Raw genomic sequence first — 101,293 nt, 5'->3', positions numbered from 1 at the left:
TCCACTGCAGGACGAAGACCTCTCCCAGCGATTTCCGTTGATCCTCACTCGTAAGCCTTCCCAGTTGAATACTTGAATACTTCTAAGCATGCAGTGGAGAGATTGTGTCTCTGCCTGACCGTCTTCTTGATAGGCAATTTTCTGCTTTTCTTGTGGAGAACCAAGGTGGCTCTGGATTCTTTGTAGATATTTCCCAAGATATTCACGCATGCCTCTTGTACTCCTCGATTACGCAATGCCCCCACGAATGCTGGTATCTCTACTGAATCAAATGCCTTTTCATAACCTATGAAAGCCATATAGAGCGGTTGATCGTACTCTGTAGATTTATCATATTAGGTCCATAATACCCGTGTCCTAATTGTTTAGTTTATAATATACAATAGCACTGTGTTAAAGAAAGTCACAAATTGCGGAACATATCTCTTAGCTTGATTAAGTCGGTCCCTGGAAATCTAACAAGAATTGAACACACTGCTTCCTATGACTCAACCGCTGTAACTTCTGAAATAAACGCCGAGTGTACACAGGAACTCTTTTAAGACGCGTTGAGTGGATTGTAGAGGCACTTGGTCTTGAAGTTGTTTTACTGAATGAATAAAGTACTGATTGAAGGCATTAGTCAGTATATGCCAGTGAGGTTAGGGAATATTGACATGAGTGATTAATTTATGTCCTTTTTGGATGGCTTTCTTGTATAAGAATCAACTAATTGCCATTTTTCATAACATTATTGCTAAAAAAGGTAAACTGATTTAATTGGTAATGCTTTGCCAATCCTACTTTAGCTGGAAATTTGTTTCATACTTGCATATTTTCCTACCTTAAAATAACATCATTAGGATAATCTCGACACCTCTTTAAGAACTTATTCTTTATGTAATTAAATTTCATTATCTCCTCCTCTATCCAGGGACTCTCCAGGCTCTTACGTTTTAGCTTTGCGTTCTTTTTTGCTTAATTATACATATATTTGCATTTTTAAATGGAAGGTTCATAGGTTCGAATGTGATTGAGTCTTATTAGAAAGCTACAATTGGAATTCTTGATGTGTTTAGCTACCTCTCTGAAATTTATTGTGAACCGCTGTTCTACTGACGCATGCAAATTAATGATCGATTTCGCTATTGCTGTCAATGCAATAAAATTGTGGTCCACGAGTTTCCTTTTAATAATGCATCCAAGCATATATTTTTCTGACATTGTTGTACTAATATGGTGTATTGATGATTGGGTTAATTTGATGCCAAGAAATTCTTTCCTGGTCACACCTTGTGTATGGATATGGAAGCCATGACTTTCTTCCAGGGTTAAATAGTCTGTCGTTACTGATATGCGTTTGCCAGCAATGTCGACATTAATATCCCAGGCTAAAATGGTTTACTTACGAGTACCATCTCTTTTTAGGAAGCTGGACAGATCATCAAGAAAAATATGAGCATTTTTACTTCTAGTTCTGTAAATTGCACAGAATAACTACACTTCATCAGTCTTATCAAGGGATAGGGTAGTACTTCCGCTTTAATAAATGAAACTTGTGCGCGGTCACATAACCAGCCATCTTTGGAGCGCAACTCTTAGGCACCCGTTCCTGCGGCGAGCGTCGGTGTCGGCGTAACCGAGTGAACGACCACAGAGAAAGATGAAAGCGAACGCGCAGGGCAGCGGAGATGAAAGACGCGAGCAGGAAAGCGGAGGAGGAGGGTATGGCGAAAGGGCAAGAAGAAAAGCGTAGTGCGGCGACGATGGCTACGAGATGGCGCCAGAGTAGCGCGCGTCGTCTGGGAAGTCTGTCGGCGTCTGCTGCGGTGAATCGGGCCCACGAATCGTGGGGCGATTCGAGTGCACTGGCCCTCGCAATCCCCAGATTAGCGAGGCAGCTTCGCCACACTTCGCTCCGTTTGCAACGCGCCGCAAGAGACAGGCTGTTCACACCAGCCAGTATATCGAAATGAAAACACGTATACAGCTGCGCCCAATTTTCGCGTTAGAGAGTATCGTAATCGTCAGTCAATTTTTCTCACAAATGCGACAGTACCACCACTTTTCTTAACTGTCGTTCGATGCGAAAACACATTAAACACGACAATTTGAAATTGAAAATATTCGCACCTATTTACGTTGATCTCTGTTAATACACGAACATCCAAGTGCAATAACACCGAGTGAAGGCACATCTGTAATCTATCCTAATTTCTTTTCACAGTGTAGCAGTTGACATGTAGCAGTTCAAATAAAACATAACCCAAGTTATCAAATGACCACACTTGCTTTCTTTCGGTAGAATCCGCAAAAGTAACAAAGTTTTCAGACATGGCCAGGAAGTTTACATAAGGCTTCTTCGCTGATGTTTGCGAATTAAAGGGACACCTTCCAACATTCTTACTCTACATTCAGCATCCATACGAATAGATAGTGCGTGTCTCTAGGTTGATTTTTTGTCAACCAAGGCAGTCTCTTCATATTTATTGACAAATTCTCATTATTGTATACCTTCCAGTTCCTAAGTGCTTCCCTTTTTCTAACCGCTTGTCTTGAAAAATCCTGCTACTAAGACGCTTAGGTACAGGGAGAGTTCCTGATTTCTTGCCTCTAATCCTGTGAATAGCCTCAATTAGCTGATGGTTGCAAGTGCGAAGCTCAAATTTCGCGACGAGGGACCGAACGAGTGCCTTTAGGTCTGCACTCTCCCTGACTTCAATACCTCAAATCTCTAGGTTATTTCTCCGTAAATATATTTCCAAAATTTCAGCTTTCAGCTGCGTGAGAGATGTAGTCTTTAATTTTGATTTATAACTTTGCATTGTGGCTATGAAACGTGGTATGTTCAATTGTTTCGGGAAAATAAGATATTTATTCGCCACAATAGCGACAATTAATGTGGCACCTATTATAGTAATGGGGTTTAAGATAATAGCGTCAATACAAAAGCACATTCCAAGTATCGGAAATCACCGGTTGCGTTTCTCCGCTTGTGTTTTTTTTTGTTGCTAACCGACGATTGCGTTATAACTTCATCAAGCAGATCATTGATTCTACTGCAAATATTATTAATGGGTTTTCATGGCGCAAGGGCCAGTTCTAATCGGAGATCACCATTTTACTTCAAATATATTTATCGGGTCATATGTTCACGTGCATTCACTCTTACGGGATTCGGGAACGACACCACATCAAGTATACCCGCCTTCAGTCTCGACTTCGTGCCTCTTTGAAAGAGAAGGTAATTCAATTCAATTCAAGACTCGGAGTGTCTAATGAACGCTCCAGTCGGTGTCCCCTATACAGACACAACGTTTACGCTATCTTTGTCATAGCCTACTGTATAGCTTGTTGCCGCGGACTGGTATGTTTATCATCTAGGAGGAGATTGGGAAGAAGAATGAAACATGCACATTGATGACAAAATAGAGAAGCATTTCCCGAGAACGAGTTAAACGAATGGGTCCTTTAAATATGACCACGGAATGACATTTTTTGTTTGCATTTTTTTTTAGAAGTGTCAGCCAAAGTTTCAACATACGAAAGCATGTGGTGCTCCGATATAACAATGGGCCATTATTTAGTGGCCAGCTTTTTCTCATATGTAACATGGCCTCCGAGAACGAGTAACGGGCCTGCGACTTCGGAGGCTGTGGCGTAATCCCGACAACTAGCATCAGTGTACCTTCAGGTGGATACTGGTCGGAGACGTAGCGAGATGCACCGAATCATCCGGCGCCCCGAAGGTACTGAAGGAATGTCTCACACTGGCTCTGTTATCCCTCACTTCTATCTTTTAAAGCGAAGCTTTCTTTCCATATTCCATGATGATCTTGCGTTGGATGGTTGTTTATATATACAGGGTGTCCAAGCTAACTTGGACCAAGATTTTAAAGATACCCAAGAGCTCTAGAGAAATCGTACCGACTGCATATCAGCCGTAGTCGTATGTATTTACGGCCAGTATTATTTTTCATCACGAAGTATTACTTAATAATTTACTTTTAATTAGTGAACTTTTTAATTATTTCTTGAACCGCAAACATATGAATTACAAAGTTGTAGGGCACCTAAAATAACCTCCGAATCAAGCATTTGTTTAGTGCTCAGCTTTGTCATTGGTTTTTCAGAGAAAAAACAAACGCGCCTGAAACATCCAAAATACGAAATAGACACGCGCTCGCGCGCCGCTACTCAAGCGCTCCCAAGCGAATAGCCACGGATGCACGGCTTTACTAGCGGTGGCAGCTCGATACAGGGCTTCACGCTATGTGATGGTCGCGGCATCAAGAGAACGTGCCGCTAACGCATTGATAAGCGTAGCGGAGCTTTATACGATGCGGCGATAAGAGAATGCAGCCGTATATCTTTCGATGGTTGCTTGTAGGCGTTAGAGTAGCGGCGTGCGAGTGCGCATCTATTTCGTGTTTCGCGCATTTCGCGGGCTTTTGTTTTTTCTTGGAAAAAACAACCATGACCACTTCAGCACGAAATAAATTCTTGATTCGGAGGTTATTTAAGGTGCCCTACAACTTTGTAACTGATATGTTTGCGATTCAAGCAATAATTAAATATTCACTAAATAAAAGTAATTAAGTAATACTTCGGGATGAAAAATACTAGCCGTAAGTACATACGACTACGGCTACTATGCAGTCGGTACGATTTCTCTAGAACTCTTGGGTATTTTTAACATCTTGGTCCACGTTAGCTGGGACACCCTGTATAGTATCTCGGTGGATACATTTGTGCACATATGTCTTGACACGGGGACTTGTTTATTCTTTACGGGTGAGAGCATTTCACCGTCTAACAAATGCTATCGCTCAGAGCGGGACGTGCCTACATGTATCGGAAGTTTCTCGAATATTATCGATGGTTATGATGTCACCGAAGCTTGTATAATCTGATTGCATGTGATGCGAATTGAGTAGAACTTTCTGGAAGACACGCGGGTGCCACCAATTGCCCTGGAACCTTCGATGACTCGTGAATAAAAGCCGACGCGCTTGACTGGCAGATCAGATTTCCGATGATCGTCGACTGCGTTCGCCGCTGTCGCCGTTCTTTGAGTGTAGTCTGTTTTGAGGCCACAGGTTCACCGAATAAAACACTAGTTTCATCATAGTTTTGCTGCTTCCTTCACCGTCACTTCTACGTGACAATATTGTATATATGAACACCGTCATCTATTAGCACTGCATGTTGACTGACAAAGTAGTACCAGTGCCGTCTCTGTTATGCCTAATTAAACAATCACTCCATAAAACTTTTAGTTACAACTATGGCTAAAATGAGGCTGATAAAACTGCTATCCTTACTTCATATCGCTGTCTAATAATATTTTATCGCAATCGATGGTTCGTCTTTTGGCGAAATTGCGACATTTCTTTTTTCAGGGTGAAGAATGCTCGCTAATCTGGTAATACATCTGCTCTCAGTGTTCATCTTGAAGTTTCGGGTCTTGGGAACTCGAGGAAGCGATGGTGCACATTTTCATCTGCGTGGCCGCATGGACACTGTGGACTAGAAGCGCATTTTATACGGCGTAAGAAAGTGCCGCATATACACTGTACCAAATCACAGGCGATGCAGTAGACGTTTGACATTATCCGTTCTCTGTCATATCGAACGGATTTGATGTTTTTGTACATGTGTCTGTAAAGAATAACTAAACACCTCGACTGCTGATCAAACCAAGGGATACTGCATGCAGAGACGACAGGTTATCGCTTTTAGGAGCAGGCGGATTTCACTACGGGAAATGGGGAGGCTGAATGTTTCTTCGTTACTGCAGGCTATCTGCAGACGCATCTGCAGACGCTGCAGCATTTCCTGGAATATTGGAGGATTCGTGTTATCCACTGAAATGTTACAATGTCATTCTTTGCACTTGCTTTTGTGTGTGCCTTGAGCATTTCGTACAGTAAATGCGTGCTCAACAAATTTTTGTCTATGTTCATTAGTGACGGGATAGGGGCTTGAGAATCGCTAAATATAACAAATTTTTGCGCATTTTCGACTGATGCTATAAAACATAACTCAGATAGGATAGCAGTAAGTTCAGAGACCATCCAAGCTGTCACTCGGATAAGTTAAATGTTTGCTTCAACGTGAAATGCGAATGGTGAATGCTGAAGCAGAGAAATTGTTATGGCACGATCTACTTCCCGTACACACGTGAATGTACTAAGGATATGAGGTGTAAATCGGGTACAGTGCCTGCTAATTTGTTGCGCGGTTATCACGATAGCTTTCAATTATTATTCTGTTGACCGATAATTCTGTCTTGGGTGTTGTCAGCATCAAATGCGGGTAAATAATATCCGTTTGCATAATTCAAAGCTCGGTAATGTTTTATGTTGCTGTACAACCGTGTAATTTTGCTTCAGTCTCTTTCCGCAAGGGCGTGGTTGTGGTGGATGCTTCTCATGTTAGGTTAAAAACACCGAGCGTGTTGACAAGTATAAACCAGTCGCGTTACTGGAAAAGGCGGATGACGAGCTTCAGCGATAACTTGATGACTCGAGTAGAGATGAGGAGGAAAATAATGAAAGAAAGGGAGGAAAACCAGACGCACGCCCTGCTTTCTACCCTATGCGTTGCTTAAGTGCAAACACACATGCGTTTCACAGCTCTCTCTGCATAGACCTGTCAACTTCAGTATTTCCTCGAACAGCATCACACATCGCCTTTGTCCTCGTGACATCGCTGCCTTGACGTCTCGCAGTACGCATCCGCGTGAACAGCTGTTTGTATTTCGGCATAACTTCTGAATGGTATAGCGCACAAGCATAGGCATCGCCTGAGATTGTAGGTCGATGAAAATGAAGATAATTGTGCGCATGGCATTTAATTTTGTAACATTTATTTAACAGCTTCAAGAAAGCTTCGTTTCATACAGATTTATGTGCGTTGGATCCGCATTTATTTTTTTCTTCATGTCGTCCTGGGTCTTGACGCCATATCGACTGTTGTAGAAATCATCCAAGTCTTAATAGTTAGCGCAGCAAGCGTTTCCTCATGCAGCGAACTAAATATATTATATGACACTATTGGGGGAAAAAATATTGCACCCTGCAGTGATTGCAAATTTTGTCTGCGTATCAGCGATGACAGTGCATTACTGGCTGAAGTTTTCGGTAAGTAATAAGGTGCATAATGTAGATAAGTGCCCATTGAGTTTCATACGCAAGATGTCATAGACGGCAAGTTATTCCAACCAAGAAGTGCAGAAGGAGTCAGCTGCGTAGCCAGAGCCCAGTGCCGAAGCCTCGAGAAGTATGACTCGCCAGCATGAATTCAGTCCAGCGTGACGAACTGAAGCTTCTAAAGGCCCTCCTGAATTGAAAAGCGCTGATAGTATGGCGAAAAGAGATCCGATTTTTCGTATTTCATTTCAGAAATAGTCTAAAGGAGACAATGCCAGACGTGATCGACCAACGCAAGCGAAATTATACCGGTGAGCGACAACCTGTATGGTAACCTCGTTCAATGGGGCGCCATTGCCTATTTCAGTAAAGAATAATATGCTAATAGTCAGTCGAGGGCGCGAGCAACGATCTGCAGATTTGTCAGTGACATGAATGCACCTTTATTGATCCTTATGAGCCTTTGCAAAGGCAGTCTCTATTGTATATGTAAAAATGTTCGCCAGCTGACGACAATTATATTCCGATCATCTCGGAGAAAATTCACAGAGCGTCAATACTTCCGAAATTTCGACGCTGCAGAAGATCTTCGAAAGAAAAGTGAGTAACCTTTTTGACACAAAAGTACATCGTTAACAACAAATACAGGACAAATCCACACAGGGAGATTCACGATCTTAAACGAAGAAAAAATAAATCTTGCAGAAACCATCGAAGAGGTCGGATTTTCGAACTGAGCGAATATATATTATGCGGGCTGCATTAGTCAAGGGCACATACTACCAGTACTTCCAAAGCACAGTGATGACGTAGAAAAAATGTGCTTGATGATGGCAGCGCAAATTATTGTCGACATCTTTTGGTAGACGACATGATGCCGGTGCCACGATGGTGGCCGGGAACTGCATACGATGAGAATGATACGATGACACGATGGGAATGCTGGCGGTAAACGCTCTGCACGAAGGCGAGCTTTCTGGTAGAAAAACGGCATCTTGCGTGGGCCGCGACGCTGATGATGATGGTGATGATGATTTAATTCCATCCCTTTGAAACGGGGCGTTGAAAATAGTCACCTAGCCTGCTTGATTTAAACCGGTAGCTATACATGTTTTCATATAGCATTTTCGTGTATATCTTCTTAATTAATCTTTTTCCCCTTCAAAATGTACCTTGTACCGCTAGCCATGGCTGTAAGAGATCCGGTCATATCAATCTCTTCCCTGCTTTATTTCCACCAATACTCTAAACGACTCTTGCTTATCTCGACTGCAGACCGGTTGATGCTTCCGTCCACTTTAAACCCAAGCGCTTCTGGAAGGTGTACGCAAGGGTGTACGTTACCAACGGTTCTCTCCGGGTGAATCTCTTCTCACGGATGGATGTATAAATGGATATTCCTCTTTGGAATGGGGCGGTGGGTTGCGCCACCAAACTCTTGTTATTTTATTGCCTGATGTCTTACCTATGTTAAAAAAGGAAAAAAAAGAAACCGAAAACAAAAACCCACGATGAATTTCCATAATCAAATTTTCTATCGGGAACTATGTTTTTGTACGTCTCCGTTTTTTGTCCTTTCCCTACTTTCCTTCTGCCAATCTTTCAATCGCCTCTCATTAAATTCTACTGCGGAAATGTTTACTTTCCCCCTGCTCTCGATGAACCCTAGGGTTTCAAAGAGGGCAGTGATTCCTAAATCAACCGCTGTGTAGATATCTTCATATTCTAATGAAACATGCTCCAGCATTTCCGTAGCTTTATCGCAGCAATCACATACTGCTTCTTCCTTCTTATATCTCGCTTTTTAAGTGCGCAGCGCAGTTCGCGGAGTCGAGCTCGTTCGGATTTGCTGGCCTCCACAGAGCGACCGTTTCGTTGACCTGCAGTGTTGTTTTGGCTGAGTATCGGGTAGTTTCAGATGTCTCACTAACCTTATTTTAGTTCCTGGTTGATTGACATTCCTTGCGTCAGCAGTCTTGGACTGATGTCGACCAGTTCTCCAGGCCAGGCGCGATCCGCCAGGTCAGCATCCCTGCCACCTAATAAATTGCCTCTAGATTTATTTTTTCGCAGTGGCGTCAGCATCGTTCCTGTTGCGCTTGTGCCTACCAATGGAGGTTGCATCAGGATCACGAATCCACAAGCTGTCCAGAAGGCATTTAAGCCCACGTCCAACCACTTCCAGACCATCACTGACGTGCGAGCCTTCGGACGGGGAGGCATACTGTGTCGTTCACTCGACCAGACCTGTTTTGAAGACCTATTGAAATGCTCTTCATTCGCTTCCACCCCGGTGATTGCTTTTATTCCGCCTCACCGTGCGTGCACCAAGGGTCTTGTACGGGGCGTAGACTCCCGATTAAGTCCTACTGAAACCCTGGACAAGCTCTCCGCAGCAGGCGTCATTGATATCTACCGTTGCAATCAACTGGTAAATAACGAGAGGGTTCCGACGGAATCTGTAATTTCAACCTTTGTGGGCATATAATGTCCATCTGAAAGAAAGGTGTGGCCTCTTGTGCTCCGTGTAGAGTCACTCGCGTCACGTCCAATCCAGTGTCAGAATTGTTGGAGATTCGGGCACAGCGCAGGAGGATGTAAGTCTAGCTTGCGTTGCCGCACTTTTAGAGATGGTTGTTCTTAAAGTGAATGCTCTGCTCAATCTTAAAAGTGCTGCCTCTGTGGGGGAGCACACCCAACAGACTATTCGAACTGCTCAGTTCGCGCTCAGGAAATACAAATTCAAATTCTTGATATAATGGACCGCGGTCGCTGCTCCCGAAGAGATGCAATTGCAGTTATCAAAGACAGGGCCTTCGGATACTCTGGTGTTACAGGGCGGAAAACTCCAAGCATGGATCTTAATCTCTTAGAAGCAATTGACTCTACTGTACAAAAAGCAATGGCTAAAACTATGGATAAATAGATACCCAGTCTCTCTGATTGCTTAGCGCAAATCATTTCCAGTCAGATGATGCAAATAATGCAGGCCACTAAGACAACAATGCAGTCCCCAGTATCTAACGCAACACCTCGAATGCCTAGCAACGAGGTAGAGACGCCTTCCACATTTGCAGAACATTCCACAGATACTACTCCGCTGGTCCAACCACGCGAGGATGAGCCCTTTTATTCAGACACTGTTAGTGTCACAGATATGGAACTTGACACTCGATTTCCCAAGCGTATGGGATCCCCAATTGCAAAAATTAGGAAACCGAAAAAAAAAAGAGTCAACTATCTCCTATGCTTACAGAAAGTATTCTAAAGGCGGCAGTTGCTGCTGCTGTGCGTTCAACACTATTGGACAGTTGAAAGTACTGCAGTGGAACTGTCGTCCTATATTTTTCGCTTTAACAGATTTATCTTACCCATCCAATTCAATCCAGATATCTTACTTCTTGAAGAAACTTGGCTTTCACCAGGGAAAAATTTTCATTTAAAAGGTTTTCGGTCTTTCCGATTAGATCGACACTCGCGAGGTGGAGGAATACTGATACTTGTTTCCAGTAAAATTTGTCACAAGATAAAAATTTCTTTTCAAATCATGGATTCCAACTGCGAAATTTTGGCCATAGAGTTATGTCTCCCAGGGTGCCATCCATTTTCAATTATATATGCTCATATGCAAAGTACATGTAAACTTGATAGGGCTGTGGCTGCCCGTAGAAAATAAATTTTGTTTGTAGGGGATTTTAGTTCGCATCACGTGTCCTGGGGGCTAAAAACATATTAGTGTGGTAAGCGACTTTGGGAGTGGATTATTGATAGTCACCTTTCATGTCAGAACACAGGACAAGTAACGTTTGCTAGAGGTCCCTTTCGTTCCGTGTTAGATTTAACGTTCTGTAGCGCTGGCATCAAGGTTGTGTCGTGGGTAGCGGTTGACTCAGCAACCAACAGTGATCATCTTCCTGTGTCTCTTGAATTTATTTGTCCAATAACATCTTTAGAATACCAGGCATGCACATTTGTGAACCATACGAAATTTAAGACTTTCTTGCGCTCAGCCGTTTCCAAACTTGCCAATGCTAATGATAAGGAAATCACTTCAACCATTTGCTCAATTCTAGAGAATTCCCGGAAGCAAGCTGTATATTTGTCATCCTATTGACTAAAGGCACTGCTTGTCGTTGGTGGAATAATGAGTATACGCGCGACTATAGAAAAAGAAAAGCCGCTTGCAAAATGCCTTCTGGATAATCAGTGCCCGACAAATTGGAAAAAATTATCAGTTTCACGCTGGTGTATTTAAGCGTACTGTTATTCGAGCCAAAGACGAATGCGATATTAGACATTAAGATTATCTATCAAATTAAAAAATTAAGCATACTTTATTTGCATTTCTTCGTGCTAGGAAGGTACTACCAACACCCTTAACATTAGATTCAATTGTTTTGACCCCGCAAGAATTGAGCGCCTTCCTAGAAGAGATTGCCAAAGGCTTAGAAAATCGATTTACGGCCCGGCTTCTAGCTATTCATTCTACATTCGATCCTTCGGATGGCTTTACTCTAATTTCCTTATCTGAAATAACTGAGACTACACTATGCTTGCCGAATTCAGCCCCTGGCCCTGACGGTGTCACAAATGCAATGCTAAAGATATTGTTACAGGAATCGCCTAATGTTCTTTTAAACCTGGTGAATTATTCAATTAAATATGCTTGGATTCCGTTGCAATGGAAGCTCGCCAAAGTAATATTGATGCTTAAGAAACAAGAAGGAAGGTACGTATTGGAGAACATTAGGCCCATTGCGCTTACATCAAACGTAGTAAAATTCATTGAGAGGCTTCTTCACCTTCGTATCCTGTAATTTATTAATGATAATTCCATTCTTAGTCCCTGTCAGATTGGTTTCAGGGCCGGCTGCTCCATCTGACATGGCCACGTCGACTAAGAAAGCCGAATACAACTCGCTCGACCTCATAAGCAATACGCTGCCTTGGTGAGGCTCGATATCGCTAAAGCATACGACACTGTGAAGCACACTGTATTGATCAATCAGTTAACATCCTGTGGTGCTCCTGGGTATATAGTAGCGTGGATTCAGTCTTTCTTAGGTGAAAGAGAATTCTATTTACGAAAGCGGCTTTTCTTCTTCTAAACACAAACAAACGAGAGGCGTACCGTAAGGCTCAGTTTTTTTCCCTGGTGCTTTTTAATATTCTCATGAGCACACTACCTTGTCATCAAGAAGTAACTACTTATGTTTATGCAGACAATATTGTGTTTTTCGCATCTGAAAACGACATCCACACGCTATACCAACGATTGCAAATTTACCTTTGTGCTCTGGAGGGATGGTTAGATGTTAATCACTTTGTACTCAATGCCAGCAAATGTGCTATTCTCGTTTTTCCGATACGTGACATAGTGCACATCTCATTGTCTTACAACCTTCAAGACATACCACAGGTGGAATCTGTTAAATACCTCGGAATTATTTATAACGCCTCTCTCAACTGGCGCCCACACATAGGTCATGTGGCTGGAAAAGGTACCCGTGCAATTGGCACATTGCGTAGGCTGAGCGGTTGTCGAATAGGATTGAGAAGAGATACACTCCTAATGATATACCGCATGTACATTCGCCCTGTATTAGAATTTGGTTACGTGCTCTTCTCTGGAGCTCCAGCCTACATGTCCCGTCCTCTAATCCTCTTAGAAAGAGAAGCATTACGTCTGTGTTTAGGTCTTCCTAAATTTGTTGCAAATTCTATTCTTTATCTAGAATCCCGTGTTCCGCCACTTTCGTGCAGGTTCCGGCTTTTGACGGTGCAGACGTTCTTAATGATTTATGAATCACCGCCGCGACATCCCCAAACAATCTTTATTACACGACGTGCGTTGTTTTTCAATGTCAACTGGCCGCGACTACGTACTCCGCAAATTATATTCGTGCAAAAATTACTTGACTCTTTGGACGTGCGCATATGCGATTTACTTCCTATTCTCGACAGAGCTGTTGCAACGGATATTCAATTCAATGACATCTTTCCTAATAATCCAAATTACTTCCACACTGTATTCTAGACGGTATATTACAAGATCATCTGAAGAACCTTCAAACAAACATTGTAATTGCGATAGATGCTTCACAATGTGAAGAAAAGTCAGATGTAGGAATATTTTCCCCGATTCTTGATTGGACATTTTCTCTTCCGCTGCCACATTTCATACCGATCTTTTTTGCTGAATTCATCGCCGTGGTCTGGCATTATGCAAATTAGGACAATCAATTACTTCAGCCGTGATAGTCACTGATTCGTTATCATTGTGCTCGTCCCTTACTGCTTCTCGTGATTCTCGCGTGATGAGGACGTTTCAATCATTGGTACTTGGGTACTTGATAAGCGTGCGTTTGATTTGGGTGCCTGGCCATAAAGGTCTAATTATAAATGAAATTGCAGACTCTCTAGCTAAGGGATCGATAAGTTGCCCGAGTTTCCCTTACAGCCATTTGACTGCTCATGTTACTGCTGCTAGATTTCGCAGGAGTGACATTATGCAGGCAGTATCAGGCTCCGCAATTACCAACTCTGTGGATTACCGACATCTCCTATGGCCTTGGCACAGACATTCTTGCCGAACACGGAAAATTGAAGTGTCCGTCACGAGGCTGCGCTGCCATATACCTGCGTTGAACTTCTATCTCCACAGGTATGGTCTGGTACCCTCACTATTATGCTCATCCTGTGGCAAAGCGGAGATAATAGACCATTTCTTGTTGTCTTGTAGGCGTTTTTCTATAAGAAAACGACTACTTGAAATGTCGCTTCGCACTATTGGTCTAAATTTATCAGTGCCTGTGATCCTATATTTTGGAGCCTGCATTATTGGGTTCAGTCACCGAAATGTTTGCTTGGCAATCCAAAATTACACGGCCCATATGGGAATCAATGTACACTCTGAGCTTGTTAACGCCAATGAGTTGGCCCATGACTGTGCGCGAGGTCTTACACACCGTGGCGGTTCAGGTGGACTCACGGGCGGTGACTTAGCGCTGTACAGGGATTCGCTTCTCACCTTCCATGAAATCTTAACACATTATCAACTTGCTCGGCGGGCCTTTCCGCTACCACACCCTAAACTTAATAGACCACAATCGTCGGCGTTTCGCATGCTTCAAACGGGGTCATTTCCCTCCAGGGGCAGATTCAGTCACTTCGCGCCTAATGTAGAACCCCACTGTCCAGACTGTGGGGAGGCGTACTGCTCCTTGTCCCATATGCTCTGGCAATGCCCTGCGTTACGCAGCTCATCGCTAACCACTCTAACCGACTGGGAGGCAGCCCTTAAGAGCGGCGACCTCTCAGAGCAACTACGGGCTGTCCAGAGGGCCTGCGACAGGGCGGAGGACCACGATCTTCCGACCCCGACGTGGGTGCGGCCCGCGACGGCTACGGGGACTCCCTGAAAAGGGAGGTACCCTAACGCCGGTTCCTCAGGACCATTAATAAAGTTCTTTGTCTGTCTGTCTGTCTCTCTCCCCACCATATTTCTTGTATTTTTTATCTATTATTAATTTTTTAGGATTATTTTTTCTTTCTCTTCCCGGTTTTCTTCTGATTATTTCTTCTAAACGTTTAATTTTTAACTCCAATGCTCAAATTGTTAACTCTCTTGTTATTATTATTTTTATGCACCTAATTTAACCACCCGATTCATGGCCAATCCCCCCTGTGGGTATGTGCCACGGCCACTCAGGACAACCACAACAACTAGGGCATCCCGATCTCGCTTCGAAAATTAATGAGCTTTCCTTTGAGTTATCATAGATTGTTTCTTTCCTGATTTCGTTTTTTCCTCTTGAGTAGTTGCTCATGGTATGTTTCATTTTCATTGCCGCCAGCCAGGAGATTATCTCAGCATCTCTGACTTACCGCTTCACGTTCTTTGATGCTGTGGTGCTCACCACACAGGCTGCATACTTGCTGGCAAGCTTCCTTGTTCTTTTCCTCCACTGTGAATCAATGATACTCCTGTACAAATACCTGAAAACTATCCTGGCCTATTTACTTTCTTCCATATTCCTCAGCCGTTCTTCATAATTAATTTTACTGTGAGCTTCCCTCACTTCAAAACTAGTCCAGCCCATATGACCCTGCACAGCTTCATTTGCAGTCTTCCCGTGAGCGCCTAATGCGAGGCGTCCCACTGACCTTTGGTTGCCATCTAGTCCTGAGTGTACCCCTGTTTTCAAGCAAACAACCGCATTTCCAAATGTATTCCTGGAACCATTACACCTTTCCACATACCCCGGAGAACATCGTACCCATTGTATCCCCATAGCGCTCTGTGTTTCATTATGACCGCATTTCTCTAGAGGTGTTTCAAGGAACCGGGCTTGCCGCTTTATGGCCATTGAGATTTTCGCGCGCCGGCGCGCACAAACCTCGGCGGCTATGACCGCTATTGGTAGAAACGCTGGAAAGGGGTTTGTGTTTTGAGTTTCCGCGCAACAGAATTATGTTTTCTTGTATGTTCAAATTACAATGTGACGCTATCATGTCTGTACGTTGTGTGCATGTCGTACTTTACGATTTTTCTACATATTTTACCTTGAGAAATTGAATTAGTTCAGTAACTTCCTTGCGCTACCTGGAAGGCCTGCGTGGTACGAAAAGATTTCTGCCGACATAGCGGTAGACGCGGGGCGTCAACGCCAGATTTTCTGCGACACGTGCCCCTTAACGCTGTCGCCTTAAAATGGCGGGGAAACCTTCTCATGCCAGGAACTTCTCGCGCGACAGGCGATGCGAACGCGTCACGCCGCGCGGTTCGCTCGGTTGTGCGACAGCACGCGCGCACAGCCTCCGATCACCGACGAAATAGCGAACGAAAGCTGATCGCTTTCAAATGGAACGCCTGCTGCCGTAGCTATACGCGAGGGTTCAAGGGGCGCGCGCACTGACGCCGTAGCTGCTGCCGTTCCGATATACGGGGGGGGGGGGGGGGGGGGGAGGGGGGATCATTTTTAGGCTTTATGAAAATTTTAAAGATAGCCTGGTACAGGTACCATAGTTCTACTACTTGAGCTGCATTATTGAGAGCGCCGGACATTACTTGCACTAAAAATTGAAATACATATTCAACTAATTAAAATAATTCACTAATAAGCTTCTTAATTATGCTGCATCGCGTATTTACGAATTGTAGCCGGCAAGTTTCAGAATGATACCAGTTGGGAGATATGCGCCATCAAACTCGCCGTAATTAAGTATGCGATGTTGTTCCACTCACTTTTTCAACAAAACGCTCTTTTATGCATTGCAGCACAAAAGTAACTGGAACGCCCATGTATTTCGTCCCACAGTTTGGAAAATGATATCTCGAAACTGGTGTAATTCTGGAAATTCATTCCGAGTGAATATGTCTTACAAACTCAGGCTACTACTCTTAAATTACAATACGTGCTGTCATGTAATTATTTAAGAAGTCCGCTCTTGCTAATCGGTTGAACAAGAATTTCAATTTCTCGTGCTATAGTAATATCCGCCTCTTGGAATAATCCAGCTCAACTGCAAGAATTATGGTATCTGCCACAGGCGATTTCTAAAAAAAATCCGTAAAACGTAAATATATCACCCTGTATATACTAAATGTAATATACGTAAACTTACGTTAAAGAATGTCAGGTTGCCAAAATAAATCCGAAATCCCTCCTATACGGCTTCCCAGTTTACAGCGTCTGCATTGGCTTCTGCATGACGTTAAGAAAAAAAAAAAACTCTGTGGTATTTAAAACCCCGATTGCATGATTATGAGGCACGCTGTAGTGAGGGACTCCGGATTAATTCTGGCAGCCTTGGGTTCGTCAACGCGCCCGCAATGCGCGGTACATGAGCGTCTCTGTATTTCGCCATCATCGAAATGCGACCGCCACGGCTGGGATTGAACTGGCGATTTCGAGCTCGCAACACCTTAGCCACTAAGCTACCGCGGTGGTGCGAAGTTCGACCGCATGAACGAATTAAAATCAATCCGTGGCTCAACCTCCACTGCCAAGCCACCAGTAATAACACACGCGCACACACATGAGGAAAGATCTACATCATTACGCGTCCATATTGAATGAATTTGAATGAATGAATGAATGAATGAATGAATGAATGAATGAATGAATGAATGAATGAATGAATGAATACTGGGGTTTTACGTGCCAAAACCACGACTTGATAATAAGGAACACCGTAGTGGGGGAATCCGGATTAATTATTACCACCAGGTCTTTAAGACGAAGCTTTAGCTCTGACCCAACTCCGACGCGGCCTATTCAAATACATGTACAACGCAAAAACGTTTTTCTGAGATAACCCCTGGACAGATTTTAATGAAATTTGTTGCATTTGAAAGAGAAAATGGTAGTGACTGTTGGAAGCGGAATATTGATATCGAGCCTGACTTTCCTTAAAAAGATTTTCAAATATTCGACAGTTTAAAAAAAATAGAAGCAAGAAGTTTACAAATTAATGGCTTTGCATCAAGAACAGATATCGCGGTTCTGTAAACGGCATACATTAGATCATTCAAAGCCGACAAATTTGATATGTCATTTTACATCTTACGTGAATTTGTTACGTTGTTTACAAGGGTTCTGCAAAATCTGTATTTACATATTAATAAATTTTTTGAGATTCATGTGTAACATACCAATTTTGTCCGCTTTAGATGTACTATTAGATGCAATTCACAGAATTGTGATATCACTTTTCATTACTGAGTTCCAGAGTTGCAAACTTGATAGCTTCGTTTTTTGAGAATTTTCCATTTTTGTCACATTTTAATAAAAAATTGGCGTAAATAAAAAATCCGAAACAAACAGTCACTAGATTTAAGTTTTTCTTTTAAATGTAATAAACCTCGTCAAATTTGGTGCAGTGGTTGCCGAGAAAAACGAACTCTCCTTTTACATGTATTTAGATAGGAGCACCCGAGCTAAAGCTTCCTCTTAACGTGCCCCCCACTGCACGGGGTTTTCGCTTTTAGCTCCAATCTAAATGCTGCCGCTGGAGCCGGGATTTAATCCCGCCACCTCGTGCTTAGCAGCGCAACACAATAGCCGCTAAGCGACCGCGGCAGGTCATATTGCATGACAAGAGTTGCACGTGTTTTTTTTTTTACGTGCTACACTATGTGCACATAGAAGGCGACATTAGCGTTCCGCGCTACCATCGTGAGGGACAGACGTGCGTCCGAACGCAGGACTCGGCAGCGCATGGGGCGCGGCGCTCTTTATTCAGGGTCACGGATTTTACAGGGAACAATGCCTATTAAAGTTTTCGCGCTTGTCGTTTGCGTTCCGCCACTAGCCAGATCGACGCTCTGCCCACGTTATCAACGGTGTCAGCCGCCTGGGAACGGTGGATGATTAGAGTATCATAGAATTGAATGGAAGCATTGCTTCAATATCGCGGCCCAGGTGTTACTGAGTTTGCTGTTGCTCCGATAATATGGCCCCGCAAACGCAACCTTGCTACCTTGGCAATACCTTGGCATGCTTCATGCCTGAATGCTGACGCGGCAGATGACGACAAGGTTTTGATGAGCGAAAGCTGGCAGCAAATATGCGAGAAGAAGACGCTGCAAACTATGTCGGCCGTTCGTTTCACCTGCCCTCGCAGTCCCCGTCAAAAATTGGCTGCCTCCTACAAGCGCTGCAAATTCCTGTCTATAGACCTCGCGCGCTGCTATTTCGAGGCGGCCATACATCGTCATTCCGGAGATGCACGGAATATTTAAGTCTCACCGGTCACCCTTGGCCAGTATGAACGCAGCGATAAGCACGGGGCGTCGCAAGGACGACGCTAAGTCGCGATAAAAGAAAAATAGCACTGCTTACTGTTGTGTGTGCAGTTGCCACGACAGTTATAAGCACACTGTCGTCATACTACAAAAAAGAAATGTAAGGGTTTCCTTGGAGGGCAATGTTGCAAGAGACACGTTCGCAACCACTCACATAGGCCTGCAAATTAAGCGTGCTCGGACATAATTCCAAACAAAGCCAATGCCGGAGCATGTTTGCACAATCCTTGCCAGCCCACTTTAGATGTGCATCTGACGTCAACGTTTCTGGAGGGTGAAAGAAGACTTTTTGCAAAGAGTTAGACGATCAAGTGATCCTAAATAAACTAAGTAAACTTACCTATGAGAGCAGGTTGTAATCGATGCTCTCAATTGAGCAGTGCATCGTCACACGCTCTCGGAGGGGCCATCCGTACTCATAAATTCTTCCGTCACACGTGACTTCCAGCGCAGAGGTCATTGCCACGCCGCAGACTGGTTTCATAGAAGCAATCTTCAATGTTCGTTATTTTGCGAAATCCGCTAAATAATAGCATGCTCGCTCCACGTTGCCATGTAATACGAGCACATCGATTCTGCAGAGACGCCACGAGTGCGAGGTTCAACACCAGAGGATAGTGTTAGTACTAGTTGCTGCAGAGCACTGACGCCACCTAGCGCTCGAGGTCTATGGGTGAGTGACGCAGACACTGCGGTGCTGGTGCAGCCGAATACGAAACGGCAAATTTTCTGCACGGCCACTCATCGGCTGAGGCCACAGGTGCAATTGGCGCATTGACTACCGTATTGAAGTGACTGCCTCACAGCCGGAACTGTCCGCGTAGGCACTGCTTTCATAGCGGCGCTCAGCAGTAGGTCAGCATGTCGAATTTCAGAGAAGGAACGCTTGAGAAAAAAAAATTTGGAGGACGCTTAAGCTTCGCCTTTAAGAGCGGAACGCGACAGCCATTCAAAGACCCTTCATTGCTTTTCATGCTTCCCGGCAACTGCAGCTTGTGTAACGATAACGTTTACCGGCAGACGCTGGCGGCGAACGCTCTGCACGAAGGCGGGCTTTTTGGTAGAAACGCGGCCTGTTGCGCGGGTCCGGTTATTGTTTCGCATTTTTAATATTTCAGTCTGAGAAGAGCTAACATAAATGATATGCACTGTCGGTGTTTATTTTTTTAATTACATTTATTTGCGGGCGCCGTTCTCAAAATTCCGAGGAATAACTTTCTAAAGAATGGGAGACAAGGTGTGAGCAACTTTAGTGGTAGAAGAGTGATTGGTTATACGTGGTTCGGAAATGGATTCGCCATCCGTCCATGTCCAACGCTGGACGCCAACGCCGCATTTTCTGCGCCCTTAATGCTATCGCGTTAAAAGCACATACCTTACAAGTACGCGGTGGGGCGGGCGACCAGATACTAGAGGCTACCTGTGCGTATTCTTCGCAATGATGGCCGAAAAACCAACGGGTTCCCTACAGTCTTCTAAGAATAAAGTGATATTTTCAGTGCGAGGCTAGCGAGTCCATAAAACTCTCCGACTTGTCATTGCGCCACGCAAAAAAAAAAAAAAAAAAAAACGTGCAAGTATGGAGTATGGCGAAAAGTACGTGTGCCGTCTTTAGTGTTGTCCGATGTATGCAAGGGCGTTCGTCAGAATAGTCAAATTTCATTCCCTGAAGGCAGTGCATACACTTTCTGATTATGAGGACAGTGCCCGCTGCGTACGTCATGACGTATGTGACGGGCACTATCGTGATAATCCAAAGTATATGCTACTTATTCTAAGTGGCATTGACAGTTTTTGGTTGGGGTTGTATCACTGCCGCATGAACAAATCTGGGGAAATATATTTACAAATCATACTATGTCGAAGCCTGACTAAAGGACGTAGCTACTATGATCCAACCACTGATATCTCGCCTGTTATCAAGTTGTTAAGATAATTTTCGTGTGATACAATGACAACTACATCTACCTGAAGTATAGGAAGCCCTACGTTAAACAGGGTTGATATTTTGAGCTTTCGTTAAACACACTCGCACGATGCCTCAGTGCTGTGCTACATTAAAACATTCGAGGGTTCTTAAGGACTCTTGCGCTTCTTTTTCTGCGTATAAACGATCCTCGAAGAGCGGAAGCAAGTGCCATACTTGTTCAACCATCACACACAAACATCTTGGCAGCTATCGGTTAAGTCCCTAGCTGCTTTATGTCACATGCTTGCGGCACCCTTAGCTCAGACCGACGGTAATTAGAAGACCGCCACTATAGCCATCAGCCGTATTCGTCCTCTTTATACCAGACCCCTTGACTAGGTGCTGGTATACTGCCCTGTTAACGCTCGCTGAATGGTTCTACTCCTTTGGTTCATTTCAGATGCAGCTAAAAATTGTCCTTGCTAGTAAGGGCCTAAAGAAACCAGTAAATTTAGAGTACAGTATGAAAAGTTATATTCACACCCAATCCAATCACACTGGCTTTTTTATATACGTATACTGGTGGAAGATCATGCATGATGTTAATTTGATTTAGAAGCGTGAATCTAAACTTAGCGAGCAGATTACGTATACAATAGAGAAAGAAAATTGGTGTCGGGTGAGCGGAGAATTTACGAATGCTGAAGGCAAGGGGACGCTAACTTTATTCGAAGTGACTGCTTTATTCCGTCGTCCTGTTGTCACCGTTGATGCTGTTGTCGGCCTTCGGTTTGGATCCTTTGGTGATGAACCGCAGAAGATCTATGTTGGTAACAATGCCAATGACAACCTCCTTCGTAGTTGACGCATCTGTAGCCACTGAAACAAGGAGAAAACGCCTGATATAAGACATTTTGTTTTTCCTGCTTTTTGCGTTGAGTAAATCGGACTTTTCTCGACGTTCGGATTGCTCGAGACCGCAATCAACCTGTTTTGAAAGGCGAACTGGGTGACGGCGCCGACAAAGCCGCAAAAGGGGTTACGCATTGCTTTCATCGCTCAGTATAACTCTTGGCGCGTTAGAACAAGCAAGAGCGCGTAATACACATCACGGGATTCCCTTGTTGAACACAAAATCACGGCTTGGATTGCCAGTCACGGCATCCGATCCCCCTTGATGGCGGCAGTACGCAAGGAATGCTCGTGTATTGGGTGCATGTGGAAAAGAGGAATCCGGAGCTGTATACTGCGGCGTCCGTCAAAGCCTACTGTGTAGCGTCGGGTCGTTAAACTGAATTCGACTACATGAACAGTAAGTAGCTTACCGCCTACGCTATTTCTAAGTAATCGATTAGTAACAGGTGCCAAGTCAATGGTCCGTCGAAAGAAGCGAAGAAAAATAATCTGACGTTCTGTTTTCTGTTAAAATCATTGACAATATATACAGTGGCATAGCTTGGTCGTATGGCACCCGGGGCCCATGGGTCTTCTGCCACCCACCTCCCCTAGCGCCCCCCCCCCCCCGGGCGGTGTAGTCAGGAAGGCGAGTATACCGAAAATTTACGGGGAGTAGGGGGGAGTTTACGTTTCAGCACCGGCACAGCCGCCTACAGACCCTACACAGGGGAAGGGGTTTACGGAAAGAAAAGAAAGGAGAGCGAGGGAAGAAGTTACTATCAGTGTGAATACGTGCGATTGTGTATAACTTCCCGCCTATAACCTGTCACTGAGGCCAGTCAGTTTCATGAAATGTAGCAGTGCCATGCGTCCCTTTGTAAGCCTGCGACGCGTGGGGCCATGGTCCGAGAATCTTAGTCTCTGAAAATGGTTTGCTATCTAATCGGTTTAACCCCGTCCGAAGAACGTCGCGTGCGATCTCATAGAGAACAAAAACGCAACACGTGCGCGATCGTCTTCACATTTGAACGAGCCACATATCGGTGTGTCGGTCATTCCAGTAAGGAATGAGTAGGCTTTCGTAAAAGCCTCCCCTAACCACGGGCGGCACAGTAAAGTTGCATCACGGCGGGAGAAGTTCGATGGAATCGGCAGCTTCAGTGTAGGATCCAGCCGGTGGAGACGGCAGTTGGAGGAAATCTGGCTGTTCCACAAAGTTTCAGTCTCGGTTTGGGCAAGTAAACGACTCTTCGCAGCGTCTGTCCTTTATAAGGGTATAGGAAGTTTCAGGGCTTCTTTATGGACTGACGGGGTGGAATCATCAGCAAGGTCATTTCCGATGATGCCAAAGTGCCCCGGAAGTCATTGGAAGATGTCATGTCCGTTTATGAGGGCTTGATTGAGAAACTCTCTGGTCTCAGACACCAGTTGTTCATGGGTCTTGCATCGTAACACTGACTGCAGACTCTGAAGAGCTGCCTTGGAGTTACAAAAAAAAAAAGCCCACTTTCGAAGTTTTACTTGTGCGGTGCAATTAACAGCAGCATGTGGAGCGGCAAGTTTTGTTGCCGCAGAGGGCGTTATACGGGACACTTAGAACGTAATTTTGACTTGTAAGGCCGGGAAGATAACAGCGCCTGTGGAGCTGGCGACTAAGACACATCCATCGGTGTAAATGTGCGTTCTTTGTTCGCATGCCTCTTTCAGTAATGGCAGTGTGAACTGACGTAGAGTCACTGTTGTACTACGGGTCTTATTCGTAGTTCCCGGAATCGTGAGGCGTACTTGTGGCTGTCGTAGGCACCAGAGGGGTAACAGTGGTCTTGCTGCTGGTGTAGAGCCCGACGGAAGGTAGCCTTGATGTGTCGCAACAAGTTTGGAAAATGTGGTTTGAGGTCCTTGTGCGGGCAAAGCAGCAATATAGTGACTAGGTACGCGACACAGATGCCGAATATGTGCTCTAAGGCTGTCAATCGTTATATATGTTGGAACCAAGTAGTCTCTAGCAATCATTATTGTTATGCGAGTCAAGGCTCATCGTGGTAGTCCAAGACATGTCCGTAGAGCCTGGCCTTGCAAACTTTCAAGGGTACGAATGTTTGTTTTACATGTGTTCGCCAAAACCGGCAAGGTGTACCGTAAAAACACCAGAAACAGTGCTCCATACAGCTGCATCATGGACAGTACCGACGTGCCCCAGGTTTTGCCGCACAGGAATCTCATTACGTGTAGAATCGAAATTAGTATCCGCTTCAGGTAGATGCAGTTGGCACTGCATGAAAGGTCCCTGTCAATAATCACACCTAAGGAGCGGTGAGACTTCTGGTATTTGATACCCTGGCCATTGAGAGAAACAGGGTACGGTGCCATTGGTTTGCACGTAAACGCGATTAACGCGCTTTTTTCGATGCACAAACTAAGGCTTTGTTTGTGGAGATACGAACAGGTTAGCGTGGCTGCCCGCTAAATTCTTGCGCGCACTTGAAGACGAGTCACTGCAGAAGGCCAAAGACAAATATCATCAGCGTACATTCATAGGTGAATAGTCTTGGGTAATATTTCAACAAGGCCATCCATGGTTAGGTTAAAGAGAATAGCGCTCAATACCCTGTCCTGTAGGATGCCCTCGTGACAACAACAAAATGACAAAGAGGCTGTTAGCTATGACTAGGAGACAGTGTTCTTATTCAACACCGCGAAACTGGTACAAAACTAATACGAACGATACAAAACTGATAAATGGAACACTGTTTACATACTCACGACACACAAACCATGGTGTGACATGAGCGCACCACACAAACGCACCGCACATGAAACGTTCCGCTAAGGCGAGCAGTTTGGCAACCACTTGGCAACTTAAAATTTTCCGCCCGCACATTCGTGCAATTATTACGTAGGATGTTGATAAAGCTGCAGCCGACAATTCTGCGGCACTACACATCTGATACATAAGCTCGTGCTGCTGGTTACCGGAGCATTACCAGACTGGTTACCACCAGTCAAGCCAGCAGTGTCATATATCTGAAGATATATGACACCGGCGCTACGCCACTGAATATATAGCTTGCTGCGCCTCATAACACAAAGCTGACGGGAGGAAACCCACGTGTGATACGCGTGACACGTGTTTCGTATTGAAATGACAGTTATTTGAGTTGGCTTTCGTCGTTAAGAACGAAGGTGCTCAAAGTTCAGAAAGTTAGTGGTTCGAGAACGTGACCCGCGAAACGTTCCAAAGGGACGAGAAATATCAACTACAAACTACTATAGCTAAATATTGATTCAATTGTTAAAGTAATCTCTCTAGTATGAAGGTTTCTTGCAAAGGTACACGTTCTGGCAATTACTGCACATCGCATCGATCATTTTCATTTACACGCAACTGGGCCTTTTGGCGGTATACGAAACACCCGCTGAGGTCAATCAGTGGCGATGGCGACCTGCGGCTGAGCAGAAAAAAACGCATTCGATTCGATGGCCGTATTCCAACGGGGATTCGACGCAAAATCGCAGAGTAACAGCGCTTTAGTTGCAAGTTACAGAACATCAAGTGAGGAAACATAATCCGAAGTCCCCAGCTACGGCACATCTGATAGCCTATGTGCTTTTCTTGCACGTTCATCCAGAACGTTCATCCATGTATGCCGTGGGAAGCCAGTATCGTAAGAAAGCGATTTTAGTTCTGTCATCGAAGTGTGCAGCCGACACTCTGTGCGGTTCCACATAGCACAGCTTTATTGATGGCCTTTAGCGCCCCAATGCAGCACACGGATTAGAAAAGACGCCGTTATGGAGGGCCCTGAATTAATATTTCTGCGCCCACAGCTTGATAACGTTCTCGCAAAGCTCATATAAGCTTGAGCGTTTCTTGCGCGCTGACTGCATCGGCATGCGGCCGCCGCGGCCTGCAGGAGTCGAACACGTGACCTCGCACTCAGCTGTTGAACGCTGTAATCACCGCGGCGGGTGGCTGTGTGTCTTGCTTGGCAGGCATAGTAAAAAGAGCTATCAACCACTATTATAATATTACTTTAACCAAACCCCTTCCCCCACCCTTTGCTGCCGCTCAAAGATACAGATTCTATCCGAGGATTGAAACGTTATTTGCAACGGTGGCGTTCCACTGTGACTGAGTTAAAGTAGCAGTTTTTTTTTCTGTAATCTCGAATTCTTCTGAGAAACTAGTAGTTCACCACTCACAAGAACTGCGGCCCCGCGCTATAAGAAAAAAAACGCCTGTTTCGATAAATAGCTTAGAGATGATATAGTAATAGGGGTTACGCCATGGTCTCTCGTTCGTCACTCACTTGGCCGTGGCAACCACGGAGGAGTAAAATGGCGCTGAGACGACAACCGTGCAGAATCGCTGGTTCTCTGGCTTTCTGAAATCGCGCTCAAAAGGAGAATGCCGTCGTGGTCATTGCGAGTAACGAAAGGAGATAACATTGACACGCGTTGGAATGCTTCAGCGGGATTTCGAAGTAAACGTACATTGCCAGAATATCGGTGGAAGACATCGCTTCCTGGGCGATCGCCTTCAAAGGTGTCGAGGTACCGTGTGTTCGACTGCTTCTTTAAATATGCTGCCCCCCCCCCCCCCCCCACACACACGTGCGTATATTTATCTTCTCCAAACACAACGCTGAACCTGCTATATGGGGCACAACACCCGAGTAACATTTCTTCCCTCTCTGAGGTGTATGTAGTTCATCAAGTTGTCACAGATATTGTAATAATCAAGATGTTCCTGTGGATGTGCAAAGGCAGGAGCTGTAGTTGCACGACATCATGCAAGTAAAGTGGTTTCGTTCAGCGGTCTCCACTATGCACGAAACACACGGAACATGGGGACTAAATGTCGCATGTCCCGCCGCTCGTTTCTGAGACAAGAAATTAAACACGCGTATAGCTGCGGTGAGGGCATTATGACAAGTTTTTAAAATAAATGTGCACGCACACTTTTTTCTTCTTATTGTGAATAGCACGAAAGCGTCGGAGCTCAGAACCGTGGTGTCCTGCCTTGCTCAGATCCCAATATTTCAGTACGGATATCGGCTGAACATGCAGTGACAGTATTCGTAGTCATGGAGTTGTGATTGTGCGCATTGCATTGTAAAAGATCGCTTCATAAGCACCCGTCATGCCTTTAAATATTAATACATTTTGCCTGCTACGCGGTCTTCAGCTGCTTTAGTTATTGCTGACTCAGCGTCCCCTTAGAAAACCTGACTTTTCATGGTTGTATTGAGTTACACATAACATAGGGTTGTTTATATTCTACTTAAAATGCCGTTATCTGCTTGGAATCATTCAAAATTTACTGAATATCCGCTAAGATTGTCCATATTCCGCTATAAATGCCAGTAGCTGCTAAATGTCGTACAATATCCCCACAAAGTCTGCTGCCCTCTAGAACTGCGTTTTCACCGCTAGGCGAGTCTAAAGTCTGCTATATCAAACAGTCTGCTTCTACAGCCACCAAGTGTCTACGCGCGTCGAGGAAGCTTGCGTGCCATGGTGGCCAAGCTTGTCCGACCTATGTCTGCGGGTGCTAGAGGACACCAAGCGGTCAAGGCGTAGGTGACGTCACAAGGAGTCAGCGCCCTGTATAGGTCAGCGCAAGGGCACGAGCGCTTCCATGTTCTTCACAGCGAAGACGCACAAGGATTAGGTACCTTTTCACGTCATCGTGTGAAAAGACGTAGACACTTCGCAGCGCATTGTATGAAGGTCCGGGTAATGTTCGCTTTCCGTCATTCATGCGGACAATCCCCGTCTCATCAGAAAGCCCCAAATAACTTATTTTTTTCGAATGAGTTTCCACCAAAAGTTTGTTGCTCTTTCGTCGACGTTAGATACTCTTATTATTCATTACTGCACAAACTGGTTTGCGCAGAGGTGAACCAGTGTACCGACGACTTCAGGTGCGGACAGTTTCATAAATTCTGTGCCAATTCCACTCAATCTTTCTAGAAATTTGCATCTTCTTCTTTCAGTGAATTTTCCTAGTACACTATGGTCAATTTTTAGACAAAGATATGAAGTATTCATTGACTGACTTTTAGCTCCTAGCCTTAGCGACATGCTCTCAGCCTGCTTTGACAAATGATTTTCAGATAACCAGCAATAAACAGACACTGCCGAAATTTTTCACATATATGTATATTCTTCTGAAAGTTTTTATATGAATGCAACAAACGTGACACTCAGCTCGGATGTGTACAGATAAGTGACAGGTTTAATTGTCGCACAAGACATGTACAACTAAACACCACGTTTCGCACTGAGAACGAACTAAGGTTTTGAAACATAGAAGTTTCATATTACTGATATTCAGGCGTGCAAACATAGACAGAAGTAGAACAAAAAGGACAGCTCAAACACCGACTAGCAACCGAAGGGTTGCAAAATGGCGGAAAAAAAAAGATACTCTACGCATGTTCAAGGGAAGGCAGTGCCAAACCGCAAATCATGGACACTTGCGGTCACGCGTTCGGTTCTCTTTAGAATTTTAGAATACTTGGAGAAATAGTTGAGCAAACGTTTCCGTGATCTCAGGCAGTATTGTCAACAAACATGGCAGTCCAGCAAAGTTAAAGTAATGTCTATAAAATGGGTGCTTTTTATTTTGAGGCAACTATTTAGTGTACCTTAACGCCTCCAATCCCCCCCCCCCCCCTATTTTCCTTGGAATTCTTCAGTCGCAAAGCTAGAATAAAACAAATACTACTACCTTTTCCCTAAGCATTCTACAGTTGTGAAATATGGTACGCCATGTCATGTATTCAGCCTGCTCTAACCAAGTCGTGCGTGCATAATATAAGCAATCGCTTCGCACTGTGCGCCGAAACTTCGAATCATAGCTGCGTATATACTACGAATGGCGTAACAATGGCTGCTGGCAGACATAAAATGGCGAGAACCAATAAAAATAGAAACTTCGTTGTTGCCGGCACCACTGTCATTCCTTACAGCGTGTCACATCACATAAAATAAAGGTAGCGGAGAAGGCCTGCAAAATAGCTTTTTTCGGCAAAAGACATTCTCCAATGTGTGGCACAATGTTATCACAGATGATAGCAGCCAACGCAAATATAATAATACACACACAAAAGAATTTGTTGACTGCTGCCACAACCTCCCCACTTTTTTTGATTTTGTGGTCGTTGAACGACCACTTCAGCGAACGTGCCAATGTGATGAAAGGGAGGGAGTGTAGTTAAGCCACCCACGACCGCATTGCTCGCGATGTGGTTGTGCGGCACTGTTTTCAGTGCATGATGCTAATCCGCCACTAAGACTAGTGTGCACGTGAAATATGCTGCGCCTTTTGCTTTGACAGGAAAAGTGACGTGCCCGAGTGCGCCGTCAGCGTCGCTACACGCCAATGAAACGTCGTCTCTTTCGAGTGTATATATGATCGGCGCCCTCTTCTTGTATCTCATTCGCCTGTTTCGTCGTGTCTTCTCCCCATTTTCGGCACCATTATCCTTACGCATTTCCTTGTGCGCATTAAAATTTGCTTGCAAATCGGCGCTTTTTCCGCTCCTTCCATATGTCCTGTGCCATGCAATTCTACTTCATTTAGCACCCGCATGTATACAAACCTGCCAAAGTTAGCCCTCTCTTGAAGCGCGCATATTGTGATTTTTGTATAAAACAATTTTTTTTGCCATATTTTTCGTACAAATCGAGTTGACGCGAGCTGTAGAAGATACGTGCCTAGCTTACGTTTCCTCGAAATCGATCAATCAACGCACGATTATACGCCTTCTGTGCTTTCGTCTACTCAACCAGAAAACAGCCAGCGCAGTTTGCAATGACCGCGTCTGCGAGCATGCACGCAGTGAGCATTTCTTTCTCTCCTTCTTATCTTCATTTTTACCTTTTCCGCGCGCAGGGAACTGACTTAACCTCCCTGCCTCTCCCTTGCCAGCTTACACATGGTGCGAAAATATTCGCAGTGGTGTAACACTGCGAGCGCCACGCCAGAGGTTTCTGTGACAATTGAAGGCATACTAGATATCGTTATAATATAATAAAGATAAGAATATTATTATTATTATTATTATTATTATTATTATTATTATTATTATTATTATTATTATTATTATTATTATTATTATTATACTATATATAATACTAAATAGATATTATATATTATAATAGATATAAGACCGCACTGGTGGCGTAGAGGTAGAAAATCCGCCTCGCGTGCAAGAGGACCGTGGTTCGAATCTCGGTGCCGCGCAATTTTCCACCGGATTAAAAAAAAATCCGCGTGTTGATAAAATTTCACAAACAGGCCTGGAGTGTGGCCTGATCGCGGTGACCAGAACCGATAACGCACATCCTAACCAGAGCACGATTGGCCACCCTGGTGCAGTACTTGGCCACAACCTCCCATATGAACACAACAATCAAACCCCGGCCCTCAGTCCCCAGCAGCTGCGAAGCAACTGACCACGACGGCGGTCAGACCTGTGACGCAGCAGAGGGTGCTAAGAATCCCTGGTTCCGGACAGGCCGCCATTGGAATCTGAACCTGGCAACATTTAACGCTAGAACGTTATCTAGTGAGGCAAGTCTAGCAGTGCTATTGGAGGAATCAGAGGGCAGTAAATGGGATATAATAGGTCTCAGTGAAGTTAGGAGGACGAAAGGAGTACATACAGTGCTGAAAAGCGGGCACGTCCTGTGCTACCGGGGCTTAGCGGAGAGACGAGCACTAGAAGTCGGATTCCTGATTAATAAGGATATAGCAGGTTACATACAGGAACTCTATAGCATTAACGAGAGGGTGGCAGTTCTTGCTGTGAAACTTAATAGGATGTACAAAAAGAAGGTCGTACAGGTCTGCGCCTTTACATCCAGTCATGATGACCAGAAAGTCGAAAGCTTCTATGAAGACGTGCAATCAGCGATGGGTAAAGTCAAAACAAAATACACTATAGTGATGGGCGACTTCAATGCCAGGATAGGAAAGAAGCATACTGGATACAAGTCAGTGGGGGAATATGGCATAGGCTCTACGAATAGCAGGGGAGAGCTATTAGTAGAGTTTGCAGAACATAATAATATGCGGACAATGAATACCTTCTTCCGCAAGCGGGATAGCCGAAAGTGGACGTGGAGGAACCCGAATGGCGAGACTAGAAATTAAATAGACTTTATACTCTGCGCTAACCCTGGCATCATACAAGATGTGGACGTGCTCGGCAAGGTGCGCTGCAGTGACCATGGGATGGTAAGATTTCGAATTAGCCTAGACTTGAGGAGGAAACTGAAGAAACTGGTACATAAGAAACCGATCAATGAGTTATCGGTAAGAGGGAAAATAGAGGAATTCCGCATCAAGCTACAGAACAGGTATTCGGCCTTAACTCGTGAAGAGGACCTTAGTGTTGAAGATATGGACAACAATCTTATGGGCATCATTAAGGAATGTGCAATAGAAGTCAGTGGTAACTCCGTCAGACAGGATGCCAGTAAGCTATGGCAGGAGACGAAAGATCTGATCAACAAACGCCAATGTATGAAAGCCTCTAACCCTACAGCTAGAATAGAACTGGCAGAACTTTCCAAGTTAATCAACAAGCGTAAGACAGCTGACATAAGGACGTATAATATGGATAGAATTGAACAGGCTCTCAGGAACGGAGGAAGCCTAAAAACAGTGAAGAAGAAACTAGGAATAGGCAAGAATCAGATGTGTGCGTTAAGAGACAAAGCCGGCAATATCGTTACTAATATGGATGAGATAGTTCAAGTGGCTGAGGAGTTCTATAGAGATTTATACAGTACCAGTGGCACCCACGACGATAATGGAAGAGAGAATAGTCTACAGAAATTTGAAATCCCACAAGTAACGCCGGAAGAAGTAAAGAAAGCCTTGGGAGCTATGCAAAGGGGGAAGGCAGGTGGGGAGGATCAGGTAACAGCAGATTTATTGAAGGATGGTGGGAAGATTGTTCTAGAAAAACTGGCCACCAATGCCTCATGACTTCGAGCGTACCGGAATCTTGGAAGAACGCTAACATAATCCTAATCCATAAGAAAGGGGACGCCAAAGAATTGAAAAATTATAGACCGATCAGCTTAGTGTCCGTTGCCTACAAAGTATTTACTAAGGTGATCGCAAATATAATCAGGAACACCTTAGACTTCTGTCAACCAAAGGACCAGGCAGGATTCCGTAAAGGTTACTCAACAATAGACCATATTCATACTATCAATCAGGTTATAGAGAAATGTGCGGAATATAACCAACCCTTATATATAGCTTTCATTGATTAGGAGAAAGCGTTTGGATTCAGTCGAAACCTCAGCAGTCATGCAGGCATTACGGAATCAGGGTGCAGATGAGCCGCATGTAAAGATACTGAAAGACATCTATTGCGGCTCCACAGCTACCGTAGTCCTCCATAAAGAAAGCAACAAAATCCCAATAAAGAAAGGCGTCAGGCAGTGAGATACGATCTCTCCAATGCTATTCACTGCGCGTTTACAGGAGGTATTCAGAGACCTGGAGTGAGAAGAATTGAGGATAAAAGTGAATGGAGGATACCTTAGTAACTTGCGACTCGCTGATTATATTGCTTTGGCTAGTAACTCAGGGGACCAATTTCAATGCATGCTCACTGACCTGGAGAGGCAAAGCAGAAGGGTGGGTCTAACAATCAATCTGCAGAAAACTAAAGTAATGTTTAATAGTTTCGGAAAAGAACAGCAGTTTACGATAGGTAGCGAGGCACTGGAAGTGGTAAGGGAATACATCTACTTAGGGCAGGTAGTGAGGGCGGATCCGGATCATGAGACGGAAATAATCAGAGGAATAAGAATGGTCTGGGGGTGCGTTTGGCAGGCATTCTCAGATCATGAACAGCAGCTTGCCATTATCCCTCAAGAGAAAAGTGTATGACAGCTGTGTCTTACCAGTACTCACGTACGGGGCAGAAACTTGGAGGCTTACGAATAGGGTTCTACTTAAATTGAGGACGATGCAACGAGCTATGGAAAGAAGAATGATAGGTGTAACGTTAAGGGATAAGAAAAGAGCAGATTGGGTGAGGGCACAAATGCGAGTTAATGACATCTTAGTTGAAATCAAGAAAAAGAAATGGGGGCCTGTGCAGGACTTGTAATGAGGAGGGAAGATAATCGATGGTCATTAACGGTTACGGACTGGACTCCAAGGGAAGGGAAGCGTAGGAGGGGGCGGCAGAAAGTTAGGTGGGCGGATGAGATTAAGAAGTTTGCAGGGAAAACATGGCCACAATTAGTACATGACCTGGGTAGTTGGAGAAATATGGGAGAGGCATTTGCCCTGCAGTGGGCGTAACTAGGCTGTTGTTGTTGTTGTTGTTGTTGATGATTATGATGATGATGATGATGATGATGTATCGTTATGTCAGTATACTGCCAAGAACACACTACAGTGCCACACTGTGGAAAACAACGGCAGGTAACCGTTCAAGATGCCCATGCAGGGACTTTCAGGCCTAGTGTCTCGCACCCTTCGAAGATACAACGAGTACTGAGTCACCTTGCACTTGCTCCGCGACGACCAGGGCGAAGTGGCCGTGTTCGAGCATCGTGGACAGCACTCCCAGCGTTGTGTCCAGGGTTACCTGGAAGGCGTCCTTATGTTTTAGCCACTACCTAAGCATATCTTCTAAGATACCAGTAAATCCTAAGATACCAGTAGACAGTTCTAATAGAGGCAGCACGCGAATGCTAAGTAATGAATACTGATGTGACGGCGAATGCACTTGCGCCAAAGAAAAAAAAAATCGGAAGACTGTCTACAAGATATACGTACAGCGCAGTATATATGGTCAGCTAGCAGCTAATACAGTGTACTCTTCCTCCCCGCTAACATCATCCTGCACCGCAAGGAACTACAGCACCGTGGTCCCGCTCTTGCGCAAACGCACTGTAGCACTGTGTCGACATAATTTTGAAATGCAAGTCTCAGTATTGGCTATAACGCACTTGCACATCTTTGTAAGTAAATGGCAAACGACGATGTTCACTGCACACATCAGTTTTGATGCACCCATTTAGACTAAACTATGACAAGTGCGGCAAGTTGGGTTGGTTAGTAAAGTTGCAAGGTAAAGCGCGTGGTATTTTTGAGCGCTGTTTTACAAAATTATCCCAACGCAAGTTACGTCTACCATTTCTTTGTACTCGTCTTTTTTTTAGAGCTGTTTCACAATCACCATGCAAATTTATCAACCCGCCTAACTTGCCACAATTGTCAGCTTAATGCCTAGTATAAAAATACGCGTGTTACGTCTGCCTTTTCTTTTTCCTATAGCCTTTCTTGAGCGCTGTTTTACCATCACCATCTACACTATGACATCCAACAAGAAAAATTAATCACAATTGCTTTGACAAAGTCAGCATAAACTACGGAATCAACCTGATGTGTCTCTCACTTAACTGTATGCTAAAGGTATAGCTTCCGTGCCGCTATTTCGGTCCTTACGTTTATCTTTGCATAATAACGAAGCATGGGTCATATGCAATACACTATAGCAAATCTGCGCTTCAGTCACACCCCAGTGTTAAGCAAAAAACATGTTTGCAAGCAACAAGACATACCTTAAAGATTTGGGTACTAAGTTGTCCCGGTAAAAAGTACTTGCCACTGTAGCTGGATGTTAAAAACACGGACAATAAGCAAATTTCAAGGTGCTAACTTGCCTTTCTGAACTGGTCATAGGCAGCCTTTGCTACAGGGGTCGTGGCGTCGATACGCCGTGCCAGTATCTTAGACATTAAGTTTCCTAGTGAGACCATTCCGAGCACAGCTCTGAAAAAGAAAGGAAAAGTAGAAAGAAACTAGGTTTCTAAAGTGGCTGCATAAAAGAAAATAAGAACGCTGCCTTGCATCATTAAACAAATAGCACGGTAATGTGGCCAGTATCCCACTGGTTTTATGTCTGAACGAGCCATATGCAGCACGAGCAGTGGGAGAACAACAAATAAAACAATGTATGAGGTAGGCTAACTGCGATCTCGTGGAGCAGCTATTAAAGGAACGGCATGCAGGTTCTGCGAAAGTACTGAACGAAGGAATGAATGCAGTTGGAAAGCGCCTCCAGATGCCTGGATTCTACAACGGCTGCATGCAGGACGTCGTGCACGGTTCCTTTCCGCTAGATGCATCCAATTTATTCGACAAAAAGAACTAGTCGATGGCTGACCCGCTTTCCTCGACGACGGGGACCTGGTCAATGCCTTCGGCGCTCATGAGTTCCACGGCATCCTGGCAGCTCACGCCGGGCGTCACTGTCAGCGGTATGCGCAGCCGCAGAGAACGCACCGTCTGGTTCCACCACCTGCGTGCGACAAAGTTGTATTCCTGCAGTTCGGACACATGTGCACATTAACTCGGAGAAAGTGGGTTGACTCAGCTTGCAAGGCTGATATATAAACGGTCGATGCTTGAACGAGTGTACTGTAGCGCTGGGTCAAGTCGTCTGCGCGAAGAGTTATTGGCGCAGCCATGAAAATGCTGTCTCGACGAGCGTTCTTATGCCGATGCCTGGCTCAAATCGCTGGCGTCGGGTCAAATGTCGGGTCATCTAAAGCACGAAGAATATACGACGACACCCCTGTGATGTACTCACCTGAACTACGAAATTATCATGTCTTACTTTTTAAAACTTCACGATTTGTCACTGGGCTCTACAGCGTGACAATATCAAAGTGCAATGAAAAGTAATCATGACGATACTAATAAATATTGAATGGCCTACTGATACGAGATGAACATCATCTGCATCATCTATCCCACCGAGCAAAGTGGCGAAGTCTTAACAAGTCAACCAAAGGCACGCACAGGAAGAGGTTTGGCGTTATGCTAGTATACGCGAATATTTCTACTGTAAGGCTTGCAGCGACGATAAACTGAATTCATGAGAGATAGAGAGAAACGAAGAGGGAAACGTAGGGTGGCTGAATGCATGAAGTGTACGCTTGCATGCAGGTGCTCTCCAGTGAGCACATAGGCTATCAGCCCTCTATCTCAATGTCGCAGCTCTATACCTTGCGCGCCGTTCTATCTGTGAGCGAAATAGTTGCCCTCAGCGACACTCGAACCAGACAACCCAGTAGACGGCAAGATATCGAAAGCTCCTTCAGCGACAACGTCCTCCCTATTATCTCACGTTTTCCAATTTCTTCGAACGAGCCTGGTTATTCGCATGTATTAAAAAAAACGCAATTAATTCGTGATGACCTTCTGCTGGATTGCGTCAGTTTACAGATCAAAATTCAGCCTGGGCTAGTTGGTTCATAGCTCAGGTTCAGTGCACTGGCGCGAATATTCGTGTGTGTTCTATATACGCTTTTACTCTTGCCCCTGTCTTTGTTCCACGCCGTTTAACTTTCCGTTAGAGCTCTTTACAAATGCCGTCGGCATTCCAGCAATCCTGATAGCGTCACGGTTACGCAAGTATTACGAGTTCAACGTGTACATCAAAGACGACCGCAGATTGTTTCCTAGCGACGGAGAGATGTAAAGGTGTAAATTATGGCTGCTAGTCTAGTGGCCAAGATCCTGCGGAATACAACTTCCGACTCGGGCATGGGTAGACGGCCCGGCGTGGTCAGCTCACCAATGCTTCGTGCTCATTTCAGAATAGAGCGAGATGAAGCCGCGCTCGGCCATCCAGCCATCCGAGAGGAACTTGGTCATGTAGTTGCGCACTCCGTCGGGCAGGATTACCACGCACTTCTGGCCAGCCTTCAGGGACTTGGCCGCCACCACGGCCACGCTCATCGCCGAGCCGCTGCTGCCACCTGCGGGAAAGCATTCACAAGCTCGACATAAAGATCCGGACCACATACAGCGTTAAAGGAATTGTACAACAATATTTTCTTTTTTTCCGTAGAAGTACAGCTTTAACGCCACTATGATTATCTGCTGCTGCAGTCGCGTGGAGCAAGTACTGTGCCTGCAGCACCTGCTTGCCCGATATTTGCCAGAAGGCCAGCTGCACGTTATGCGCGACTGTTATGCAGGCAAACGGTACGCAAAGTTTTGACACCTAGTAGTTTTTGTCCAACGCCTTTCCTCGAAAATTATGATGCCTCAAAGCATGCATTACAACCATTTCGCCCAACTTTCCTCTTTTCACTGTTCACCTGTGTCAGAACCCCAAAGTGGGACTGAAAGAGGACCCATGTCTGACATATGTAGGGCCATTGTTGCCCGACATGAGCTTGGCAGTACATTGCTGACACGGTCGCGACAACCGTGTGATTTTTTTTATGTACGTACGCGGCTGATCTGGAGAGTGGATCTGGTGACTCCAGAGGCGCGCGTCTGCCCAGACGCTTCGGCCCCTTGATTCACCCGAAAACGCCGTGCAGTACGGAATGGTCCGAAGGCCGTGAGAAACGAAAGCGGTGTAATCACATCGACGTGAACGAGACCAGCCACCCCAATATGTACGACAGTCAATCTGTCTGACTGTGCACCTGTTGCGTCCTCAACCTCACCATACACTTTATTGCAATTAGTTTAAGTAAATTAAGTCCTTCTACGGTTGCGAACGTTCAGCAAGCAATCGAACAAATTTAGTGAAACCAGCAGGGTTAAAAACCGTTCAAATGGGATTTATAAAATTAAAGAAGTGTATTTTGAGAGAAAAATGTGAAGACATTTATGACAACCTTTAAGAACACCTGTTTTTTATTTTTTTTATTTTTATTTATACAAGTGCCTGCAGCACCACAAGGACATTATTGCAGGGGGGGGGGGGCAATTGGAGGAAAATGAATATGTGACAAAAACTTAAAACAGCTAAGCACAGGTGGTAAAAATAACAAAATACGTAACATCGATGAGTCGTCTCGACGGCAAAACGGTCTTCAGTGAACTGCGGTGCAAAATTGCAACAGAGAAATGGAAAGGGTACACTATCACATGAAGCACAATGCCAGCCAAATGATATAAAGCAAACGGGATGATATTATACTACGGCAGACTGCGTGACAACAAAGACAGAAACTCTGAACACGTTTTACATTCACAAATGCTCTTGAGAAGCCTATTTCAGTGTGCGGAAGCATGCGGAAAAAATGAATTACGGTAGACATTAGTACGACAGCGCATTTCAAGAACTTTCAGCTCGCGATCACATCGTTAAGAGATGAAGCGGGGAGGGAAAATGCACAAGTTCTTATTTATTCCTGTAAGATCAGGGCGAATTCGGAAAAAAAAGTTCTAATTTTGCAGTTAATAGGCGGTGTGCCAGTGTTTTCCAACCAAGGTCCTCTTTAACTAATGTAATACCGCTACGGAAGTTACAATTACCAGAAACAAATCCTGCAGCGTAGTTTTGGACGCGTTCAAGTTTTTCTATAAGTTTAGAGCCTTGAAGGTCCCATACCTGGAGAGCATATTTGAGTATCGGACGAACATTTGTTATGTAAAGCAGTTCTTTTACTTTCTAGGGGGTGGGCGGGCTTTATAAAAATTACGCCTAACAAGGTTTAGCATACGCGATGATTTTAAGGTTGAGTATTTAATATGTCTGTTCGATGTTAAATGTTCTGAAAAATAGACCCCGAGGTATTTGTAGTGTTGGACCTTTTCAAGAAATAGTCCGTCTGATTTATACACTGATCTCACAGGAAAGCGTTTCAGGGTGAATGGCACAAGTTGACATTTAGCACTGTTCAAAGACATGCCACACTTAATGCACCAAGCATAAATTTTGTTTAGATCATTCTGCAAACTACTAACATCACAATCATTTTCTACATTCTTCTATACGGCACAATCATCAGCATATAACCTCACTTTGCATTCTAGATTGTGGACAATGTCATTTATAAAGACCAAAAATAACAAAGGCCCCAAAACAGACCCTTGGGGCACGCCAGAGGTTATGGTGACAGGTGTTGATTTAGTGCCGTTTATTAAAACATGCTGTGTTCGCCCAGACAAGTAATTTCTAATCCAATCTACTATTGCAGGGTGTACCCGCCGTGGTTGCTCAGTGGCTATGGTGTTGGGCTGCTGAGCACGAGGTCGCGGGATCGAATCCCGGCCACGGCGGCCGCATTTCGATGGGGGCGAAATGCGAAAACACCCGTGGTACTTAGATTTAGGTGCACTATAAAAAACCCCAGGTGGTCGAAATTTCCGGATTTCTCCACAAAGGTGTGCCTCATAATCAAAAAGTGGTTTTGGCACGTAAAACCTCATAATTTAATTAATCTTCAATATTGCAGGGTGTATACCGAGACAAGATAATTTATGTAAAAGCAATGCATGAGAAATGGTGTGAAAGGCTTTCGGGAAATCCAAAAATATGTAGTCTACCTGAAATCCAAGGTCAAAAGAGTAAAAGAAATCATGGGAGAACTCTACCAGTTGAGCCGTACATGACAAGCCAGGCCCGAATCCATGTTGAACGTTTGTAAAGAAATTATTGCTCTGAAGGTGTTTCATCACAGCACTGTATATAATAATATAGTCTGGATAACACTTGAAATAACGGCCGTATGACACCCTGGATCGCTTGAATACGTAACTTTCTACAAAGGTTGTAATGAACATATGAAGCATTTATCGCTCGTCACTCAGAACACGCTTCCCGCTAGGACAAAATATAAACACTGTGCCTTGCATAGCTTTCTGAGGAAACCGAAAAAAAAAAAGAAAAACTAAATTCCTTGCATAATGCAAAAATTTTGGGAGAAAGCGAGTGTTGAGAAATTACTTTCAGATCCACTATATATAATCTACATAATTCAAACTTTTGATGCACGTCAACCAACACGTGGCCCCTCTTTCCTCACAGTCTGCAATCTTTGCCTTTCTTGCTCCTGCCAGGAAACATGTGCTAGTTTAATTCTTATGCAGAAACAGCCTAAAAATGAAATGGACAGACGACAGCGGTGACTCATGCAGACAGAAAAAATTTGCTTCAATGTTGTAATGGTCATCATATGGATTTAATACTGATTCATACTGACACGCGATAGAAAAAAAATTACCGACGATTACGTTACTTCCTAATGCGAAATTTGAGCGCAGCAAATAAGCTGTTTCACCTTTTGGATAGATTGAGGCAAAGAAATCGAGCAACACATGTATGCGCTATCACATATTTTTTTTTTTTTTTTCACACGTATTCCTTTAACAAAGACTCCACTAACAGTTCTTGACAGTCATGAAGGAAGCTTTGTGGTCGGAGAAATAGACTGATATATGTTCGACTTGGTACACCAATGCTTGATTCTCAAAGACGAGATCTATACAAGTGCCTCGCGAGGTTGTCACAGCCGTGGGGGAAGCAGAGGCTAAGCGCCGCCGCCGAGAAGACCCTGCCGTTCGCGCCGCCGAAGCGGAGGCTCATCGCCGCCGTCGAGAGCAACCAGCAGTAAGCGAGGCTGAAGCAGAAGCTCATCGCCGCCGCCGAGAAGACCCTGCAGTTCGCGCCGCCGAAGCGGAGGCTCATCGCCGCCGTCGAGAGCAACCAGCAGTAAGCGGAAGCGGAGGGGGGCGGCGTGTACACCCAGCGGCAAACGATGGGGGCAGAAGCGCGCGCAGGAAGCGGACAACACGATAAAGGGAGGAGGGAAGAGATAGCAGCGACTGACTGATGCCGCTGACGGCGATAGTGAGTCAACCCCAGCTATCCGCCACACAAGAAAAGGGGGGGGGGACCCTTTCCTCCTCTTTCTGCATGGCGGCGACGGTGTTCTATGCAGTCACGTTATCTTGACTCTCTAGCGGCGTCAGCGGCATCCAGCGGTATCAGTCGGTCGCTGCTAGCGCTGGGGGGATGAAAGGGGGGCGGAGCTGGTTACGAGGCCGACGACGACGCCGACGACGACGCGAAACCCAGGAACGGACGCCAAAGAGCTGCGCTCTAAAAAAAATAGCACCGCTGTACCTTTCTGATCCGACGTTCAGGCGAGAAGTACCTAACAGAAACATTATGCGTCCTTTCATGTCTCAAAGTTCTGGCTTACATGGCACAGTGCATTGCATACTAGAACTCCTCATGCACGTGTCAAATGGTCGCAAAATGTTCCTCACAAGAGTGCGATGTTTTGAAGCAGATGTGATCCGCATAGTGTGCCACTATAGAGATGACAGCAAAGTTGTCTCGCAAGTGCCTTTGCAAACCTTTAACGCAAAAGCAATGAAATATTAGCTAGTCGACATGAACCCAATGTTGCTCAACAGCGCGAGGAAACACGTACAGGAGGAGAAAAAAAGGAGAATACCGAATTTTTGTTTATAGTTTTACCTTGTTTCTGATCTTATCGTGATACGACGGTGTCCATAACTTTAGTCGAGAGCCAGCGCGTTGCCTTGTCCATTTTCCCTCGTGTGCGTGTCATGCCCCAACCACTGGCACGCGCCGGAAAGCTTCGGCACGCGCCGAAGCTTCAAAAGCGTCAAAAGCGTCGGTCGGGAACGCGGTGAAGCGTAACGACGCACAGCAATTATGTCTACTGCCGATGCTAGAAGTTTGCCGACGCGCGGAGAAGCTGCGCCGGCGTGTAGCAGGCGTCAACCAATGGAAGGCTGCGCAGCCTCCGGCTGCTATGCCTGTAATGGCCGACCATGCGAAGGCGCCGGCACCAACGATCGTCCGAGTTTTTTGGACGCACGACGCGCGCGACAGTGTTCCTGAAAGATAGTGTTGTAATAGTAGGCAGACAACGACGCGACCGACCGACAGACGACCGTGGGTTGTGGCAGTGCGACGTGGATCCGAAGCGACTTAGAACGACGCCGACTAATCCAACTTTTGCCCACTGTGTTCCGCAGGGCTCAGTGCGATCGTCTGCTAAAACAGCCAACCAAATCACGATTGCCGCAACGTCTGTGATTGTTGTATGTGTATGTTGCTGTGCTCAAACGAATGGAAACATGTTTACGAGCTCTGAAGTCTGGATAATCAGCACTCGCCTATCGCCGATGTTGTTTACGTTACGCGTAGGCCTAGCGCGCCCATCGAGTTCGTAACTGGCGAGTGAACGAACTCAGCTGAGAAACTCTGTCGAAGGAAATGAATTTTCAGGTCCGTTTGGTGCTGCAGTGATTTAAAATATGGCACTCCTGACTTCGTGTGATGTGTGATGTGGTGAATGAACCGTGTGGAAGTTGAGTTGGTCAACCGCGCCGTGTTTCGTGTGGTGTCGGGTGACTCAAGTTTAACGGGCAAGCTCTGCACTGTTTCCAGTGGTAAAGATAACTTCCGAAAGCGAAATACACTAGTAGCCGAACTATGGGAAGTACTTGCATAATCAGCCGTGCCGCCTGTTTCAGTTGACACTGCGCTCTTCTATTCGGCATGTGAATGCAGTTCAGTACAAGTTCGCTGTAGTCCTTCACTCAATTCTTTCAAGTGCATCCGTCTTTTGGGCTAGTTGGGGATAAATCGCTCGTGTAGCAGCGTATGCCACGATTGCTTCGATGCCCGCTTCAGAAGCAGCAAGTACTGAGTCAATGAAACTGTAATTGATTTTTTATCACTTTTTTGTTTATGGAAAGTGTAGATGGTGTGAGTGCATTGTGGGGAAGGTAAAAAGATGTCATCAGTGCTTTGTGCAGTGTGTATGCTTAAACGGCTCGAATCCCTTGAGCTTCTACTAAAATCTTTCTTGCTGCGATACTATAAATTGCAGTCAGGGCAAAGATATACTCAAAACAAAGTTACTGATGCATCTGCGCCCCTCCATCTGATTCATCTGCCCTTCCCATTCTGGGTGTAACATTTAGCTCTTCTCTCAACTTTTCCGTATATGTCACCAGCACTGCATGTAAGCACTCGCCCATTCTTGGGTTTGTGTCCCGCGTCTCCCTTCCCTGATGACCTAAGGTTTTCCGAGCACTCTACACTTCTATCATTCTGTCACGACTTGAGTACTGCTCATCAGTATAGTTCCTGTACCAAACTCGCGACGCTAACAAACTTAAACTTGTTCAGCGCCGGACACCATGCACCCTTTACTCCCGTCTTTTCGGTAGTCGCAAGCTCATGCCAGCCTTCGAGGATTGCCTCAAACCCCTCAAGTAGCACACCCTGCAATACCAGCGCAACACTGCACTAGTCTATACTGCAGGGTGCTTGACGACTCTCTGGACAGCACTAATCGTTCCTCAGTTCATATGAACAAGTCAGCACAGCCTGAGCCCTCATTGCGCCTCTGTGGCCCGACACCACAACTCCATGATTATATCTGGCATACAGAGTTTTCTCTCCACCCCCCTGGCCATTTGGATTCTCCTTCCTTGGAACCAGACCGAATTGGCACTCCTGTGTTTTGTGCACCTGTCGAATGTGTGCGTGTGTGCCGTGCTGTGTTACTGAGCAAGTGTGTGTGCACGAGGAGGGGAAGGAAGTGTCTTCTGCATCGTGCAAATTCCTGCTCTAGATGGCTGGTTATCAGATGCTCTAACATACAGGCATCAGCCTGTCTTTTAGTCTAGAGTGCCAAGTTACCACTAAGATTATTATTAGAATCATCACTACGACCACATTGATTGTGTTGAAGCCAGCGTGACCCATAATTCAAAATATTTCTGGAGCTTTTTGTGCTCTCTCTTCTAAAAAGAGTGCCAAAGATGCACGTCTTCTTCATGAAAATAGTGGTGTTGTCTCGAACACTGCTGATGCCTTTGCAGAACATTTCTGTTTGCTATGTGGTGTGAAATATGCTTCAAGTAACCTTCCTTCTCAGTCTGGCACAGTGTACGCTATCAGTCTATGAAAACCTTGTTTCCAAGTACATGAAGTGCCTTAAATTTTGCCTTAAACCTTCCCTTTCTTGTGGTGTTGATGGTATTTCTTCTGCAGAGTTTAACCCTTTGAGACGCTGTCTACACAATTGTGCACAGCAGGAGAGTGCATCAATAGCAAAAGTACCGATGAAAGTAATGGTATTTAAAATATGTTTCATACATCTTGAAACACCTATTTTTGGAACTGTGCTGCAATTTTGAATAACGTGCAGAATGTTTTAACAAAATGAGTGGAAAGGTAGACAGCTGGGTGTTTTTACTCTGTGTCAGTATGTTGTATGTAGCGGGTTCACTTCTTTCATTGTTTTTTTACAATGTCGTGCACCAGGCATAATTTCCAAGTGGGTGGATAAGTGCTTTTCAAGCTTTTTAAAACACGAAATAGTGCATGTTCTCATATTTTGTGTTCCTGTAATGAGTTTTTGCATGGAGTCTAAATTTTGTAAACTTGACAAAACTCGCTAAACAATGGAAAATTCTTAATATTTGCTGCAGCTGTACACTTTCTACAATTCTGAAGATGCAAGAGATGTGGTGAAATCAGCTTTTCAATCAACGGGATAAAGTGGCGTCTGAAAGGGTTAAAACGTATGGAAGCATACTTGTTCCCCATTCTCACAAGCACCTTCAATAGTTCCCTAAAGTCTAGTACTTTTTCTAGCACTCGGAAGGTAGCATGGACATTGCCCATGCACAAATCAGGTGCTAGATGCGCAGTTACTAACTGCCGACCTATATCTATCCTCTGCAGTGCGTCAAAACTGTTTGAATCGATATTGGATTCCTCGCTTTCTGTTAGTGCTAAGAACATTTTAATATATGAACAGCATGACTTTGTGTGCAGACAACTTAAAGCTATTTCAGACTGTCAACAGTGTTCACCACTGCATCGACTTCCAAAATGACATTTTTTTCACTCTCAAACTGGTGCAGAAACAACAAGCACTCTTAAATGGTTCCAACACTATGGCATTAAGTTATATGCAGAAAACGCACCATGTGAAATTTTGATCTATCCTACGTGATGCTCCACTCCTTAGGGTCGATGAAATGAAAGATCTTGGTGTGTACATCGACAAAATGCTAAGCTTCTCTTCACATAGATAATTACACAACATGCCCTTCACGCTCTTGGAATTGCATGCCGTATATTGCATGATTTCCACTCACCTGTTGTGTTTCTGAAATTCTACTGAGTGCCTCCAACTACTAGAGTATGCCTCTGTAGGAGGGGGTGCAATGAGCAAATCTAATTCTGACCTCATTGAACGCATCCAGAATAAATTGATATCTATCTTAAACCACCACTTTTGCCATTCTGGCGACCACAGTTGAGCCTTCTCAAGTATACTTCAACTCGCACCTCTAGATTCAAGACTTAATTAATCACACCTTTTGTTCCTTTATAAGGTGGTCCATGACATTATACATTCCCTAAAGCTTCTTGATCATATGCATTTGTTCGTGCCGCAACAGTATACCAGGTAGCATTCCACATTCGTTGCCTGGGCTTGTTGCAAGATTGTGCTAATAAGACTCGACTACAAAACATACTTTAGAGTCCATTTCCTGTGTTGTGTGTATCTGTATATAATTACGTAGGATTAACTCCCTTTTACTTTTCCTCATTTCCTTTTTTTCCCTATTTGTTTCTCTATCTTGCATTTTTTTGTCTACTACATTCATGTTTTCTGCACATTTTGTCCCGCATAGGGCTCGTTAAGTGCACCAGTACAAAAGCTCCCTAGCTGTTCCTGGGCACTACAATAAACATTTGAATGATTGATTATTATCATAGTATAAAATCGTGCTCTTTAAGTATGTACTAGTATACTATTTCAGTGCAGTAGCTTCTGTGCAATTAAAAAAGGGTATGAATTAAGAAAGTGCAATAATAATATGCTGTGTGCCTGATCGTATGCATTGTGCTATTAATTTCTTCTGAGTTTTAATAATGGCTGGCTACTGTATGCAGTGTTGTGCAATAAAATAATATGCCACAGCAATTATTGCGTGCCTCGCAGAACAAATTCAATATATCTTTCTCAGTCAAAACATCATAGCAGGCCGCAATAAACTGCAATTTTTCTTTTTGTGGTGACGAAGTGCATAAATTGTGAAAATAACCTGTTTATATATTGCTTATACTATGCAAATGAGCTGCTCCCATACATCCGAATAAGCGCTTCAATAGTGCGACTTGGCAAAGGGAAACGAAAGACCCCTATTAAAGCCCTCCAATTCTCAAGCTTATATTATCTGACGGTATGTCATTTCATTAATGTAAAGAAAGACAAACTTGACATGTGGAAACCAGTTACAATCGAATATGGCCCTTGCACTGTGAAAATGTTTTGTAGCAATACACTCAATGCGAAGGCCTTTGGATGCGCTGTTGATGCATCAATACAACCTTGAATAATAGAGGTGCTCCATGGGCTAGATTTGACAGAATCAAGAGTTGGGGAGTGACAAGATACGAATTACATACATTTTAGCTATTCTAGTTTTCTTTCTTTTTTTGTGAGTGCTACAGATGTTTCAATTCTGTTTTGCTGATTTTCTCAGAACCCACATTTTCACGTTTCTTTCATGCAGCAACAAGCACAATTATATTGACACGGATGCTTTATCTGTATCCGGTTACCGTATTTCACCGGCTAAAAGATGTTAAACGTTATCGCTCAGTACAGGATGCGCCTGAACGTACCGGAAGTTTCGCGAATGTTATCGATGGTTCTGTCTGTTGTCGACGAACCTTGCTAATCTGATTGCATACGCGACACAATTCTGTAGTAATTTCTGGAAGGCACGTGGGCACCAGCGAATAGGTTGTAACTTTCGACGACTGACGTATGCAAACCGACGCGCTTAACCCGCAGATGAGATTTTCGACGATTGCCGACATTGCTCGCCGCTATTGTTGCGATTGAGTCGGCACTATTTATTTACCGTCACTACTACGTGGTAATATTTAAAACAGATTTTTTCAGTGATACTTTGCACGCCTAATTTTTACATAGTTGGCTGTGCAATAAGCTACCAAAAAATGAAATGGTACAACAGTTTTTGATATGATATGGCATCGTCGTGCAGGTGTTTGCAAAGCGATCTTGCAGACAGACGACGCGCGAGCGCTGATGACATTTTGTGCGCTATTGTTACTTCAAAAATAAAACAAACTGTTGCGGCAGGCGTATATTCATTATTCAAACGTGTTTTTTATATCTAAAAGCACATACAGATCACTAACTTATTGTTTCAAGCTTAGTTTACAGCAGGCTGCTTTATGCCGGACTTCGACGGATGAAGACAGAATAGTCCAGCAACAGTGCGCCGCAGCCGAGGAGCGAGCTTCGGCGCGCGTCGGAACTTCTGTCCAGTGGTTGCGTGCCCTCTTCCTCCGACCAACGCGAAGGGAGGCGTTCGCTGGTCGGCGCGCGCCGAAGCTTGCCGTCGCGTGCCAGTGGCTGGGGCACTAGCCATTTTAACGCAAGGCGTCGCGTTACCAAGGGGGTGTCGAAGTCGAGAGGTTGGGGCGAGCTAGGCGTCTGCACGCTTGTCGCACTTACCATTGTTTTACTTGCCTAAGCAAGTATGGCGCGTTCAGTGTGGTAGAGCAGCACGCCTAGGTGTACAGATGCGTTCAAGTTTACGCGACATCCCTAAAGTGCGCCCCCGCAGGTAAGCTTCGTTTTATGACTCTTTTGACTCGCCCAAGCTAGCGGGCCGCTTCTTTGAAGCATTCGAACGCCTCTAGTGTATAAACCTCTTAAAGCGCCTTACTTCAAAACAACGAAGTGTTAAAAAGTGTTACAAAAATAGTGTTACAATGCATTGGGTAATAACATTTTCGAAAATTTTAATTAAGAACACAATAGAAGACCTAAGGAAACTTGTTTCTACCGTTATCGGAAACCGATTTCATCAAATTTAATAAGTCAGCTCTCATTCGTCTCGGTCTAATTACATTTCTGCATTTCGCTGCGTTATATTGTCGAAGTTTGGGGAGATTTTCTGCGTAATGGCATACATTTTACCCAAGACGCCATGCAGGCGTAATTACGCAGCCGCGGAGAAAGCGCACCCACACTCACCGCAAAGGAGACCCTCATGTCGGATCAGCTTTCGGGCCATGAGGAAGGAATCCTTGTCGTTGCACTTGTACCACTTGTCAATTAGCTGCAATAAGTAAAAGGGGGATGGGCTCGCAAGCTGACAAATCCTGTGAACAAAAAATGCGAGGGGTGGGAAAGTGGCCATAACGAATGGATCGTTCAAAGGCGAACGTAGCAGAAGGTCGCATGTATAGTCGGTGGCCGCTAAGAAAGCTGGAAGCGAGGAACATATTAAGTTCTTCCTTTGCAGGTTGACAGTGGTAGGCCTTTGGGATGTTGCGCTACTTCGGAGGCGCTTTTCAGGATATATTCACTCTCTACGTATACTTGTGTATACTTGTTGGATGGCTTTTTGTGCATGTAAGCGGATCACTTTCCCTCTTGTGCTAGGCGCTAACCCGGTGTTGCCGCTCTACTTCTATTCCACCTCCTGACCCCCTCTATAGTCACGGTTACAGGTCCTATCCCACATCGACATCGCCAAAGAGGAAAACAAAAAAAAATCCTTACACTTCTGTCGAGGACTGTGGGTACGAAGTCGTAGCCGATGCCTTCGACCTCGTACATCGTCACAGAAGCATCGTTCGGCTCAGCATCGACGGCCAACTCCGAGCCATGCGGATCAACGGCCACAATCTGCAACGTGTAAATATGCTTGCAAGAAGATATTTTGAATGCAGAGTACTGATATTCTCATATTTGACGTAATTGTTCTGCGGAAACCCGCAAGGTGGAAAAAGTTAATAAAGGAAAAATGAGACATCCACCAAACCACAGCAATTGCTACACAGGAAACCCATACGGGTTCGCCAAAAGAAACGCCTCGCAGTTGAAGAAAAATTCGTCCTGGTCCGGGACGAATTTTTCTTCAACTGCGAGGCGTTTCTTTCGGTGAACCCGTACGGGTTTCCTTTGTGGCAATTGCTGCGATTGGGTGGATGTCTCATTTTCCCTTCATTCTCATAACTGCTGTGAAGGCGTCCAAGTGAGCAAGCTTACTTAAAGAGTCGCTGTTTCGTCCAAAAGCTGAAGATTTGAAAGCGATAAGGACAAGTATTACGCTATTAACATGAAGTAAGGCTTTATGATGGGCAGTATAAATCTAGTAATGTTCGAAAACTAAGAAGCGACGTGGTTAGAGAAGGACCCATTTATTAGCAAGGGGAAGAATATGAATAGTTCCAGCAGTTTCCGTTCAGTCCGTGCTGCTCTTCCTACTTCGTTGTTTTCTCTTTCTGTTTGGTGGTAAGATTTACAACAGCAAACAATCGCCTACTAACAAACAAGAAAATATACACATGAACAGATTTTCGTCAATAAACGCGAGTAGTCGCGATTACAGCGCTGAAGCGCGACGAAGAGCGCCGGCAGGGGGAAGCGCGCGTATTTGTTCCACAGCGAACGTCCCGTGCGGCTGCTCTCTTCGCCACTAAATGTGCCGCGCCTCCAAAGTTCAGCACACAGCGTGGCCTCCAGCAATGGGCGCAGACATCGCGCATCGAGCCGCCAGCCTTCTCGGCTCGCCCTGGCTTTGGATTACGTCACCTCCTCCGCACGGCGTGCGGGCCGCGCACGCACCGCCGCACCTGCAGGGCAGCGCGGTGGCGCCGACGGCACCAGCACGACTCGAGTGCCCGTATGTTGCAACAAACATCAGCTGCAGATCGGTCACTGCGCTTCAGGTACCTTCTAACGTTGCTTTGTCGGATTCTTTTCGAAACATAGGTCACCAGATGCGCATAAGAACTCCATATGATCTTGGCTATTCTGAACGGCACATTGCAAATATAATGAGAGATCTTACACGTCGCATCTAAAGTTATTGCTATACAGCAATACCCACGTTCTTCAGCCTTCAAGTTCCGCGTGGAACGTGGAATGCGACACAAGCATAATTAATATCTCACGAAAATCCCAGAGATTACAGTAGATATAGCTCATTTCGCTCGGTAATTATCTATAGGCTTTCAGATAAAGATAGCCTGTGTTATGATGTGTTGTAATGGAATCACATTGTATTCATTCAGCTCAAGTATATCCACCAGTTTGACAGAATGAGGTTAGATTGCCCTAATAAACTATCATTTTCAGGCGCCGCCAACGATAGAAAACACGTCGGCCAGCCGGTACTGCATTGAATAGCTTATAATTTCATATTAGGGACAAGTTATACTCATCATAAGTCGGGTCACTGGTTTACAGACAGACAGACAAACATTGAGGTCCAGAGGGACTAGCCGGCAGAGACCCGTAGGTGTCGCCGGCTCGCCGCTGGCTGCTCCCATGTCGGAATCGGGAGGCCAAGCCTCTCCGCTTTTTCACGGGCCTTTTAGGCGGCCATGGGCTATATATCGACTGGTTCACAGAGTCGTTTTTTTTTTTTGAACATACAGTAAGAAGCGGCAACAATCAACTCATCTTTCGTCGAGTATATGTATGCAATCGAAGCATGTCCAATGATGCAAAGAAAAAAAATGCATCCACACTTTGCCGCTGATCCTGTCTACCTGAACGTTGGGCAGGCGCTCCTTGAGCTTTCTCGCGACGCCGGTGGCCGTGCCGCCGGTTCCGGCACCCATGACCACCATGTCCACGTGGCCGCCGCACTGGTCCAGGATCTCCTCGGCCGTCGTGTCGTAGTGGGCCAAAGGGTTGCCGGGGTTCCGGTACTGTACAGAGAAGAGGAGTTCGCAGCTCTGGCACTGCGCAATCCTGCTTCGGGCTCTTGGTTGAATGTTGTCGCAGTAGAAGGAGTAAATAAGCAATTAAAAATAAATAAATCAATAAATAGACGTCAGCGTCAGCCTGCCGGGACGTGACGCTAACGCCTGCCACGACTGTGGCTGCAGGAGTGTCAGGATAATTACCAGCGCCAAAAAAAAAAAAAGAAAAGGGACAGAGAACAAGCCAGACGGTCTCCAAACCTGATCGAGGATGACGGCGCCCGGGATTTCGCGGCAGAGGCTGAAGGCGACCGAGATGTGCGACTCGGGCGAATCGTAGCGCGCACTGGTGGGCGTGCGCACAATCTCTGCGCCCAGCGCACGGAGCACGTCCACCTTCTCTCGGCTCATCTTCTCCGGCAGCACGATGATGCAGCGGTATCCCCGAATGGCCGCTGCCATGGCCAGCCCGATGCCTGCGCAGCAGTGGGAAAGCACAGGTGGCACGAAAACACTGCGGCAGGAAGCACGTTTTAGTGTGTGTGTGTGTGTGTGTGTGTGTGTGTGTGTGCGCGTGTGTGCGTGCGTGCGTGCGTGTGCGTGTGCGTGTGTGTGTGTGTGTGTGTGTGTGTGTGTGTGTGTGCGCGTGCGCCTGTGTGCGTGCGTGAGGAATACAAACGTGCTAACCACATAACGTACATAATTGAGTGCTCAGGGCATGCGCGGCATGGAGGCGCACATACTGTAGTGAATGATTTAGGCGCGATTGTAAAAGAAACAGACCCTATGCAGTTCTACGCTGAAGATAATTCAGGAACCTCCGGCAGAACTGTGAGACGTATCGATAAGGTTTTTCTCGTAATAAGTGAAATGAGCGTTCGCTTAAAAAGGAAAGTTTCGCTCAAGCAAACAGAATAACAAATACCTAAAACGAATAACTGAAACGCAAGAGGAAAAGTGGACGACCATTTTTTTCTCTCTGTGCCTCAATCGTTGCTTCGCGCTGTTCGATTTCACTATGCAACCACAGCAGCGAGCCCAGTCTTCGACCCTTTGACACGCGATAAACAATCGGTGTGCCGTCGAGTACTGTGGTCGCAGTGAAGAATGTTGCGCTTTCCTGCTGATTCGTAAATAAATCGCCTCTATTAGATAGAGAGATAAAGAAGAAAAAAAAGGCTTCGAGAACTAAGCGAACGCCGATATTCCATGAATTTGTCCCTGTACAGCTCCGTGAATAATAAGCAAGCACGGTTTTACATTTTTACCGCATAGTCAAACTGTATGACACCTTCACTGCACACTGAAAATGTATTATTCTGTTATCAACGTTGCGGAACAAAAATTAAATTCTAGGTATTACGTGCCAAAACCACGATGATTATCAGGCATGCTGTAGTGGGGGACTCCGGATTAATTTTGACTACTTGCGGTTCTTTGACGTTCACCAAAATATAAGTACACGAGCATTTTCGCATTTCGCCCCCTTGAAAATGCGGCCGCCGTGGCCGAGATGGAACCTGCTACCTCAAGCTCAGCACTGCAATGTCATAGCCGTGTACACGGCTACCGTGGCGAGCACGTGTGAAAGCCGTAGCGAGATTGCGACCCGCGAGTCCGAATAAAAGTGCGCGTCATGACGGCGTACCAATTGTAGCGCGGTATACTGAATAACAGCGCGTTCAGTGGGACATGAGAGGCACTCCGTTACCTGTGTTCCCCGAGGTGGGCTCGATGATGACTGAGCCAGGTTTGAGGATACCATCACGTTCGGCCTCCTCCACCATTCGCAGCCCGATGCGATCCTTGATGCTACCCCCAGGGTTGAAGAACTCGCATTTAGCCACTGCGCATGGGAGTACATCGGTCGGAACACTCACAAAAAATGGCACACCGTTCAGGCTAGCCTGAACTGTGCAGCTGCAAAGCTCTGTCCTAGAAAATTAACCGTTCCGCTCGAGGAAACTTCCATTCTCGAATGCTGTATGTCTGCAGGCTTTGATGCAATGAACGCTGAATACGCTTAGCGCAAGGTACGATGTGACATGAATGCATCTGGCGCTAACCGTTAAAGAAAGGAAGCGTCCATGAAAATGATGGCGACCACTACTGAAGGAGGAAATTGCACTTCGTTACCCGCTTCGTAGGCCAGAGGGTCAGAAGACATGTGTACCAACTATCCCATAGTTTAAAATGAACGTTTCCTTAGCTTTCCACTCGAAGAATTTCTTCATCAAGGTCAAGTTTTAGTAATTGCATTTAATTACATGTACCGTGTTATCCATGCTCCTTTATCCATTCGCTCACAGGAGTTGTTGCGTTATGTTACACTCGCTCTCTGAGCCTGCATATGCAATTTCGAGCTACCGAACGGGGAGAAACTTTCGTGGAGCGCAGTTTTTCTTCCGACGCATTCTATTTGAAGTATCTATAAGCGAATGCACTAAAAAAATGAACTATACGCGATGCAGCTTCAACCTGTCTCAATTCGTCTTACGTTGCTTACTGAGATACTTACATAGTTCGCATTCCAAGCCATACTCCTTATTAATTCTGTTGATTCGAACCATTGGTGTTTCTCCCACATGATGGAGGATATCTGGGTAGACCTTGGGCTTTGGTGTTCTGTGAAAAAAAATGAAGCAGTGATCCAACATGGCGATCGTAGGGCAGCTAAAAAGCGCAGAATGTTCCTGTCTAATTTGTGAAGACGGTTAATTTCGATTTCTAGTAACGGCATCGCTGTGCAGAGTGAAAGACGCTCACCCTTATAAAAATAAAACAAGACGAAACATGAAGGAGCGTAGGTTAGGGCGTGTTGGTATTCCATAACTGAGGTTTTTAGCGCACGAAAAGGGACGAAAGACAGTGGCGAAACGAGGACACAGCGCTATGTCCTCGTTTCGCCACTGTCTTTCGTCCCTTTTCGTGCGCTAAAAACCTCAGTTATGGAAAGACGAAACAAAAATGTCCGTATATGTCTTGTGAACTGCTTCGTCTTCTTACAGCTTGTCATTTCTGCTATATGTCTACAAACTATCTAAAGATAATATCCGTTAACAAAACGGTTTCCTTGCACTATTTTATACCATAGACATTAAAACGATTAATCTGCACTATGTCTACCAACATTAGCTGACAAAAAGTCACGCCATAAATTGACAGGCTGCATGGTTACTGAAATACAGAAAAGCCCTGCACGCTTTGTCTAAACTATGTTGCGAAGGCAATCTTTTCGTTGCGACTAATTATTTTGATGCGAATAGCATTCCGGGTCTTGAAAAGTCAGTTTCGTTTCAGATATATTGCCATTTCACCAAAAGTGTGGGCCGATCCCGAAGGCATGGCAGTCTAAAATACGGGCCGTTCAAGCGGGCATGCCCCACTGAGTATGTGCCGTTCTTCAATAAACCTCCTTGATTCCAGCTTGAGTCACTGCGTATGTGCCTCTGGCTATGCGCACGCATACTTCACGGCGGCGCAGTCAGATGGCGCCCGCAGCGAAGTGCGAGAGAGGAGCCCGGCTGCAGCACGCGCCTCGCACACGACGCGCTTAGGCTACTCGCACACTTGGACTTTCATCGTAGGCGAGTTCTGCCCGAATTATTTCCTCCAATATTTTTTGCAACATATACATTAGGGAAAGGGCGGATCGAAAGTATCTTATAGCTCTATGGTCAAAATATGTCACATCGCCCTGACCACATTTCCATAGAAAAAAGTGGCACATCGTACACAGCTGAGATCCACGGTATTCTGTTTGCAGTGGTTGTATGCCGCTCGTAATATGTCGTAAGGCTCTTAACTAGCTAATTAGTTTAAGTTATTCCTAGCAATGCTGATTCATGATAGAGCATGTAAAAGAACTGTTACAGCGCGTTTAGAAAACACTTAATGCAGCAATTTCCGTGAGCCGATCTTTGACATGGTTCCTTTTCCTGGCTACTATCAAATGCAGTGATAAAGCTGTGTATTTTTGTGTGGCACTGCCATGGTTTAACATTGCCGCATATAACACATTTCTGATTATTTCAAAAGTGCGCTGTTTTAAACACCATACCTGACGGAAACAAAGCGACGCATACAGTGCGAGGTACGTCGCAGCGTATGCATCGTTCCAAAATCCTGGTAGGATCAGTTATTTTAAAAAGCGCATTTTTATAACAAACTCGCCCGAACTGGACCCTTTTACGGCTTCGTTAAGTCACGTCTCGTTGCGCTTAAGACAATATGAACGTGTGACATTAAAGCAAGTGCGTCAGCGTTGACACAGTTAACAAAGACGGTTTACCCCGTGTTCCTAGAAAATGGACGATCCGGACGCGCAGCCAAAGAAATTCGGAGAAATTTCAAAGAAATTTACTCGTTCAGAGTGTGAAAGCGCTAGTACAGTGCCCACCTGGTGATATGTTGGTGTGGAGATTCTGCGACTGACTTTCCCAGCTGCCAGGTGCAGACGCTGTCCTTGTCCGGAAACACGATGTTCTCGGTTTCATGAGTGCAGTATTTGGTCCACGAAATTTGTGGCGAGCACTCGCCTACGCAGCAGTAATAATAAAAGACTCACTCGTCCTGTCTACAGAGTAGGCGCAACGTAGCGCTATGGACTGGTCACTAGCCATTCGATCACAGCGTTTATTCTTGTTTGCATTCGACATCAAATTATTTGCTCTGAGAAGCTTGAATGAGGCTTACACATTCATTGCCCATGCCGACGCATATAGCTTAAAGAGACGTTCACAATGTTTACACGCTGCAATCAAGCGGGGTACGCAAATAAACCGGTGATAATCGCGCCGACAAAATATTACACATATGTATGCCGGAAGAACAACTGAAAATTCAAACGAAACTGTGCCTCTTTGTCAGAGAGAGAAACAAAATTATGTAGATCCAACGCCCATATTGCAGTCCATATGAAGCGAAGCTAATCTGAAGCGGCTAATTAAATGCGATACAAATAAATTATATACGTACAATTGTCTTTATAGCCTCTCATCCTCGACAACGTGTAATCTTCTGCTTTGTTTATGGTTATGAACTGCACAATTCATATACCTATTTTCATGCATTGTTGATGTTTATGCACCGTACACCATTCACAAACTACTCCGGAATGCAGACAGCTTTTCATATGGATTCACTATGATACGGCGACGCAGCGATGTCAAGAAGCCGAAGGTGATGCTTGATGTTTCTTGATGGAGGAATGGTGAGGAGTTATATGCAGAAAGAAGTATGCGACAGATAGGTAAGTACACATGTAATACAAGTAAATGCAAGTGTACCCTTTGTGTCACGTGGGACATACCCAGTCGCCAAAGCATAGAGTAAGCTAAATATTAAAAAAAATTAAGGAGATTCAACGCACATGTTGGAATATATGTGAAGCAAAGCTTTCACGAAGCGGTTAACGAAATGCTATAAGTAAACAGTCAGAATATAAACTGCACCATCAGGAGCCAGTGGCAGTTTGTTCCAGGCACAGAAAAGGTGGTCTACCCGATTCCCTTGCCCTCTGGTCATGCCTTCATGGGCCAAACAGGCAGATGTTTAAATGAAAGGCTCAGGGAGCTCAACAATAACGTCACTACTACCTCCAGACACCTAGGCACACAATGCCGGGACTGCAAACGGCCTAAGGAACAGGGGCTATTCTTTGAGCAGACTTCCATTCTACGAAGGTGCGCCGAGATGACCACGAGGGAAATGGTTGAAACAGGCGACATAGGAAAGCTTAAAGACAATTGCGTCAGTATGCAGTCGGTGTTGTTAAGTGATAAGGAGCGCCTCTGTTTAGGCGTAGTGACCCAATAACGGTTGTTTCAAGGCTGCCGGTTCACGTGGTAACTCGGTCTGCCGAGAACATTCGTAGTGCTGTCTTCCTTTTGTTTTGTTGCGATAGCAATTATATGGACACTCCAAGCGCATTTTTGCCGTCGCCGTGATGTTCCGTAGAAAGTCCAAGCGCGATAACACTGTCGCCACGCGTCGTATGCTGTATGCGCGAGTGAAAGCACGCGAGAGAACACGATGACCGCGGCTCAATCTGGCGCACGAGAAGGAAGAAAGCGGAGAGCAAACGCGCCGTTTTCCGTCGCGCGAAAGGCCGTTGGGGGACGGGAGGGAGTGGGCGGCGTTGTGCTCTGGCAGCAAGTGCGTATTTTGCGACTGTTTTTAGATGCTCTTAGCCCAACCGAATTAACGAAACTGTCTGATGTCGCTCAGTTGCTCGTTTGCCGTTCTTATTTTTTAAAGAGCACATTTCAAGTGGCCGTCGTACTGTAGAGCTTCTGTCTATATGTTTTATGACGTGAAGTGATCGACTGACTCAACCAGGCAGCGTACTTGCAACTTTGGAAGGTTCTTTGCACCAGTCCCAAAAATTAAGATTTTAAGTTCTCCTCAACAGACTGAGCTTTAATGTATCAGGCATGCTTGAAGATCTCTGAAATAGGACAAGATGGCAAATCTTGTCACTCATGCAGTAGTTTCATCAAGAAGAATGAGAGGATCCAAGCGGCTCAATTTTTGTTACTCACAACCATGCAAAGCAACAGAATGAAAACAGAGAAAGCACAGGGGATATTAATCGTTACGTTTTTACTGAAATGTAGAAATAATAAGGCAAAGAGAAATGAAACTTGAAGAAATAACTTGCCGCAGGTGGGAGCCGAAGACGCATCTTCCACATTATGCGCGCCGATTTTTACAGCAATTGTGGCGGCCATTGTCTCGTCCGTTTCCTTGGATATTTGTGCAAGCACGTATGTGTACATGATCAGCTTTGGATGTGTTAGCCAGTACTCCTCATGGCCATGGCCGCAGATGTGGACTGCTTTAGGAACATTTGACAAAAAATGTCAGCACCAACACGAGAGCAAGCAGCACATCCGGGCACTGAAAATTAATTTTGTTCCAAATAGCTGAGCTGGCCTTGTCCAATTTCTCAAGCGAACGCTTCTACGACGTTCTTGTGAAAAAGACACGAGACCGAAGGGTCGACATGTCGCGCAGCTTTCCAGATGCTGTAACAACAATGGAAAGGCAAGCGCGCGATCATCAGCTGGAAAGCACAGAGCACGCCATTTCGTTTTTTTCTTTCTCTTCTATGCCTTCGTGGCTGCTCAGGATGCTTCGCTTTGCTCACAGATGACAACTATTCCTTCGGCACGTTACGACCCCCACAAGGTCGCCCAGCTAGACAACAGACTGGTTCAGAGGCCTCACTGCACGTGAAAACTTTGTGTCCCAAAAGTCTTGTTAGGATTTGTTACTGCCTGTTCTGCATTCCTTGTCAGGCGCGCCAGAGTTTTTTTTCATGTACTATCTTTTGCATCTGCGGGTTGTGCGCGGAGCAACCTATTATTTTGTTATTTGGCCTCGCATTACTTTCTCGCACTTTGTGCCGTAAAACACGCAATACGCGTTGAATCGACAATTCGCCGGCCGAAAATGAAATCCATTCGTGTGGGGACACACCGCTCTTGATTGTTCTACTTCTTGTATGCCGCGAACGCTCTGTACAACTCGGGTGCTTCTAATGAATACTTACTTTATGATGAAAGCACATGCAATAATGATGCTTAGATGGCCATGTCGATTGGCAAGGAAAGATGAGAGTTTGAAACAATAATATTCGCGAAAATGTTAAACTGAAATTAGCTTGAATTCTGAGGTTTTACGAGCCAAAAGCTCAATGTGGTTGAGGACCGTCCTGTACTAGGTGATGGCTAACAGACAGCGCACTGAAAAAGAAGGAACGCGTAGACAGCACAAGCGCGTGAGTTGGGTCTACGCCTTCCTTCGTCTTAGCTTTATGTACGCTATTTGCTACTAGCCACAAACCAACTTGCCTAGTTTTCTATCCTCGGCAGTGGTGGATTTCGGATTAGTTTAGACGATCTTAGGTTCCTTAACGTGCACCTAACTTTAATCACACTAGCGTTCTTAAAATGCGGCCGCCGTGGCGGTAAATATAACCCACGACCTTGTGCTTAACGCTGCGCAACGCCATAGCCACTACGAGCTACCGGGCACCGCGGCGTGCCTGTGAAACGGTCGAAGCCACCGAATATTTCAAGAGCGTTGGAGAGAGGAAAAAGATGTTTTTTGTGTCCTGATGAAAACAGACAAGAGCTGTATCAAAAAGAAGGCAATGACGGCCGACTCCAGTGGAAACAGTGGACGGGATCGACATCGACTACTTTTCGATAACGTGCGATACAGTCCAGCGCCAGTGCTGCTTTAAGAAACGCAACAGAGACCCAGTTATATGGCTGCACTCCGCACGCGAGAGCAGTCGCTTGAAGCCGCACTATAAACTGAAACTGTGGGGGATCTTAAAACCTTCCCATGTCGGGACGCAATCTATCACGAACACGCGAAATTATCACTGCGAAGTTGCGCTCTAGGAAACCGAACCACACTTTCACATAATCGACTTTGATATGAGAAGCAGCGGAAAAAGTCTGGGCTGCTTTTACCTCATGTTTATCTTTTATTGCACCCTGCACGTACGTCATATCTTGCAAAAAATAAAAGCGAGGGCATATCGGAGCTCAACACTCATATTGCAACTCAGGTTGCCTAAGATTACAGAAATTTATCAGCCTTGGGGTAGGGGGGGCGGGGGGGACAGGACAGAAAAAAGGAGGCACGTGGCTTACTGACTGAAATCATTATTCAAGACACGGGAATCGTTCAGTTGGTATTCAGCTGTGTGCTGTATTGCTTTCTTTCTCTTGTAACCGCAACCTTTACCTTTTCGCTATGTTAATCATGCACCGACTATCTCAGGTGAAACTATTAACTCGGGTCAGTCGTAAAGCCTGACCGAAAGTATTTGAAAGGCAATAGGTCACTTTTGATTGGTTGAGTTAACGCTCCAGAGCTGCACGAGAGACACCGTAGTTGAGAGGGCAGCGGGGGACGAATAATTCTGACCACGCACACCGAAACGACGCTACGCGAGTGTGCGTCCCCCTCGGAACATGTCCGCCGAGTCACGGAATCGAAGCCGCGAGCGAGCTCGTGCCCAGCCACGTCGCCGTAGCCGCCGAGTCGGCAAGGCAGGCGTCGTTGCACTCGAAACAGCATGGCGTAAAACGACGGCGCGCGCATTTAATGTTTCCGCACATTTGCAGTGCTCCGTAGCGCAATTGACATCGCAATAAATGGACAGCCGTGCATGGCACAGCGGCTTCAGCGGCCAAAATTTGCGGCTCTTCTTAAGGGACAGTGTAATCATTGCCAGGAGCCAAGCTTAATGTTAGTGGGATGCATGAATACGCATATTAAGCCAATTCATGTACAAGTTTCTGAAGTAGGCTAGAACATCACACTACCTAAAGAACAAGATTTATACCCGCAGATCGCCTACATCTGTAGATATAGCCTGCTGCCTGGAATTTCACCGAACAGTCCAAGTTTGTCAAATTCTGCATATTTCTCTTATTTGTGCTGGCTTTCAAGCTTTATCTCTGGCTTAAGTACTCGTACGCTAATGAATAAAGCGTATATTAGTCGAGATGTTAGGGAAGCTTCAAGGACACAGCTCGAAAATAGTACAGTATTTCTCGTTCTAAAATAATTGCGCCTGAATGCAGTCATTTTAATAGCAGCAATGAATTGCATGACATTTTTAAATATGTATATTATGGTTCATTTGCGACAATGCGGGGGACAATGTGTACAGAATGTTCAACGGTGCAAGGTTCTATGTCAGCTATACAAACGAATGATCGGCACTATTTCGCCAATCTAATTTGATGTGGCACAGCCCCGTTACGTGATGTCGCCACATGTGGCAAGCGAAGAAAAACAAAACGAAGACAATACTTCGACACCAATTCCTCATTTTCATAAAATAATTACCTACAATGTACGTAAATCTTGATTCTAGTCTACCAAATCTCAAATTTTGTTTTACTTCCTTTTTCCTTCTTTCTTATCTTATACTGAACTAGCCGTTTCTGGCCAATCCCCCAGAATGGGTATGTGCCACGAACTTCTAGGCTCTACATTGAGAAAGCATTGGTTACGCATAAAAAATGAAAAAAAAAATCCCTTTTACAAAAGTAGTCTTCGTGCATGCGTGTCGAGGTCCGTGTACACGATTATCGTACCGGGGTATTCGCATTTGTGCGGCATCGCTGCAGACATATGAAACATGTACGTGTTAGTAAATGTGACTGCATTACCCCGTGCAGGCATTACCCAACGATGATCGGCAGCTTTCCGCTATCAATGAAAAGAAAAGTGCGCAATCATTGCATTTTACCGGTACTAACATATGAAGCAGAAGCTCGGAGGCTAGCAATGAAGCCTGAAAATAAGTTAAGGACCGTGCAGCGAGCGAAGAAACGGAAAATGTTAGGAGACTTTAAGTGACATGAAGAAAGCAGTGTATATCTTAGAAAGAAATCGGGGGCCGCTGATTTTCTGATCAATTACGAAGGAGCACAATGCCGGAAAGTGGTGGTGCATTCGAATTATTCAAGCGCTATTTCTCTGGCGGGGCAGTTTAACTTCTAACATTCGCCTGGTTTGTTCAGAGCAACGCGCTCAACCGCAGAGCGGTCGGAGGCGCTCGTACTTTCGAGCCGGGAGCGCGACCAAAATCTGACAGAACTGCGGTCACGCGACTTCTCCGGTTGCACTGGGAGCAGCCGCGGAGCGTTCGGCTCGCGCAGGCTTTCCCTGGCTCCACTTTTCAGACGGCACCACGTCACTGCAAACCAAGTCGCAACGCGATAGGAACCATTCGAATGTACTACCATAAGTTTTAGTTCTTCCTGAGGAGCATGCACTATGCATTCCAGCTGTGCGCCTCCACCCCCTTTTCTTTCCCCCGTAGCTTGTCCTGGTTTTTCCGTCAGGGCAGCCGAGGCGAACGCACGCTAATCTTCCAACGCTCTGATAACTCCGCTGCTCGATTGTCTAAAGAAGGTCCCACCCTCCACTGCTCCGACCTGATCTTAATCTAATGTAAAACGACAGATACCAAATTCGTAATTCTGTGCTACATTTCTTGTTACGAACATGGTAAATCACATTTCATTTACTTTCTGCTGCTCTTTGCAGACCCTCTGCAACCATCGAATGCAAATGGTTTTTGCGCGAAACGTCCCAGAAGAGAAACGCGCGAATTTTCGTTTATCCAGACAGCATGCCATGCAAGCTTTGCGCAATTTTTACCGCAAGAAGCATCAGCCCAAGCGCTACTGGTGCCGTTTCCGCGAGCGTGTATTACTGCCCGCGTCAACTGCCAAGCGCACTGCCGCTTGAAGACAAGAAAGACTTCGCGCGCACAGGGAAACAATCGTAGGCGTGAACGGGGAAATGCCGGGCTCTAGGTGCACGTGTTCTCAGTATCTATATGCACGGCGGCAGGAACATACAAGCGGAGGTGTGGATCTTGTGACCAGCCACTCACCCTTCGGCTGAACCGGCGCCATGGCTGTCAGCAAGCAGCTCACTGACGCAGTCGACGTCGCAGATAAGTGGCGGCCGGCCTAGTGGCGCGATGCGTGTGCGGTGGGCGCGCCACGCAGCTTCGGCGGACGCCGATAGAGTTATTGCGGCTATCGGGGCGCCGACAGATACACCGCTGGCCTGCTTCGCGCTGCGGAATGCGGAAAGGCCGGTGACGGCGCCTGACCGCAGATCACTTTCCCCGGCGGCGTACCGAGCACGAGCGATAAGGTATGCAAAATATGGAAGTGTACTGCACAATAGACGGCGCGGGATGTTCTCTCTATACGACTTTGCTCAAAGCATGTAACAAAGTGACGGCTTCGTGTTGAGAGAATCGTTGGTTGCGAAAACTAGTGGGGAACCCCCGGGACTGCAAGTTTGCTGGCCAAGCGCTTCGTATAGAACTGGTCTTCCGGGCTAAATGTACAAAAAAAAGAACAAAGTAACAAAAAGACAGCGGGAGATATTAACGCATAAAACACGGGTGATGCTGTGTCGCTCTTTTCCTTTTTCCTCGACTCCTCGTGTAGTTGCCCTCGTGCTTTACGCTATGAATATTGAGAAGCCTGAAAATGTGGCCTGCATGCGTTCTTACGGCTTCGTCTGCTGATGACGATAGCCCCGCGGTGAACAAGTCGTTAATCAATTAGCGTTTAAGGAGCAGCCGTCCATTCATCCGCCGCGCTCTTCAACATAATGGTAGCTCGAAACATACCAGTCGAAGCCCATAACATTGGTACAAGGTCCGTGCGCTGTTTGACAATGATTACTACCGCTCATGCAGCGACAGTAGCCTACTACGGCGTCCCTGGGCTCATCCCTGGGCATCAGCTCTCACCTTTGCTCAATAGACATGCGAAAAGATGGCTTTTCGCTTGCCGAGTTAATCCCTTACGACGTTTTTGAGCCATAGAGATAACTGCGATTGCGTGTGTTTCATGTTGGACTGCCGACAGGCATGGGGAAAAAAAGACAACTTTTTTCTCAAGTACAATGCGTCATTGTACTTGACAATGCGTCATTATACGTGCCGGCGAGACTCACTCTGTGCACGCCCATAGAGGCTCCGCGGCCTGTATACTGACTTCTCGAAGAGGAAGAAAGGGGAGAATTTCTTCGAGAAAGCGCAGAGAGGTTGGCCTGAGGTCCTGTAACGTGCTATTCTGCTCAAACCGAAATGAAAGAAGAAAGGGGTATGACGTTTGATGATGAGGATAGGCAGTAGGATGCGATCAAATACTCCAAGAAAAGTTTGAACCCTCTGGGGATTATCTTGTCCCCAAACAATACTCGTCATTTGCCTTGCGTGTCTTTTCTTTCTTTGACGCTGTGTGCCCAGTACTTCCAAGGGCGAGCGAGGTCTGTTTGGCAAGTGTCCACCCATAGTGGGTATGTACACCTCGTCTGCTGCTGTAGTTCTTATTTTGCCTGGGCTGGGGTACGCGTCCGAAGGAGACAGGCGCCGCCAGCCAATCAGCACTTCAGCACTAGAAGAAATGGACGTGTCCACTAGGTATTCTTTTAGAATAGTCCCATTGGTCACAAACGGCATGCGCATTATCAGACTGGCATAGCATTTTTGAAAGAGACGCAGCGAGCGCAGAGTTTTCAAGAAAGTAAACGCAGGGAAGACAGATTATGATTATCGCTTGGGGATAAGATACGTCCCAGATGGGACAATCTTTTTTTAGAGTCTACACTACGTCTACAGAGGGCCTGTTTGCAGCCTTTAATCACGGACCGTGTTAATTGACCATTCTATGTGAGCCCCCTTAGATAGTTTAAAGAGGAAAAAACCGCGACTTCAGGCGGGGCGTGACGAAGGAGTGAACGGACGTCCCGTCTGAAGTCGCGGTTCTTTTCCTCTTGAAGCACGTCGGACCAACTGGCCCAAAGTTCCCCCCTCTTGAACATCTTAGAAAGGTAACACATCGCAGCAAAGGAAGTGCGTTTTACTACGATAAATTTTATACTATGGTTTCAGGTGCGTACGTGTGTGCGTGCGTGTTTGCGTGAAAATAGCAAGAAATATTGTACAAAAATTTACAAGTCGACAGAAGAAGAAATCCTTTTAAACCCTTAGCAGCACCTCAAATGCGTTTAAAATACGACATATATGATTCATTTTTATTGGCTTCAAGCCATACTGGTGTCTTCAGACTGCAAATTTTGCGAAACTTGTAGTACCGAAATAACAAATCGTACAGACAGTAATGCAATATGTTGACCTTGTTCGCTTGTCCTATCAGGTGCAATTTAAAGAATTGTGATAAACGATGCTCTTGCCAAATTATCAGAAGTCAGTCATGCTGCTGAGTCGCTTACAAATTTGTTTGAGTATACCCAAGAAGAGTTCTACCTAATTAGGTGGAAGTTACCCAGGAAGAACTCTTCTCCGACGTATTAATGGAGGATCCCTTCTCGAGCTTTCGCAGACGTCATAATACATCACGTCAATGGACTTCAATGCCTGAAAAGACGGCGAAGAGAGCCTCCATTCCCCTACAGAAAGACTCGAATTCCACTTGAACATTCCTTCCACCGAGCGAGTTGCCCGCCGCGGTGATGACGTTGCGCTGATGAGCTCGAGGACGCGGATTCGATTACAGGCCGCAGTGGCCGCATTCCCGTGTACGGTGCATGGGTGCACCTTAAAGACAACCAGGTGGTCAAAATTAATCCGGAGCCCCGCACTACAGCGTAGCTCATAATCGGATTGTGGTTCTGGCACGTAAAACGCGTTATCGAAAGTGAAAGAGATCGTCGCCAGTGAAGAGTAAGGAAGCTTAGATTTAATCAGGCGCAGCCGGCTGTGCTATGCTCAGGTTTGGGCCAGCATTACCGGTATAGCAGCAATGTATTTCTCTTTAAAGGAGTCGTTCGATTGTACAGCGCGCTTTCGAGTGTATTGCAAAGGGAAAGTTCCAGAAGGGGCTCTGTGGGCTCTGTGGCGCGAAGGCATGCCACGCAATGAGGCTGCTGCTATGAGAGCTGTTCACGCTCGAAACGTGTTGGTGTTCACAACCATGCACAGGATTTTCAGCAGTTTTTTAAACAACATTGCAGATATTTTGGTGCACTCTGTACCCGACACGCCAGCCTTGCATGGCTACAAGTATATGAGCATCGTGCAAACTCACGCACTACTACATCGCTTACGCACAACGTCGGCTCGAGCGCGAGCACGACGTCGCGTGACAGGACTATTTTAGTTGCCGTTGAATGTATTTTGCTACAGCGACGTGAAACATTATTTGTTACACTGTACTGGAGTTGCGTAAAGGCGGATACTAGCGCGGCGCGACGTCGACAACTGCGTGCGTGTGTACGTAGAGATGTTGGCGTGACGCGCACGCGGCGTAATATAGCAGCACAATCTGGCCACGGTAGTCTTCGCAAATGGCCATTCACCGTAAGCTGTAGAGATCACCTTGTTCCTTCTTTCACCGAACCTACACGCTTGGTCAGCTACCAAATCCTTGCGCACACTCAGTCAGCAAGTATGTAGTACACCTGATGAACTGAAGCCCACATGCGGTCACCTCGGGCTAGCATAGATGATGTAGTATAGCCACAAATTCCTTTAGTACACAGGTGTCTCAGATTCTTCTGAAGTTTATCTGTGAGGCTGATATATAGCTTCTCCCTCGATTGTGACGCTTATACCATCATCATTTGAAAGCGTTTGGCGTCTGATGGTTGGTCCGGAGGGAGCATAGCCGACGTGACGATGCGCGACCATTTATTGTGTACTCTCTCAGTTTCCCACTCTCTTTTATGCGGTGAGCTGCAGCCATATGGTAAAACAATAATGGGGTTCTACATGTCAACACAACGATCTGATAATAGAGCACGCGATAGTAGAGACTCCAGATTAATTTCGACCACGTGGAGTTCTTTAACGTGCGTCTATAGCTAAGTACACTGGTGTTTTTGCATTTCGCCCCCATCTAAATGTCGCTGTGGCCGTGATTTCTGTTTAGCGGCGACTTTCTGCTTTCTGCTTAGCAGCGAGCCCTATGTTGACCAGGTATTCAACTTCGTCATTGGTCTGAATGTAGTATTTGTTACGGTAAATGTTTTGGTGATGAACATACGCCGAAACAATCGCTGCTACACAAACTTTCTATGCTAGTTATTTGCCAAGATACATAGGGGTTTCATACTCGTACATAGCGAACAACGACTAGTCCGCTCATTCGCCACATGAAGTTCCAAGTTCCGCAACCATACGTCACGTCTAGGATTGAGCCTGCTGTTTTAGAGCGCAGCTTTTAGGCGCCCGTTCCCGCGTTGAGCGTTGGCGTCCCTCGGCTTCGGTAGTAAGCGAACGTACGAGTACAGCGAAGGATGAAAGAGCGGACGCGGAGCGCAGCGGGGGATGAAAGGCGGCGATAGCGAAGAGAGCCCGATGAGGAAAGCGGAGGAGGCTACAGTGAAAGCATCAGGCAGAAAGTGCAAGAGGAGAGTATGGCGAAATGGTGAGGTGGAAAGCAGAGTGTCGCGCGAGACTAAGAGATAGCACCACAGTATTTGTAATCTGATTGTATGTGCGATGTGAATAGTAAAGCACCTTCTGGAAGCCACGCTGGCGCCAGCGATTACACTGGAACCTTCGACGAGTCATGTATAAAAACCGAGGCGCTTGACCCACAGGTCAGATTTTCGACGATCGCCGACTCTGCTCGTCGCTATCGTTGTGCTTGAGTGTTACTTGTTTTGCCGGGCACAATTTCGACCAATAAAGAGCTCAATTTGTAACTCACAGTTTCGACAATGTATCGTTCTTCCCTGTTACTACCACGTGACAATATGACCATAATACCCCCTTCAGTCACGGCGTACACGTTTGTGGACGCGACTTACTTTTGCCATTACTTTGCAGTTGTTGCAAGGAATAGACAACGAGCATTAAGATTTGAGTAAACTGAACATTCTGCTTCCCTAAAGTACACCCATTTCACTTCTGAGTGAATTTTATTGCTTCAGACAACCACCTTGGTGAAGGCACAAGCGTGTTTGACAGGACATTGGAAGTGGAGCGTTTTGGCAGTAATTGCGAAAGATTTTTTTCCTTCGTTGCAATGCTTCCACCCAATAATTAAGCTATGCTTGTGATTCGAGCGGGTGATTTATTATTTTTCATGAAGAAACGTACCATGACTGACTGTACAATAAATGAATAATTAATCACTATGTAGTTATGGTGGCTGTCTATAAAATGCAGGCTTATTCTCATCCCAGCTCACTAGCTTTTTATGGAGTCTCCAGCACCTTGGCATAGAATTATGTAAATTTCATACATTTGTCGATAGTCGAACGTAATTCGTGACTAAAGGGTATACAAAATAGTGTCAGCTAGTTCTTTTTGAACAATGAGCGACACAACCCGTGGAAGTGTTTCGTCTGCCGTAGCTGCTAGAAGAGCTGCCCGAGCAGCCGCCGAGAGGACCCTGCCGTTCAGATTCAAACTCTTTGCCACGGTATATCGCGAATTCAAAACGCCTAAACAGCTGCGCTCAAAATTAGCATCAGGGAGTATCGTAATCGTCGGTGATTTTTTTTCTTATATACATTGTTTCTGCTTCCATAATCTCCGTCCCATCTACATATAGCGTCGCTGTTTGAGGGTGATGATGCTTTGAGGGTCTCTTCTAATTCGCCAGCTACTCGCTCAAATTTTGGGCTTTAAGCTCTTCCATGACTTCTTGCCACCTGCATGGCCACGACGGAGAAAAAGGGCCCGCGTAGGATTGCCACCATTCATCCAGCCCCACTCCCCCATGCCTGCATAATGATTGCCCTTGCAGTCCCCGTAGCTGGCCAATCGAATGAACTGAGCCCTAACAGGGGCGTAGCAAGGGGGTTGGGGTATAAGGCAACTTTGGGACTTCACAGCGCCCCATTCTTGGTAACAGCCAGCGCAAAACAGCTATTGTTGTCCGAGTTTAGGGATACTGCCCCGGTAGTGAACATATCTTTTTTTGCACACGCCTCTGATGACACTGACAGCTGGCAAGGTTCCAGTGTTTGCGACAGGGACACAAAGGTCTAAGCAGCAGATAAAGTAAAAGGCGTACCCAGCATAGCTTCGCTTACAAGCAGTCGTGATCACAACACGGCGCCATGTGCTCGGTGCATCCGTCGCTATGCGACCGAAGTCAATGCTCTTGACCACGCGCCGTGCACCATTCAATGAAACAAGGTATCGATGTCCTAATGCTCCATCGATGAGCAAGCAAAAATGCACACGATGTGAACTGCAGCTGATGCCGAAAAGATTGCTGAAGCGAATAGGTGCCAAGTTACGGTCAAAACGACACGATCTGTAATCTGTAACTGTAAACGATTTGGATCTGTAATTCTGTCTAAAATATTCCGCTGCGTCTAGGGGAAGCATCTGACACTTTAAAATGATAAATTTCCTCACAGAGGCTTTGTTTTAGTGAAGCGCTTAGTTAAGTCCGTTGTTGAAAGAGCCGTACGCTTATGTGTTCCATAATATTTTGCTTATTTGCAGCGTTATGTCACTTGCAATGAATGGTCTGGGCTCGCTATGGACATGAATGCAGTTCTATCAATTAATTAAATGATATTATATAAATATCTCAAGCACGTCAGTGCCGAAAGTAAACGTATTTGTGTTGTTCCCAGAGCTACTAACTCACTCCATTTAGCACTGGCGCTTCTCTTGATCTATAGGAATGATGCAAGCGCATTCGACGGAAACACCGCTAAATGACCACATATTTGAGACAGTGAATTTCTAAAAGCACGCAATCCCACACAGGTTATGTTTTATTTATTTATTTATTTATTTATTTATTTATTCATTTATTTATTTATTTATTTATTTATTTATTTATTTATTTATTTATTTATTTATTTACAGATAGCACTGAAGTTGCGTGTGCCAGATCGCACTCGAGACAACTTGAGAACGGCTAACATTACCTTCAAAAACTTTTTTTTGCTCTCTAGTCAACAAGAATTGTCATGACGGGTAGCTACCGAGCCTCTGTGGTTGCGACAGAGAGCAGTGCGGTTTAATCGAGATCATAGCACGTGACTCTGAAGTGGCTAGCAACGTGCTTCAGCGCAGCTTGTCTCTGACCCGCATGCGGTTGCTTGTCCGATAAGCGCAGAGGGCGACTGCGCCAATAATGACAGATACAATGTTTGCAACGGAACGCCAACAGGACTAAAGCGTCTTCCACACGGGAGGCCATGTTGTCCGTACTATAAAGCATCACTATTCCGGCTCGAAAAGTGCCTAACGTATTCCTTTTGTCGGCTTTCCGTGCTGTAAACCAAATGAATGAATGAATGAATGACATACATACATACATACATACATACATACATACATACATACATACATACATACATACATACATACATACATACATACATACATATACATACATACATACATACATACATACATACATACATACATACATACATACATACATACATACATACATACATACATTTAAAAACAATCCTCAGCAGGAATGGATTGTAAATGTAGTTTCTAGTCATTCAGACCACACCTCGTTTTTTTCTTAAGCGGACTCCCGGCTATCGATAGGTCCGCTTGTGATGTACGAGCACATTACTGCGCCTCTGCACAATTTCCTCATAGTTACATGTAATGTATTTCATCTCTTTTCCCTTTCCGCCAGTGAAGAATGTCTGGGTAGACGAATGCGCTATAGGCCGACCTCTCTGTGGTTTTTTTTTTCGATAAACAACAGCTTTGTTTCTGAACAGGGAAAACGTACAATTAAGCAAAATATTTTATCAGAAGATGTTGGTATAACTGCCTCCCTCAATTTAACGTCGTGGCCACGCTAAATGTTTGGATATTCCTTCTCAAGGTATCGACGGACAAGGAATACACCAAATAAATTCAGAGAATTATCTTGACGGTCATCCCATCCCAGTGCCGAATGAAGTTGACATGTAATGTTGTGGAAGGTGTATAGATGTACTAAATTAATTGTCAGTTTAGTCGTGAGTTACTGTTACAGAGCCAATTAACTTCGCTTTTCAATAATCGATTATGCAGAGGACATGGAATGATTTCAAAGAAGCAGTCTGGTACGAAGTATCGACCCCCAAACTGCAAGGGATAGGCAATGACCACAACTGAAATGAAAAGACTGTAGACTCAGCATAACAAAATTTAATCATGTTGGCGGGAAACAACTTTTTTCTTTTCTGGCAAATTTGTAATTACTAGGTTTATTTAAAGTTCTCGAACATGGCACTAAATGCGGACCAGCAGACAGGACATTGTGTTTGATTTTGCTTGGACAGTCGGTAAGCGGTGGCTTAGATGCTGCCACTGCTATGTAAAGGAGCGCGTTGATGCGAGGACCACTGAGGAAGCTTCTCAATGGTCCCGCAACTGGAAGCTTCTCAGAGTTTTCTCAGAGTATTAAAACTTCTCAGAGTATTAAGCTTCTCAAATGGAAGCTTCTCAGTGGTCCCGCAACTGCGGGACCACTGAGGTCCCGCAGTTGCGACCGCACTTTGGCTTCGAGCAACAATCTCCACCACGAAATGAGCCATTCTTCTATGCATGCACGCGAAGCATCTGTATCCTGTGTATACAATCCAACATAACCGTCACGTTCTGTTCGTTTGAGATACATTGTGAGCTTAGAGCAGGTGCTTTCCGTGCCCTCACAATTCAGACTTCAGAACGCAACAAAAACAAACAGAAAATCAGGTCCCCTGACGTTTGAAGGTACGCTAAAGCAGATGTGATTAACGCTAAGATATAATTTATATGTATAGGACAGCGTTCATGCATGCCATTGCCAAACTGTATACAACTGTGCTGGTGCGCTGCGAGACAAACAGACAAAACAGAGGAAGATTCAATTTACTCTCCCTTTAAAATATCTGTGAAGCGCATAAGTGTCCTCTTTAAAAGGTAATCGCTGGGCCTATTTGGAACCAAATAAAGCACTCGCATAAGTTGAAAATGCGTTGCATCAAATACTATTTTTCGGAAAAACTGGACGCTAACTAGGAGTGTCGTGTAGTTCATCGTTTACTTCATCGGCTACGAGTGCTTGTCCTCTACGCGCGTCCTCGCAGCTGATGGTCTTCATTCTATTTTTGAGGGCGTTGTAGCAATGTCAAGTCATTTGCAGAGACTGTGTTTCAGAAGGGCAAACGTTTTTTCCACTTTTTGGAAAGAATGTAGTTGCATGAAAATCCAGCCAACGAATTGCACGTCCAGTTCTTCCAATCCTCAGCTGTCCACGAACCAGCTGGCTAACGTCACAAGCTTCCTGTCTACTGATGGAACCCCCCCCCCCCCCTCCCTAAACGATGTGCCGGTGGTCCAGCATCTGCCACCCACGTTCCACTCGCCGAAAACCTAGCTGTTGCGAGCCAACCGGCCAGTTGCGCGAGCTCCTCCCTCGCAGGGTGACGTCCCGCGAACCACGTTCAGCTACTTTCCTCTGTGTCCAACTCGGTCCACATTCAGTCGTCAACTTGCCCTTCAGCAATGCACAGGCCTTCCACCCCACCGGTCTTCATTTGGGCACAAAAACAACAAAACCACTGCAACAAGACTGCGACCCCGACCCCAACTAGCAAAGCAAAGCACCCTGCGGACCAGTTCCAGACAGAGAAGACGTCAGTAAAGTCGATGTCTTATTTTTACCCCTGCAACATGCTTCTAGTACACATGAATAAGGTGATACGAGGGGCTCGATTAGTCACAACCCCACGAAAAAACAATAAAGCCTAGCGCGGCAATGCTGGGTGATCGCCTGCACACATTGTGACGGGGCTATATAATGCAAATACGTTTAACTGTTCGTTTCAACCAGCAAGTTGTCATGCTTAATATAGACCGTAAGAGAGGTTTTTAAAAATGCGATCGTACCTGCAACGTTAAGTGGTGCGTGCATGTTGGTAAGTAGGGCTGGGTCTAGTCGCTTTCCTGCCAACTGTGACATGCACTTTGATGATGATGATGATACCTTATTCAATGGCACAAACCCACTGTGGGGGATACGCCACGAACCGGTTGGTAAAATGATTTAGAAATAATATGAATCGAGGATGAGAACGAAAGCGAAATTAAATGAAATTAAGTATAGTGCACAATAAGTTAGTCAGCCTCGCATAGAAAGGAATAGACATGAACTTAATGTTAAAAATACGTAAAAGGTAGATGTAAGAAATGCGTAAAATAAATTTTGAATAATTAGATTAATAATATTATAACAGTGAATTTGTGTTATTGCTATTTGAATTTCCGAAATTGCCCTTTGTTCCGCTTCGTTTGACGGTCTCTTCCTTGTCTGCTAAAGGACCAAGCCGCGACGTGACAAGACAAGCTGTTAAAACTGTGACAACAAATGGACGTTATCCGGCATCCCTTTAGGTGCAGCAGTGATGTTCTGCTGCTGCTACTGGGGCTGCTGCCGCTGTACTTTTTGCGTTTTACATATGAGACGTATGATGATGACCTCGGAACCTGTGGTACATTCATACCCACTATCGGAAGGTGTTTTTTTCCTGGCTAGAAACTTTGTATGGCGTCATGAACCCAACCAATAGCATCATCCTGTCGTCAGTGCACAAGAATTCCAAGATCGCGTCAGTGTTGCCCTCCCCACAGAATTTCTTTTACTTAGTTTCTTTTTGTATTACATAACGCACTTTGATACGCTAGCTCATTCCATGTTTCCTTAATAGCCTGACACTGGGCTAGCAGTATCAATAAATGAAATGAAAAGAAATAAATGGAATTGTAACTTTGGCAACCTTTAATTTCACCTCTAAAATAATTTTTTTTGATTCCTTTAGTGATACAATTAATTACATTGGGTATAATCCATAGCTGGTATGACGCACTCATTGGGTGAGAGTCCTGCAACAAATTTTAATGGAAACGTACGGAGTAAGTGAATATTAAGCTTACACGTGGTCATAAAAAACTCGACCTTCCGTAATATAACTTTCTGTCCTAAAGCTTGCTTCAGCAGGCCGGATTTGTGGAATCCTATGAGAGAAATAGTTGACAACGCCTTTGGCTTCTGTACTGTTCAGACAAATATTACTTGGTGCTCTAGAAAACGTCTGCGACGGTTTCAGAAAACAGCCACCTGGAGGTTTTACCTCTGCACGAAGCGGGCTGAAACACCTATTGTGCGAAAAGGAAAAAAAAAGTTGAAATAGAATTATACGTAATCCCGATCCTCTTGATGACGACTAAAGGTTACGACAGCGAAACATTTTGATTTCACTAACCTATTGGCACATGTTAACATTATTAAAGTTTCCATCCATCCATCCATCCGTCCGTCCGCCGTCCGTCCGTCCGTCCATCAGTCCGTCCATCCAACCATCCATCCATCCATCCATCCGCCCGCCCGCCCGTCCGCCCGCCCGCCCGCCCGTCCGTCCGTCCGTCCGTCCGTCCGTCCGTCCGTCCGTTCGCCTGCCCGCCCAACTCAACGGAAGTGCTCTTTTAATGCCCCCATCAACCCTCCATCATCCTTCAACCTTCTATCAACACTTTAACTGCCGATGGTGAGATAACTGGATGGATGGATGGATGGATGGATGGTTGGATAGATGGATGGATTTTATGAGCGTCCCCTTTGGAACGGGGCGGTGGGTTGCGCCACCAAGCTCTTGCTACTATACTGCCTAATATCCTACCTAGGTTAAACTATGAAAGAAGAAAAAAAAGCACTATGAACAACCACGCCCAAATTTTCTGATCCCCTATTGCGAACTGTGCTTTTGTACGTCTCCGTCTTTTGTCGTTTCCCTACTTTTCTTCCACCAATCCTCCAATCGCCTCTTACTAATGTCTATTGCGGGACATGTTTGCTTTACCACTGCTCCCGCTGAACCCAAGGGTTTCAAGGAGGCCAGTGGTGCCTAAATCGACCGCTGGGTAGACGTCTTCACAATCTAATAAAACATGCTCCGTCGTTTCCCTAGCTTTACCGCAGCAAGCACATGCTTCTGCTTCCTTCTTATATCTCGCTTTATAGGTGCGTGTTCTAAGGCATCCCGATCTCGCTTCGAAAAGTATTGCGCTTCCCTTTGAGTTATCATAAATGGTATCTTTCCTGATTTCGTTTTTTCCGCTTAAGTAGTTACTCATAGCAGGTTTCTTTTCCATTGCCGCCACCTATGAGATTAGTTCAGCCTGTCTGACTTTCCGCTGGACCTTCTTTGTTGCTGCGTTGCCCACCCTACTGGCCACATACTTGCTGCTAAGCTTCCTTGTTCTTTTCCTCCACTGTGAATTCACTGTTTTTCCTGTACAGATACCTCAACAGTCTCCCAGCCCATTTACTTTCTTCCATATTCCTTAGCCGTTCTTCATACTCAATTTTACTGCGAGCTTCCCTCACTTCAAAACTAGTCCAGCCCATATCACCCTGCACAGCTTCATTTGTAGTCTTCCCGTGAGCGCCCAAAGCGAGGCGATCCACTGACCTTTGGTTCCCGTCGAGTCCTGATTGTACCTCTGATTTAAAGCAAACAACCGCATTTCCAAAAGTAAGTCCTGGAACCATTACACCTTCCCACATACCTCGGAGGACCTCGTACCTATATCTCCATAGCGCTCTGTGCTTCCATTATGGCTGCATTTCTCTTCCCCTTTACTGTTATGGTTTTTCCTGTGTTTCCATATATCCATTGCCTTAGCTTATCCATGTACAAAGGTATTTATATTCTGTAACCCGAGGTATTTCTTGGCCCTGTATCTCCACTGTCTGTTCACTGTTTTCATTGAATACCATAACACCTGATTTTCTGACACGAGATTTCAAACCTAAATTGTTGCCTTCCTGTCCACAGATATTAGCCAGACGTTGCAAATCACTTTGCTTGTTAGCTAGCAACACAATGTCGTCCACATAAAATAAACCTGGGAGTCGCTCCTCTATTACTGCAGCCGCCTGTTTGTATGAGAGATTAAAACCGATATTGCTTCCTTCTAGCGCCCTCTCCATCCTCACCATGTACATCATAAACAGCAGCGGAGATAAAGGGCACCCCTGCCTCAGTCCCTTGTTGATATGAATTTTCTCCTCGCTCCTCAACCTTTCCCATTCAAAGCAAACGGTATTTTCTAGGTAAATCTCTCTCAAAAGCGGTAGAAAATCTTTACCTAAGCCTTCCCCTTCCAGAATATCTCACAAAATGTTGCGACCTACGTTGTCGTAGGCTACTGTAATGTCTAAAAAGGCAACATACAACGGTCTGCTTTCTGCTTTTGATATTTCAATACACTGAGTAGGAACAAACAAGTTATCATCCGAACGCTTACCAATTCTGAAGCCATTCTGACGCTCTCCCAAAATGCTTTGTCTGCCCGTGCTTGAAGCTTTAATTTGATTGCCTGCATTGCTAGCCTGTATATTACCGATGTAATGGTCAACGGTCTATAAGAGTGAATTCTGTCTTTCTCCGCCTTACCTTTATAAATTAAATTCATTCTACTTTGTCGCCAACTGTCTGGTATTCGTCTATCTCTTAAAGTTTTTTCCACTGCTTTCACCAGAGCTTCCTTACTTATTGGTCCTAGTTCATTTATCAGCCTAACGGGAACCTCGTCTAGCCCTGTGGCTGTGCGCTTAGGAATTTTCTCTTCCGCTTTCTTCCAGTTTAAATTTGTCAGCACCGGCTGCTTTTCCCCTTGGGTCTCTTTCATGCTCTTTTTTACATCAAGTATAACCTCGTCATTGCCTTGGAAAGATTCGGCTGTTGCTTTTCGGATGTAATTTATTGCCGCTTCTCCTTCCAGTCTGTTTTCAACTTCGTCTAGGATATGTTGTTGTATTGTTGTTGACTTCCTGCCTAATAATTTTATGTGATTACAAAATATTCTAGGTGCGGCCTTCTTTTTCTCACGTATTTCTGACAACCAACGTTCACTTTCACCTTTTAATTTTGCTTGCACCAATGTTTGAACCATAGACTTTTTCTCCCGGTATATTTCCTATTTACTGGTTACTTCATCCTGTGGCAACTGCGCCTTCTTTGCCTGCCTGTGCTCTCGAAATGTTTTCTGTCGTTCGGCGATCGCTTCTCGTATCTCCTTGTTCCACCAGCTTTTCGGTTTCTTTTTTCCTTTCGAACGAACATGTTGTTTCTCTTTCCGTATTTCTGTCATTATTACACTTAGAAGCTCACCATATTCCCACTCTTTACTTGGCCATTTGCCAAGTTCTTCCTCAACTCTAGTGACTATATTTGCTATTTGTTCATCGTTCAAATTTGGACTGGCCATTTTGCTCTCCTTGCTCTCTTTCCCAACTACATCCCATTTTCAAAATGATGCGTTTATGGTCACTCCCTATGCTGATAAACCCTTCCTCATCGATAACCATTTCTCTTAATTTATCATGAATTCCTTCTGTCATCAGACAGTAATCAATGGTCGATTGCCGGTTTCCCACTTCCCACGTGATCTCTCTTTCACACTTAGGCCCTGTATTCACGATCACGAGGTTACGTTGCTCACAAAGGTCTAGCATTGACTTCCCGTCGTTATCGGTATAGCTATCTAAATCCTGTATGTGGGCATGCATGTCACCTAATAGGACAATTTCAGCACCACTCCCGAAACCCTTAATATCAGCGCTTATGCATTCCGCTAACTCTTTATTCTTCTCTGTGCTATTTCTTCCGGTCCACAAATACGTAAAGCCTAGCCAAGTTTCTTTCCCACTCATTGTACCTGATAACCAGAGATGCTTTTGACATTGTGAATTTACTCTTTTCCATTTGGCTCCCTGATGGATGAGCGTTCCGACTCCCCCTCCCTTTCTTTCCGACTTAATTCCGTTGCACCCTTCCCAAACATAATTCTCAATAACTGGCGGCTCTTCTGAGTCTCTAAGGCGCGTCTCTGTAACCGCATACACCCCTATTTGTTCTCTATGTAACTGCTCCTCAATCTCTGCCCACTTTTCCTTTCTTCTGCCGCCCTGCATGTTCATGTAGCCTATTGCATGGCGAGCTCTTTTTCTTGCTTTCCTTCTTTTTCTATTATCGACGGCGATGCTCTTCTGATGTTCCCCTAGGGGACCTTCTTCATTATTATCTACTCTGACCTCCTGAGCGCCCGCGGGCCCCCTAAAAAAGCAACAGCGCGACTACCAAGTCGCCAGCCCACTTCTCGTGCTAGCCTGTAATTGAAGTGGATCTCGTCTCGTTTAAAACCACCACAACTTCTCACTTCCCTGTTTACTTCGACAACCTCGAAGCCTTTCTCTCGGCTCATTTTCCATATTGCCTCATTAGCAGCCACTACGGCTCTGTGTACGTGACTGTCACGCACAGGCACCTCCGGCACCGTGCACACCACGATCTGCACCTGAGGGGATAGCTCACGCAAGTCGTCCACCCCCTTCGCCGAGCGCTGATCTAGTCCTGGCCCTTTCCTGTTTAGGACGTCATTTAGCCCATCTGCTACTATGACGAGGTTGCGCACGTCGTCATTTTCCGCGAGCTTTTCTTTTGCTCGCTCCATGACAGAACCCAGTGTCTGCCCTGGAAATGTCCCTACCGCCACTCTTTTGTCGCCTTTCACCCTCTCCACAATTGCTTTTGAGTACCCAGCCAGGTTTGAGTCGCCAGCGATAATCACCCTTTCACTCTCTCCTACCTCTCCGTTTCCCTTTGTCTTTTTCCGCGTGATTCGGACTCGACAAGAGGCATCGTCCCCTGGGCTCCTGCTTTTTCCACGTAGCGGCCTCATGGTAGGTGCCGCTCTTTCCAGCTAACCCTTCATCACCCTGCATGCGTTCCACATATTTCGCTGACCCTCCCTCGCCTGTCGCGTAGGGGGTCTGGGTTCTATTGTCCCGCACATTCTCGGTCACAATGGCGGCCCTGTTCAGGTTTTCCTCGGTTGCTTCAAGTCCCTTTTCAACTACCTTCCGTGCATCACGCTCCCTGTTTAGATCATTTTGGAGCTCTTGCACCTGTTTGAGAAGCTCTTCCTGGAAAGCATCCATTTTCTGCAGCCTAGTATCGACATCACGTTGTGTGTTGGATGATTCGACGCCTTCTCTATTCTCATCCGTCTCCTCATCTGCCTTGAGGGACCCCCCGCGTACTGCGTGCTTTACCGGCTTTCTCGCCATGTATTGCACGTCGTTTTACCAATACTATAATACTGTAACAATGCTACTACTGATGCAAATACTATAATACTATATCAATGCAGAGCACGTGCCTTTTAGCAAAAATCGATACCCACAGGATCCAAATCCTCAAAATGCCGCAAAGCAACTCTCACCACTGTTTCAAAAACAATCAATGCCGCGGAGACCGAAGGTATGACACGCTCTCGCACGCGCTCAACCACGTGGCCACGCTCTCACTTTTCTACCAAAACAAGCACAGTAAAACCACTAATAGCTATTTGTCTTGCCACTTCGAAGCTACCATTTAAAGACTACAAACAGTCAACGTCCCACCCGGTTGCACGTGTTGGAGCACGTGGCACGAAAGGACGCTCTAACCATCCTGGAAAACAAATGTACATGAAGCACACCCGCGCACCCGAAATACGAGAGACAAAAAAAGGAAAGAAAATGAAAACCACCCAATTACTATTTAAAGGCAAAAAACTAGCAAATAAAAAACAGAAGCAAGCTCAAAGCATGCACAAAAACATGATTTCATCGCCGCCACGGAGCCCCGAAAAGCACGTCGATTCGCCACAAAATCCAAGCAAGCACCTATCACTCTTCTCACAAGCACCTATAACTCTTCATCAAAACGAGCGTGCTCTAGTGTCGATGACGAGTTAACTCGTCGTGAACTTTCCGCAATTTTTTCACATGTTGAAATTTGCAGCTTCTTGTAATTTTGACAAACAATTGATACACAATGACTTTTGCTATTTTTTGTTTTCATCAAGACCAGTAAAAATTCAAAATGCATTCCTGGTATTATACTTGTTCAGAAAAAAAGATGTGGTGCAAAAGTAAGCAGCTGTAAAGAAAAATGCGATCTCTAATTTTTATTTTTTCGAAATTTGTAGTGGCAGTTAAGGGGCTTAACGAAATCTAGTGGCCCTAAAATTGCAACTTAGATATTCAATGAAAGTGGCATGCTGCAACGAAAATGATATTACGCTTGGAAAATATAGCTGAAGAGTTCATTTAAATCCTGGGGTATAATAGCGAGTGAAAACCCCGATCTGATTAAGAGTGGCGGACTTGGGAATAATTGTGACCCCCTGGAGTTTCTATAGGGCACTTAAATTTAAGATCTGCAGTGGTTTTGCATTTCGCCCTTATAGAAATGCGGCCGCCGCGGCCGGGATTCGATTCCGCGACCTCGTGCTTAGCAGCGCAACGCCGTAGCCTTGAAGCGACCGCGGCGAGTGTAGAGCTAATAAAGGTCGCCCGCCATTTCACAGCAGGTGTTGCCGCCGCGCACAGGTCAGCCAGTAGTAAGCTTATTTGCTGCGCACATTGGCACTCGACCTATAAAGGTTCTCTCTCACGAGCCATGACGTGTAGGAGTGGCTGACGCATCGAATGTACCAGCGTGCAAAGCACAAACAACGTGAGGCTGAGGAGTAGTAGTTCAGAAAGAGATAAAAAAATAAACAATCAAGTGCTAAATTCTGTAGTCATAGTATGAGCGAGAGCGAAATTTCGTCACTTGCGTGATCGCAACATCAAGGATTCTACGTTGAAGGTGCCGCTAAGTTCACTGGTCTTCTCGAACAACCCAGAGTACATTAGATTTATTTTGTTAGCAATTATACAGATAGTCGAGCTGTGTTCGTGCCGTTGTCGCCGCGACAGCCGCGCTCTCGAAGGCGCATGCGCGGACCGCACGTGGAGGGTTAGGACTCCAGATACGTGAGAAACGCGCAGTGCGTATAACTGAAAAAACGATTCAGCCAAGTAGATGCACCGCCACGCTGGGCTACGCTGCTAGAATAAGGGTTGTGCACACACATACAGTATAAAAAGCGTGCATGTTGAGGAGCTGCGTGGGGTGCATATATGCAGTGGTCTGAGCAGAGCGCATTAGCAACTTCGAGCTACGAAGGCTGACGGTTTTGCGATTTCTCCAACTGTCAAACATAAAGCAAAGCTTTCTTTGCCAACCGTGCCGAACTTAGTCGACCGTTGCTGCTCCTGCTTGCTGCTTCTGGCAGCCAAAGCTGCCTTGTCGAATAGCTCATGCACAGTACAGCTCGTATAACGAATCTGTTTATCCGACACGTGCACGGCCTCAGTGCTACAGGCCTACGAATGTGCCGGTGGTCGGCTCTCTTCTCTGCGGAATCGCGCAGTGAAGCAAGTGGCCCTTTTATTAAAGCATTAAAGCAAACGCTCCTATGCCTTTATTTCCTCGCAGTTTGGCGCGTCTGCTTGGTCAGTTTCCACACTTCGCTGTAGGCCAGTGGGTGGTGCTGATAAAGTCACAGATTCGATCGGGGCCGCTGCGGCCACATTTCGATGAGACGCAATGCAAAGACGCTCGTGTACTTATTTTGAGTGGACGTTACATAACCGCAAGTAGTTCCGGAGCCTCGCGCTTCTGCATGCCTCATAATCATATCCTGGTTTTGGGACGCAGACTCCAGAATTTTTTTTCTTGTTGTTCCTTTAGAACGCGTTGTAATCATTTTTCTCAATAAACGCCTATTTGAAACACGCGGTTAAAGTTCATGATGCCACCGGGAGCGAGTGCCGGGGCCTTAGTGTGGCGTCGCTGCTCGTCGCTCTATGTGGCGTCCTTTCTGTTTCTTCAGTTCTTTGCTGTCGGTGTGACTCTCCGTTATTGTATTGAAAAAGCGTTGTCTACTAATCCAGCTTAGTGTTAATTTAAACACGGGTTATTTGCATGGGAACTGGCTGCCGTTAACCTTTAGGAATGGCGTTAATGGTCGTAAAAATCTAAAAGCAGCCTCTCCGTGCAACTGCCAAACACACAAACATTTGTCCCTCATCGAAACACAAGACGGTACGGTTCCTGAGACTGAAGTTTGGAATCCCCAGGTAAGGCAGAGTAAAGGCTCCTCAAAACAGACTGCGTACAGTCATGAAGATAACTCTGCCCATTCCTCTTTCTTCAGAAGTTATCTTCGGGGTGGCACACTGCAGTTATGTTGAGCTGAGCACGATAACGTGGACGATGGCACTATATAAGAAGCTAATAATTCGCAATAACCTTTCTTGGGAGATTATCACATTTGATGTCGCCCAGGAAAGGCTTGCTTCGCGAAAGCAGAAAGAAGTTAGAAAATTCTTCAAGTAACAAAGCTGGAAAATATCAGCGATAGTTCTGGTACGGAAAGAAAAAGCTAACAGCACGATGTGAACAGAACTCCACAGTATCGAATTCTGACGGCAACCGAGAATTTGCTGTTTCAGCGCCACCAAATAGAAGGACGCAAAGTTCACACAAGGGCGATTCAGTTTGCTTCAGTTCAGTCCAGCTTTCGTAAATTTCAGATAAAAATAGAGTTGTGATTTTACATCTATATATATGGCTGGAACTCTCGTCTACACAAAATAGCAGCTTCGGCAATTTCATACCTGGATGAGCAAGCCAATCGCCTGCTTTCGCCAATCCAGCGAGCGAGTCTTTTGTTTCTGGAAAGGTGCTGGAAATGTCTTTGTTTATGAGGGTGGCGAGCATTGCTGGTTCTCTTTCTCGATCGACTCAAAGGTGCCAGAATGAAGGTACTTTGAACATCATCATTTGCAGAAGGGCGAGCACAAAATAGATACGCGAACTAACGTCAAGCGAGCACGAAGCGTTGGAGCCGGCGGCTACGTTAGCTTTAAGAAATCTATGACGACGATAATGGCGACGGGTACGGTGCTTTGTCGCGCGTGGTGCAACAGCAAGTCCTGTTGTCGCACAATCTTCTGAGCGCTATATATACGTCAATTCCTGACAGTGGTCAGTATGAGGAAACCAGCGTTCGGTTTATGAGGGTGAATGCACTGTGTAGAATTCTCTTGGCGTCAACTGACGTGCGTCATTAGGGCCTCTCCTGCCGTCGGTACGGCCGTCCTCAGCTGTAGTTTTCTGGCCGTGAACTATAAAGGTGTCACATGATCAACTGCGCGCAGCACACATCTTCTCTTCAAACACTTGTTGGAGTCTTGCCAAGGTCTCCACAGCGTTCTTTTTTCTTTTCAGGTTGTTCACAATATATGACACACATTCAGTTATTTCTATATTAGGTTCGTAGCGGAAATCGTCGAGTTTCTCATTCACGAAGCACTACATAAATGGAAGTATCTCCTGCGCTGATCATCCTGGAATTTCCGAATAGGCTAGAGTTTCCATCTAAGTTGAAGTACGTTACTATAACACCTGTTTACACATGGGGGAGGGAGAATCTGGGCTGGACTCGTCTCAAAATTTTTTCGCATATTGCGTGGTTTATATATTCGCCGTTAAGCGTGTCTGTCGATAATTCCAGCTCATGCACAGGTCCAATAATAAAGTAATTATACTGAAACGTTCCCGTGTGCCACCCGGTGTACGTTCGCATTGGAAATTTAAAACGAGAGCAGATCAACGGTGAGGGAAACAACTATGGGGTTTTCCGTGCAAAAACCACGATCTGATTACGAGACACGCCATAGTGGGGGACTCCAGAATAATCTGGACCCCCTGGCGTTCTTTAACGTGCACCTAAATCTAAGTACACGGGTGTTTTCGCATTTCGCCCGCATCGACATGCGCCTGCCGTGGCCGGGATACGAACCCGCGACCTAGTGCTTACCAGCCCAACACCATAGCCACTAAGCAATCACAGGGGGTAACTGAAAGGGAGAAGGCTAATGGAAAGGAGAACCTTTCCTGTGTCATTTTTCGCTGCTGTCAATTTATGTTCCCTGTTAAATTGCAAATATGTAAAGCTGCCCCAACAATCCACTTTGCTAATATACCTCCATGTACAATATACACAGCGCTGTTGTCTGTTTCCCTTCACTCGTCCTGTTGTTTAGCGCTGTTTTTATTGCTCGTAATCATGAACCAACCAGCCCAAATGCGTACTCTTCTGCAGTATACCTCCATGTGTTTTACACTCTATGCTTACGGAATTGGGTTCTGTGGAAATTACACGTAACGTACGTAAGAAGTATACCATAAACATGGAAGTATTGTACCATACACAAACCACTTAAGCAAAGCACGCCGATCAGAACCGTATTCAGTGGACATTTACGAAGCGATTTCTGAATGAGCCCAGTACAAATTGCGAACTATGTAAGGCTTGAGAGCGGTATACTGATGAAATTAAGTCCCTAATGTTAATGCTTTCTGCGGTATTGAACGCTACGAAAATACACAGCCAGTTATGAAGGACGCCGTTATAGAGGGCTACTGAATAACTTCGACTATCGGAGGCTCCTTAACGTGCTTCCTAAGCGCGGTGTACGAGTGGTTTTGCATTTCGAATCCCCCTAAATGTGGCCGCTGGGGCCGGGAATCTAAGTCGCGATTTCTTGCTCTGAAGAAGAACGCCGTCGACATTGAAGCATTACCAGAGGTGTGTGCCTATAAAAGCAATAAACTAATCGTTGCCTTACTGATAAAGTCGCACCTTTTCTGCAGCCTACGTTTTTGCAAATGCGATAACCTTTTGAGACTCTATCTTATGTGCGTGGCCTGGAAGGTTGCCGTCTGAGAAGTTGTTTTCGATCAAACTGCTCCTTCGTGAAGCTTTGGCATTCGCTTAACACTAAAGAGTAACTCGGCGACAGGAGGGAGAAAATGTCAGCTGTCAAAACTCCGATTGTGTACCGCTTCACTCCTTATTGAAGCCATGCGCGAAAAAAAAAAAAAACAAGGGATACAAGAGAAGGTAAAGAAAAAGTAAATCAGTGGCGAGAAAAGTCAAACGGGAAATAAGCGAGCTAAAAGTCACGAGTCAAGGGTCGAACCACGTCCAGAATCGCCTAAAGCGTGCAAATAATTCCACGTAGGTGAACTGGTGAGGCTGCAATGTTACTCAGATCAATATTGCCCCTATTAACGCCGTCGGCGTCGTACAAATCGCACGGATACCCTTTCAAGCATTGACCGTAACTGCGGAGCCAACAGATAACGTACAGAAATTTGAAGGCCAAACACGGTTACAAAACATGCTTAATCAGGTCGCAGAAAAGAAGGAAGAAAAAACATAGTGTTCGCCCATTCTTGATGTCAGTGTGACGTCGGGAATGTCGAAGAATTTTTTTTTTCGTACTTGAGCAGCTTTGGATCAGTAAAGATCCCCAAAACTTGTCATGTTAAAGCTTAGGTATTTCTTTTTCTTGGTTCCTTTTCGAAATATTGTAATAGGAGACGTTGGCGCCTTTAGGTGGCACCGGCTACTCCTCTCGCTTGGCAAAGAAAGATATTTTCAGAAAACTTGAGCAAAATGTGGCACAAAAGTACAACAAAAGAAAGCAGTCAGCCAGCATTAACTTGCATAAACTTCTGTACATGAGTCCAGGAACCGACAGGAGACGAACGTGTGTACAGTTGCATATGTAAAAACAAGTACTTCGAATAATCCGAGAACACATAAAGAAGTTACACAATGCAGTTCAGTCTTACCGATAAAGAATTAACAAGGCCCAAGCAGGCGGCGTCAAAATCAATGACGTTACGGCAATCTTATGCGGGAACGTCCACGTGGCGTCGCCCCCTGTCTTTCCATTTTGCGCCTTTTCTGGCTCAGCAAGCGCATTCTCGCAGTAACAGTGGCGCCTTTGGTATTGTAAATAGGTAATTTACTCATACAGGTGTAATCATTTCTCTATTTAGGGTCCCTGCAATATAGAACGCATATTTGACATAACCACTCTCCGGCTTCTATTTTTGCGCCTCCTTCGTATATGCGGGTTTCGGCGTCACGTTCACTTTGTAACATCGCGCTGTCTACGAGAGACGACAGTGAGCATGAATATAATGTCTCCATATTTGTACTCGCGCCAACTCGACAAGGTTACTGACATTCAGTTTGGGTTAGAGAAACCTAAGGCCCATTTCGCCCCTTCTTCTAGGCAACATTGCATGTTTTCTTTTACTTTATCGCTTATGGCAATAGAATATGACGGCATTAGCAAACCTAATGTTAGGAAAGCTTAAGCTGCGTCAATTATACCCAGATATGAATGCGATAATTTATATATTTTCATAGAACACGAAAGCGCAGGTCGCAAGCCACAATGGCTCTGGCGTTCTCTAGTATACCGCAAGGTGACAGATTCGATCTCCGGACTGTCCTACTCTAAATATAAGATGGAACGAAGCCACTCAGTCGACACATCTGGTTCAATTTGCAGGCTCTACCACCACGTGGTGCGCCGCGAGCTTAGCCACGTGATGTCAATTCAACAGCAAGCCATACCTACAGTCAAGCAATATAAATGCCTCGGCATACATCAGCGGCGTATACATCGGCGTATGCATCAGCGAAGGAAAGACATACTCAAGCGCGTGCCCACCAAGATAATCTAAAAATAAAGGAGAAGCAGCATGCAGCAATAACGAAAGGGAGAATTTTGGGGCCACAATAAATATGAGGTGGTGCGTGGAACCTGGATAGGAGTAATGGTGCCAGCGCCAACGTTCGCAAATGCCATTCTGTGCTTCAAATCGGAGATCTTGTCAGGGTTGGAAGTTAACCAAAAATCGGTAGGCCGGTTGGCTTACGGTAAAACCACAACCAGGTGAAACAGCAAATGAGGCTGTGCATGTTGACAGGGGCTTCATCGCTGCATGGGCAAATCAAGGCAATCCTTGCACAGTAAGTTCGTTCCGTGCGAATGCTGCTTATAGGAGTTGAAACGCCCGTTGCCAAAGCTGCGGTGCACATTCTCGACGCACTAGAACCAATGCTTGCTCCTATATGAAAGCTAGCAAACACAATGGCATCATCAACTTCAAGGTTATTACTTGAGGAAAGAATAAACCGTTCCGTAATATTTCAGTGGAACGCACAAGGTCTACGGGGTTGCCTGAGATATTTTAAACAGAGAGTGCTCAAGCATCGATTTCTATTTATTGTGATATGCGAGCCGAATATGACATCGCCATTTAGACTCTCTGGATACGAACAATTCGCGTCTGAAACAAGTGAAAATCCTAGCAAAGTCTTACTATTCGTGCGATGTGACCTCGCGTATTCGCTAAACGAAGTTCCGGTGCATAACAACAAAGAATACTTTTCTATAACACTGAAGCTAAAGCGCCGGACAATCTTGATCATCGGTGGCTATATTTCTCCCAGGGTAATATTTTACTCTGGGCACCTGAAACTTGTTCTTGACTCCAGCCAAGGACCTCACATTATTGTAGGTGACTTCAACGCGCACCCCCATCTTTGGGGTAGTAGGGTCACAAATGTTCGAGGAAGACAACTTCTTGACTTCACAAGCAGCAACGGTCTTGACATCCTGAGCGACGGCTCACCAACATTTTTAGGTGGTACAACGTACAGCAGCTGTCTCGATTTAGCTATCACTTCACGATACTTTTCGTCTTCTGCAGCATGGTGCACATATGCTGAAACGTATGGCAGTGATCACCTACCCACTTATGTAAAACTGAGATGGTTTACAAGACTCCCAAGTTCCCATACGCGACGCACTTACCGGGATGCTTTTCAAAACAAGCTGGAAGAATCCTACAACTGTATAACTTCTGCGAAAGAGATTGAAGAGCGCATTACAACAGCAAAGCACACAACAACACGTATCATACAAACAACAAATTCAAGAACATCCGTTGACGTTATATATGAAGAGCTGCGGGCAGTCCGACGTCGCGCCGAGCGGAAAAACAAGCGAACTAAATTGATGTCAGACTTGAGGACGTCACGCGATGTGCAAAAAGAAAGGTTCAAAAATACTTAGACAAGCTCAACAGACAACGTTGGAGTTTCTTTTGCACCAGCCTGGACCCAAGAAAACCTTTGTCCACGATATGGCACGTTGTACGAGCCTTATGAGATCTTCTCCACAAGAACTACGTCTCTTCCGAGCTTTGGCTATCATCCAGATGCGCAGTGAGAAAAAAATCGCGAAAGATTTCTGCAAGCACCTCTCCGGATCTACAACAGCACTAGCTTTACTACTCAGGTGCACTCCTCCTACAACGGACGATCGTCTCGATCTCCCATTCACGCTGCAAGAGCTAGGTGCAGTGATTTCCTCTTCAAGACACTCAAGTATAGGCTGGGCATGATGGCATTACCTATTCGAGCTTGCGCCATCTAGGCCCTCGAGCGACTGAAGAGCTCCTACCTTTATACAATCTCTCTTGGTCCTCGGGAACTATGCCTGCACACTGGAAGACAAGCAAGATCGTGGCATTATTGAAACCAGGCAAGACATCCCATTCTATGCTTTCCTACAGACCTGTGGCGTTTGCCAGTTGCATAGGAAAAACCATGAAACGCATGGTCTTGACGTCCCTCGCGTGGTTTTTACACAAGCGTAATATACATCAAGACGCGTTGACAGGTTACCGAAAGGGTAGGTCGTCAATCGACAGCGTTATTCACCTAGTAACAACCGTTGAACATCAGAAACGTCGCCGTCGATGGACGGCTGCTGTCCTACTTGATATCAAGGGTGCTTTTGACATGATGCTGTTTTAAATGCCCTTGAATAATATGGCATCGGTGGTCGTATGCATGGTCGTATAGGTGGCCGTATGCTATCTTCAAGAGATAACAATATTTATGACAACTCTAGACGGTGAAACAAGGAATCATCTCGTCTATCGTGAGGTGCCTCAAGGAGGTGTACTGAGCCCAATTTTATTTACTCTCGTTCTCCTTGGACTCATCAAAGAACTCGCAGGCACAGTCTTGGTCTCTGTGTATGCAGATGAAATCTGTATATGGACCACGAGCTTAACTAGCTTACGAGTGCAAACGAAGCTGCAGCGTGTCAATAACATCGGCATACCCAAACAGTCGCGGACTGCAGCGCTCACCGACGACAAGTGTAACCATGGCATTTACACGAAGGTCAATGGCCTGCTACCCCGTTATGATTGATGGGAAGATTATACCTTCGGTAACGCAGTACAAGTTTCTCGGAGTCATCATCGACCGTGACTTATCTTGGCCGAATCACATCTCTGCATTAAGAAAAAAGCTGGACAGCTTTACTCAAATCATTCGACATATGTCTGGAAAATTGTGGGGGCCATCCAAACCATCTCTTCTGCAGCTCTACCAGGCACATTTTGTTGGCTACCTCCGTTACAGTGCGCCTGTACTTTCTCAGGTTAGTACGCAGACTTGAAAGTGCTCAGGCTCGCGCACTGAAAATTTGCCTAGGACAACCATGATGTGCATCTACTGGGGCACTATTGCAGAGGCATGCGCGTGCCAAGCTTGAGTTTATCTGCAACATGAGCCATTGCGAGTGCATCTAAGGCAACTGTCTAGACACAGGAACAGTCCACTGACTAACGTCACAAGCATACGGCCTGTCGCCGCTTACTCAGAAGCCGTGCTGTCGTAGCAAGACTTGTAGCCGTAGGGCTTTGAACCGCATGACATGAAAGAATTTTCACTCTGGATGATGGCAAAGCCAACGGTGAGACTCTCAATCCCCGGAATAACGAATAAGTCGAAAATGCCGCTTGCTGGGCTCAAGCATTTCGCGTTATCCTACATTGCTTACATGTTTGGATATACCGAACATGTTTTTGGAGATGGTTCAGTGACACAGACCTCTACCGCGGCGGCTTACACGATATCTGGAAAGGGAATCACACAACGGTTGAAGTTAGGACAGAGAACGTCGTCTACAGACACTGAGTTGACCGGGATTTCAAAAGCAATTCGCTGCATCCCGCAACAACGCCTCGAGAAGTGGACAGTGTTCTGTGACTCAATATCAGCACTGCAACTCATCAGCAATTATATGAATCACAGAACCTCATATAGACCTCTGGTTTATAATATGATGTGTTTGCTTGCTGAGGCGTCTCAATCCGGGCATACCATCGTGCTGCAGTGGATTCCTAGCCATTGTGGAATAACTGGAAATGAACAGGCTGACGCGGAAACAAAAAAGGCGCACACTGACGGAAACATTTCAAAAATTCATTTTTCCCGTATGACATCAACGCCTTACTACATAACCCCATCAAAACCTCTATGGCGTGACAATGGGACAACCCCGAACATCAGCAAGAGCGCCACCATAGACTTGACGCTGGTGTACGATTTCGGCTTCCACTTCGGTTGCAGAGAGGCCAGGAAACACTCATCCATCGATTACGGCTGTGTGTGGCGTACACTGTCTTCCTTCCTTCACTGTCTTCCTTTCTTCTGCCCCTTTTCAAGAAATGTATTTTGCGCCACAAAGTATACCTAGGGAAAACTCACCAATACCTTCACAAGATTGGACAAGCACGGAACCCTGACTGTAGCATCTGTCACACTCCCTAGACAAAAGCTAACGTACTTTGCGTGGGCCCTCAATATGCGGCCGAACGAAGAACACTGAAGCCTAGTGTTTTCTGCTTGGACTCCCGCCCCTTTTCGGAAGAAAATATTTTGGGCGCGTGAAGAAGAGTTGACCGTGCCCAACGTTTCATAAAGTCACTCTTGAACTTTCTACGTGAGGCTGGTTTAGACTATCGGCTCTGGAACCTGTGAGACGTGCAGTCAGTGCGAAATGTGTTTCCGCGGGAACTTTTTGTGTGGACAAGATCACTTTTGCGTGTATTGTGTCTACAGTGCGCATCCGCATACTGGACAGCGTGTATGTAGTAGCTCATTGTACAATAACATAATCACCTGCCACCTACCCTTACCTGTATTTCCCACTTCCCATTTTCCCAGTGAGGAGTAGCAGGCTAGAAACACGCTCTCCAGGCCGACCTCTCCTCCTTTATCTTCATTAAAATCTCCTCCTCCTCCTCCTTGACCTCTTTTGAAGTCATAGAAGCGCAGAGCAAAATTAGTTTTGAAGAAAGACTCAGGATTATGGATGAAAATAAGTGGGCGCCCAAAGTGCACAAGTATCTGTATATATAAAGCGTTCACACAGAATGGAGGAAGAGGTCAAGAAAGTTGGTAACCAAGTACAAGGTAATTGAAAGTGTATATAGGCAACCAGGAGTCATCAGAAAGAAAGTAAGCGAAACAGAGACAGCAAATTGGATAAGAAGAATAGAAAGAAAAAAGTACCATGGAGTCCTACAAGAATGGAAATAAATTAGAAAGGAAAATCTGTACGACAACACAAATAGCACTGGCTATTTGAGGCTCGAGCTGGTTGCCTAGGAGAAAAACATACGGGAGCAACTAATCGCAACAAGGTGAGACATCTGTATGCTGCAGCAAATATCCGGAGACCACTCGGCACATCCTAATGGAATGCGAATGGATTCATGCAGCAAGACACGGAGGCAATGTGCGCCTTCTAGGAGCGCTTGGATTTAAAGTGGACAGAAGTACCAACCGGTTAGCAATCGAGATAAGCCAAACGTTTAGAGTATTGGTGGAAAAAAAGACAGGAAGAAAATTGATACGACCTGTTTCGTTACACGCATAGGTAATTGCGATGGATTTATGCGATGGCTGCGATGGCTGCGATGGCGTTATGCCTGGTGTAGGTATCTGGGCACGCGCGGCTCTTATCGCGTGACGGTGCAAATTCCCTGTCGCGGGCCAGTCTCGTTGCAGCCGACCTTGTTCATCCATCGTACGCTTGAGAGCAGCACAATAAGAGTGCGCAAGCGCCCCGTCACGTGGTATTTTGTTTTTTCATGTATCGTGGGATTTCTTTGGAACGCGGAAAAAAAGGACCACGTGAGATATATCGTGTTGGAAACAATTTATTGAGAGGTTTCTCAAGGTGCTCTACAACTTTGCATATCACTTTTAGGGTCTGCAGCCAATACTTAAAAAAGTTGCTTAATTAAACAGAACTAACCCGTTAGTAAAGGGGAAAATAAAAAAAAAACATAGCCTGAGTAACTCTAGGCCAATGTCAACATTATGCATTCAGTTCAACTCCTGTCCGGAGTGATTTTCATTTTGAAAACTTTGGCTCAAGTTACGTGGGACAATCTGTATATGAAGCGCAGCGCTTCATTATTGCAGGGACTTGGAGAAGAGGCTCCCGGTTGGGCCAATGAAAAGCTAAAAAAAATGGTTCCTTATGGATTATCTGGCATTAATGTCATATAAGTGGCCTTCGCTATCGGGACACATCGAAACCTGTTCAATTAATCAGCCAGCATGTCGCGGAGCGTTAAGATGAAAAAGCAAATACCGAGCCCTCTGGTTTGCCTGTCCGAACATGCGCATTCGCGAGGCTGCTGCGGGGCGTGATCTCGTTTGCTCTACTGTAGTTCCCGCCAAATTCAGGATCTCAAAGCTGCCTCGCTTGTTATAGCTTCCCCATGAATTAAGTAACTGGCTAAATGTAATTGGTTATTAAAAGAAGTAATTGAATTACATATGAGCTTTGCCGAGCAAGCAAAGTAATCGCGAAATAACAAAAGTACCACAATATGTATAGCTGATGACAACTAATTAGTCGCATCTCATTCGTTACGTACAGTCCGGTTCTGTAGCAGTGTCCTGCACAGCGTGTCGCGTTTGCTTTGGTTCTGAGGCGAGCGGGGTGTGCCAAATTAATGAAAAATATCGCCCGCATTGCAGTCTTGACCATGGAAGAGCGATAACATGCGTCTATAGAACTATACTACAAAGTCGGGTTGCTTCTTGCTTTTTTTAGTTGAGTGCTCACGGGTGGAGGTGGATGAGTCTTTCGTATACACAAATTTCAATTTGGCCTCCGCTCGACCAGACATGAAGATCTACAGTTGCCGTCTGAAACAATAACAAAAACTGCCTCCATTGTTGCACAGCGCCAGGCATTTTCATAGCCGATGACTGACGAGTCGTCTTATTTTTTCGCGTTTTTATTCGGTGAGTCATCTTTCTACATGAAACCGTGCGTAAATTGTGCTTTGTTTTAGCTGAAGGGAGTCGAATAACGAATAGGTTCCTCGAATGAGATTTGGAGCTTCCTTTGAACTACCTTTAAGCCCGCGTCAGTCATCTGAGCATGTTTCGAGAAAACCATCCGCTTCATGGCCCGATTCACCAGCGCCACGATTTTGTCACGATGCCTTCCGCTCGAACCCATGCACTCTTCTCATCCAACGCTCACGGCCGTCTGATGCCGTTGATGACGAGGGCGGTGCGGCGCTCTGACTGCTGACGAAGCGCGAACTGCGTGAAAAGGAATAGCAGAAGGAAGGCATCGCTACAAAATCGCGGCACAGGTCACTCCGAGGAGGTGGGTGCCGAAGCTCTCTACGCCCGAAACGAACACTGGCACTGCTCGCAAAGACCCAATTACAGCCTGTACGTTACGTGACCACAGTATGCACGGCGGTGTTTCTGACTTGTAGCGTCAGGGGAATAACTTGGAAGAAACCGCGAGAGGGGCGGACCACGTGGCTCCGCGGAAAGGTACCGGGCTCAGCGCGTTAGCCGCATCCTCGCGCCAATGACCGACCTTTCCCAAGGACACTGCCTCGCGAGCACCGATACACCTGTTACGGCAGTCGTTCGGGGTCGATGACTGCAAACATCCGGGAGCAAAAAAAAATATACGTATAGAAGAATACAGCGCAAGTGATGGTCTTGGGAAGTAGGAATGTGTCGTGCGTTTCGATCAGTGGAGATGCTGGAAACTTTTTTCGTTAAAAGAGTTTTGCAGTGTCGCGCTAGAGCCTATCTTTATGTGTCTTTCATTTCCAGAACTTTTCAAGAATGAAACCACCTTCCCGGCACGGGTACTGTGATTGAAGACAACACAAAATATCGTAAGGCCATAACCGACATCATCGCTCCAGGCTTCACTTGACCTTAATCATTAGCACTTACTGCCTTATTTTGTTGTATCTGCGTTCTTTTTATCCACCCCCCTCTATGATACCTTTGGTTTTGAGGGTACAATAAAGTTAATTTCGTTTGGTTGTGCAAAACAAAAACAACGACAACAACGATATCAACAACATAAACAGCCAAATGCAAACGGCAAATTTACGAAAAGCATAGTTAATAAAATGTCTGGCCTAGTTTATAAATAACAAACACTCTGGCTTTTTAAACGTTCTGGTTTGGAATTATATTGCAACGGCCTCTATTATCTTTATATTTGTTTTTCGAAAAGCTGGATAACAGAGATAAATATATAGAATTGGGCGAGAATAAGCTATCTGCTTCAGCAGCATGGCCATTTTCAGTTTTCGGGATTACAGTTCTTAATTAATAATATCACCGCCCCTTCCAGCCCGTGAAGATGGTCGAATAGCGAAGCTGTGTTAGTTACACCGAGTGTTACCCTATGCAAGTCAAACTTCGCAAGAAATCTATACTGTACCTTTGTTTGACCATTCCTTCACATCATTTTCGCTTTTGGGGTAGGCGGCGTCTTTCCCAGGAGTACGCACTACTCGTGGTCTTCCCATAGCTATAGCTGGGATGGAATGTGCGAAACCACTAATCCAAAGCTCCGTATATTGCGCGCAAGGCCTACCACTGGAGATTCGGCACTTCTTGCTGGCGCAAGAAGTGCCGGCAGCGACACGCTCCAGTATCGCGTTTCAATCGCTGGGCACTGTTCGTCGGCTGCAAACCGCCAGCACCACATTTTCTTTCTCGTCAGGGTGGGATGAATTGTCGATAAATTCGATGCCGATCTGGCTCGATCGCCGAAAATGCACCGTGGACAACCATATGAAATTCACGTACAAGATAACATTCTCATGGGGGCAAAGGGTCACTCAAACCCCTTTCCCCCTGTTGAGCTCTTGTTTTCCTCTTCCGCCAGGTCATGTGGCCCATTTTTTTGCGAAGTCCGACAAGCACGGCAAAGGGCCCGCATAAATAGCTTCGCTGTAAAAGGAAATATCGGTGCCGTATGAGAGATTTGACCATCTTTAACTGACCCCATCATACCATTCAAATGAAACTACCTTCGAACACGGTTCCTCTGCCCGTCTGCTCGCTTGCTACGCCAGTGTCGCACAGATGTGACGCCACCTCAGTGTGTGGGCATAAAGGTGAATGCCTTCCATTTTTTTTAATATACGCCTGTCGCAGTGCCATTCTCGCCCCAGACAATGGCAGCTGTGTCGAGTATACGTTCACAATGCGTGAAAGTGCAGTGTGCTATCATACAGGTACATCCGCTTAGCTGCGTAGACGTGACGCACATTTTTCACGGCTGTTTCCTGCGGGAAATATGGCAGGAAAGTTACCATCTGTCAGGATGACGAAAAAGAAACAATAGAAAAAGCAGAAAGCGCAAGGTTCCACGTTAAGCATGACTGACGGCGAAGCCTTCTATTGGTACGAGTAAGCAAGAAGATAGAAAGCAGACGAACGAAATAAGAAACTTCCTTCTTAGTGGTTTTTATGATCACACGTTTTAACTATCTCCCTTAACCTTTCTGCATCTTAGCTTTGCAACCTTTTCTATTTTCCCAGCCACGGCAGCCGCATTTCAATGGGGGCGAAATGCGAAAACACCCGTGTGCTTACATTTCATCATCAGCAGCAGCAGCAGCAGAAGCAGCAGCCTGGTTACGCCCACTGCAGGGCAAAGGCATCTCCCATACTTCTCCAACTACCCCGGTCATGAACTACTTCTGGCCATGTTGTCCCTGCAAACTTCTTAATCTCATCCACCCACCTAACTTTCTGCCGCCCCCTGCTACGCTTCCCTTCCCTTGGAATCCAGTCCGTAACCCTTAATGACCATCGGTTATCTTCCCTCCTCATTAAATGTCCTGTCCATGCCCCATTTCTTTTTCTTGATTTCAACTAAGATGTCATTAACTTGCGTTTGTTCCCGCACCCAATCTGCTCTTATCCCTTAACGTTACACCTATCATTCTTCTTTCCATAGCTCGTTGCATCGTCCTCAATTTAAGTAGAACCCTTTTCGTAAGCCTCAAGGTTTCTGCCCCATACGTGAGTACTGGTAAGACACAGCTGTTAAACACTTTTCTCTTGAGGAATAATGGCAACCTGCTGTTCATGATCTGAGAATGTCTGCCAAACGCACCCCCCACCCCATTTTTATTGTTCTGATTATTTCAGTCTCATTATCCCGATATGCGGTCACTACCTGTTCTAAGAAGATATATTCCTTACCACTTCCAGTGCCTCGCTACCTATCGTAAACTGCTGTTCTCTTCCGAGACTGTTAAACATTACTTTAGTTTTCTGCAGATTAATTTTTAGACCCACCCTTCTGTTTTGCCTCTCCAGGTCAGTAAGCATCCATTGAAATTGGTCCCCTGAGTTACAAGCCAAAGCAATATCATCAGCGAGTCGCAAGTTACTAAGGTATTCTCCATTCACTTTTATCCTCAATTCTTCTCAATCCAGGTCTCTGAATACCTCCTGTAAACACGCAGTGAATAGCATTGGAGAGATCGTATCTCACTGCCTGACGCCTTTCTTTATTGGGATTTTGTTGTTTTCTTTATGGAGGACTACGGTAGCTGTGGAGCCGCAATAGATGTCTTTCAGTATCTTTACATACGGCTCATCTGCATCCTGATTCCGTAATGCCTGCATGACTGGTGAGGTTTCGACTGAATCAAACGCTTTCTCGTAATCAATGAAAGCTATATATAAGGGTTGGTTATATTCCGCACATTTCTCTATAACCTGATTGATAGTGTGAATATGGTCTATTGTTGAGTAACCTTTACGGAATCCTGCCTGGTCCTTTGGTTGACAGAAGTCTAAGGTGTTCCTGATTCTATTTGCGATCACCTTAGTAAATACTTTGTAGGCAACGGACAGTAAGCTGATCGGTCTATAATTTTTCAAGTCTTTGGTATCCCCTTTCCTATGAATTAGGATTATGTTAGCGTTCTTCCAAGATTCCGGTACGCGCGAAGTCATGAGGCATTGCTTATACAGGGCGGCCAGTTTTTCTAGAACACTCTTCCCACCATCCTTCAACAAATCTGCTGTTACCTGATCCTCCCCAGCTGCCTTCCCCCTTTGCATAGCTCCCAGGGCTTTCTTTCCTTCTACCGACGTTATTTGTGGGATTTCAAATTCATCTAGACTATTCTTTCTTCCATTATCGTCGTGGGTGCCACTGGTACTGTATAACTCTCTATAAAACTCCTCAGCTACTTGAGCTATCTCAACCGTATTAGTAGCGATATTGCCGGCTTTGTCTCTTAACGCACACATCTGATTCTTGCCTATTCCTAGTTTCTTCTTCACTGCTTTTAGGCTTCCTCCGTTCGTGAGAGCATGTGCAATTCTATCCATATTATACTCCCATATGTCAGCTGTCTTACGCTTGTTGATTAACTTGGAAAGTTCTGCCAGTTCTATTCTAGCTGTAGGGTTAGAGGCTTTAATACAGTGGCATTTCTTGATCAGATCTTTCGTCTCCTGCGATAGCTTACTGGCATCCTGTCTAACGGGGTTACCACCGACTTCTATTGCACATTCCTTAATGATGCCCATAAGATTGTAGTTCATATCTTCAACACTAAGGTCCTATTCCCGAGTTAAGGCCGAATACCTGTCCTGTAGCTTGATCCGGAATTCCTCTATTTTCCCTCTTACCGCTAATTCATTGATCGGCTTCTTATGTACCAGTTTCTTCCGTTCCCTCCTCTAGTCAAGACGAATTCGAGTTCTTACCATCCTATGGTCACTGCAGCGCACTTTGCCGAGCACGCCCACATCTTGTATGATGCCAGGGTTAGCGCAGAGTATGAAGTCTATTTCATTTCTAGTCTCGTCATTCGGGCTCCTCCACGTCCACTTTCGCCTATGCCGCTGGCGGAAGAGGGTGTTCATTATCCGCACATTATTCTGTTCTGTACTTATATTTAAGTGCACGTTAAAGAACCCCAGGTGGTCCAAATTTCCCAAGCCCCCCCCCTCCCCCCTAGGGCGTGCCTCCTAATCAGATCCTGGTTTTGGCACGTAAAACTTCATAATTTAATTTTCTTCCCTCTTTTTCTCTGTGCGCACGCGTCTGCATAGCTATCGCCTGCATGACGTCAACATTTACCTGAGAGCATGTGTACCCTACACCGTGCCGTGCTAAATAACGGCCTCCCGGCAATTTTCACCCTTCAGCCCTGACAATGTCCTTTATGGTCAGAAGCTTATTACGTAAGCATTGTAGGGCTACTTCCTTCGGAAATCTGTCCATCCGTCTGTCTGTAACGCTTGACACGATAGGCTCTATGGGGTCCTAAGGGGGTATCTATGAGAATTTCTGCTGACTGCGTATGACTATACAGAAATTTTTGATGATGATGATGATGATGATGATGATGATGATGATAATAGATAGATAGATAGATAGATAGATAGATAGATAGATAGATAGATAGATAGATAGATAGATAGATAGATAGATAGATAGATAGATAGATAGATAGATAGATAGATATAGCGCTTGTCCTTGTCCGTCTTTCTTGTTTCCGTGGTTTTATTCGCGCTAAATTACTACAAATAAGTACACCTCTCACGCAGCAAAATCTTTGACGGGTACAGAACTTACGTAAATGGCTTGGGATGAGAGTACGCAGAACTTATGAAAAGCTTGTCCGTTCGTGCTTCAAAGAGATGACTGCTTTCGCTTTATGCCAGGAAGCGAGATTGAGCTACGAAGGACGCCGTACAAGCGAAGCGAATTGACTTTGAGGATATCTTCGGCTATAATGCTACAGCTACTTAGGTGAAATTATGCATTTTTCTGTAGATGTAGAATATGCATAGGTTAATTTAGCCCTGCTTCTAATAACCAACTGAAGATCACGTTGGTTTTGCCGTGACACAAACGCGCTAGCATACTATTGACTTCATGTACGTTTCACTACACTTTCTTTTGAGGATTTATTGTGCTAGAACACAAACAACCAGAAGTAAGTTTGAGAAGGGCGCCGTGAAATATAACGCCTGCCTGGACAAAGTTGCTTGGAAATGACAGTACAAAATGGAAATGCTTATTTAAGATATTAACGTAGCTCGTCCTGTGGTCGTGGAGGTTGAAAGTGACGTACGCGCTGGTGAGACAATTTGAAAACAGATCGTGAACAAATTTGATCACAAACTGCACAAAGGAGGTCGACAGTGGGGTTCAAGGATACGGTTGCACCTATAGTTGCCGTAAACCGCAGTGATTTGTGTGGTATGACGTCTGGCCGTCAGAATGAGACAAATTCCCTCCGAAAAATGTTTAGAAACCCTATAGGGCTCGTACTTGTTGTCGGAGCCCATATTTGGCTGCTTTCTCTAGAGAGTATCCGATATTAATATTCATTATGCGACAGATGCAAGAGTTCTAGTAAACGTACTACGCCGCACGAGGCATGTGCTGAAACCAGTTTTCTAGAAAACAAAAGCTGATATCGATGTACATCAAGTGACGTTCGGATTGGTTCTTTTCCAAACTAGGCCAGACATTCTCACGCCATTCGGTGCAGCACAGCGCGAGTAGTAAATGAGTTTGGGATAACAGCAATCTGGCTCATGAAATAACAATAAGGGTTTTTTCCCCTCGTTAACTGCATCGTCACTACACAGCTACTGACTAATCAGATTTAAGAACGAAAATGATTTTTGATTACGTATTCCTTCACACGAAAAGTACGGAAAAATATGCTCAAATGCTTTCTTCAGGATATCTCGACTCGTACTTTTGAATGAGGAGCGCAGTTGAGTAGCGTGCGGACCTACTATACAGCCACACCTCGCCGGAATTTCCTGGCATCTTTTTAGCACCTTAAGAATGTCTGTTGCCGACGAGAAAAAGTTTCCTTTTTTCGATTCCACTTGGCCAAATTCTGCGATCGCTCGTACGAGAATTCCGGGGTTCCGATAGAGCGAGACGTGAAACATACCGCATTTCTTCCAACCCGTTAAACTTACTGCGCTGGTCAAGAGCGCAAAATTTAACATAGTATGATTTATTTCAGCATACGCCATCTAGCGTGACTCGCCTCCTGCCGACGGCGCGCTTACATAATCAACTCGATCATACATTCGTCCGATGCAGGGGTTAGATCTCCCATTCGTAAGCCTCACTTTCGACGCGTTGCGTAACTCACAGCTCGTGCAGTGGACGGTGTTAGCGCATAGGCAAATCAAAGTTCTTGTATTCGGCCACTCGATCAATGCGCGTAACCATATTGTTTTCCCTCTCGCTCAACTACGCCAGCAACGGGATATCGGTCTACTGTTGATTCCCTCGCAAATATCCGCTGCTCTCGTCGATGGCATCACCCGTGACGTCACCTCGACACGACCGAATCGAGAAAGAGTTGCACCGCTCACCTAGGCAGGCCTGCATGGCAACACCTGGGGGAAACGGTGTCTCCGGCAGCGGCGGCGGCGATTCCTGCGAGCAAGCGACTCGCTGCTAGCTGCCTCGAAGAGCGAGTGGCTTGCGTGGCCGCCTGCTGCAGCAGAGTCGGCGTCTGCCGCTGCTGCCGCCACCGCCGGTCCAACCTCGCGCGCACAGCGGCAGCCAGGCCGACCTTGAAGAGCCAGTATCCGGCCACGACACGAGAGCAGGCAGGTTCCCGCCCTCGCCGAGCGATCATCGTTTCCTTATTCGCGGCGCGCGCAGCTGCGAGCCGCGGTGATTACAATCGATGACTGCCGACTTGACGGCTCCTCCATGCCATCTGCCAAGTTTGGTAGGTCATAATGCGCCCAGGTGTAACTATGCGAGAGCGGCGTGAATGCCCCGATAAGCGATTAAGCCGTTACAAAGGGGAACTGAGGAGTAGCAAGAACTCAGTGCGGCTGCCGCAGCAATTCTTCCGAATTTTTGCAAGGTTAACGAATCTGGGCTCATTTTACGATTTAACGAATGTTGCATCAAATTTACGAAAAACCAATTCTGTTTACGAAAGCCCTTCACTCATCGGTCTTCGAACGTTCGGTTTGAAGTCTTGTGATGGTGAAAGGACGCCTGGAATACACTTTAAGAGTTAAAGTTTACACCCTTTCAGTCTCGAATCTTGCCACAGAACAATAAACGTCATCTATCTTGTCCGCATTTCCTTTCTTTAACGCTGCGAGCCGGGTAGTCTCCAATAAGGAACGGCATGCCCGTTATCAGCATGACATTGCCGACAGGAAAGTAGCGGCCGCGGCCTTTTCAAGAAAGGAAACGCAACCAAGGCAGATGACGATTATCGTTGTGTGACAGATATACTCCCCGAAGGGTGTAAACTTCTTTTAGAGTGCGCTTGCTTCGAGCAAGTTAATATAAACAAGTTCCTAAATCGGGTGAAATCAGCAACAGCAGATTCGCTGAAAAAGTCACTGTAATCTAAAAGGAATGTTTTCCATGTCAGTCCCTGCTTTACCAATTTTACAGCTGCTTGTGCTCTGCGTCTAAAGGCAAAATATTGTTAAGTTCGTATGTGTCCATCAAAAGGCGTATTTTGAGCGCTAGCTTTACGAAAAAAAGAAAAGAAAAGGAAAACACGCAAGCCTACGTGAAGAGTAGCTTCATAAACACGCAAACTCGACTCGCGCGGCGAAAGCGTGCGGCGTGCGGGAACATGCGAAATATCCCGCGCGTGCGTTTAAGTTAGTGAATAGTTAGCAGATGGCGCTAGTAGTAATGCGTTGTTTTCCTAGTTTTTTTCGGAACCGCCATTACTCATGCCGAGATTTTTCATTCGCGTCTTCTATTTTTTTCTCCTTTTTCTCTTTTTTTTTTCTTTGTAACACGCATGTACGTCGACGGTGTATTCTTTCACGTGAGCTTTGGTTTACATGCCTTTTTTTTTTTCCTTTCTTTTACCGAGAGTCACGGAGCAAGAAACTCCGTGCCGAGAGTACAGTGTACTAGAATATTGGGTAGTGTGCTGTGAAGCCGCGCATGTCGCCGGAGCCGGAGGGCGCTAGGGGCGCTGGAGCTAGTTCCACCTAGAATTACTGTATATGCTACCGTAGGTAGCAGAGTTGCGCGTAGGTCCGCCATCTTGCCTGAGAAGCAACCAAGTCAATGCGGCGAAGCCGCACTCCGTTTTTGCAGGCGACATGCCTAGCGTATCGTCGATCGGCCGTGGGCGCTTTTGCATCGCTTGTGCACCGCTTTTCCGCCTAATCGCAAACAAAGCGCATCGAAACAGCTGACTGGATTAGATTGTGAAGAAAAAGGCGCTGCCCTTCTTTAGCGCGCGGCGTAAGATGCAGCGCGTATATTAGTTGTTTTTTGGACTTGGACCTGTGCACTTTCTCCGCCCTAATAACGCATGGGCACTCGCGTATCTAGAACAGATTGTGTATTCTATATACGCCGATCAGATGCAGCATTCGTGAACCGCGACGGTAACGATTAGATCGCACCGAATAAACTTAGGGAATATGGTGATGTTATTTTATAGATTCCGGAAATCCTACAAAAAGTTTTGTGCGAGAAAG

The 101,293-nt window shown here is 45.5% G+C and overlaps 1 protein-coding gene across 3 annotated transcripts; it reads right to left on the bottom strand.

Moving 5' to 3' along the window:
* Window positions 1-21,558: 21,558 nt before the first annotated feature.
* On the bottom strand, window positions 21,559-99,488 carry Cbs (Cystathionine beta-synthase). Of its 3 annotated transcripts, none has more exons than XM_075691711.1 (13): window positions 99,185-99,338; window positions 54,722-54,860; window positions 52,841-52,947; window positions 52,034-52,168; window positions 50,584-50,798; window positions 50,167-50,328; window positions 48,170-48,295; window positions 47,639-47,723; window positions 36,382-36,565; window positions 34,966-35,100; window positions 34,463-34,571; window positions 33,297-33,381; window positions 21,559-21,730 (listed from the first exon to the last, which is right to left on the bottom strand). In XM_075691711.1, exons 1-13 carry the CDS (start codon window positions 99,198-99,200, stop codon window positions 21,594-21,596), a joined length of 1,635 nt encoding a protein of 544 aa, XP_075547826.1. In that variant the 5' UTR covers window positions 99,201-99,338; the 3' UTR covers window positions 21,559-21,593. The 3 variants fall into 3 exon arrangements, with proteins under 3 accessions (XP_075547826.1, XP_075547825.1, XP_075547824.1); XM_075691710.1 differs by lacking the exon at window positions 99,185-99,338 and adding an exon at window positions 61,760-61,856; XM_075691709.1 differs by lacking the exon at window positions 54,722-54,860 and having other exon boundaries at window positions 99,185-99,488.
* Window positions 99,489-101,293: the final 1,805 nt, after the last annotated feature.

Source organism: Dermacentor variabilis, chromosome 5, assembly GCF_050947875.1.
Source record: "Dermacentor variabilis isolate Ectoservices chromosome 5, ASM5094787v1, whole genome shotgun sequence".
Taxonomy (NCBI): Eukaryota; Metazoa; Arthropoda; class Arachnida; order Ixodida; family Ixodidae; genus Dermacentor; species Dermacentor variabilis.
The sequence above is the reverse complement of the archived record's forward strand: the minus strand, read 5'-3'. Positions and strand labels throughout refer to the sequence as shown.

Bases quoted from the DNA above. Each gene is read 5' to 3' on its own strand.
- Cbs (XM_075691709.1), bottom strand. From the start codon at position 99,453: ATGATCGCTCGGCGAGGGCGGGAACCTGCCTGCTCTCGTGTCGTGGCC. The intron at 50,329-50,583 runs GTTTGGAGACCG...TTCTCTGTACAG, and splicing joins GCGCCGTCATCCTCGATCAG to TACCGGAACCCCGGCAACCC. The intron at 34,572-34,965 runs GTCAGCCATCGA...TTTCTTTTTCAG, and splicing joins CCCGTCGTCGAGGAAAGCGG to AGCTGTGCTCGGAATGGTCT.